The sequence below is a fragment of the Rattus norvegicus genome, chromosome 3 (genome assembly GCF_036323735.1).
Source record: "Rattus norvegicus strain BN/NHsdMcwi chromosome 3, GRCr8, whole genome shotgun sequence".
NCBI lineage: Eukaryota > Metazoa > Chordata > Mammalia > Rodentia > Muridae > Rattus > Rattus norvegicus.
Genome location: NC_086021.1, coordinates 75,920,963 through 76,059,791, shown reverse-complemented (window position 1 = coordinate 76,059,791; position 138,829 = coordinate 75,920,963). Strand labels below are relative to the sequence as shown.

The 138,829-nt window shown below is 40.1% G+C and overlaps 1 protein-coding gene, 1 long non-coding RNA gene and 1 pseudogene across 9 annotated transcripts; 1 reads left to right on the top strand and 2 right to left on the bottom strand.

Moving 5' to 3' along the window:
• Window positions 1-7,400: 7,400 nt before the first annotated feature.
• LOC134486287 (uncharacterized) lies at window positions 7,401-7,897 on the bottom strand. Its single transcript, XR_010065094.1, has 2 exons — window positions 7,785-7,897; window positions 7,401-7,615 (listed from the first exon to the last, which is right to left on the bottom strand). It is a non-coding gene; the product is annotated as an uncharacterized LOC134486287 (long non-coding RNA).
• An 11,330-nt stretch (window positions 7,898-19,227) lies between these two features.
• Fau-ps1 (FAU ubiquitin like and ribosomal protein S30 fusion, pseudogene 1) lies at window positions 19,228-21,420 on the bottom strand (annotated as a pseudogene).
• A 3,125-nt stretch (window positions 21,421-24,545) lies between these two features.
• Tlk1 (tousled-like kinase 1) lies at window positions 24,546-131,489 on the top strand. Of its 8 annotated transcripts, none has more exons than NM_001395018.1 (20): window positions 24,733-25,058; window positions 59,706-59,824; window positions 73,271-73,342; window positions 85,669-85,744; window positions 88,800-88,846; window positions 90,503-90,598; window positions 92,249-92,338; window positions 93,673-93,765; window positions 97,404-97,514; window positions 97,816-97,952; window positions 101,936-102,124; window positions 106,352-106,418; window positions 118,469-118,566; window positions 119,781-119,862; window positions 121,874-122,055; window positions 122,244-122,413; window positions 122,843-122,978; window positions 125,385-125,496; window positions 126,597-126,704; window positions 129,059-131,489. In NM_001395018.1, the coding sequence occupies exons 1-20, from the start codon at window positions 24,920-24,922 to the stop codon at window positions 129,233-129,235; spliced, it is 2,301 nt and encodes a 766-aa protein (NP_001381947.1). In that variant the 5' UTR covers window positions 24,733-24,919; the 3' UTR covers window positions 129,236-131,489. The 8 variants fall into 8 exon arrangements, 7 of the variants coding, with proteins under 7 accessions (NP_001381947.1, XP_038960783.1, NP_001381948.1 ...); NM_001395019.1 differs by lacking the exon at window positions 24,733-25,058 and adding an exon at window positions 25,157-25,468; XM_008761897.4 differs by lacking the exon at window positions 24,733-25,058 and adding an exon at window positions 49,144-49,325 and having other exon boundaries at window positions 129,059-130,812.
• The last annotated feature ends 7,340 nt before the right edge of the window (window positions 131,490-138,829 follow it).

Genomic DNA, 138,829 nt, shown 5'->3' with positions numbered 1-138,829 from the left:
AGTGCTGGGATTAATATCACACACCCTACCCTTAGCCTAAGACAGTGCTTCAAAAAGATATAGCTGTGCCAGATGTAGTGTCATATGCCCTTAATCCCAGCACTCAAGGCAAGCAGAGCTCTGTGAGTTCAAGGCCAGCCTAGCATACACAGTGAGTTCCAGGACAGCTACATAGTGAGACATTGTCTCAAGAAAAATAAAAATTAAATTAAATTAAAAAACCGAAAAGCTGTAATTGCTCATAAAGGGCTTTGAGTCCTGAATATGTTTAAGACCACATGCTTTTAATGGCACAGGTTCAGGGTACTAAATGTGGAAGAAAGAAAATTTAGAAATCTTACCTAGAAGCCACCTGGATTACTGGGTCTAACATTTAAGACCTCAGCTTCCAAAAGAGTGGCCCTTTAGATGCCTAGGCAAGGACATCGGTCTCTAAGATGGACAGATGGAGGCAGGTGAGGGCTGCGGACATGAGAGTACAAAGAAAATACCCAGCAATGGGTGGGCTGAAAGAGGAGGGTGCACACAATGGCTTGTCGGCGATTTCCATTGGAATTAACCTTTCCCGCACCAACTCAACAAAGAAATATCTGGATTTAATAACTCCATTCTTTCATTATTCATAGTTCATCAATTGTTTAAGAGAGTGGCGTGGCCGTTGCGACGAAAAACGATTTCAGAGTAATTGATCCTTTAAGCCCCATGACTTACAATGACAAAGTATTCCTGCCCACACTCCCTTGCAGTTGCTTCAAAGTGACTTTTCTTTCAGTCCTGGGCTTCTCTTAGCCCAGGGGAAATCAAAGAGAAAGTAAGCCTGATTTCTAAGGAGGTCACTGTATGCATTTGGTCAGGATATTCTTGTGCTGTACTGGGTTAATCCTATACACACTAGGAGATACAGCATCTCTGGCCCCTACACAAGATCAGGATGATTCTCCCACATTGTTATGATAGTCGGAAATTTCCTGAAACACCCCTACCAGAAAAGGGGACAGAATCATTCTCTTGATAATAATCACAGGTAACGGGAGAGACAAACATCCTCCACATCCTTTCTACATGTGACATTCTGTGACAGGAGCTGTGTTTGTTGCCAGTGCTCTGGGAACACAGAGGGGTCCCTCCCTGAATCTGATGGTTCTCGAAGGTATTTGAGTGGGGTTTTCCAATAAAAATATTCCAACAGTGTCATTCCTGCTGAGAACATCTGAGCACGTTCTCCTCTGGGTTTACTTGTAAAACCTGAGTCATGCTCCTTTGAATTTGTTCAACAGAGGGAACATTCTTCCTTTGGGACAATCCTGGAGTCACTTATAGCCAAGCCTTGTGCATAAGATGAGTGGACAGGGGGGGAGATGATACTATTTTTAGCTGAAAGCACTTTTACAGAACACAAACTTAGGAACTGACGCCTAGCAGTTTTGAGATTATGGGAAAACACTTGGTTCAGGTTTTAATAAGGACTATTGGTTAATTTTTCCTCATATTCTCAGTTTCACGAAGTTGTGTTTTTGCGAGGCACTGTGGATACAAAAATAAATTACGGTTCCTGGCTTTAAGGAGTCTATTATCTGGTGAGAGGTCTGGACAAGGAAACAAATTGTTGTAACAAAGACATTTAAGTGCAAGCGAAAGAATAATATCTTTTGGTTGTAGGTCCATGAGGAAGTTAGTCCACCATCCCGGACTAACAGGGGGTGGGTGGAAGCTTGCCAATGGAAGTTGAAATGTTAATCTAAGTCTTGGATGTACAGTTTGAATTGACTTTGGGAGGAGTGGATGATATTCTAGGCAGAAGCAGAGACACAGCCAGAGACGGAAAGGACTGAAAGCATGATACGCTTCATGAGTTTTTGGTTGTTTGCTGTCTGGAGCATATAGTATCTGTTGGGGAAGTGAACAGGCAGGGTCATTTGTCACAGCACTTCCTTGTGCCATATCCGGGAATTCGGAGATGAAGGATGGATGGCTACAGTGAGTTTAAGGAGTAGAAATGATACTTGCTTTTTAAGTGATTCTAGAAACAGAATGCAAAGTGGTCTGTGGGAAGATGACCAGCGTTAAGAAGCTGGGAGGGATGGGGGAGGTGGGGAGGTTCTGAGTGGAGAGTGGAAGGCTTTAACAAATGGTAACAATTAACTATGAATCAGGAAAACAAATCCATTCTCCTCAGGATCAGCACAGAGCATTTGAAAAGCCAGCATGAGCTCACAAACTTTACACGTTGCTTGTAAGATCATATTCTAATTTAGTAGAAAATGAATGGAATGTTTAATGGAAGGCGCCATTTGGAAGTGTATGTTTGCCTTCTAACTAACAATGCTAACGACTTTGCAGTTTGGGCTATTTAAGTGTATTTATAGTTCTATAGGTCAGAAAAAGACCTGAATCTATCCAAGGAGTTAGCATCTCATTCCTTATTGGATTCTCCAGGTAAGCATCCATTTTCTCGACTTTTCTAGTTTCTGAAAGCTTTCTTCATCCCTTGGGTCCTGGCCCTTCTTCCAGCTCCAGCGCTGAGAGCATCACATTGTGCCCCATTCTTCTGTTACCACGTTTCTGTGACCAGAGTCACGGAAGGAGCTCTGCTTCTTTGGACTCCTAGTTAGATTGTCCCTCCCCAGGTAATTCTGAAAATCTCCTCATCCTAAACTCTGTGACTTTAACCATATCTGGAAAATCCCTCATGTCAAGTAAAGTACAAATTCCTAGACCTGGGGTTTGAAGCATTGATATCTTAGTAGAATATTAATTTCCCCACAAATAGATTAAAACAAGCAAGCAAGCAAGCAAACAAACAAACAAACCAGTTTAGGGCCCTTCCTAAAGAATAAATCGATAACGAATCAAGTTTCTTTGCGTAGACACTAACTAAACTACCAAGACAAAAAAAAAAACAAAAAAACAAAAAAAAAAAAAACTGAAAAACACTTTATCTAACAGGCGGTGATAATACCCATAATAGCTAAAATATCCTTAGATATAAAAAGCATCCATAAATCAATAAGACAAAAAAAACCCAGTTAGAAAAATGGGCAAAAGATGAAACAGATGATTTAGAGAAGAAATAAAAGCAACCAATAAACAGAGGGGGGAAATTAAATTTCAGCTATCATGGAATAAAATTAAGAATTCACACAGATACAGTAGATCTTTAAATAAAAACAAGAGGCTCATGAAATATATTCAGAATAATAGTTTCTTTGGCGATGAGGTAGAGAGAAACTTTAATTGGAAACATTAATATTATTGATAGATATCTTTGTTGCTTGTGGAGTGATAAACTCAGAGATGCCCATTTTCATTTTAAGTGGCATTAACGTATGACGTGGTTACTTTGTCAACCTGACACAATCTACAATCACCAGGAAAGAAGGTCTCAATGAAGAATGTCCACATCAGGTTGGACGGTAGGCAGGTCTGTGTGTGGTAGCTTATTCTGATTATGTTAATTGTGTCGGGAAGTCCTGCCCACTGTGGCAACACGATTCCGAGGGCGGAGGCTCCTGGACTGCATGGCAACAGGAGACGTAAATTCAGCTCCAGCATGCATGAACTCATTCTCTGTGCTTGACCGTGGATGTAGGGTAACTAGCTGCTTCCAGGCCCCGCCCCTTTGCTTCCCCCCCCCCCCCCCGCCACGATGCGATAGCTGGTGAGCCTATTATAACTTCCTACCACCTAGGCTTCCTATATTGAACTGTTCCTTCTTCCCTTAAGCTGCTTTTGTCGGCGGATTTTATCACAGTGACAGGAAAAGGAACTAAGACAATATAAATGTTCCACTTATTTTTCTTTCTGTATTCGAAATTTCATGTTTCTGAATGGGAAAGCGGGTTTTTAAACTTCCTTTGAAACTACTCAATAGAAACAATTTAAGCATACAGAAAAGTTGCAGAAGGATGAAAAGAAATCCCATATACCGTTGGTCCAGAAATTTAACCGTATAGCGATTTTTTTTGGGGGGGGGGGGATCCATTGCTGGTTAGTGTGTTGTAACTAGGTGGTATATTTTTCTAACCTCTTTTAAATTTCAAGCACTAGCTTTGAGTTTGTTAAGACTAAAGGGAGTTTTCTCTAGCGCTCAGCTTACGTGAGAAGCCAGGAGCTAGCTTCATTGGACCAGAGAGCGAGCTTTCAAAGCTGTAAGGAGATGAACTGACTTGACAGGAAGGGGAGGGAGGAAACGTGGATCAGTGTGTATAAAGAAGGGAGGAAAGCCAGCAGATGCACACAGGGAAGTAGAGAGGGGGACCCAGACCGGTGATGATTCCTCCATGCTTGAGGATCAGCAGTGTGCTTGAAGATCCAGGACATCACCTCACTGTGATAAGAGTACAAGGCCTGGCTCAGTTTTCTTCATTTTAGGTTTCACAGATGCCACCAAACGCTCAGGGACTTAACATTTTCACTGCATTGCTTAATTCCGTGCTCAAGGGGATTCACGCCAATCAAAGTCACCACACACAGAACGACGCTACTTTCCCTTTCGATTCTGATCATTTCAGAATCTCGGTGGCGAAGCTTTTACATCACAGACTTTGAAGTCTTGTTTCAAGATTACGAAAGCTGTCGCCTGTCTTGCTGCCGACATTAATCCTTCCAGTTTCTGCGAAAACAGCAGAGGCAGTGGCAGGTCTTTCTTGTTTCAGTTCTAGTCCAAACAGAAAGGTCCTTGTGCCTGAGATTCCACACAGACTGAGTTGGCCCTTCCTTTAAGTCCTCACTCTCGTTATCAGAGCTAATCATGTTTGCACGGCCTGAACTCTGAACTTGCAGGTGTTTTCATTAGGCTTACAGCGTGGTACCTCAGGAATTTGTCTTCTCCAACTTTGAACTTCATGTTAAAGCCAAAATTGCTTCCTCCTACCAATGTTTCCATGCCTACACACTCCCTCTAGCATGACAAGTGACTCATTTGTAGAATTTTACATCATTAAAATTCAGTTTCAAATCTTTGTCCATATAATGGCCCCTTCTTTCTTTTCTTTTTCTCTGTCTGTAGGTTCATGTGTGTGTGTGCGTGTGCAAGTGTGTGTGAGTGTGTCTGTGTGTGTGAGTGTGTGAGTATGTGGGTGAGTGTGTATGTGTGAGTGTATGTGAGTGTGTGTGTCTATGTGTGAGTGTGTGTGAGTGTGTGAGTGTGTGTGTGTCTGTGTGTGTGTGAGTGTGTGTCTGTGTGTATGTGTCTGTGTGTGAGTCTGTGTATGTGTGAATGTGTGTGTGAGTGTGTGTGTGAGTGTGTGTGTGAGTGTGTGTGTCTGTGTGTGTGAGTGTGTGTGAGTGTGTGTGAGTGTGTGTGTGAGTGTGTGTGTATGTGTCTGTGTGTGTCTGTGTGTGTGAGTGTGTGTGTGAGTGTGTGTGTGTGTCTGTGTGTGTGTCTGTGTGTGTGAGTGTGTGTGTGAGTGTGTGTGAGTGTGCGTGTGAGTGTGTGTGTGAGTGTGTACACATGTCCACAGGTATATAGAGGTCAGAGGACAACCTCAGGTTGATTCTCAGGAATCACCCAGCTTATCGTTTGGTTGCTTTGGTTTGTTTCTGACACTAGGTCTCTCACTGGCCCAGGGCTCTCCCACTCAGCGGGGTTGGTTAGTCACAGACAATCCCCCCACCTTACAATCTGTCAGCCCTCCCCAGCACTGGGGTTATAAGCACTTACCACATGATTTTTTATATACCTCATATCCAACAAGAAGAATTGCATGGACAAAATAACTGTGACGATCATCTCAGCATCTGAGTTTCTATGGCAAGAGCTACCTCTTCTGACACTGGCACCCAAAAGGCAGACATGTTCTCCTCCTGGGTAGAAGTTCCTCTAAGTAGTCCTGACGCGTGAGTAACAAAATTGGTGTCTAGAGCAAGTCGTGTCAGCTTGTTTGTCTAATTCTCTTTCTTGGCCTCCTTTCTTTAACAAATGAAATGAAAGTGTTAGATGCTTGCTTCTCAACCTTCCTAATGCTACCATCCTTTAATGCAGTTCCTCGTGCTATAGAGACCCCCAATCATAAAATGATTTTTTTGCTACGTCATAACTGTAATTTTGCTACTGTTATGAATCATAATGTAAATAGCTGATATGTATCTCCAAAGGGGCCACAACTCAATGTAGGATTAGATTTTTCTCTAAACCTACTATATTTAGGGTTCTTGAATGCTTCAACCTCTAGCCCACCAACCAGAAGTAGAGGAAAAGATGGTTTCTAGGAAGAGGTGGGGTTGTGGACCTGTTGGGAAGTAGGTTTTTTTTGGAGGGGGTGACTCCACTCTTTATTGTCAGGATACCAGCACGTCAGTCCAATAGCAATCACCAAACACAAATCAGCAGCGGCTCCAGCCAGCAGAAACCTGGAGGCTCCACCAATTTAGTATACATTGATGCAAGCAGCAAGAATCAGCCATGATACCACATAAGTTCTTTGGCGAGTTTTTAATCTACAAAGTGAAGACCAGCGAAGACCAGTGAAGACCAGTGAAGACCAGTGAAGACCAGTGAAGCACCGCAGAGCATCACAGTACAAGAGCAACCTCTCACTGTTTATGGGGTTCCATTTGTGCTCATTCTAAACACCAGGCACCGTCTCAAGCATCTGCTCCAACACAACATGACATGTCTTCTCATGTGTCTGCTTCACCAAAACATCCTCTCCCACAAACATCCCATGACATAACCCAGTCTCCAAAAAAAAGCCAGAAATTCCCACTTTAAGCCAGAGGTTGAGAAACACAGCAATAGAGTCTATTTGTTTTAAAGGCTTAGACAGATTGGGGGGGGGGGAAGGGGTGTTCTCGAGGGTAGGGTGAATTTGTAGCTTCTCCATCCTTTTTTGCCTCCTCACCAAGATTCCAACTCATGCCTGTCTGATTCTCTCAACTACTAGATTATGAAAAACCAGATCTTTGAAATAACTAAAAATCTTCTTTGTTTGGGGCTAAAACAGGGGCCCATAATTTGTAATCAGAGAAAGGGATGCTTTGAGGTGGCAAAGGAAGTTATCAAAGGACAAGCTGGTTACACCCTTCACTCTGACTGTGCTTGTAATCACAGCCATGATGCCCGTTTTCCAGTCCAGTTGACAACTTCTGTCCATCCATATCTTTTTATACTGACCCTTTCGTGTGTAGCAATAAATATTAGAATGGTTTTCAAATCTGCTGATGACAGGTCTGTAAAAAGCAATAACTAGGGTAGGTGCAGATGCTCCCAAAGCCCTGAAAAGATCCATTCAAAGTTACTCTACTGACAACGCACTGACTTATCCAACGTAATAAAGAAGTCTATATAAAATTTAATAGTCATCAGCATAAAAGGCCATAAGACTTGAAAAGTAAGACTGTGTTGATAATGCTAAATTAAATTGATAACCCAAGCCAGGAAAGTGGCCCAAAGCCTAAGCTCACACTTACGATTCTTCCGTTTAATAAGTCTGTAAATGTTTAACACAACGAGTAAAAGCAATAAACAGCGCAGCGGCCTTGCTTGGCTGCATTTCGGCAAACAAGAGCCCAGGTCCCTCGCCGTCTCACTACTCCACCTCTGGTTTTGTTTCCTCTTGAGCCTCTATTGCTACTGATGCCGCGGGTGGATCTTCAGCCAAGGCTTTCACTCATGCTGAAGCGGCGAAGAGGAAAGAGAGCCAGGAAGAACGTGAGAAGATAGACACGTGGTCGGCTCCTGCGGCGACAAAACTGAAAGGCTGTGACGTCCTTCCAGACACCGAAAGACATATCTGTGAAAGTGGAAAGGAAAAGGCGGATGCAGAGCCTCTGAGAGCACGCACTTTGACCTTTAGAGGATTTGGATTTCACTTCTGGTGGACTTTGGATGAGCTCCCTAATCCTGCTTAGCGTAGGCTCTCTGGATTGTAAATGGAGATAACAAAGGTTACCACCCTCTAGAGTTATTACGTCACACTAGAGGATATATGCAAACACCACCGACAGCATTCGAAAAGCTAGTTGATAATAAATCATGGATGCTATCAATATAAAAATGTGTTTGTTTAAAAAACTCAAAGTCGCTTTAGTAATGAATGCTTCCCCGTTCATTATTCAGTAACAACCTTGACCCTAAAAAAAAGAGCTATATTGGCAGCAGCTCTTGTAAGCTAAGAAGAGTCATGGTTTAGACAAAATGGTAATGTCTGTCTTTGATGACCAGAGCTGATTCAAATTTGGTCCCTCTCTGTCTCTTTGTCTCTGTCTCTCTCTCTCTCTCCACCTCTCTCTATTCCCCCCTTCTCTCTTATTTTATTTCTTTCTTCATCTCTCTCTTGCTCTCCCCTCTCTTTTCTCTTATTTATTTTTATGCGTGTATGTAATGGGGGAAACTCATTTGACACAACACACATGTAGAGGTCAGAGGACAGCTTGGCTGTCAGTGTTCATCATCCACCTTGTTTAAGGCACTGTCTCTTGTTCACTGTTGTGTGTGCCACACCAGCTGGCCCACGAACTCCGGGAGATACTTCTCACTTTGTCTCCCATTTCACAATAAGTAAGCTGGGACAATAGGCACATGCTCCCACACTCAGTTTTACATGCGTTCTGGGGATCTGAAGCGTCCTTATATGCTCCCTTTATCCACTGAGTCTCTTACAGACACTCGGGAAGCATCTTCCACTGAGCTACACATCCTGGCAGAAACATAGTTTGCGTTAGATTTAGTTTTGTGGCAGGGTCTCACTACTTTGCTGATGGTTCTCTCAAACTAGTAGGATAAAGAGATCCTCTTGCCTCAGGCTCCAAAGTAGCTGTGACTAGAAGGCACTTTCCATTACAGAAAACAGAAGATTCGCTTTCTCCATAATTCAGAAGTTTAAGATAAGAGGGTTGCCCTGGGACTAGCCTGGGCTACCTAGCAAGTTCAAGCCAGCAAGGAACATAGATAGATAGATAGATAGATAGATAGATAGATAGATAGATAGATAGATAGATAGAGATATAGATATAGATAGAGATAGAGATAGAGATAGAGATAGAGATAGAGATAGAGATAGAGATAGAGATAGAGATCCAGTCCAGACACTGTTTCAAAAGTCAAAAGACGTAACTTTATAGTTATGGAAAGCAATGGGTGTTAAGAATCAAAGACAGTTCTGGGCTGGAGAGATGGCTCAGTGGTTAAGAGCACCAACTGCTCTTCCAGAGGTCCTGAGTTCAACTCCCAGCAACCACATGGTGGCTCACAACCATCTGTAATGGGATCTGATGCCCTTGCTAGTATGTCTGAAGACACAGTGTACTCACATACATTAAATAAATACATCTTTTAAAAAAAAAAAGAATCAAAGACAGTTTCTAAGATCCTAATATAAACAGGTACTAAATGATGGGCCCACATACAAGATATGGGGAAATGCAAGTGCTGAGTTTCAGATATAGCATTCATTAGAGGAACCAAAAGAAGCCAATGAGAAGCAGGTTCTAGATATTTGTAGGATCCTACAAAGAGTTCTGGACTAGGGACAGACATCCTGAACTAATTTCTGCAGAGGTATATTCAAACCTCATTGTAATTCTCAGTTTTGTCCTCTGTGTGTGTGTGTGTGTGTGTGTGTGATGCTAAAGACTGAACTCAGCATAGTGCAAACCAGGTCAGTGCTCTCCACTGAACTGTATCCACAGCCCTCCTTTTACTTTTGACTTTGACACAAGGTCTGGCTAAGTTGCCAGTCTGCCTCTGAATTCATTTTGCAGCTCAGGTAGGCCTTGAACTTGTGACCCCTGAAGGAGTGGGGTTTCCAAGCCTGGAGTCACTATACCCAGCTTTGGTAGTAGTTCACTTTCAAAGCTTCTCAGGAAATTCTAATGTGCAGCCGAGGGTGAGAAACACGATAGAAGGGAAGGAAATAGTGTCGCTGTTTAAAATCCCAGAAGAGGAGGCGAGAGGACTGAGTTAGCATAGTTGATCAGGTATGAAGACCATAGAACACTAAGTTCCAGGGTCAAATACGGGCAGTGGTTTAAAAACCTGGGAGCAACCCCCACAACACTCCCTGGAGGACTTGTAAGTCAAGGACTGAGTTAACTTTTAACTAGGCTTGACAATGTATGTTAGAAAAAGCCCAAGAGAAAAGCTTCTCTGGTCTTTCCACTGTGCATCTGTGCACGCCACAAAAGAAGTTATTTTACAAGTCAAAAATCATCTAAAATAGTAAAGGTAATATAATACCACCAAAAAGGTGCATTTAAAACGCTCTTCTTTAAAAGAAGAAAAAGCAAAAAACAATACAAACACCCAACTGTCAAAGTTGGGTGTGGTAGTATGAACCTTTTTTTTTTCTTTTGAGACAAGGTTCCTCCATGTAGCCCTTAACTTTGTAGCTGTGGTAAGCAATGGATGTTGAGATTCAAAGACAGTTTCTAAGATCCTGGAACTCTGTAGACCAGGCTGTCCTCAAACTCAGAGGTTGTCTGCCTGCCTCTGCCTCCCAAGTACTGGGAATAAAACATGTGTCACAACAGCCAGGCTGGTACATGCTTTTAATCCCAGGATTTGGGAAGCAGAAGCCAGTCTACCATACATAAGGAGTTCTAGGTCATCACAACTACATAGTGAGACTCTGGCTTAAGGCGGGGAGCGGAGGGGAGAAGGGGAGAGAGAGAGAACAAAAATCTAAACAATAACCCATAAGCGCAAGATATCTGAGCAACTTAAAACAGGAAAAAGTTACCCACAATTCTATTGCACTAACACAACTGCCATTTTTCATTTTAATTTAGTGAATTTCCACGCTCTGTGCTGGATATGGAAATAAATTTAGCCAAAGACTCTTTCCTCAAGGGACTTGGGGCCAAATAGGCGAGGTGGATATATAAAAAAAACAATTACAAAATGAAGTAGTAAGTGATGTAGCAAGAGTTATAGGCAGCTGGAGCTGAGGAAACAGGGGATTTAATAACTCGTGCTAAATGATAATTATGAGAAGCACCTTTGCAAACAGGAAAATTGTTCATGCTTTAATGTGAGTGATAAAACAAGATGGAAAATTGGAGGATTATACTATGTAAGTTAAAATTTCAGCCAGGCATAGCCACACACACCTCTAATCCTAGCACTTGGGAGGCAGAGGCTAGCATATTTCTGTGAGTTTGGAGACAGCTTGGCCTGTACCAGGATAGCCAGGGCTACACAGTGAGACCCTATCTCATAAGCCAACCAACCAACAAAACAAACAAAAACAAACAAACAAGCAAACTTCCAAAAGATTCCCAAGGCAAAGAAGACTTGAAATCAATTTTCGATGATGGGTTAGCCAAGGAAGGGAAATGGAAGACAGACCGTGAGGGAACCAAAATCACATCTAACCTGTTTGGCAGCTGTGGTGATTCTGGTGTGGCGGGAGTGAAGGATTTCCAGGAGCCAAAGGTAAAACTGGAAAGACAGGTAAGGTAAGGATAAGATAAAGAAGATAAGGGGAAATCACAGAGTGCTAAAGTGTGAACTTTAGCCCTTCACATCTGAGAAGCCCCGGAAGAATTTTGAAGTGGAAAAGCATGCTCGCATCCGGTACCACGAGTGAAAGAGTTAAAGACAAAAGTTAAAAAGCTGTGGCAGTAATCTAGAAGGGAGACAGTAAAAGCTTGGACTAAGACAGTAGCAGGAGAATGGATGGCTGGGTGGGCGGGGTCAAATTCAAAAGGCTCTTCAGTAGTAGACCGGGTGAGGCACCTAGGCCGGAAAACGAGTAGTGAGAAAAACATCACTGGCTTCCGGGTCTCTGGGTTCCAATCTCCACTCCTACTTCTGGCCCTACTTCTGGCTAATCTTGGTTGTCAACCTAATGACATCTGGAATCATCTAAAATCTAAGCCTCCCTTTCTCTCTGTCTCTGGCTCTCTGGCTCCTTGTCTCTATCTCTTCCTCTCTCCCTCCCTCCACCTCTTCCTCCCTATCTCTGTCCCCGCCCTTCCTCTCGTCTTTCTTCATTTCTGGATGTGTATTTCTAGCTGGCTTGGAACTCTGCACTTCTCTTGTATTTTCTTAATCAGATTTTTGAAGCAGGAAGACACACCCTAAATCCAAGCCACACCTTCTGGCGGCCGTTCTTATTAAAGGACCAGGAAGAAGGAAGCTTTCTTTCTTGCCTGTTGGCCCTGAGTCTCCTGCTCCTGTGGCCAGTATTAAATCAGTTTCTTCAGGGTTCCAGTATAGGCTGAACCCCAAGAGCTCTCCAGGAATGCTCCCCGACTCCAGCACCAGATTGGGAGTGCAGAGAAACACCTAGCCTTGAGGACTGAACGACTGTCAGATTTTTCTATTTTTCTGTTTTCTGTTTTCAGATTTTTCTTTTCTGTATGGTATTCCTTTGTGTGACTGTTCTACAACGCGTCTGCTCTGGGGGTTGGGGGTTTAGAGTTAGTATGAGCTGTGCTGCTCATGAATGTTCTTGTATAGTCCTCTGAATAACACACGTATTTCTGTTCAGTGTCTACCTAGATAGGATTGATGGGTTACAAAAACGTTTATGTTTAGCTGTGGCCCTGACAGCCACCCATTAGGATACCGAACTCCACTCCCACCAGTGTATGAGAGCTGCCCATACTCCAAATATAACAGACAGTTCACCTTTTTCATTTTAAGCTTTCCAGTGAGTCATAATCACATTTGACCTTAATTTACATTTTTTCCTGTTAACTAAAACTGGTAACTTAATCTTAACACTTTTCCCCCCACTATTTGAGTATTCTCTTTAACAAGGAACCAAGTTTTTGTCAAGTTTTCTATTATATTACTTAATATTTCAGTTTTGATTTGTAGATTTGGTTTTTTTCCTATATTCTGAATAAAAGTCCTTTATCTAATTTATGTTTTGCAGATATCTTTTCCTACTCTTTGCTTTCACAGGTTTAGAGTGATGCTTATGGGTCTTCTGTAATTCAGTTAGGTTGTTCTCTCAGGTTTGTCAAGTCAGTACTCGGTTTAGGAAATCTTTGCCTAAATCAGGTATGGCTACTCAAGTTTGTTATCCCAGCCCTTGTGAGACCGAGACAGGAAGATTTCCTGGCCTAGGAATTCAAGGCCAGTCTGGTCTGCAAACTATGTTCTAGGCCTGACAGGACTATATAATTTGTTAGACTATCTAAAACAAAACAAAAAACACCTAAAGCTCAGTCATTTTCATGAAAAGATTTCTACTATATTTTCTTTTAAAAAAATGCATATTTATAATTATTATTAATTTTATTTACTTAATTTTTAGGCAGGGGATCTCTATGTAGCCCTGGCTGTCCTGGAACTTGCTATGTAGAGTAGGCTGGCCTTGAATTCGTAGTTTAACATTCAGAGCTGCCCACAATCCATGTGGAATATATTTTCTCATATGGCTGTCTCAAACGGCCTCCTTATTGAAATGATTATTCTCTCTCCCATCCATACGCTCTGCCACATATGAATATTTCAAGTTTTTCCAATTCATCAAACAGAACACAGAAGTTCATTGTTCATTTTCTTTTCTTGATTCTTTGGGCAGTAAGACTCAAGGTAGGATAGGCTCTATCACAGTGGCAAACGAGGGACAAAGTGTCAGGGGCTGACTGCAAAGTCAGTGCAAGTGTGCCACATTGTAGCAGGAAATGCTGTGTGTGCAGTGATGGAGAGATCCTGGCCACTTTCGTCCTTTGTGTTTAAACCTCACACGAGTATGTGAGCTCTCCTTCTAACAGAAGAAGATGATGATGGTCCTTGGCCTGAGGGACACAGCTTCATCCTCTCACATTCAGTTGTCTCTATCTGGTAGCAGGGTCCATCTCTCTCACTGAACGAACCCACACAACCACACCCTCACTCACAGCTAATTGTATTTTCCATTTTGTGAGTTGTATCAGTTGTCATTTGTTATGTGTGTGTGTGTGTGTTTATAAATGAAGATGACTTTTCAAGATTTCTTGCTTTAAATCCTCTTTTGATCTAATGGTGCTATCTTTAACTTGTTTCGAGCTTGCTTTCTTACTACATTTTTACCTAGTACCATTGCAGTCTTTCTGTGTTGTTTTATTTGGATGCAATTTTTATAAGCAGCAAAGTATTGGCTTTAATTTTTAACACAATCTGAGAGTCCTTTTCTATTAATAGGGAATCTAAATTTAATAACTAAATGTATCATGCTTGGTGTAGCTACTGCCGATTCTGTCTCTGTCTTTGCGTGTGCCTCCTGTCTCTTTTCCTGATTGCTGTTTGCTCTACGGACGTTGATTTTGTTTGTTCTTAGCTTCTACTGTGAGTTCAGAAGGTGGATTTCCTTCCTATTCAGCTCCCAAGTTCCTGAGAGCTTTCCATAGATACTTTCTTTCATTGTTTAATCATACTCAATATAAAAAACCCCAAATGATTTCTGCTTCATTGCAGAAGAGGAAACACCATGGTTTTGTTCATTTGTCCCCCCCCCCCACTAGCCTCTGTTAACCCTTCTTTTTGCTGTTCTTTATTAAGTAGTCTGGGGTTGCAAACCCAAACATTTTGGGGGGGAAACACCACTTTTATTTCTCTTCACAAAGTAATTGCCATTCTGATTTGTAAAATGCTGAAAAAATACAAAAGCCAGCAGTAAAAAAAACCTACCATGATTGTGCCACACTGTATAAAGAACTCTGGTGAGTACGTTTCCTTTTCATCTTTTTATTATGTATATATGTTATAGATCAAAACTTGCTCCCATTGCAGAGGACCCAGGTTCCATTCCCAGAAGCCATGTGGTGGTTCACAACCACTGATAACTTCAGTTTCAGGGCATAGAGTGCTTTTTTCCTGATCTCCTTGGGTACCTGGCATGCATGTGGTACACACACACACACATGCAGGTAAGCATTCATACATACAAAATAAATCTAAAAAAAAAAAAATAGAAACTACGATAGGTGATGAAAACCGCCTTCCCTACCAACACACACACACACACACACACACACACACACACACACACACACACACACATACACACACACGAGTCTTATTTGCTATGTTGCCTAGGCCAGTCTTTAAACTCAAGCAGTTTTCAAAAAAGTTTTTTGTTTGTTTGGTTTTGGTTGTGTTGTTTGTTTATTTTTGGAGACAGAATCTCACTGTGTAGTCCTGGCTGATCTGGAACTCTCTATGTGGACTAAGCTGGTCTCCAACTCAGAGAGACTCACCTGCCTTTGCCTCCACAGTGTGAAGGCACACACCACTATGCCCAGCTTTTTTAAAGAATTCTTGTTCCACATTGCTAAATTGCTTCCAAAAAGAACCCCGCCGTTATCAATACAATCTAAGGGTCTGAAGGAACAGTGGCTCAGCCATTCTTGTCTAGGGAACATGGGACCAAGTCTCAGCACCCACACAGTGACTTATAGCTACCTGTAACTCTCATTCAGGGGATCTGACATCCTCTTCTGGCCTCTGAGAGACCAGGCACACAAGTGGTGCACTGGCGTACGTGCAGGCAAAACAGCCATATACATAACGCATAAATAGAAAGTAAAATAAAAAATAAATCATATACGATATAATAATAATATAATATTTAGTGTACTGTATATTGTGTAAATACTATGTTATACCCCTTCGCTATGACTGTATTATTAGCATTTTAGGCTTAACACCATCAAGTCAGTTCTCATTATTAGTGTCTTAGACACCTCCATCAACTCTCTCTAACTCCAACCTTCCAGATCACGAGTTCTTTTTCTGATTCAGTGAGTCATGCTGTTGTGACTCACCACATTATGTCAAACCCATGGGAGATTGTTCCTGATATGCTTTTTTTTAATCACTAATAAAACTAATGCTTTGTTTAACTTAATTAGAAGGTTTCTTTTCTCTATTTTGAGTAGCTCCTCGGCTTAGTTTCATGGAAAGAAACTATATCGCACCAATCCTGTTCTCGCGCTCCCCTATCTACCTCAGTTTTGGTGCATAGACAGAGGAAAGGACAGTAGGGGATTTTAAAGGTGCGTTTCTAGAGGAGATTTGAAAGTGTATTGAGGCCTCCATACAAGGTAAAAACTAAAATAAAAAAAATAAAAAAGCTAAAAGGTTGAAGGTTTCAAGACTATAGGTAACCAAAAAATGTAATAGAAAAAAAGAAAAAGGCCCTTCAGTCAGTGAATGGAATAGACCCAGCAGATCAGTAAGAAGTGTTGGATTTTGAAAGAGAAGTGATCTACATTGCACTGATATATTTTAAGGCACAGCTGAAATTGCTCCTCATTTAGGAAGCTTCAGGCGTGAACCTCTGAATTCTCTCATTTACCTATCTGCACCCCGAATCTCACATGGGCGGTTTTCTGCTTTCCCTGTCACCAACTTTAGATTCCACGTGAACCATCTCTGCATCCTCGTGGCACTAGACAAAATATTCTGCCTCTAGCAGGTGCCCGACACATGATTCCTACACTCATTTATTAGACCATAGCAGTTTGCAAAATTGCAGGCCACTGCATTCACAAAGTGCCCAAAGTGGATACAAGCTCAGTAGACACACATCAGCTCGAGGACTCTGCCATGGTGGCTCCTTTACAAAGTTCATTTTACGTCTAGTATTTTAAAGACATTGGTTTTTCCTTTCCTGTCCAGAAGAAAGCACCATTCATTTCCTCTCGTATTAACAAGATGGTTAGAACTATGGTGTCAGGTTATCTCTTCTCTTCTCTCTCTCTCTCTCTCTCTCTCTCTCTCTCTCTCTCTCTCTCTCTCTCTCCCTCCTTTTAAATACGCCATTAGATGACTTTTCAAAACTGAACTTACACTTCTAACCTATATCAGATGCAAAAACAAAAGTATCACTTGGCAGCCCGGATACCTCTCTCTTATTCTGGCATTTGGACTGCTTTCCAGAGAGAAGGAGAATGATCAAGAAGAGGATGAGGTGGGGGGGGGGCAGGGGTAGGGGTGGGGGGAGGAAGGGGTTCTCAATATATTTGACATTTCTGCATTGTTTCAAAATTTCTAAATGTATTTATGGTTATACATATGTCTTAGTTTGGTTTCTGTTGCTGTGATGAACATCAAGACCAAAAGCATTGTGAGGAGGAAAGAATTTAGGTCCTCTTAGAGGTTAGCATTCCCTCATCAAGGGATAGCAGAGTGGAGCTCAAGTGGCCAGGACTGAAGCAGAGCCCATGGAGGAATGCTGCTTACTGGCTTGCTTTCTTAGATACTTTCCTTACACACCCCAAGACCTCCAGTCAGGGGATGGCACTGACAATAGTGAGCTGGACCCTCCCTCATCCATCAGTAGTTAAGAAAATGACCCCTCTAGACACGCCCACAGGTCAAATCTGATGGAGGCCATTATTCAATTGGGATTTTCTCTTCCCAAGTATGTCTAGGTCTATGTAAAGTTGACAGACACTGACTTTGACAGTATGTTGTTATTTTTTGCTATACATTAGGACAGATTTGTTGAAGAAGGCACTGTGGTATACAGCTGTAGTCTCAGCTAATTTAGGCTAAATCAGGAGGATTGAGTCCTGATTCAATCCTGCACAGTGCAGGTAGAATGTGCGTTCAAGGCCAGCTAGGGAAAGATAGCATTAAAAAACAAAAAGACCACTTTTTCTGGAGATTAAACTCAGGACCTTGAACAAGGATGATGAATTAGTGTAAGATCTGAGTGATTTTTGTTTTCCCCCAATGTGATACATTTGTATTTTGGTTTAATCAACAAAATTTAGGGGTGGGGGGCATGAGTAATTGTGATAACACTGGCACACAGTTGGTTTAATATATTCCTCCCTTTACTTTTCAAATTGTTAAACTGCGCCATGTCGATCTGTCGCACTTTGTATCTGCAAACATTGTATAATCCTCACGTCCTTGGAAGGCGGCTGGAGTGCACTTTATGGGAGGGGAACATACTGTTCTAAAGTTGGTTATGATCTTTTAATGTCAGACAAAATGAATCAAAAGATTTTGATCATCTTGTACTTCTAGTTCTTTGCCGTGTATGAATTTAGATTTTCTTTACCCCGGTGTTCTGACAACAGGAGAAAGCAGTTGTATTTGTATTTGTATAGCATTTGTTTTGCTAGAGAGGTCAGAGAATTGTGTGGCCCAGTACCAAATCAGGGCGTTGGGCATGCTAGGCTGCTCCCTTGCCACTGAGCCACATCTTTGCCACTAACCCAACCTATTATTCATAAACCCTGGGAGATTTTTGAAAATTTGTTTTTACTATTTCTAGGTTTGTTATTATTGTTGTTGTTGTTGTTGTTGTCACTCTCTATGTGTGGATATTTTGCCTGTATGTCTGCCTGTGTGCCATGTGTGTGCTTGGTACTTGTGGAGGCCAACAGAGGATGTCAAATCCCCTTCGATTGAAGTCATAGTTATGAGATGCCATGTGGATCTTGGGAGTCAAACTCAGGTCTTCTTGAAGAACAGCTTAAGTATGGAGCCATCTCTCCAGTCCCTTCTAGAACAATCTTTATAAAGGATGTGGACACCTGAGCCTTCGAGCAATGGCTTCGTGAAGTGCACAGTCCAGGTAGAACGAACTCCATTCATATTTGAAATGGGCGTCCTTCAGAATTCAATGCGATAGTCATTTGTCCCCTGGAGCTGGAGTTATGGGCAGCTGCAAAGTACCCAGCATGGGTTTGGGGAACTGAACTTGAATCATCTGGAACAGAGGCACATTCTCTTAACCACTGAGCCATCTCTCTAGCCCCTATTTTCCTTTCTTCAGCTGACTCCATGTTGCACGTTGCCCAGGCTGACTCCATAATACTGAACTCAAGAGACCCCTCTATGCCAGCCTTTTAAGTTGCTGTCACCTCTCCCTGGTCCTTTATAACCAGTGCTGTTTGTGAGCATTCTGACCTTCGGGTGGTGTCCTGCTGTGTTGATCCTTTCTCCTGCTGATGGACATTTGGGTGGTTTCAGTTTGGGGCCTCAGCAAACAATGCCGAACATGTTCTTATCTCCGAGTCCTCAGGAGCGAGGATTCCTGCAGTATCTCCTTGGAACAGAATTGCCAGGTCATCCTACCTTCAACTTTACTAGGTACTAACTTTTTATTTTTTTCCTTTTCTTTTTTTTTCAGAGCTGGGGACCGAACCCAGGGCCTTGCGCTTGCTAGGCAAGCGCTCTACCACTGAGCTAAATCCCTAACCCCACTAGGTACTAACTTATGAACTCAAAAGGGACGGCACTGCCAGATTTAGCCAATTAAAGCCCAGAATGCTGTTAAATTCAAACGTCAAATAATCATAATTCTCAATGTAAGGATATTTCACGCAAAATTTATATTTTATAAACACTGACTTTATTCTAGAATGGTTTCTTTTCTTTCTTTTGGTTTTTCTTTTTCTTTTCTTTTCTTTGTTTTTGTTTTTGTTTTGAGACGGGTTCTTTCTACAAAGCTCTGGCTATCCTGAAACTTACTATGTAGATCAGGGCTGGCTCCAACTCACAGAGGTTTGCCTGCCTCTGCCTTCCAAGTGCTTGGCAACCTTAAGGTCAGTGAGCTTTACCAAACCACAGACGTTAGTCAGTGAAGAGTGAGTGAGGGGGAGGGGCGTGAGCGAGGTGGTTGGGGGGTGGCAAAACACTTCTCTTCCTTTCCCTGCTGGATGGTCAACCCAGATGATTTTGAGGTTAGCCCAGAGGGCTCGAGAGCATGCTGACTAGTTATGTATACAACACACTGGCTCAACAAGTATGTACCACTAAGTGCATGGCAGGCTGGTGCCAGGTTCTGGAAATATAATTGTGAACAGGACCGACCAGGGTACTTGTCCTCACTGAGCTTCCAGCACAGTGAAGGAATGGAAGTCAGGGACCCTGAAGAGTATGCTAAGGGACCAGTGGCCTGCTGGCTGATGGCTTGTGGTTTTTGCTCACTTGGCTGGTGGGAATCTCCTACTATGGCTGATTGAAGAGCTGCAGTTCTGACATCCCTAAACACTTAGAAGGGAACTGAAGGAAACAGCCAGTGCTCAGGGTGACAGGCCCTGGCTCCGGCAGCCCATTGCATGTAATACTTACAAAGGACATTGTTGTTCAATCTGGCTCAGTTGTGGGCTTGGTGAAAAGGATTCAGATGGCATAGGAATTGATCTTTTTTTTTTTTTAAATCGAATTGAGAAGAAATCAATTATTGGGAGGTATAAGATAAAGTATTATTATAATTATAATTATTGTTTTGGTTTGTCTGTGTAGCCTTGGCTGTCCTGGAACTCACTCTGTGGAACAGTGATCTCGAACTCACAGAGATCTGCCTGTCTCTGCCTCCTGGGATTAAATGCATGCATCATCACGGCCAGGCAAAATGCATTTTTTTTTTCTGGGCAAAGTGGCTTTATTAGTGTGGCAGGATCACAACAGGACTTAGGAATTAGCATTGGGGCCCTTCTTCTTTTGGGTTGGGCCCTTGACAAAGCGTCGGTTGTACTGCATTCGCCTCTTGGCTCGGACCGTCTTCTTCTTCTTTTCTTGTTTGGCCACCTTGGGAGTCCGACCTCTCACTTTTCCAGCACGAGCCAAGGAACCATGGACTTTACCTCCCAGCATGCAGCCAGCTACTTCTAGAGTGGTCAGGGCCTCTACACCACACCGGCCTAGGGTGGTCTCATCCTCCAGTGGCGAGCCTGCCAGAAGCAGGACTTGATCTTCGGGGCAATGACTTCCAGCGCGGCCACATGAGCTCTGATCTGGGCGACTGTCTCCTGGCTGGTCACCTCGAGGGTGTTTAGTTCCTGGGTGCGGACAAAGAGCTGCATGTTGGCTACTAACCTGTGGACTCCGCTGCTGCTCCCACAAAGAAGTAGTCAAGGAAGAGGAAGAAGTGGGGGGGCGCACGTCCTCACCGTCTGCTGCGTGTCACCGCAAAATGCATTTTTTACATCTATAATATTAGATTTTTTAAAAATAATTTTACTTCCAAAGACAAATGTAAAAGAGTCTAATAGCCGTAGCTGTAAATTCTAGTCCCTCTATAGATGAGGGCTCAGGTCTCTACCTGCTGTATTGACCTTGCCTCAAGAGACCTTCAGAGACTTCTGCTTTGTTCCCTCGCCTCTTTATTGAGCCTTATAAACCCATTCTTTTCACAAAATTGACAGGACACTTGGCCTGGGCCAGATACTCCTCTAGAGGCTTCAGAATGAAGAACGCGGGCACAGGACCCTTTTCTATCTCTTCCCTGCTCTTTCTAGAGGAGTTCCTGCCATCTCTTCCTTGCCACGCTGACTTCCGTGTTTAGCTTTCTTTCTAGGGATATTTCAGTCGGGAAGGTTGCCCAAAGACGCTCTCCCCGTATTGTGTCCTTGTTCTTGAGGTCCTCAGTGGCAGACTGAAGGTCCCTTTCAGTTGGAAGTTGGAGTCTTCTGATCATTTCCATATTTTTCCTACCATGCAATCTATTACTCTGTACTTATTTTAAGTGATTATACACACATAAATGCAGACACGTTTTTCCAAGACAGATTCTTTTTTTTTTTTTTTTTTTTTTTCAGAGCTGGGGACCGAACCCAGGGCCTTGCGTGTGCTAGGCAAGCGCTCTACCACTGAGCTAAATCCCCAACCCCCCAAGACAGATTCTTGATATATGTCTTAGGGTTTTACTGCTGTGAACAGACACGTGACCAAGGCAACTCTTATAAAGGACAACATTTAATTGGGGCTCGCTTACAGGTTCAGAGGTTCAGTCCATTATCATCAAGGCAGGAGCATGGCTGCATCCAGGCAGGCATGGTGCAGGAGGAGCTGAGAGTTCTACTCTTTCATTTGAAGGCTGCTAGAAGATTGGTTTTCAGGCAGCTAGGAAGAAGGTATTAAAGTCCACGCCTACAATGACACACCTATTCCCACGAGGCCACACCTCCTAATGGTGCCACGCCCTAGGCCAAGCATATTCAAACCACCACACTGTATGACCCAGTAGGCCTTGGACTCATGGTCTTCCTTCTTCAAGCTACCAAGCAGCTAGGGTATCATGTATACAGCTTATAAAATTATCTACTTACATAATTTTTGTCTAGAGACATTTTATGCTTAAATTATTTATGTTATTTAACGAACTTTTCCTGAATATAAAAAATATACATTTGCTGTGCACAATTTGGGGAAGGACAGAAGTAGAAACAATAACTGTCATCAAAACAACCTAGTCATTGTCTTTTTGTGGTACATCCTTCTAGTCATTTATTTTTGTACAATCTTACAAATGGCAATCATATCCTCGTTTTACTTACTATAGCATACTCTGAAAATTCTGTCACTACCCTTTGGCATTTTTTTTTTTGAAGGTGTGAGTGCAGACGATACGTGAAGTTCCATTTTTAAGCTAAGCCCGGTTTTCTGCTTAGCTCCTTATAACTGGAAGAGGCTTCTTTAGAGGGTGGTTAAGTTTTCTCTTCATCCTAAGCTACAAGAAGGCAAGATCAGAATATGTAATTGTCCTTCTCCACAGCAGCCACAAGCAAAATGTAACTGAAGCAACTCGCTTATGCATGTGCCATGCGCCTCTAGTCATCATTAAAAAGGGCAAAACAACAGGAAACTCAGACTGCAAAAAATGCTGTCAGGAAGGTGTCTGTAGTCCAGTCTAGCACTCGAAGCAATCCTCTTGCCTCAGCCAACCAAGTGATGGGATTAAAGGCTTGGGCCACCTTGCCTGTCTGCCTTGGGATTTATTTACAGTTTATGAGGAATTGAACTCTGAACTAAAGTCCTGGAAATGAGAGGAGTCTAACCTCTTTGCTATAGATGGGAAAGTTGAAATAAGGATTTTTTTAAATAGTTGTTGACATTAATGTCAGTTCTCGTAACTTCCTTCCTGCCCTGTGCTCTTTATGATATGACTTGCAAACTGAGCTTACTCTTAAAAGAAAGAGGGGGGGGGGTAGAGGGCTTGCCTAGCTCCTATGAAGCACTAGGCTTGATCTCCAGCATACAGAAGAGCAAGCAAACAGTATCCGTATATATCATATGAAGTCATACATAGGTACACAACCATGAGATGGACGATGTATATCCATCATCTAAAGGCTTGCACATGAGTGTTCATGGAACTAATATAGCAAAAGGGGGGGAATGCAAATGTCTATCAATAGTTTAAGGGACAAGGTGTGATATATTCATACAAGAGAATGCAACCATATGGCTATTAAAATAATTATGTCCAGGGAAACCATTTTATATCCAGAATAAACACTGGACGCTTCATCTAAAATTCAGGAAAATCCAAATTACTCTGTAGCATGGAAAGCAGAAGTGTGGTTCTGAGGGGGATGGAGGTAGAGCATGGAGGAACCTCAAAGGGGTAGGTGGACGGGAGCTGGGTGGGCAATAGATGTTTGCTACTGATTGTACAGGGGGCTTCAGAGCTGTGTACACCCTAGCGTGGGACCCAAAGCCACGCACTTTACAGTGAGCCCATTCATTGTCAATAACGTTCGTTGTTCAATGTGTGACAGTTCTTAGGTTTCAAAAGCAGAATGTGACTGAGAACAGAAGAATCTGAAGCACAGGGACACTCCAGTGACTTCTGGCATAGCTGACAACCAAGGCTCTAATGATAGTTTATCTGAAGAAAACATTACTATGAGAAATGCAAAGTCATAAAAATAAAAAATAGAAATGACATTTTTGTTCCCCTGGTAATCATGTCATTTCCTTATGCCGGCACAGTTGCTCTATAGCATAATCTTTTCAGTGTTCTATTCAATTTGGTTGTTTAAAGAGAGCAATAACCTTGCCGTATTTTTCCTGGACTACTAGACTGTTCTTTTATGAACAAGATGGCCAATCGCTGGTGTGTGTACGTGGGCGTGCAGAAAGCTACGCTCTATCTATAAATTTTAACAAATACTGTAATTTGTTTGGGAAATTCGACGTCAATACTCAACAGCGGCACCAGAAACTGGAAATTTCTAGAAACCATACCTTCAAGATGAACACTATAGTTTTTTTTGAAATGTGAATTCAGTAGTCAATATTTTCTATTTAGATTTTCCACTTCTGTGAAAACAAAGAACAGCTCTACTATACACATGGGCTACCCCACCGGTAGGATTTCTCAATTCCTTTGATAGATTGTTTTTAAGGAAAGTTTTATTTTCTTAGGGTTTTTTTTTTTTTTTCTTTTCTAAATTCCGTGACGACTCCTGTTCTGCAGACCTGTAAGTGCACACTGTTGTTGGTTTTTTTGTTTTTTTGTTTTTTTGGTTTTTTTTTTTTTTTTTTTTTCCTTTTTCCTTCTGAGGGGCAAGAGGCAACTCTCAACTTTTCAGTTCCATTTTGAGACTCCGGAGCCGGGCGAGAGCAGAGGCGTCTCGGGCAGGCTGGGTGTGGGGCGCGCTTCGGAGCAGGCGCGCCGCGGCGAGGGGGAGGCAGGTGGCAGCGGGGGCGCGCCTCCCTCCGGCCGGCCCCGCGCACGCGACTCGTCTCCCCGCGCCTCCCTGCGCGCTCGCGCCCTCCCCGCCCTCGCCCCGCCCGGGCAGGGCCCTCCCCCTCCCCCCTGCCGGCCCCGCGGCCGCCGCCGCCGCCGCCGCCGCTACCGGAGGCGCAGGAGCCTCGCGATAGTGTTTGCATTGGCGGCGCGTGACGCCGCCGCCGCCGCCGCCCGTAACTGATGCAGAGGTTACCCCGCCGCCTCAGCCGCTACCCACCGCCCGCCGCCGCCCGGGCGACGCCGGGGCCCGACGCACTGCAGAGGTGCCGGCAGGTTCCGCCCGCGGAAGTGGCCTCGGTCGGCGCGGTCCGCGCTCCGCCCGCGCTCCGGCCCCGGCCCCGCGGCCCCGGCCACTTGCCTCCCCTCAGCGCTGCCCTCCCCGCCTGCCCTCCGCCCGGCGCGCTCCCTCGGCGGCGCGGCGCTCCCCTCCCAGCCCTCGCGCCCGCGCTCGCCCTCAGCGCGGCCCCCGCCATGACGGAGGCGGGTGCCGGTGCCGCCGCCGTCGCAGGGGGGGAGTCGGGCTCCCAGAAAGTAGCTTGATGAGTGTCCAAAGTAGCAGTGGAAGTTTGGAGGGGCCGCCATCTTGGTCCCGGCTCTCCACGTCTCCAACCCCAGGCTCGGCGGCAGCGGCCAGGTCCCTGCTGAATCACACGCCGCCATCCGGGAGGCCCAGGGAAGGTAAGCGCCACCGCGCCCTCCCGCGGGCTCCCTCGGCCCGCGCGGACCCCGGGCTGGGGTGGGGGATGGCGGTTCGCGGGCGGGAGGCCTGCCCTTGCTCCCTGAGCCTCCCGGCCTTGGGGCTCGGATGGGATTGCCCTCGCGGTGCAGCCTTGGCGCGCGAGCCCCCTCCCCTAGTCCGCACTCCTCCCATAGAGGCGGTCCCCGCGCCGCAAGCCCGACCGCCGGGACCGGTAGGATGCCCCTCGCCCGCCGCCAGCGTGCTCCGGGCTGCCTCGGGTCCGATTCGGATCCCCAGCGCGGCCCCTAGAGCGATCCCAACGGCAGACCGACTCGTGGGCAAGGCAGCTCGTGCCACCCCTCCAGATGGTTGCAACTTTCCTTCCTTCGCCATCGACTCCTGCGTGTTTGTACGTTATGCTCGTGGGTGCAAGTAGGCTCGTGTTCCTCTCTGCCAGGGGTGGTGGGGTTTTATGGAAATTCTTGCTTGAAGGTTCCTGCAAAACACGCACCGAGATCGGTTACAATTGTTTTCTAAGTTTTCTGGCTCCTTGCATGCAAGTGTTCTGCCACCAGATGTAGCAGTCACACAGCCAGTAAGGCACCTAGTGCTTTTGACTAAAAAATGAACTTGCTGCATTTAACTTTAAGTATACTCCATAAAATGGAATGTGGGAGAATACTCGTTTACCAGGAAAGAATAAATTTGCATCGGATCTTTTCTAACTCGCTTTTGTCTGGAAAATGCGTAGCTTAATTCGTTAGCAATCGGTAAATGGGTTGTTCGCTCCCGGTTGTCTCGCACAAGGAGATTATCAGCACCTTTAAAAAGAGGAGAAGAAAACGTTTGGAAGTCCAGCAGTCTAGTAAATCTCGTAAAGAAATTTAGACCTTATATTTATGAGTCATTAGGATTATTGTAATTTGAAAATATGTCTATACTTATTATCCATAACCTTGATAATTGCTAATCAAATATTTCTTGCCCGGATCCAGTGGTTGAGACATAGCATTCTTTGTCATTTTGTTCCCGTGAGCATGTGTGAAAGTGACAATAGGCTCAAAGATTGACGTGAATATGCTCTAGAAAATTCATGGGAAGATTTGATTTATGGCATCCATTAAACATGCCGAATACATTGACAGACATTTTCCCCTTTCATCTCACCCTGACACTGATTTTTCATTAATGGAAGATAAGAGCTTATTTATTGAGTGACTTAAATTAATCCGAGTTTTCCTTCTGTGCTTGAAAATTTATGTTTGTGTACATGTATAAACTTGAAAATTTGTAAGGAAATTGTTTAAAGTGCGTTTTGTAAATAGGGCAGTTGGTGCTTGTAGCTGTTTCCACTTTGTAGTTTCATTAAGATGCCTAATGATAGTGTGAGTTTCGAAACACTATCTTGGTTTCTAGAGTCCTATACCTTTGAAAAAAATAATTCCTCATTGATTTCTCAAGTGTTTATTGAGCCATTACTATGAGCCAGGACCCGTATGTGATAATCTGCTGAGTGCATGTTGTTGGTTTAACAGTTGACTTCTGTTATCAGTCCTGAGAATTTGGCAGCCACCAAATTCAGATGGAGTTTCTAAGGAAGGTCAGCCCGTAGCTAATTTTACCATCCTAGGTGTGCTGTTCTGCACCCTCCCTGATGAGGAAAAATTCTGAGTGGTTTGAATAATTTAATTCAAACTTCCAAATAACCAGAAATCCTGCTCCCCTCCCTCAGCAGTTTTTTTTTTTTTTTTAAATTGGGTTTTGTTTTTTGTTGTTAGCCTAAAATAGTGAGTCCTAGTTAGTACTTGAAACCATGGGATATGCTCTTGTGAAAGTTACACTTGACACCAAATTTTCCTTCCTTTTCTGCTTTCCTGTAGAACCTTAAAGTGGGCCAGCGTGCTGTACTACAAGGCTACACCCCAGCCCTCATAATTACAAGGTCATTTCTTTTTTACTAACCATGCAAATTAAAACTCTTAACCAACTCCCAACCCCCATTCATTTTGAGGCTTGGCACCATGTTCTTAAATTTTACCATTGTCTACAGGAATTATCTATTGGAAGTCCCCAAGGATCAAGATGAAGATGTTTATCATTGAGTGGAGTCCCAGCTTTTGTTACAGGAGTTTAGTATCTTTTGCAGCTATATGTGTTAATATGCTGCATAAACTTAAGTTTAGGAACTTTCTGACTTCAAGGGAGGACTAGTGAGGACTAAGAAATGCTGATGGAAATTGATTGGCAGCATTGAGTGACTGTGTCAAGAAGAGTCTAAGCTTTGTTTCTTGAAAACCTGAACCAAATTAACTTGCAATCACAGAAAAATGTTTAGTTCCAAAGATGTTTAGGTACATGTATGTTTATGAACTCTTTTGTCAGTTAGTTATCTTTAAAATTTAAATTTCATGTATATGAGTGTTTTGTCTGCATTTATGCATATAGCCCATATGCATGCCTCGTGCCCAGGAGCTCAGAAGAGGGTTTTGGATCCCCTGGAACAGGTCTTAGAGAGGGTTGTAAGTTGCGGTGTGAGTGCTCTGTAAGAGCAGCAAGGATGTGCACAGCCACGTCTTGAGCCCTCCGTGAACTTCTTTTAAGTGAATTAAACATTGAAAGAGGTTAAAGATACGCCATACATGTCTGTAAAAGTTATCTTGAAGATTAAAGGTGTGAGATAACCTTCAGTATTTTTAAGAGGCATGTAGATAGATTGTTTTCTTTGCTCTGAGTCCAGATTTTTTCTTGTTTTGTTTATTAATTTGGAGGATTGCTCATACGTGCTCAGCAGGGTTTCTGCTGGATCTTTTGAACCTGTAATCTCCAACCCATTTTGTCGCCTATAATACTGTTATTAAGAGGTGGAGAGTTAGGCAGTTTAAGATTTCAGTTGGGCCTTAATCCCAGCCTTAATCCCAGCACTCTGGCGGTGAGGCTGAGCTGTTAGTCTACATAGTGAGTTCCAGGACAGCCAGGGCTACACAGAGAGATCCTGTCTCAAAGGACTACAACAAAAGAAAAGTGGGTGGAGGGGCAATTTCAAGGAAAGATCTGTTAAAATCTAGTAACCTAGATGGCTAAATAAACAGACTTCAGTTTTATACTTTGTTTTTTGCATGTTAACATATGGTTACTTTTTGAATTCATTATTGCTAAAAATCAAATGATTGTTCAAAATATTCTTTTCTCCTCAGTCTTGCTAGTTATAACTACTTTTTTGTGAATAATGAAAGTATTAGTGATGGACAGTATCACAGAGCAGCTAAGTTGCTGGTTTCAGACAAATTTCTGTGTTTGAAGACTGTGGTCCTTAGAAAAATAAGTGTTATTCTTCTAGGGAGATGTTAATAAGATGTGGGCTTGCAATTCCTTGAAATCACTAGCTAGAGGAGGACAGGGTGTGTATCTTTTAGGGTCTAACTTAAGAATCAGTATACATTAGAGCAAGAGAAAAGAAAACCTAGCCTAGAGGTCTGGAAATCTGAGAGATGCTATGCTTTTATAAACTTTTTGGTCTTAGCATTCCTTTATTTAACATTACTAAGGATCTCCAAAAGATCATTTTTATGTGAGTTATTTATTAATGCTTGCCGTATTAAAACTGAGAATTTCAAAAGTTTTAATTAATTTTAAATATAATAAGCTAGTTACATGTTAAGTGAAATTTTGTAAAAAAAATTACATTCTAAAATTGAAAAATTGAAAAAAAATAGCATAGTTAGTGGTATTTTATAGTTTTACATATGATTTCTTTTTGGCTTACTGGAAGAACAGCTGGAATTTGCTCCTGCTTTGTATCTGTTGTGATACGTTGTGATTGAGATGTATGAAGTACTTAGCCTTTTCAGAATGACTGTTCCCTGATAAGACACCAAAAACTACAAGTGGCAGAATTTTTTAAAAGGTTACTGGCAATGTGGACTACTTTATACTCTAAAACTACTCCCTAGAAAGTCACTGGGCCATATATTCAGCCTAGTGAAAGCTGAAGAATGGAAGACACATGGGAGACATATATTTCAGAAACATTAATGGAAAGTAGATTCATTCTCCTAGTCTAGAAAGAGCAGAGCTAGTTCAGCAAGGTGAAAAAAGCTAGTGCAAATTTTGAACAAGAACGGAAGAACTATGTAGCTGCTAAACCGCCGAGCTTGTCCAACAGTGGGAAGAAGCATTTAACTCTGAAGAATGCAGTGCAGACTACAGAGACATTTTCGTGGGGGAATTTAGACTCTTAGATTGGGTGCTCTTGGATTTAACATGATATGGTTCCATCTACTTTAAAAATATAAACATTCTGGCATCTTTTCTTTAAGAATCCCTAATTATAGTTAAACTGTACTCATATACTCTGAATGTTTCAGATGGTCTCAAGTCAGTAATATGATACTACTGTTGGTTTTATTATTATTCTGCATTTTGTTGTGATTTTCCTCTGAGGATTTTCTGGAGTCAACAGGATCAGTCTTGTTGAAATGTTGCTAAGTTCCCTGTAAAGTATAATAAGCTTGAAGACATTTAGGGAACTGAGTACTGCTAATGGGACAACTTAGTAGAGTAGAATACAGTGAGCACTGGATTTTAGAATACTTTGGGGGGCCAGTTTTCAATTTTGAAAGAGAAATTATCAATATAGTCTAGTCTTTTGTTTGTAATAGCTTATATGGTTTTAGAAGTAATATGCTTAAGCTGTTTAATGTCAAAGATATAGTCAGAAATGAGGAAACATGGGGGAAAATGTTTAAATTGATCTCTCTTGAATTAAACAATGCATATTAAATAATGACTTGGATATAAAATAAAATCAAGAATTTTAATTTTGTATTCTGAGGGTTGTACTTGTAATACTACTTACAACGGTTCATTTTTTTAATTTTGTATGGAACATAATCTTCTGTATTTGGGGTTTTTAGGTGTTGGAAGTTAGACTTAAATTCTCTTTAACATTTTTAAAAGATTTATTTATATGTGTCATTGTCTTTGTGAATGCTTGCTCATTGGAGAGGTGGTGGGCAGACGTGCACATCTGTGCGTGCAGAAGCCAGTTTGTCAGAGTTAGAGTTACTGTCTTTCACCTAGCTTGTTATATGGGTCCTGGGAAAGTCTGGTCCCAATTGCATAGCAAGCGCTGTTAACCTATGAGCCACCTCTTCAGCCCCTCTCCTAACTTTGGTGAGGTGAATTTAGTAAATGTATCTCACCACCAGCTTGAGACTTCACTTAAAGTCCATTTTTAAAATACATGATTTATTTAATAAATACTTTAGATTTATAATATGAAAACATTTAGAGTAGTGGTATATTTCTATGTTTGTTCATTTGTGGCTTTTGGTTTGTTTTGAGACAGTCCATACTGACCCAAAGCAGCTGTGTAGATAGGGATGAGCTGCTTTTTTTTTTTTTTTTTTTTTTTTGGTTCTTTTTTTCGGAGCTGGGGACCGAACCCAGGGCCTTGCGCTTCCTTGGTAAGCGCTCTACAGGGATGAGCTTTGAATGGGGTTACCTGCTTGTGCCTTCCCAGGCTGAAATGGTAGTGTTGAGAGGGAGAAGTAGTGTGGTATATAAGAGGTGACCGATGGTAGTCTCTTCTGTGCTGTTAATTTTACCTGTGTGACCTGGACAAGGTGCTTATCTCTGCTTCAGTTTCATAAAATGAGTGAGGACCATAGAGTTGCAAGGTACTATGCAAGCAATCTAGTACATACCTTTCATTTTTCAGTTGAGGGAATACAGATAATTTGCCTGGGCTTTCACTGTAAGAAAGTTGAGTCCAAAATTCAGATTTCTTACTTTTAGGTTTGTGGTTTTTCTTTTACACTTTGCAAACAGTATTTTAAATATAAAATATATCTGGGATTGTTCATAGTTGAGGGTAATTAGAGGCATTGGTATGTCTCTTCCAGCTAAAAAAATTCTAGTGAAGAACAAATGTAGTATACACATGCCGTCTCCCACTGGGCTACATAGTGGGTCCCTATCAACTAAAAACAAGATTCTTGAAAGGCTAAGGTAGTGGGATGAGAGTTCATGGCCTAGCCAAGCAGTGAGCCTTAGCTCGTGCACTTAGTATTGTTAACAAGTCCTTGCTATTTAAGTTGATGAGCACTGCGAGGAGTGTGTTAGATAGTCTTGTTTTTAAAAATGATTTATATATCAAAACACTTTGGAATATGCAAAAAGTTATGTAAGTAAACATAGGAAGACAATGAGTTGGTTGCTCCTCGGAAAGTATTTCTGGAGTGTATCTCAGCCTGTACCCTTGGTTTGGCTCTAGGCTAGAGGTGACACATGAATAATAATAAAATAATTAGATTTTGAGTCTGCCTATACTAGTTCACTTACTCTCATGCTACAGAGTTCTGTTCAGTTATTCTCATTTGCAGGTAAGAACACTGAAGCAGAAAGGTAAAGGCATGTGCCCAGTCTGACCTGGTAATCCATGACAGGCTGGGACAGAAGTGAGACTCTGGGTATAATCACTAATGTAGTGCCTAAAAGGTGGTTTTGAGTAATTTCATGGGTTCCTTTCCCTCCCCCATTTTTAAATACAAAGCCATCTTTTTTAAGGTTTATTCAGTTTACAAGTAAACTTTGGTTAACTTTTTGGTATGACTGTTATACGGGCATGAAGATAGAATCAGCCTCCCTCTCCCTGGTTTAGAAAGCTGGGTCAGCTGTGCTAATGGTACATGCTGCTTTTTAAAGAAGATACATTTAGAACACTCATGGAAAATGTTAGAGAGATATTAATAGAAAAATATCTTCATGTTTGATAATCTAATTTGAAGTTCAATTTATCTTAATTTTTGGCCTGATCGCCTTCTCTGGCTGTAGCAGATGAACTTGAACAAAGCATTTTCCTTGTAAAGGGGAGAGGAGGAGCAACCCCTTGTGAAGTCTGTGTTGTCCGGTGGCTGAGGCTCTGGACTAAGCTGTAGTGCTTTGTGGCACTGTGGGATTGCTACTGGCCTTAATTGAACCAACCTTGCCTTTCCAGCCTAGTGTTGAAATTATTACTACTTATATGCACATTGCTGAATAATTTTACTAGGTATTTTGTGCCTATATTCATGAAGCAGATTTGCAACTTTCCTTTTGTATACATTTCTTTGTCAGATTTTGTGTTACAGTAGCATTTCCTCCCTAAAAATGAATTGACAAATGATTTTGTGTTTACCATTATTTCTAGGAGGCTAAGAACAGTGTTACATTTTCCTTTACTTTTGATAGTTTATTGGTCAAGCTCTCTAGGTCTGGACATTTTCTGGAGACGTTTACAAAAATGGTGTCAGTTTCTGTTAATGTGTTTAGAGTTCTTTGAAGTTTTCATTTTTGTACCAGTTTTGACACACAGAAGCATATTTTTAGGGATTTATTCTCCCCTCTTTTTTTTTTTTTAAAGGAAAATTCAAGTTTTAGTTGTTCCTATGTTTTTGTCTTTAATATGGTGCTGCCTTGTCCTGAAGTGGTATGTAATTGCTGCCTGTGTCTTTTAGCAGCAATCAGTCCTCAGCAGTTAACTTTCAGCTCTGCTCATTCTTTCTCTTTGCATTTTGCTTGACTTTTGTTTTAGTTTTAGTTTCATTCTGCTCCCCCTCCCCCAAGATTGTTTTTCAAACTTATTAGCAAGTAGTTTTCAAACTGGAGCCTAGTTCTGAGAAATAAAGATACATCAGAGTCAGTCCTGTCCTTGAGGAACTTGGGTGTATCTAATGAGGAAGACTAGCTTGCAAAGGTGGGCTGGGTAATCTGTGAGTTACCAACGTTGACTTCTGCTGTAAACATGAATTAACATGGAACGATGGTATGTGTTACAGCAAGCTGTTACATTCATCGGTTATTTGGTTGCTCCAAATAAACTTAAGCAAAAAGGATGAGTAGGCTGTAGGGCTGGCTAGTGCTTAGGGTCCATAGGCTGAAGGGCTGGCTAGTGCTTAGGGTCCATAGGCTGAAGGGCTGGCTAGTGCTTAGGGTCCATAGGCTGAAGGGCTGGCTAGTGCTTAGGGTCCATAGGCTGAAGGGCTGGCTAGTGCTTAGGATCCATAGGCTGTAGTCCTGACTAGTGCTTCGGTTCCAGTTAGAACAGCTGGAGATTGAGGAGGCACAGCCCCTGTCCAGTGAGGCAAGTTCACTTCTTTAAAACAGTGGGGAGGAAGGTAATTGAACTTCTGTTGCAGAGGTCTGAACAAAATGCCCTCTAGAGAAGAGAAATTTAACTGCTGCTAAATGTTGTCTTGTTTCAGATGGTAGATCTTAATCACTATTGAAATTGGGTTTAATTGATTTTTCTATCAAAATCCTATTATCAGTTTTTCTTAACTTCTGTATCTCAGACATTAGAATAAATGGTATTGATGTCACCCCTTTCTACATCAGATAGAAGCAGTTACTTTCTCACATTTTCCCTTTACCTACTTTTATATTTCCCACCTTTATTGAATTCAGCTCCAATTCTTCTTGGTGACATTTTAAAGTGTTTAAGCCCCTAAAAATTATCAGTTTCTAAGGTTCAAATATTCTTGTTGTAATTCAGTTCATTTTGTTTTTAAAGTTGTGTAGTGTGTTACCTTTCAGCTAAAGCATTATGTACAGAGATGCTCACAAAGTAATGTTCAGTGAATCATTATAGACTCTGACCTGTGACTGCTACTCACAGAAGACATAAACGCTCACCTTCCTCTAGGTACAGCTTTCTCTGTGTTGTTCTCTGCGTTTTTCTGATATGGTTAAGTTCCTTTTTGTATCAACTTTATACAAATAAACTCACATACAGTTCACCTCTAGTTGGTTCCCACTGGTATTTGTAATGTAAATTACTGATACTAGTTCACATTCATTTCTCAAGTATTTCTATAAAAATTATGGTTTTCTATATTCTATATAGTATATAATTATGTTTATTATATAAATATATAAAAGTTATAAGATAAAAATATATTGTTTACATGGAATTTAATATATGCTAATGATTAAGAATAATTGATTGTTATTAATAATGTTCCTTTTGTGTGGTACTGGTAGACAAATGCACTTGCTAAGCAAATTGTTTTTAAAGACAAGTGTTTCTCTCAGTAGCCCTGGCTGTCTTAGGACTGGCTCTGTAGACCAAACAAACTCACAAAGATCATTTGCCTTTGCTTCCTTTTGGCACCACTGCTTAGTTCTCACAGTGTTCTTTTTTTTTTTTTTGTTCTCTTTTTTGGAGCTGGGGACTGAACCCAGGGCCTTGTGCTTCCTAGGCAAGCGCTCTACCACTGAGCTAAATCACCAACCCCAAGAGTATGCTAATTTCTAAGTGATTGGGGATTCCCCAAAGTGCCTCTGTAATTGATTTCTAATTTAATTCCACTGTACTTGTAGGACATTTTTTGTATACTTTAAGTAATTTTCAATGGTTGATGTTTGTTTATAGAATATATGGTTTGTTGAGAGTGTTTGTCCTGATTGTTTTGTCAACTTGACACCAGAGTTTCCTTCTTTCTGGTCTGCCAACTTGTGAGGAGTTCCAGCCACAAACTCTTACCACTGTGAACTCCACCATGCCTTGTCTGTCATGATGAACTATCCTCAAACTGTTAGCCAAAGTAAATCATTGCCCCAGCCCCCTCTCTCTCACACACAGACAGTCTCACTATGGAGCATTTAGGGACCATGCTTTGATTTATGTCTGCCATTTTGCTTTTTCCTTCTGGTTTGGCATTAAATGAATGTGTTATTAATTTAAAAATATTCTTTAGTGATCTTACTAGGGTTTATATTGTATATTGTAGTGTATCAGAATCTTTAAATATATCCATTTTCCCCAAATTTGTTACATGTATTAACCTTAATGTGTATGGCTGCAAAAGTTCATTAAGTGCTGGCTACAGTAATTCATACAGTTTAAAGTGCTTCTTAAAGTAATTGAGATAAAAAGAATACACATATATTTACTACTATTAAACTAAGTTTATTAACATTTTTACTTATGTTCATTTCTTTTGAATATATTTATTTTGTTTCATTTCTATACTTAATTGAAGTTTGAACCTATGTTACTTTTGTTTGTTCTCATGTTTCTGCCACATAAGAGGCATGTGGTCAGGTTGTCTTGAACTCAGGGTGTAGCTAAGAAAAATTTGAGCTGAGCTACCTCTGTATCTCCTAAGTGATGGAGTTACAAGCATGTGCCAATGTGCTTGACACGTGTGTGTGTGCACGAGTGTGTGCGCTACATTTGCTCTGTAATACGGATGACGAGTTATACTTCTGTAGTGGTCCATGTAATTAACCTCTTCTGACACTCCTGCTCTTTCATGGAAGTTTGTCACCCTCAGTGTTGTATCCAGCTCATTCCTCTGCCAGCTCCCCCTGACTGCCACACTTTCTTGGAAACTTTAAATTCTACTTATTTTGTAGTTAAACTTCAGAATTCTAGTTTTTAAATAATTTTTCTTCGTTGCTGTTTTTTTTATGTGAAGAAACAATGTTATAAAACCTTCCTTTAATCTTTAGAGCATGGTTTCTTCTCTTTGAATATCGTGGCTCTTTGTTTAATCCAATACTTGAGCCATCTCACCATTGAATAGGGCTGACACTTTTCTCTTCCTTTGAATGCCTCACAGTGATTTTATTGGAAATTAACCTCCACAAGTTTTGAAAATTCAGGCTCGGAACTGTTGATGCTGATCTGTTCATCTGCTGCAGGGCTTGGCTGCAGTGGTCTCAGAAACAGAGAGCCGGCTACTGTGCTGGCCCTTCTCTGCTTGAGCGTATCTTGATCTCTTCATTTGGTTTTTAGCTAGGTTACTTTGGTTGTTCAGCTGTCAGATTCTACTAATTACTCTATTTTCATCAACATCTTAGGGCTTAAATTGCTCCACAGTCTGACCCAATTAAAAGTCAGGCCTTTTGGCAGAAGCCACGCACTGCCAGGCTTTTATATTATAGCTGGGCTTACCCCAAGAGGACTCTTTACTACCTCTCTTTGCAGAGGCTTACTGCAGTTCTCTTGTTAAACTGTCAGCTGCTACTGTCATTGAATGGCCAGTTTACCTCTTCTCTTTAAAGTCCTCTAAAGATTGTTTTTCATAATTCCCTTAGGAATGAACTTCCCCAGTTGGTTTGAAACAAAGGCTGCCCACACACGGTACTTGAGTATCTTCTGGTTTTGTGCATCACCACCTCAGGCCTGTGCCTACCTTTAGCTGAGCCAGGAGTGGAAGCAGCTGAAGTAGCACCACTCATTTAGGAGAAGGGCACTGATGGGTATGGTAGCCTGTTCTCACCCCACTTCTCATAGACAAAACAAACCTCTGCCCTGTCAGAGAGTTGAACCCAGGGTTGTTGCTCTGTGCTCTGCTGCACCTGAAGTAGAATTTCTGCCTTCCTAGTGGGCAATGGTGAGAGATGCTAACAGCCTTCTCCTCCTACAGGGGAACTGTACCACTAGACAGCAGCTGGAGACCTTCCTACAGTAGGACTTCACTGAGTGAGCCAAGAGGACCGGAATAGAGGTGGCTTATAGGAAATGCGTCACAGATACCTTTTCATGTTACCTTATCAAACAGAATTTTGTCACAGTTGTATGACATTTTAGGGGACAGTTGATTTACTGAGTTTCTGAAGTCCCATCCCTGTGTTTTCAGCTATGTTGTTGGTTGATTTTTGTGTGCTGTGATGTAGTAGGTTTTAATTCCATAAGGCTCCCCTGCTGTACCAGCTTCACTTGTCCCCTGCTGTTTTTCATCGTGCTACCAGTTTTATATATGAAATGTCTGTGGACTGTCATTTGTTCTCGTGTGAGTACCATATGTCTTAATGCAGTGTCATAATAAACTTGATGGTTACCAAAACAGCCTTGCCTGCTTTTTGGTAAGGCAGAATTCTAAAGCTACTGCCGACTTTTGTTCTGATTATTCAGTTGACTATAAATCTAGATATGCAGCAGAGGGGTGTTTGTGACTTTTACAAATTATTAAACTTTTTAAAAAGTGACATGATGAAGCAGAAAAGAGAAACAGATTAAGATACACCAGAAGGGGCTGGGGATTTAGCTCAGTGGTAGAGCGCTTGCCTAGCAAGCGCAAGGCCCTGGGTTCGGTCCCCAGCTCCGGAAAAAAAAAAAAAAAGATACACCAGAAGTCAGAAAAAGCTAGCCCCTTCTTTCCGCCTTGCCCATGTTTAGTTTTGAAACAGGGCCTTCTTTTATAGTTGAGGCTGGTCTCAAACTGACTCAGGAAGATTTGATTATATGAACTAGAAATGCAGATAAACCACAGAAGATAAGTCCCACCCCCAATCAATACATGGAAATGGGGACCTTGGGCCTATAAACTGAGTCATGCCTACATTCTGAATGGATGTGGAAGCATGTTTTCCTCTATAATCATTACTTTTTGTACTGTTGTAATATTTGTCATGATACTCTTGTAATTGGGATACTAGACAGGAACAGCTTATGAAAGAGGAAACGAGTTGGTGCATAGTTTCAGAAGATTATAGTCTGTCATGGTGGTTGTGCGTGTGCTGGTAAGAGTGTGACAGCAGCTGTTCCCACCAGGTTGACTTAAAGACTCTATAGCTTTCAGCTGGAGTCTGAGCACATAAACATAAGGGGGATATTTCCGATTCACCCTTTAACATCTCTTAGAGCAACTCGACAGAGATATAGCCTAGTTACCATTGATTTCATATTTATGAGCCTCTAAACAGAGACCCTTGTGGTAATTTGTAAGTGTGCAATAGAAAATTTGTATGGACTTCTGCTTTTCTTTAGGATTGTTATTGGTTAATTTTAGCTCCTGAAAATTCTACAAAAAAGTAAAAACAAACCAAAACACCATCAACCTATTTGAGATTACACATTAAATTTATAGACCATCTAAAAAAATAATGAGTATTCCAAATCATATATGCAGTATCCCATTTCTGTTAATAATTTATAATTTCTCCATAATGATCACATAATTATTGTTAGACTTTCAGGTGTTTTATGCCTTTCAATGTGATTACAAATTATGTCTTCTTAGACATTATTTTTGTTTTATTGTTGATAATGTAGAAACAGTTAATATTTTATGTTGACTTGGTAACTAGTAACCTTGCTTATAATTCTTTTACTTCCAAGCTCATTTGCATTTCTGTCAGCGTATAGGGGCAATGAGGGCGATTGTTTCATCCTTTGCAGTTGGTAGTTTTTGTTCTAGATTTACTGCGTTGACCAATTAAGTGTTATAATGGACCTGTTATCTTGTATTTTGCAGTCTTTTAGTATTTTTCAATTTGGTGTTTTGGCATTTGATCTGTCACCTTTAGTTGAAGGAAATTCCTTGGTGTTCCTAATTAATGGCTCTTGTTTAAATAATGAATAAGTGTTTTCATTAAAAGCTCTCAACAATGCCAAGCAACCAGAGCTTCCAGGGACTAAGCCACTACCTAAAGACTATACATGGACTGACCCTGGACTCTGACCCCATAGGTAGCAATGAATATCCTAGTAAGAGCACCAGTGGAAGGGGAAGCCCTGGGTCCTGCTAAGACTGAACCCCCAGTGAACTAGTCTATGGGGGGAGGGCGGCAATGGGGGGAGGGTTGGGAGGGGAACACCCATAAGGAAGGGGAGGGGGGAGGGGGATGTTTGCCCGGAAACCGGGAAAGGGAATAACACTCGAAATGTATATAAGAAATACTCAAGTTAATAAAAAAAAAAAAAAAGCTCTGTATCTATTTAGATAAGTAAAAATTTCCAAGTCTTTTAAATGAGGTCATGAGAGAGAGAGAGAGAGAGAGAGAGAGAGAGAGAGAGAGAGAGAGCGAGCGAGAGCGAGAGCGTGTGTTGGGTACTGTGACATACCTGAAAGAACAACATTCTAAAGAAGATTTATTTGGGCTCATGGAGCTCAGGTGTGATGTGTTGAGAGACTCAAGAGATACTGCACTTTCCTTTTTTTCTTGTCTCTGTCTCATCCAGGCTCCAGCCTCTAGGATGATGCCATCAATATTGAGGTGGGTCTTCCTGAGTTAGTCCTCTTGGTGCTAAGTACCAGGCACTGAGTACTTTTAGGATAGGGATGTTTTCCTTAACTCAAAACACTTCTCAACCTGCTCACATGATTAACTCCTACAATGTGGGATTGCTACTGGCCTTAATTGAACCAACCTTGCCTTTCCAGCCTAGTGTTGAAATTATTACTACTTATATGCACATTGCTGAATAATTTTACTAGGTATTTTGTGCCTATATTCATGAAGCAGATTTGCAACTTTCCTTTTGTATACATTTCTTTGTCAGATTTTGTGTTACAGTAGCATTTCCTCCCTAAAAATGAATTGACAAATGATTTTGTGTTTACCATTATTTCTAGGAGGCTAAGAACAGTGTTACATTTTCCTTTACTTTTGATAGTTTATTGGTCAAGCTCTCTAGGTCTGGACATTTTCTGGAGACGTTTACAAAAATGGTGTCAGTTTCTGTTAATGTGTTTAGAGTTCTTTGAAGTTTTCATTTTTGTACCAGTTTTGACACACAGAAGCATATTTTTAGGGATTTATTCTCCCCTCTTTTTTTTTTTTTAAAGGAAAATTCAAGTTTTAGTTGTTCCTATGTTTTTGTCTTTAATATGGTGCTGCCTTGTCCTGAAGTGGTATGTAATTGCTGCCTGTGTCTTTTAGCAGCAATCAGTCCTCAGCAGTTAACTTTCAGCTCTGCTCATTCTTTCTCTTTGCATTTTGCTTGACTTTTGTTTTAGTTTTAGTTTCATTCTGCTCTCCCTCCCCCAAGATTGTTTTTCTTCCATTTTTAAGAGTCTAGTTCTTGATGACCCCACAAGATGACCCATGAAGCCTAGCCACTTGAGCTTGATCCTTGACACCTAGGAAAGAACCAGTTTCTGCAAATTGTCCTGTAACTTCCACATGTGTGGTGTGGCACACATTCTTCTCCAAATAAAGAAATGTAAAAAGTTTTAGAAACAGTACTGTTCTTCACGTGGGTTTTGGCTGGGGACATGGGGCAGAACCAGTAAATACACATCAGAGTCCTCGTCCTTCCCAGTTTGTGTGTTGATTCCTGTCCTTCCTGATGTGAAGGGCAGCTTTATGCAGTAGTTCACGTTCACATGGACATACAAGCATTGGTGATGCTTCAGAAGCCTTCCTAACAGCAGCAGTCTTTGCTCTGTTCAGGTGATGAACTTGGTCATAGCTTTGACCTGCAGCACATGCTGTGTGCAGTCCATGGTTGGACCAGTGTTCCTTCTCTTCTTGGTCATCTTAGAAGCCAGGACCTAAATGAACTAGTTCTGGGTTTTGTCCTCCTCTTTCTTTGAAGCTCTTGGGTTTAATTTGTTGGTTTTTTTTTTAAAGCTGTGATAAACATTCAGCTCTGGGATTTCTGAATCCTTCCTCTCGTGTAATTAGGGTTTATGTAGTTCTTGAAGTGTTCTCGAAGTGAGGGTTAATGCCTCCCTCAAAACACAGTTAACCTTTTAAGTTCTGTAGTTCAGCGCTGTTCTTTCTTAGATTTTGATGTTGTGCTCTGTGTGTGTGTGTATGTGTGTGTGTGTGCGTGTGTGTGTGTGTGTTGTGTGTGTTGTGTGTGTGTGTTTGTTGTGCTGAGTGGATAGGTTTTTGTTTTTTGTTTGTACGGATATTGCATTTTATTCAGTTCAAAGCATTTTGTAATTTCCGTTTATATATTTGGGAGTCGGGGGTTGGGACAGGAATTTTCTGTGTAGCATTGGCCATCCTGGAACTTGCTCTGTAGACCAGACTGGCCTTGAACTCATAGAGATCTTCCTCTGCTCCCCAAGTGCTGGAAAAATATTTCTCTTAATTTTCTTTTTCTCTTTATTTCCCTCAATCCATGCTGTCCCTTTCCACTTTTTGTGTCAGCTTTTGTTGTTGACTAAATGACTTACCAACGAATGATATGGGGCCATCCACTGAAGTGTGGTCCTTCTCCAGAAGCTGTTGAGTGTCCATAGCTACTCAGTTAGGGGCGGGGCTTCTGAGCCCCTCTCTCTTCCATGGTAGACATTGACTGGCTTGATCTTGTTCTGTTCTTGTGCAGGCAACCACAGCTGCTGTGAGTTGATGGGTGCAGTTGTCCTGTTATGTTCAGAAGCTTTGCTTGGGCATTCCCAACCTCAGGATTTTAGAGTATTACTCCTCCCTCCCTCATCAAGAGCACAATTTTGTTTCGATTTTGCTTTTTCGGATGTGTGTGTGGGGTATTGTCTCATTTGTAACTGAGCACTGCATTGACACTCTGCACTTTGCACTTTGACCAGTTGTGAGTCTCTTGCATTCCTCACTCTCCATTCCAGTGCACAAAGCAGCGTCTCTGATAAGTCTGAGAGCTGTACTGATCTGTGAGTGTAGAGATAGAGTCTAGAAGTCAACTTGTTATAGTGTCCATTTAGAGATTCACTCCTGGGGCCTGTGAGATCTCCAGGTGTGGCTCTTAGCCAGATTTACAGGACCAGGGATGTGTTTTCTCCTCCGGAGTGAGCTTTAAATCTATTCAGAGAGCTGTATTTTGGGATCTCCAGGATGCCCCTGAACAGTAGCTTGAGAGATGCTATCCTGTACTTGACCTTAGGCAAACCCTGGCTTTCTGGAAGGAATGTTATCTCCTATATAGACACCAGTTAAACTACTTTATAAAAATGGATACATGCATACACGTACCCCTACCTACCTACATTATTTATAAAATTGCTCTTCACTGCCTGTATCGGGAAGCGACTTTCATGGATCCTTAGTGAGAATTGGTCCAGTTTATGTAAAATCACTAAGGTGAGGCACTACCACTGCATTCTATTTTAATACACAAATTGGTTTTCAATTTTTGAATATTTTTTTTATTTCCCTTTTCCCTTTTATCTTTTGTTTAGATTGCCTTTAGTGATGTCAAACTGGTCAGCTTACCTGGAGTTGTACGTTTAATTTGAAGTAGTGATACTTTTAAGATTTTTGTGAACCATTTTTGGGGCAACCAAGTTATGCCAATAAAATTGATTTGTAAATAGCTCTTTCTTCATTGATTAGTTATAATGAAGCTGATTATAATGAATATAATGAAGACATGTAATGAATCATATCACCTTCTTACATATGGAGAGATTTCATTATTGTCTAAAGTCCTGACTTTTATAAGCATTTTATTTCTTTGAAAATGAATGTGATACATGACAGTCCTCATTTCCAGTCTTAACCATTTTCATCATTTAAGAAAATGAGAAAGTAATATAAGCTTTTCATAAAAGTTCTTTCTTGACATGTATGTTTGCTGGTTTTGAGATTGAGAATGAGAATGAATGAATTTAAGATACTTTAAATTTGTGTAGATCTATATAAGGTTTTAGCATTAGTGGTTAGTGTAAAGCCTATATTCAATAGGGAAAGCCTAAAGGTTTAATTACTGATGAAGTTTCTACAGGCAGCATTCTTAGTTATTAGGACTTGGTGGTAAATGTACATGGAATTCCAGCATTGTTGAGACAGTGGCAGGAAGATTGCTGCAAGTTCAAGGCCTACTTGGCCTACATAGCAAGTTCCAGGCCAGCCAGCTCCATAGCAGGACTCTGTCTCAAACAACAAGAGAAACCTTCTGTTATCTTCACCTTCACTCTAATCAGAGGAGAAATCAGCTGGGCCTAGTGGCAGAGGACTATAATCCTAGGTATTCAGTGAAGTCAAGGCCAGCCTGAGCAACTTTGAAAGACCCTGACTTAAACAGTAAAAGAGCCAGAGGCATAGTCTGGTGTGGGGCTCTTGCCCATTATTTGGGACCCTGGGTACAACCTCAGCCTATTAGAAGAAAAAAAAAAAGGAAACACATACTGGAGAATTTGAGGGAATAACCCCTTAGACACTGTGTATGGGAATCTAAATAGTTCAGCTATTGTGGAGAACTGGAGTTTCCTTAACTAGAACTGCCATACGCTCCTCCTATAGCACTTGATCACACACTTGAAGGAGTAACGGTCAGCATGTGAAAGATACCTACACACCCAGGTTATCAGTGAGTGATTGGATTCAGAACAGACAGGATGCATAGGATTGCCTAAATGTCAGCCAATGGGTAGATAAAGGTATACTGTATTCAAAGTAGACTTTAATTCTACTGTAGTGAATGCATTATATGAAGAAAAATGAGCAGAACTCAAATACCACTTTTTCTTTTATACATAAACCCCAGATTAGAACACCTACAAACACAGGTAAATAAGACACATGAACATGGAGGGCTTTGGGGAGTAGACTGGGATAGTAATAGGGTATAGAATGGTATATGAGCAAAATATATAATATATATGTATGGAAAGTTCACAGTGCAACATTTTTGGTATGCTTATACTTGTGTCTACCTTTTGGTGATTAAAGTTAAAAAAAGGCACATAAAAACTATAATTGACTTTATTTTTCAAAAATATACTGTATTGAATCAGTGTTTTTGATAGTTTATTTCTGGTCATCTTATCCCTAACTTTGGAATTAGATGTGTTGTCAGACCTTTGTGGGTGGAGAGGGTGAGAATCATAGCCATAGCCATAGTCTTGTACATGCTGAACCACTGAACTGTGCTTTGGAACCTGAAAACAGCTTTTTGTAATTTGTTTTCTTTTTTTTTTTTTTCTTTTGAGACAAGGTCTCCATTAACTCAGGCATGGTGGCCAACTTAATAAGTATCCAGGATGACCTTGAACTTCTGACCCTCCCACGTATGTACGACTCTGCCATTTATGTGGTGTTGGCGATAAAAGCCAGGGCCTCATGCACATTAGGCGAGCACTCGACCAACTGAGCACTTCCCCAACCCAAACCTTTTTTTTTGGAAAGAATCAGTACAACTGCTCTTTGTGTAGCAGTGTAGGCACAGGGGCAGATTGATGATAAATGGGTTGGCCATGTATAAAAATGAAGTACCGTCTGTGGACATGGAAATTTGATTTTTATGCATGAAACAAACTGGTTGTTCCTTTTCTAAGGATGTTAGTGGTTAGCAGGTGTTTGTCAAGAACCAAAAGTCTTACTCTCTTATTGGTGTAGCAATGCAAGTATGTTAATTGTATTAAAACATTTAATTGTGAGAAATACTTGACATGCAGTTTACTGTCTTAATCATTTCTGAGTTTAGTACTGACAAGTGTATGAGGTTTTATTGTTGAACAGCTATCTCTAGATTGTTTTTATCTTGTAAAGCCTGTGTTAAACCCATGACTGCATTCTCCCCTATCCCTAGCTCCTGGCACTACACTGGACTTTCTGTTTCTGAGTCTGACTACTCCTGTTTGAGTGAAATCATACACTATACACTAATATCCTTTTTATTATGGCTTACTTAGTGTAATGTCTTCAAAGGCTTACCGTATTTCTGCAACTGTCAGAATTTCTTCTTTGTTAGGCTTAGTGAAGTCCTACAGTGTGTTTATTCATTGTTCTACCAATGACATTTACAATGCTTCTACCTCTTACAGTAATGCTATTGTGAGGTGTACTTTAACAGAATCTTTGTATGCTTTAACTAGCATTTATTTCCTCAATCCACACCCCAACCGATCCCAGTCTGTTCTTTCTTGTGAGGTAAACTTGTTTGATTCCACGTGTACATGGTATGTCTTCCTTTGCCTGGTTTGTGGTTCTTAGCAAATGCCTTATGTGGGTTTGCTCATGCTTGCTTGTTGGGATGGATGTTTCTAAAAGGCTAAATAGTATTCCATTGTATATACATGCCAACTTTTTTTTTTTTTTTTTCGGAGCTGGGGACTGAACCCAGGGCCTTGCGCTTGCTAGGCAAGCGCTCTACCACTGAGCTAAATCCCCAACCCCACATGCCAACTTTTAAAAATGTATTATCTGTTGAGTGACACAGGTTGATTCTGTGTCTTGGCTGTTATGGACAACGTTGCAGTAAATATGGGAACACAAATGGGTCTGACATTGGTTTTTCCAGTCCTCTGCATGTATGCATGTAGAATTGCTGGACCAGAATATCTTCATGCACTTTTAGCCATGTATGGCTAAGCCAAGGAAACATCTAAGATTGTGGCCTGTTTTTTAAATTATCAGCCAACTATTTTTTTAAACTTAAATTATTAGCGTGCGCTCCTGTGAGTGTAGCTGGGGAACCAATTTGTAGAATTGGTTTTTCCATCTGCTTTTATATGGATTCTGATTATTGTTGTTGGGCTTGTGAAGCGTGTACCTTTACTCACTCCCACGGTACCGTCTTGCTGGCCCAAGCCAACCGTATTTTATTAGTTTTATATTGTTGCTGTTGTTTGTTTTAGGCAGCCAGCATTTTAAACAGACACGTTTGTCTTTTCCTTTGTCAATGAGCTGACAAAGTACACTTGTTAAGAACATGAAGCAGGGTTGATTGGCTGTGAATGCCAATAGAGATGTTCAGCATCTCAAAACCTTACTATTTTTAGTTACTATTATTGTCAGTGCTGAGGATTCAGCCATCCGGGCCTTATGCATGCTGGCAAGTGCTTTATCACTAACTATCCCAGTTTCCATGGTTTTGAGACTGTCTCATTTTTAAGTCCAAGCTGACTGGGAACCTAGGATCCACCTGCTTTCCATCCCCATTCTGGGTGTTATAGGAGTGTGCTAGCAGTGAATTACACTGTAAGATAAATAACAACTTGGAATGAGGAGCTTTTCTAGGGTTACAAAAATATATTCAGGATTAATTTTTTCCCGTGTCAGAGAATTATCCAGTCATACCTTGCCTGTGTAGCATAATCAACTAGTGGTAAGTGATAAGTTTTATGATGTACCCAGACAAAATAATTTCAAGTTCTTTTTTTATTATTCATGTAGCAAGTTGAAGCAATGTTTTGTCCTTCTGGCTTATGTATAGTAGCATAAGTCAGTTAAATGGTCCCCAGGGTAGGAGGGTTCTGTATGTTGATGGCAGAGAAGCAGCAGTTTTCCATCTTCTTACTCTTGAGTTGTGCATGCTGTGCTGCATCCATGCCTTTCCTCCTCCTCATCTCATGCTCTGAGGACACGTGAGTCATTGCCTCAGTACAGAGCCCTGAGCGTCCGTCCTTACTGCTGTATTGATAAGCAAGGAAGCCCGGACAGTGAACCTCCCTTTTGTCCTTTCTTATTTATACCTCTAAAGAGAACCAAATTCAGTATCTCCAAAAAATTCCGTCTGAGGATAGGATTAGGCTAAAAAGTGCTGGCCTTACAAACTTGAGGTCTTCAGTTTGGATACCTGGTGCAGCACTATGTCGTGCAATCTGGGACCGGGGAGCTGGAGACAGGAAGATTCTGGGCAACCAGTCTGGGCCAGTCAGCTCCAGACTCAGGAGAGATCGTATTTCTTCAGCCGAAGTGAGAGCAAGGATGCTGAGTTTGTTACACAAATTCTAAGTTTCTTACATTATTTGTGGCTTGCAGTTTTGGTGAACAATTAGTATTTTTTTTTCTCTAAAACGTTCAGGTTTTATTTTTCAAAAATGTATACTTGGTTTTTGTTTTTGGTGGGGGGGCATTGGGAATCGACAACTTGATGAGTTTTGAACATTTGATTGTTAGTTATGAAAAATAAACTCAAACTGAGAATTGGATTGATAAGAATTTTTATGCATGTTCTTTGATTTAGCAGTATGTTAACATACACAATCGTTGTCACACCATGAACTTTTGTTTTCACTTTGAAGTTGTAACTATTAGGAGGTACTTGTTGCAGGATATTTGATCCCACTGTGAACCCTGAGATTGTTTTTTCTGGAAAACAAAACAAAACTTTTTAGTTATGTGTGGCTCAGCCCTTAGCACACACCTTTAATCCCTCTGCCTGTAATACAGATATCCCCTTAGTAGTACACACCTTAAATCCCAAGCAATGCAGGTAAAGTTAGTTTGTAGGAGACACTTGTGTTTGAAAGTGATGTCTAATTGAGTGGCAGACAAAGCGATGAATCAGAAAGATTTGACAGTATAGGATATGCCCAACTCTCAGGGGAAAAGAGAGGGAAGAGGCAAGATAAGCGGGAGCAGCCCAGAGGGAAGAAAACAGTAGGAGGCAGTTTTACTGGGAGAGTTTTACAGAGACAGGTTGAAGAGAAAATAAACTAGACACAGGTGAAGAAAGAAATTGAAAATGAACCGGAAAATTAGAACAGATTGTCAAAGTTAGTATGAGGTCAAGCAGAGCAGTTCAGGAGAGGTCAAGAGAGAAGCCAGATGGAATCAGTCAGCTTGGAGGGAGTTTGAGGCAGAACAGCTGAGTTGAACCAGCCAGCCAGAGAGATCTGAAAGAACTAGGAAGGGTGAGCTTATTCAGCAGCAACTCTCAGAGGCTGAAAACATCCTAGGCCTAGATACGATTGCACAGAGGTTGGAAGCTTCCAGGACTAGGCCTGTGTTAGCTGATGATCAGAGACAATTACTTCAGGTAAATAAAAGTTACTTTTACAGCTATTAAGATACATAATCTTTATTAGAAAATGAAGGGGGAAAGTATCTGAGAGAAAAATAAACAGAATGTTCACTTTGGTTTTCATTGGGTGTTAGGGCTACAGGTGGGGTTTAAATTTAATTACTGTGCACTTTTGCATTTTTCATTATTGTCAGCAATTTGTGTGTGTTGTTGTTGTTGTTTTTTGTTTGTTTGTTCAAGACAGGGTTTCTCTGTATAACCACCTGGAACTCTCTTTGTAGACCAGGTAGGCCTCAAACTCTCAGAGATCCTCCTGCCTCCGCCTCCTTAGTGCTGGAATTAAAGGCGTGCTCCATCATGCCTGGCTCTGTTTTGTGTTCTTTATTAAGGTCCAAAGAGAACAAAATGAAATTGCTTCTTTTTAAAATAAAAATACATACTCTTTGCTCATGGCAAACGATTAACATTATAAAATAAATCTTGTCAGTGAATTGACAATTGAAAGAAGACATATTTTTAAATGATTATATAGGTATCCTATACCTCTGAGGAGTAGGATTGAGAAGGGGTAGTTCAGGAGAGGGAGCTTTCTATATTTCTATTGTTCTAAAAAGTAGCTGTTATTTTAAGAGTAAGGAAATGCACAAAAGCAGAAAAGATGAAGGAGCAGGGAGTAGTTGGAGGAGTGTAAGCTCAGTTTCTGACTGACTGTGTGCTGACACTGTACTGGGGAATATTCTTTCTCCCAGCCCCGTTGTACACTGACTCTACTTTCTCCACTCTCTTTCTGTAATACATACAGACGTCTCCTAGAAGTGTTCTCAATTTCCTTATTTTTAAAATGGGACTATATGTTAATATAGAAATAAGATCTAGTATAAAGTATGTATTTGTATATTCATGTATGACTGCATGAGGGAGAAAATTAAAATTGTAAGCCCAAGGCTAGAGAAAAAAGATCTTGGTTAATTATCTTACACGACATTAGAGAAATTAAGCATTAAAATCAGTTCTACCCACTAGGAATTTCAGACCCCGGGGAGAAAGTTGGAAAGAGTGTAAATCATGAGGTGTATATTATATGTGCTGGTGTACACTTATATGTTAGCATGTGAATAAGTGCATTTTATTGAAATGATGAACCCTAAGTGGCAGGTTTAGTACAACATACAAAAAATAAGCTTATTTTACTGTAACAGATGTATAAATTTTGTATCATTTTTCTATTTTATATATAAGGATGCTGAATAGGGGTGGGAAGGACTTGACCAAGTCTGCACAGTTAGAGTGTGTGTATAGTGTGTGCCATGACATGCCTGTAGGTCAGAGGAGCAGCTGCCAGTATAGGCTCTGACCTTTGTTCTTCTTTGACACGGGGTCTACTGTTGTTTCTGTTGCATATTCGAGGCTGGCTGGCTTATAGATTTCTGTCAATCCAGATTCAGGTCTTCAGACTTGTGTTGCAAATGCTGAACCATCTCCTCTAACCCAGCTTGTTTGTTTGTTTGTTTGTTTGTTTGTTTTTAATGGAAGATTAGTTATCAGACTAAACCTACTTCATTTAGGGTTCTTGAATGCTTCAACTTCTCTTCTAACCCATTGACTAGAAGAAGGGGAGAAAGAAGGTTAATAGGAAAAGAGGGTTGTAGGCCTGTTTAGAAGTAGTTCTTTAGGGTGACTAAATTCTTCATTATCAGGATACCATCAGTTCAGACCAATGGAAATACCAGACATCAATCAGTAGCCATGGCTGGATCCAGCAGAAACCACAAGGCCTTGCCAAATCAGCACGAGTCAGTGGAATCAACTGAATACCACAAGAAGTTCTCTGGCAAGTTCTCTACAAAGTGAAGACCATCGAAGAAGTGAGACAAGCAAAGTGTGTAGTAATAATGCAAGAGCGTCCTCTCATTGTCTGTGGGGTTCCATTTATACTCTCTCCAAACATCATGGACCTTCTAAAAGTGTCTGCTCTAGCAAAACATCACATGTTCTCTTGAGTGTCTGCTTCAGCAAAACATTCTCTTACAAGACAGCTTCCAGAAAAACATCATGTGACACAACTAAGATTCCAAAAGAAACCAGAAATTTTCACTTCATCAGACATTTTTTAAAATTAGTTTTTAAAAGTTTTTAAAATTTTTAGAGAAGCAGAAATCCAATGTATTGATGTTGATTCAATCTGTGCAGTTTTGTCTCAGTATATCTTAATTCTTCCCTGTGAGGACTACAAGAATAGTCTTTAAAACAATACAGCATTAGACTTGGAGTGAGTCTAGAGTAGACTGTCTTCTCACTACAGGTTTATATGGTTGAACATATACATTAGATACTGTGCCTGTTATAACTCTAATCATTTGGATAAAATACTTTGTTATTGTATATGCTTATGTAAGTGTGTGCAATATCTCTCTGTGTGTGTGTGTGTGTGTGTGTGTGTGTCTGTCTGTCTGTCTGTCTGTCTCTGTGTCTGTGTGTCTGTGTGTCTGTGTGTAGATGTAGGTAGGGGTTAGGTGTATATATATCTCAGAGATAGTTTACTTAGAACAGAATTAAGTATCCAGACTTTGCTTGTGGGAAATGTGATAGGTGACTAGAGAGGTATTTCAAATCAGTGGGAAAGGTTTCATTCATGATAAAATTGAGACCTTTTTCCTTTTGGGTAAAAACTCGATATACCAAACACTTAAAAAGAGAGTCCTAACTAAAACTATTAGAAAGTTTAGGGTATGGTTTTTTTCTTTTTTTCACTTTTTTATTGGATATTTTATGTATTTATATTTCAAATGTTATCCCCCTTTCCCCTTCCATCCCCCTTCCCCCCTCCCCCTGCTTCTATGAAGATGCTCCCACTCCCACCCAGTCACTCCCACCTCAACACCTTGGCATTCCCCTACACTGGGGAAATGAGCCTTCATAAGACCAAGGGCTTCTCCTATCGATGCCAATGCCATCCTCTGCTACAAATGTGGCTGGCCGGAACCTTGGGTCCCTCTATGTGTACTCCTTGGCTAGTGGTTTAGTCCCTGGGAGCTCTGAGAGCTCTGGAGAGAAGGGGTCATCTGGTTGGTTGATATGTTGTTCTTCCTATGGGATTGCAAACCCCTTCAGCTCCTTCAGTCTTTTCTCTAACTCCTCCTTTGGGTTCCCTGTGCTCAGTCCGATGGTTAGCTACAAGCATCCTCATCTGTGTCAGTAGGGCTCTGGCAGAGCATCTCAGGAGACATCCATATCAGGCTCCTGTCAACAAGCTCTTCTTAGCATCAGCAATAGTGACCGAGTTGGGTGGCTGCATATGGGATGGATCCCTATGTGGGGCAGTCTCTGGATGGCCTTTCTTTCCTTCAGTCAGTGCTCCACTCTTTGTCCCTAATTGCTTTGGCTAGGACTTCAAGTACTATATTGAATAGGTAGGGAGAGAGTGGGCAGCCTTGTCTAGTTCCTGACTTTGGGGCTTAAGAGTGAGAGCACTCCTTGCAGACCAGCTCTCTGTGGGCAGGTTTTGGGTCTGGAAAGCTGTGGGGTCCTTAGCTTTGTTGCTAATCAGGGTTTGTTTTTATTAGACTCAAGTGAGAGAAAGCTGTTAGAAAATGACTTTGATTGATTTTTGTGGTGCTCATTTAGCATGCTGTGGTTTAACTGCCATAAAATGAGACTATTTTATTTTAAAATAGGGAATCAAATTTCAGATTTAACGACAGAGTAAGTTATGTAAAACATTGTCTATGAAAATGGATTATGTGAAAGTGGATATTTTTAAATATTCTTGAAACTATAATTAGATAATTTTTCCTTCCCTTTCCTCTTAAACCTCCCTTTATCCCTTTTTCAAATTCATGGCCTCTTTTTCCTTTAGTTGTGTGTATATGCACTGGATATGTATTACCATTTCCAAACTGAGGAATTGGGGCATAGTGAGGAAATACTGGACCAAAGCAAGATTGAAACCCAGTAGAGAAAACTTCAAATTCTCTGGCTCTATGTCTAATGTCAGAGGGCTTAGATGGCTATGGCCTTCTAGCTTTGCTGCATACATTGTTTCTCTATTGACTGGCTCTACTCCCTGGATGTACCCTCCTTAATAGATACGCCATGCCTCTGGCACCTCATTATCTTGGGGTCGTGAGCACAACTCAAGTTTCACTTTTACAGCTTCATGCAGTGGCCTTTCTGGGCTTCTTTCAGTTTTTGGTGGGGCCTTGATGGAGGCATTGCCATGCTACATACACACTGCCCAGCCTCGGCGGCTTTCCTTAACCACAGAGGAAGATTCTACAACTTCCTTTACTCTCTCTCTCTCTCTCTCTCTCTCTCTCTCTCTCTCTCTCTGTGTGTGTGTGTGTGTGTGTGTGTGTGTATTAATACAACCTGTTTACTCTGTGTAATGCTACTTATGTGTGGTTTTAGAACTGACCATTTTTATCCAGTCCCCACGTGGCATGCACTTGTCTGAGCAGTCTATTTCTCCTGTTCTCAGCATTCCCTTCTTTGCCTGCAGTTCTTCATCTAGGGTTGAAGTCTTGCGAGATTTCCCTCTTCCATGTCAGCGTGTCTATTCATGTTTTCGTTGCTCACTTCATGTCTAGGCTGCCATGTTGGTACTGTATCATGGGTATAGCTTCTGACATTTCTAGGAGACATTTCTAGTCTCATAGCAAACCCTCTGATTTTCTGCCTCTATAATAATCTTTCCAGCCCTTCTTCAGTGTTGCCTGAATCTTAGGTGAGGGAGTTGTGTTGTAGATGTGGACTGGGCTCCATACTTGGGCATTTTGATTGGTTACCTTTTTCTGTAATGATCTGTTGCTTGTTGGAAAGTGAAGGGTTTTTTTTTTTTTTGCAATTTTTTTTTTTTTTTTTTTTTTTTGGTTCTTTTTTTTCGGAGCTGGGGACCGAACCCAGGGCCTTGTGCTTCCTAGGCAAGCGCTCTACCACTGAGCTAAATCCCCAACCCCGGTTTTTTTTTTTTTTTTAAATGTATGTATTTATTTTTGGACAGATGAAAACCACACTTCTCTGGCGAGACCCTGGAGAATGGATGTTTTAAGACACTAGTCAGAATTAACCCTAAAGTGTTAGGAAAACACTTTGTTGTTTTCTTCATTCTTGTCCCCTGTCCTTTGAAGTGCATTAAGACAAGTAAAAAAAGATGACTTATTTAAATTGAATATCTTATTTTATTAAACTGGTTTCTTAGGTTTATCCTTCTTTTCTTTTTTAACTAAAATGTCCTCAGCCTTATTAGGCATTGTATGAAAAATATTAACAAAAGAAAATCTTAAACTGTTATGTATAAGCCATCATATCAGGTCCCTGTAACACAGAAAGTTAACAATCTTGAATGAATTTAGTTTTTGGACTTTTGGGAAGTTTCAAGTTTTTAAAAATTTTATGGTGATGTCTCCGCAGCAGTAGAATCTATTAGAGAGTTTTTAATGGACAAAGGTGGCACAGTTGTGAGCACTGCTGACTGATGGTAAGGAGCACACCTTTTATCATCACCTTTTATTGATCATAAGTAGCACATTTTTTATGCTCTTCTGGGAAGTCATGCTTTATGACAGTTGTTGGTCATTGATGAAAGACAGGCAGAGGAGTAGAGTGGGACACAGCACAGAGCTCTAATGGGTTCAAGTCGTGTGCTTCATTCTTGTTCTCTAAGGTTTTGATCATAAAGAATGCCGTTGATCTCTAATTTGGGTAGTCCCAGCTCCTATTTATTTGAAATTTGGAGTTTACAACTATAAATCTGATGATTAGGCAAGTAAAAATAATGGAATATAGGGTAGTGTAGTTAGAGGATGTTCTTTTTTGTTGATGGTGACTTTTTGAGAGAGGGTCTTGCCAGATAGCTCAGCATAGCCTTGAATTTACTGTGTAGCTCTGGCTGGCCTTGGATTTGGGATTTTCTTGCCTTGACCTCTAGAATTCTAGGATTACTGTCAGGTACTGTTGTAGGATATTTCTGAAGCATGTATAATGTTTTTAGTATGTTCTATAATCTTTTACAAAATACAAACACTGTCCAATAACTTAATGAATTGTAGTGGTGTTACTTTTTCTTAGAAAGGTTCATCCCTTGTAGTTGAGTACTGAATACTTGAGGGTTAATTGGGAACTTAGATTAGATTAAAATCTTTAAAATGTGCTCTCAGATGATAGTATAACTATGTACTTTTGTATTTTAAATACGTTTTAAAGGATCAAAGGAAGAACAGTAATAGTGAAACTTCAGTGTCCACCAATATTGTTAATGTTGCCAAAATCCATGACTCTTTCTGCATTGAGTGACAGAGCTGAGTGTTGTGACAGAGGCCGTGCAGTGTAATTTTTATCACTTTATACTGCTCTCAGAGTGTAGCGTTTAGTGATACAGGTATCATGTGGCAGTATGTTGAGTGTCATGGCTCTCGTTACTTGTTTTATTATTACTAGTTCATGTCCATCAAAACAAGAGAAAATAGACTTTGAGTGATGTGTGTGCACATACATGCTGGAGCTGAAATCCAAGTATTGTACATGCCAAGTGTGCACTGTATGATGGAACTACGCCTCGGCCCTGGAGTGGAATTTGGATGACTTGGTTGATTAAATAACACACAAGCAAGCAAGATTGTTTTTATTATTGGGATAGAAGTGCTGGTACTGACATCACCAGAGTAAGCATACTGCAGCATATCCAACTTTTGGGATTATAATTAGGAATTTTGAAATTAAGTATCTCATCATGGCATAATTTTTCCCTAAATGAAAAAAATGCAGTTACTATCAAACCAAGTTTCCAGTGGTCTCATTTGCTACCTAAGCAGAGTCATTTACTGATGTTGAGTTAATTAAATTGTTCAATCATAGAACTCAAAAAAGTTATGTCCAGAGACTTGTTTAAAACTCTTAGCTTTTTGGCAAGAATTGACTTTAATACTTAAGACATCTGTGGTAGCTCTGATAGTCAATTAAAAACTGTGCTCACGGTTTATGGAGGTTCTTCTGGCTCTAGAGAAATTGGCAGATGTTATTGGTGCTACTCATTTGTTATTTATTGGAAAACTCAGACACGTTTAAAGTGGCAGAAAAATTAATCTTGTGACTATTATTTGCGGAACACTTACAAGCATTTTCAAAGTTTTGTGGGAACACCTAAGTACAAATGGAAGTGGACTCATTAAGCTGTGACACAATGGGTAGTGATAAATATGTGTGGAACACATAAAAGTTGTACAGATTCTCAAAACTGATTTTTAAAAAGTCAGCTGTTCAAAGCCTATGGTTGTTAATGTGTTATTCATCAGCAAGTCATTTGCAGAGAATATGTGAGGCGTTCTTGTGAATGCCATCCACTCTCATGGATTTCAGATGGCATTGCTCCCACAGATAATTGTTAGTAACAAAAGCTGAGTATCCTGACTGGCTTGGTGTTGGTAAAATATTTTGTTTGCTTTTACAGTTGTTTAAAGGCCAAGATTGAAATTTTATGATCAAAGAGGGCCAACTATTATCAGTTACTATTACCAAATACTATTTACTTTTGAAAATTGTTTTTTCTTCAGATTCACAGTTTTTTTTTTTTTAAGAATATAATATAAAGCTAGAAGATAAAATAGTGAGCACATGCCAGGCATGATGGCACATCTTTTAATTCTAGCACTCAAGAGGCAGAGGCTGGTGGATCTCTGAGTTTGAGGCTAGCCTGGTATAGGACAGATAAGGCTACATAGAGAAACCCTGTCTCAAAACAAAACAAAACAAAACAACTCCAAAAATAAAATAAATTAAAAGAAAAAGAAGGGGTTGGGGATTTAGCTCAGTGGTAGAGTGCTTGCCTAGCAAGCGCAAGGCCCTGGGTTCGGTCCCCAGCTCCGAAAAAAAGAAAAAAGAAAAAAAATGCACATGTAGTGCTGTTGCCCCCTTGTGTGCACCCGAGTGCTATCAGGAAGGTGGGTGCTCCGCCTGGCACACATGCATGGGTGCAGTTCTTAACTCCACCTGCAGTTTCAGATAGTGTAGCGAGCTCAAAGGAAACGCCCACGTTTCAGAATTCCTTAGTTATACAGCTGAAGAGATTCTAATGATCTTTTGATTGATTCTGTGCTCTAGTGACACATTGCAAAGCAAACCTTCTAAAGAGCCACCCAGTAGAATGCTACACCTGTTTTCCAAGTAATGAATGTCTTCAACTAAAATCACAGGATGGGTTTGGTATCAGTAATTACCTGTGTGTATGTCAGTGAAAGTATATCAGGGTCAGGAACACCGGCTGTTCTTGCAGAGGACCTGGGTTCAGTTCCCAGAACCTACATGATAACTCACATACATCTGTAACTCTACTTCCTGAGGAGACCCTCTTCTGGCCTCCACAGTCACCTGCATACATGTGGTACACATGCATATGCTCAGTGCACACATAAAGTAAAAACAAATCCAAGAATGTAATTAATAATGAAAATGTAAAACTTTAAATGAAGTTCTTGGGCCTCAGAATGGCCATTCTAACTATAGAAACTTATTGCTGGTGTAGATAGGGACTGGATGGGTGTTTGAGCGGACTAATCTAGCTGGATCATATTTTTATTTATGAGTTCATTACAACATTATAAAGTAATTTTTACATTAAAAGTTTAAAACACAGAGAGTGGTTTTAGATATGTATTTATGAGAGTGTACACAAGAGATTTTAGAAATAGGAAACCCTAGTAAGTGATGGGTGAAATAATCTGTTTCCCAAAGAATCCATTCCTTTTATCAGCAACTTGTACTTTAAGACATCAAAGCATGAGTTTTGTCCATGAAGTTTGTGGAAACCTTTTCTCTTCTTATATAAATGTATACAAGATTTTGCCTGCTGGCCTATAGAAATTGAAATACTTAGGTCTCTCTTTCTTTAAAAAAAAAAAAAAAAAGAAGGTTGGCAAATTTTTGACAGCATAGTTTCTCAGACACAAAGTGCTTGCAGGGCCTTATGAAAATGCAGGGCTGGTCTGCGTTGCAGAGGGGCCTGAAAGTTTGTACGGATTGAATGCTCTTAACTGATAAGGTTTTGAGTTAGCTAACAGATCTCTAGGGCTATAGGTAGATTTTTTTTAGGCACTGCCAGTGTATTCTTAAATCACCTGTTCTGTGCCTGGATCTGGGCTAGGGACACTCACATGTTGCGGTAAAAATTAAAAAAAAAAAAAAAAAAAAAAAGCTGGTTCTAACGGGCCATTGGAACTGGAGCTCTCTGCTAGCTGCCAACTCTCTGGTTCCAGCTACTGGGTCAAATAATGGTTTTAGAAGTCCAGCAGTGATTGGCCTACTGCCGCTCCCTGCCTCCCTGCCACGAACTCTGCCCACACTCCCAGCAAACCGCCCCCTGGTAGTTACAAACTCACAACTACTTGGTAAAATGAAGACTTAACAAACAATACCCCAACATAGATTCTCAATCCACAATACATCCACACAATATCCTCAGATCCAATTGATAAGATTTAATTTTGCCCATCTAGACAACACAAAATCCTGTACATATCCACCCCTTAAGAATAATCATAATATCATGAAATTCATAGGCAAATGGTTGGAACTGGAAAATATCATCCTGAGTGAGGTAACCCAATCACAGAAAAACACACATGTTATGCACTCATTGATAAGTGGTTTATTAGCTCAAATGCTTGAATTACCCTAGATGCATAGAACACATGAAACTCAAGACGGATGATCAAAATGTGAATGCTTCACTCCTTCTTTAAAAGGGGAACAAGAATACCCTTGGCAGAGAATAGAGAGGCAAAGATTAAAACAGACACAGAAGGAACACCCATTCAGAGCCTGCCCCACATGTGGCCCATACATATACAGCCACCCAATTAGACAAGATGGATGAAGCAAGGAGCCGGATGTAGATCTCTCCTGAGAGACACAGCCAGAATACAGCAAATACAGAGGCGAATGCCAGCAGCAAACCACTGAACTGAGAACAGGACCCCCCGTTGAAGGAATCAGAGAAAGAACTGGAAGAGCTTGAAGGGGCTCAAGACCCCATATGAACAACAATGCCAAGCAACCAGAGCTTCCAGGGACTAAGCCACTACCTAAAGACTATACATGGACTGACCCTGGACTCTGACCTCATAGGTAGCATTGAACATCCTAGTAAGATCACCAGTGTAAGGGGAAGCCCTGGGTCCTGCTAAGACTGAACCCCCAGTGAACGTGATTGTTGGGGGGAGGGTGGCAATGGGGGGAGGATGGGGAGGGGAACACCCATAAAGAAGGGGAGGGGGAGGGGCTAGGGGGATGTTGGCCTGGAAACCGGGAAAGGGAATAACACTCGAAATGTAAATAAGAAATACTCAAGTTAATTTAAAAAAAAAAGAATAATCATAATAACAACCTGTAATATGTGCAGAGAGGAATCTTAACATCCACCGCCTTGTTCTCCCAGCTCCCTCCTTGCTCCGGCCTCCTCTGCCTCTCTAAACCTTTTCTCCCACCCATCCTTCCTTCTCATCCAATGACAGGCCTTGTTCTGTCCTGTACCTGCCCTCACCTGCATAATGACATCAACCTACATTCACGTGTATTCCTTCTTTTAAAAGTCTTTGAAAGTGTTAGAAATGTTAAAATGAGAGACATTTTTTAGTTTAATGCTCCCCCTTCAGATATATATATATATATATATATATATATATATATATATATATATATATATATATATGGGAAAGTTTACATCCTAGAAGAAACTACATATGCAAGATCTGCAGGAAGTAAAGCACCTTGTTATTGCTGTCTGGTCCTGGACAAAACAGGACCTGTTGTTTTTATCTTCCTGGTGCCTGTTGCGTTAATGACACCAGTTGTTAGACCAAAAGAGAGGTATGGAAACTCAGATTGCTTTAGAAACATTTTCTCCTAGTCTTTTGCTTCTCTTTTCATTTGAAATGTCTTTTGTACTATTCTTTAAATTTTTGATGGAGTTCAATTCATTAATTTTTAAAAATTAAAATGTTTTATTGTAAGATATATAATATAAATTTCTCCCTTTTTCAAGGCACTGAGGATTGACCCTAAACCCGCATGTATGCTAGGAGGTGTTCCCTTATAGTTCACTTAGACTCACAATTCATGTGTTCTTCCCACCTCTTATTGCATTAGATTAGAGTTGACATTGCATAGGACTCTTCTTTTTTCTTATGTTTTTGAGATGAGGTATATAACTGTAGTATTCTCCAGATGTAAGTGTTTGTCTTGGAGGCTTAGTCCTGAGTAAGTCCACTCTTTCTGAGCTCTGGCTGGCTCAACTCAGCTGTTTTGGCCCAAACTCTTCTCCATGATGATTGATTCAAACTGGCTTGTCTCTGTTTCTGACTGAATTACTCTGCTTGGTCTCTAATTTGATGCAGTCTGTTCTAATCTCATTCTCTGGCTCGTTCTGTCTTTACCTACAACCTGCCTCTGTAAATGTGTGTGGTAAAATTTCCCCCTTTCCCCCAATCCCTTTCCTGCTGCTCTCTTAAGCCGCCTCTTTTTCTGTGCTGTTCTTATGAGAGTTGGGCATATCCTATCTCTGACTCATTCTGTCAAATCTTTCTCTGATTTGTCACTTTGTCTGCCCCTCAATTAGAAGTCACTCTCAAACATGCTGCTTCCTTCTACAAACTGACTTTACCTTCATTGTTTGGGAATAAAGGTGTACTAAGGGCGTGTCTATTTCAGCCAGAGGGATTAAAGGTGTGTGCTAAGGACATGTCTGTATTCCAGCTAGATCACATAGACCTAGAAGGTCTTTGCATGTGATCCCTTGCCAGAACAGCCATGTTGCTGGATTAAAATCCCTCTACATGTAAGTAACCCGTGGAGAGTTCTTTGTGTAGCCTGGGCTAGCCTTGAACTTGTGATTTTCCTGCCGTAGCCTCCTTAGTGTTAGGGTTGTAGGTATGTGCAACAACACTTGACTTGTAGGACTCTGTTAGTTCTGTAGTAGCCAAGTGTTTTGTGGAACATCTTTTAGTTATGTGTATGTGTTACTGTGCTGTCTTGCTTATGGGTATGCATACTGAAATGAGTGTACTTTGGGCTATGGTCAAAAGTATAAATCTATATAAGAAGTTTTGTTAAATGGGGTGCATATTTTAAAAAAGTTGTAGTTTCTTGGTCTGTTTAGAGTGTTCATTTGTAAATTTTGTATTATAGTCTCACTATTTAATATACATATGTGTATGTATGCATATACACATGTGTGTGTGTTTGTTTGTTTGTTTGTTTTTTCTCTTAATAGGTGCAATGGATGAACTTCACAGTCTGGATCCAAGAAGGCAAGAATTATTGGAAGCGAGATTTACTGGAGTTGCTACTGGGAGCACTGGGAGTACTGGGAGTTGCAGTGTTGGAGCGAAAGTAAGTAAAATTTGAATCTCATTTCAAGTCCTTACTTTGTGTTAAGTGGTCTAGAACATACTTGGTAGGGCTGTTGAGATGGCTTGACGATCAGAGTTCAAGCCCCAGGACTCATGTTGGAAGGAGAGAACCAGGTCTCACAGATTGTCCACACTGACCATTATAATATATGCGTCCACCCCCACAATGCAAAACACTAAAACAACAGTATCTCTTGTGCAGGAGCCCTATATGCATACTTAATGGCAAACTATTACTTTTTGTGATTTTTATATTGTGTAGAAGTTAGTATTTAGAAACCTGATTTCTTTTTATTTGCTCTGCAGAAGATCTCTGTGTTTATGCAGTTGTGTTTGGCAATTCTTGCTATTATTTCTTCACCAAAAGGTCCTTGCCTGTGCCTGTACATATGGAAGTGTGCCCTGCTTTACCTGTAGCAGTTTCTAAGTGTGAGGTCTTACGTGGAATTCTTTGCTCTATTTTGAACTGAGTTTTGAACTGAGAGAAAAGGACCTAGTTTCCCACCAAGTTTGAATAGATTGTTTTTCTCTCCAACATGAATTTTTAGCACTTTTGTTGAAGATCACTTAGCTGGACCCATGTGAGTTTCTGTATTTTCTGTTGTGTTGATCTGTGCGTGTTAGTAGCATGTTGTATCTATCTGTTACAGATCTGTGGTATATATTCCAAATCAGATACTGTGATACCTCCAGCCTTGCTCCCCCCCCCCCCATCAGGGTTTCTTTGGCTACTTGATGTCATTAATATTTCTATGTGAGTTGAGCATTTCTTTTTCTGTTTCTGTGAAGAATGTACTTGGCTTTTGATGGAGGACTATGTTGACTCTATAGATTGTGTTTGGTAATTAAAGCATTTTTTACAATATTATACTAGTCCTTGGCTCTATCCTGTCGTGACTCCCAATTTGTCTCTATAATGTTTTAAGGTTTTCATTTCCTTGGTTAAGTATCTGTCTATAATTTATGTATCTCTCAATCTGCATGCGCACACACACTGTTTTAAATCTTACATCCTGGTATCCCATCATGAATTTCCTTTTCAGTATTTGTTGATATATAGGAAAGCTACTGATTTTTGTATGTAGAACATGTATCCTAATACTTTGCTCAAAGTCTATCAAATCTAAGAGCTTTCTGGAGGCCTTAATAGTCCCTTTAAGAATGGAAACATATTATCTCTAAAAAGTGATGATTAGAGCGAATTCCTTTCCTATCATGGCCCCTTTGTTTCTTGCTCCTGTCTTCTGACTGGCTAATAATTCAAGTACCATACTGAACGAGAGTGAAGTAGTAGAAGCCCGACTTGGTACTGATTTTAGAGGAAAGACTTCTTTCTTCGTCTTTTCTCCTTCAGTATAATGTTTGGCCATCAGCCTTTATAATGCTATGGTTTGATCCCTTTGCTGCTAGTTTCTTCAGTGTTGGTCTTGAAAGGATGTTGAACTTTGTCCAAAGACTTTTTGCACATCTGTTGAGACAGCTGTGATTTGTAATGTGTGAGTGTGTAATGGTGCTGCATTACATCTTCTGATTAGTGTGTGTTAAATCATCCTTTATCCTTCTTGGGGGTAATTTTGTGTTTCTTACTTTGAGAAACTGCCAGATTGTTTTCTAAGTGTTCTTTGTCCTCTCAGCAGTGTACAGGAAATAGAGTTTCTCCATCCTTGTCAGGATTTGGTTACTATCTCTTCTAGTATAGAATTCTGGTTAATACCAATACCAATAGTGTTCTGATTTACATTTCCCTGTTGACTAGTGATGCTGAACTTTTCCCCATATACCTAATTACCATTGATGTCTTTGATGGAGTATCTAGTCAAATCCTTTGCCTGTTTTTAAGTCTGGTTGCTTTTAAATCTTGAGTTACAAAGGTTTTCATATATGATGGATAGACCTTGTACAATGAATGATTTACAGAGGTTTCTCCCGGTTGGGGATTTAGCTCAGTGGTAGAGTGTTTGCCTAGCAAGCCCAAGGCCCTGGGTTTGGTCCCCAGGCCCGAAAAAAAAAAAAAAAAAAGTTATAGAAGTTTCTCCCATTCTTTGGGTATTGTATCTGAGAAACTTGCACATTATGTCACATAGTGTAGACTTTTTTTCCCCAGACATTGTTGAGGGGTGAATGTATTATATCCCTCATAGGCTCATGTGCTGAACACTTGGTCCCAGACGGTGGTGCTATTTAGGAGATTGAGGAGATGAGATTCACTTAGCTGGAGGAATGAGATACTAGAGGGCGAGCCTTTGAAAGCAGAGTTACCAGTTCCTCTGCCCCTTTCCCTCTCTGCTTTCCGCTGTCTCTTCATGTTTCCTCTGTGAGGCTATCACCAAATGCATGGGGTCATGTGATGAACCCTTAAGCCAAAACAAATAATTCTCTTTAAGATGTTTTCCCTGGTCATAAAGTAAGCCCAGAAAGAGGTTTGGAGCACATGAGCACAGCGTGTGTACCTGTGCTTATCTAGCTGTTTACTCACTAGTCCTAAATGCGTGAGTTTACCTCTCTACACTTGAGTTCTCTGCTGATCTATACCTTTGTCCTCAACATAGTACCACACTTGAGTGTAGTTAGTGATACATTTTAAAACTGGAAGTGTGCTTTTGCCTACTCAATTCTTGTTTAAGATTATTTTCACTATCCTGAGTCTCTTTATTTCAGTATGACTTTTAAAACCAGAGGGTCACCTTCTAAAAGAAACAAAAACAAACAAAAAACAATTGGCGTCTTAGTAGGAGTCTCAGGTAAATGTGTAGGTTGTTGTAAGTATTGGAGCCTTAGTAAGTTGTCGACTCTACGGCACAAATATCTTTACGTCTGTTAATACTTGGTAAGTTGTCGAGTCTACGGCACACATATCTTTACATCTGTTTAGGTCTTTTTTCTTTCAATGATGCTTATGGCTTTTGGTGTATAACTCTTTCATTCATTTGAACTTCTGAGTTTTTCTTTCTCACAGTAGAATAAAGTTACTGAGTTTTGTTTTGTTTATTGTCTTTTAATGGACTTGTCCTCTTCACTCATTTTGGGTGTTCGTTGCTGTTGAATAAACAGTACAGTTGAGTTTTGCTCATGGCTCTTGTTGAACTTAGTAGCTCTGCTAGTTTTACCAAAAGCGGTCGCTCAGCGTTCCTATGTACGTAATACTGAAGGGAGAAGAGCAGTTCATGTCGGTTGTCAAATTCCTCGGGATTGACATTCTTTACCATAGGTTTGGCCAAAAGAACAGGCTCAGATTCAATTTCCTTGTCAGTTGTGAGCTGAGTCACTTTTATAGCTCAGTGTCCCTCTGCCTCTACTTTTCTTTATTAACCATTGCAACTATTGCCTCTACCTCACAGCCACCCTCTTAAGGAACGGGAAAGGAGTGAGCTATGTCACACATCATTTATTGTACTGTTGAATTATCCCCATAGGCGTAGAGAGTGTGGAATGTGTGCACTTACAATGTCATTTTCCTAGTTTGGTGGGTTTTCTGGAAGGCACATCTGATTGCATACTGTCCTTAGAAACTCTTCAATGGGGGCTGGAGAGATGTCTCAGTGGTTAAGAGCGCTCACTGCTCTTCCAGAGGTCCTGAGTTCAATTCCCAGCAACCACATGGTGGCTCACAACCATCTGTAATGGGATCTGATGCCCTCTTCTGGTGTGTCTGAAGACAGCTACAGTGTACTTATATATAATAAATAAATACATCTTTTTTTTTTTTTTTTAATGAAACTCTTCAGTGGTCTCACATACTTCCCAAGTTTTAATGCTACCTTTCTTGTGGCCCAATTTTATGCTTCTCCCTCTATTTTCCATCACACTTAAACTTTAGTCTGTCAAGCTAGTTTCTTTTTTCTTTTTTTTTTTTTTTTTTGGTTCTTTTTTTCGGAGCTGGGGACCGAACCCAGGGCCTTGCGCTTCCTAGGTAAGTGCTCTACCACTGAGCTAAATCCCCAGCCCTGTCAAGCTAGTTTCTTAAGCAGGCAGGGTTCCTGTCTTTTCTATTAAACATGCAGTTGACCTTGTTTCATCCCATGACCCTTCTGTCATCAGACTCTGGCAATGCTGTTTTAGACAAGGCAGCATCTTGAGAGTGTTTTTCTGATTACATGATTGCCAAAATACAAATTTGGAGTACTCAAGCATCCTTTATTCCGTCACATTTTAATTATTTATTTTCTATTAGACCAATGTTGAGGACCAAAAGAATTTGCATATTTTAATTTGGGGGTTGAAATAACTTAAGAGTTCAGAACCGGGCTGGAGATGGCTCAGTGGTTAAAAGTACCAGCTGTTCTCCAGAGGGCCTAGGTTTGATTCCTAGCTCATATACATGGTGGCTCATAACAGTCTGTAATTCCAGTACTAGGGGTTCCGATGCCTTCTTCTGTGAACAGGCATGCAAGTGATACATAGACATATGTGCAGGCAAAACACACCTACATATTAAATAAAATACAAATAATTTTTTAAACTAAAAAAAAATAGAAATCAAAATAGTATGCCTGATTCTAATCTGATTTGCGGAAAAGTGGAAATTAAGTTTATTTAGGGTTTTGTAGTTAATTTGTATTTGTTTTGTAGTTAATTTTCCTTCCCTAGTGCTGGATATTAAAGCTAGGGCCTTGTACATGCTAGGCAAGCACTCTACCCTTTAACTATTTGCCCAGCCCAAAAAATTTGTTTTGAGACTTGACTTTATCCTAGAAAGTGTTAGGGAAAATATTTGAATTGCATCTGGGGTTAGCACAAAATCATACAGCCTTCTAAACCTGCTCATGTATTCTTTCTATTCCTGGTGGCCAGAGCTAGCAAGCTGTCTGGAGACAAAAGTAGTGCCAGTGTATGTTTACTAATATCCCCTTTCTCCAAGCTGATGATATTAGATGAGAATAAAAACCAAAGTTGTATATTTCATATGTGTATGTGCACAGGGAATCCAGGATCTTTCACATGGTAGTCAATTTATCTACATTTAAGCTGTCTGCCCAGCATCCTCAGCATACATTTCAAAGTACTCCATATGTAAGGTTTCATTTAATATTCCTGGTTTGCAGACAGAATGATATATCTGCCTCAGATATCTTATAGTCATTCTAATAATAGCCAGAGCAGAGTAGGCATAGCTGCTAACTTGTATATAGGTTTTACCCATTTATCATCTAGTTAATAGGGGTTGTTAGAATATTTTGTAAATTAAACCCTCATTTCAAAAAATTCTGTTAAAATATGAAATATTCTAACAAAATCCATTAGCCTGATGGATACTTTTTCTCTTCTCTGCTCTTCCTCTTCCTCTTCTCCCTTCTGCCTTCCCCCTTCCTTCTTCTCTCTTCCTCCTTTCCCCTCCCCCCTTCCCCATCTCCCCTCCCCTCCCCCCTCTTCTCCTCCCCTTCTCTTCCTTTCTGTTGTTCTGTGACAGGGTTTCTCTGTGTGGCCTTGGTTGTCCTGGAACTAGCTCTATAGACCAGGCCTTGATCTTACAGAGATCCACCTGCTTCTACCTCCCTAGTGCTAGGAGCTCCCTAGAGCCTGCACCTCTGTGGGCAGCAGTTGATGGCTATTTTGAGGTAGTATGTCAGTGAACTGAAGACATCTAAGGAAATGGGAGCATATAGCAGGCTATTCTTTTTATAGGCGCAGACTGAGATCTAAGCTGCTGAGTTTCCTGTTTGGAATTAGTTGAGAACTAAGAACACAACAGTAGCTGCAGCTAGCAGGGCTGAGAATATCAGTGCCTATTGAGAGTGAGGGTGGGAACCAAAACCCAGTTCTTTTTACAATTTGTCTAGAACTAGTACTAGTGAAAAATACTAGTTAAATGCTAAGATGAACAAGTCAGCTTGTCTGAATTGGTGATTTCATTTTCTTCTTTTGTCCACTCCAGATTTCTTGCTAAACCATTTTGAAATGGTTTATATTTTATACCAGTTACTAGCTTTTATTTACAGAAAAGGAGTCCAGTTTTAGCTGTCTTACGGAAGGGAAAAGATTTTGTAGACTGTGGGACAATTCACAGAATGGTTCTGAGGCTGAGAAGATGAGACTTGGATGATGGCAGGGCAGCTGGCCACCTTGGCTGACAGAACTGTTTCCCTTCTGATTATGGTGTTCTTAATCATGAAGCAACACCTTGACCAACACCCTGTGCTTATGCCACTCTGAGAGCCTAAGCTCCAAGGCAGCAGCACTCAGTCCGTGGATCGCCCCAGTGGCAAACCTCTTTCTCCAAAATATTCTCATTCTAGTCCATAACAGTAGCCAAATTACAGTTATGAAGTAATGAAAATAATTTTATGGCTGGAGGTCACCGCAGCATTAGGAACTGCACTAAAGGGTCTCCCCACTAGGAAAGGTTGACTGGGGCAAGAGTCGATTGGTTTTATGTTGCTTTTGTGGTTTCTCTTGTGTTGGACATGGGTCAGGAGTGTAGGAATGATCTTTAGAATGTCTGTAGTACATAGGCTAACTTACAGTCCCACCATTTGTAAGGCAGCACAAAACAAAATAACCTCTGATGCCTGACTACCCAGAATCAGAGTGGAGATTGAGTACCTAAGATAGGAAGTGTTAATTGTGTTTTATGTCATAAACTTAGGTTCTGAATTTAAAAAATTGAGATAGTGCTTTTTCAGGAGTCAATTTATATTCGATCAGCATGGTTAGGTGGGGGCATCTGTTGGTGAAGCACAGCACTGCGTTCAGCTCTTCCACACACACCCCTAAGTTTTCACAGGGTCTGTGTACTTGTAGTTGGATAACTTTTGTACAGGGCCGAGTAGTTAATGTTATATGAATTCTGCCATAAATGCTTTATTTAACTCTGTCGTAGCACTCAAGTAGTCATAGACCAAGTGTCATTCAGTGTGTATGGCCGGTTACATTCCAGTGAAACTCTGTTTGATGTTCCTTAGTCTCCTGCAGATATTCCCAATAGGATTTTATGGAATAGGATATGGTGGTCCTCTTTAATATTTTATGGCCTGATTTATGCTTATTAGCTCATAAGGATTTAACAAGTAATTTCCTTTTATTTTTAAATCTTTTTTTTTTTTTTTTTTGGTTCTTTTTTTCGGAGCTGGGGACCGAACCCAGGGCTTGCGCTTCCTAGGTAAGCGCTCTACCACTGAGCTAAATCCCCAGCCCCTTATTTTTAAATCTTAAGTGTGAGTGTGTGCATAACTGCTGTGGCGTACATGTGGGAAAGCCAGAGGACAACTTTGAGAGTTGATTTTCCCATCCAAGAGGACTTAAAATGTGAAGGCTAATACTTTAAATGAGGAAGCCAATACTTTAAAAATTTAGTTTTAGTAGTTTCAGCTTAAAAAACTGTACCTGCTAGTTATTATTCTTCAAAGTCTTGGCAGATGTGGCAGTGAAAGTTTTACAGAACTATGCATCAGTCATGGACATGCAAGTCAGAACTGTGAGGGGATCTTACCCTCATTAGAATGGCTATTGCCAAAATAGCAAAAGTAACATGCAGGCAGTGATGGGAACAAAGAGAAAGTCCTAGTCGCTGCCTATAGGGATGCAAATTAGGATGGCCATTATGTAGAATCATAGGAGATTGTGCAGAAAAACTCAGTCTACAGGATAGACCCAAAGGAAATGAAGTCAGTATATCAGAGATTAAAAAAATACAAAGAAGTATTTTTCAATAATAAACTCTTGAACTCTCAGGGCTAGAGAGATGGCTCAGTGGTTAAGAACCCTAGCTACTCTTCCAGAGGACCCAGGTTCAGTTCCTACACTTGGGCATGGCTGTTTACAATCATGTGTAATTTTACTTCAAGAAGATCTGATACCATCTTCTGGCTTCCATGGGGACTGCACACACAGTACAAAACAAAGATATGCATTCACCACTCGTCCACTTAAATGAAAATAAATGGCTCAGTGGTTAAGAGAACTAGAGGACCTGGGTTGGGTTCTGAGTACCCACATGGTGGCTCACAACTGCCTATAAGTCTAGTGTCAGAGAATCCAATGCTTTCTTCTGAACATTTAGATGTACATAACAATAAGCTGGCACACATATATAGGCATTTAAAAAGATGAACATTTGTCACTGTGTCAACTGGCAGCACTAGAGGAAGGACACTGTTCAGGTGAAATAAGCCAGATGCAGAACAGGTATCACATGCTCTCTGCTATGTGGAAACAAACTTCTCAAATATCTCTAGTAGTATTACTAAAGTAAGGACGGCAAGAGAGAAGAGGGAATGATGGGCTGGGAAGGACTTGCAGGCATCCCCTTTGTACTTTGTATGGAACTGTGAGAAAGTTGCTGGAGTAGGTGATCAAGAGCTGGAAGTGACAGCTACCCTAATTTGACTGGTATGTATTGAGTCACTGCAATGCGCCCACAAATATGTTGCATTAAGTACAAACAAATGTGTAAGTGTCTTAGTCAGGGTTTCTACTCCTGCACAAATGTCATGGCCAAGAAGGAAGTTGGGGAGGAAAGCTTACACTTCCACATTGCTTGCTGTTCATCACCACAGGAAGTCCGAACTGGAACTCAAGCAGTTCAGGAAGCAGGAGCTGAAGCAGAGGCCATGGAGGGATGTTACTTACTGGCTTGCTTTCCCTGGCTTGCTCAGTTTGCTTTCTGATAGAACCAAGGACTACCAGCCCAGGGATGGCACCACCCACAGTGAGCCCTCCCCCACTTGATCACTAATTGAGAAAATGCCTCACAGCTGGGTCTCATGGAGGCGTTGCTTAAGGGAGGTTCCTCTGTGATAACTCCAGCTTGTGTCAAGTTCACACACAGACCCAGTCAGTACAGTAAGTAATTTTTAAAAATTAAAAAGTCCCTTACAGAAAGGAGTTATATTGGGGTTAGGAAAATAACTTTTACAGTGTAACTAAGTTTGTTTTTATTAAGAACAAGTGTGGAACAATAAGGTACTTAAACTGTCATACTGTTTCAAAATATTCTGTAGAGAACTTACAGATTACTTCTATTTAGTACCAGAATATATGGTTATTTAATGTAATGTTTTAAGACCTAGCTGCAATCTTATTTTTTAAAACCAAAGAGCAAAAGTATTAATAAACCATTTCATGGCACAGGGTACTGTTAACATATGGAAAAGTATGTATTAATTCTGACACAGAAGTAAAGTTAAGAATATTTATGAAGAAACTGCTAGTTTTGCTATCCAAGGAATTTGTATTAAGACTGTTGACCCTAAATAGGAATGCCTAACACCTAAAGCCAGATGCTGTGGTTTATATCTGTAATCCAAGCACCTGAGAGGACGGGGTAACTCTCCATCATAATCAGTATAGTAGTGAGGAGCCATGAAATAAATAGCAGAGCTCAAAAGTTGTCCTCCTAGTACATAGAGAGTGACCCATTGTGCTTGCTTCCACAGCTTACTTGGTTACACGACTCAGCGTGGCCCTGTCCACGTGTATTCCACATGTATTGGAATAGATTATACTCAAGATTGTTATAGAAGGGAGTCACAAAGCATCCTCGACAAATGAGGAGGATGCCCTTGGCCATGCCTCTGTATATGCCATTCCAAAATTGGTCATGTTTTTACTTATCGACAAATGAGAGGTTTTGAAAAGATTTTCTGTACAAAAATTATAAGATACTTCAGAGTCAACCTGACAAGATACTTGACAGTTTCACCAAGGGCTGCAAAGTACAGAGAAATCCAAAAAATGCCTGAATGAATGAGAGCTGCAGTACTGAGGATTGGAAGGAAAGTCTTAGCATTACAGTCTTGTCACTTCGTCAGAAGTCCATCTGTACATTAATGCAGTACCCGCTAAAGATTACAGTATTTGAGGGAAGGTAAAAATAAACATTCAAAATTTATATCAAAATGTGAAGGTAGACATGCTGAGGTAAAGATACAAGCATGATAATATGCTTATAAACCCAAGGCCAGCTGATTCTAGGTGACTTATCAAGATGGTATTAAGGACAGTACAAAGCTGGGGGAGTCGTACTTTTAAATGCCAAGAAATAAGTTAAATTAAGACAGGCGATACCAGCACAAAAGTAGAAAGAGATTAGCAAAACAGAGTCCAACAACAGATCCATTACACACTGACTTTGTATTGTAGAAGACAAAGAGTTAACTACTAAATCATCCAGTCTAATACTTTTGCAGAAATTCATGGCCTGCCTTCGTCTAATTTTGATAATACTTAGGACTTTAATTTATGGTTAAGTTAGTATTTCAGTGCTTATATTTTTCACTATATTTTTATTTACAGCTGAACTTAATGTCTCCATTATTACATACCAGCTTTTATTTTTTCTACAACTAACAGTTATTTACTAGGTTAGTATTGTAATCCATGTACTCCTCAACAGAGGTGCAGACATCATTGTAAAATACTAATTACTCTTCCTCTCTTTTCCTTAGTTCTTTAACTCTCTCTCTTGACGTTCTTCATTCATGTGCTTTAACCGAGGCTATCTGCCTTGTTCCCCTGGGATGTGTATTTTCCTAGACTCTTTCTTTAACCCTGAGTATTCATTTTCAATTGATTTGTGTTTGAGCTCCTGTTCCCTATATCTCCTGTCTTCTGTCTCTTGGGTTATTTCCTTGATTTAGTGGGGCATATTCTCCAGGCATTTCCTATGGAAAGGAGCATGGTAAATGTTTTGAGACCTTGCATATATTCCTCCCGTTGCTGTTGCTGTTGCTGCTGCTGTTGCTGTTGCTGTTGCTGCTGCTGTTGCTGTTGCTGTTGCTGTTGCTGTTGCTGTTGCTGTTGCTGTTGCTGCTGCTGTTGCTGTTGCTGTTGCTGTTGCTGTTGCTGTTGCTGCTGCTGTTGCTGTTGCTGTTGCTGTTGCTGTTGCTGTTGCTGCTGCTGTTGCTGTTGCTGTTGCTGTTGCTGTTGTTATTGTTGTTCATTTATCTGGCTGTAGAATTCGAAGTTGGAAACCATTTGTTTCATTGTTTTTTAGTTTTCTGTTACTGCTTGTCACTCTGGTACTATTCTGGTGTCTGATCCTTGTGAATGAATTGCTTCTCCTGAAGCATTTTAGGACCTTGTCTTTATCTCTAGCATTTAATCTTCATTACATGTGCCTTGAGCCTGCATGGTTCAGTAAAAGCATCCTTCCAATTTAAAGGTTTCTTCCTTTTCTTAAAAAATATTTACTTTTGTTTTTAATTATGTGTATCATGTGGTTATGTGCACATTAATACAGGTACTTATAGAGGGCATTGGGTCCTGTGGAGCTGGAGTTGCAGGAGGTTTGACCCACCCAACATGTGTGCTGGGAAGTAAATCCTACGCTCTGCAACAGCAGTGTGTGCCTCTGAGCCATTTCTTAGCCCTTCTTTTCCTGTTCTATTGTTATCATTATTATTTTCACTTCTATTTTCATTTTATGTTTCCAGGGTAGTTTTCCATTTTCTTTTTATATTTTCTATCCTTGCATGGATGAACTATTACTGATTCTGTTTTCGAAATTTTATTTGTATATCTGTGCGTGAGACAGAGAGAGAGAGACAGAGAGAGGCAGACTGCCAGAAATACTTGTGTAGCGGTCAGAAGGTTGAACTTAGGTTGCCAGGCTTAGTGGTCAGCACCTTTGCCCACTGAGGGTTATCTCCAGCTCTCAAAACTGTTTCTGTCTTCTCGTATCGGATATTTTACTCTGATGTCCTAGGTGTATTTTTTGTTTGCTTCTTGCTTGGGGAGAAGTTTCAGAATATTCATTCTTTCTTACCCCTGCTTCTCGTGTCCTGGGACTAATTGCACGTAAGCTGGATTGCTCATTAGCTTGGAAGCCTCTCAGTCCTTCTGCACCCTGTTGTTACTCCTGTAGGATTTTCCAGTTCTGAAGTTCAAACTGTCTCTTGTCTAGTTCTTATTCCTCTGCTGAAATTCCAGTTTGATCATTTCTTTTTTTTTTTTAAAGATTTATTTATTTATTATATATAAGTACACTGCAGCTGTCCTCAGACACACCAGAAGAGGGCACCAGATCCCATTACAGATGGTTGTGAGCCACCATGTGGTTGCTGGGATTTGAACTCAGGACCTCTGGAAGAGCAGTCAGTGCTCTTAACCGCTGAGCCATCTCTCCAGCCCCTGATCATTTCTTACAAGTGTATCAACTTGTCATTTTTGAATAGATCTGTAGCTATTTTGAGGTCTCTTACTTGTTGATTCCATTATCTCTGTCAGAATGATGGGGTGTGTTTTGGAGAGTGTTGACTTTTTTTTTTTTCTTTTTTTTTTGGTCTTTTTTTCGGAGCTGGGGACCGAACCCAGGGCCTTGCGCTTCCTAGGTAAGCGCTCTACCACTGAGCTAAATCCCCAACCCCGAGTGTTGACTTTTTTAAAAAATGGTTTTATAGCAGCTAGTTGACCTATCAGGACAACATAACTATGTCATCACAGGGTGCCCAGCCACTGGCATTGCCTTTGTGGTCTTTTAGACTTACCTTAGACAACTAAGAGTTGGCTCTCAACACAGATCAGGTACTAGACAGGCATGGGCACAACTGACAAGCAAAATTCTGAATTTTTTCTTTGTGGTTCCCTATTTCAACATACTTCTCCTTACTTTATAGCTGTTGTGGAATCTAGAAACCACTTTTCTAAGCAGTAAAAAAAAATTGTAATGTGTCAGCTGCCACTCCATGCTGATAGCCTTACGGTGCTCACAAGCACTCCTGTGGGATGGACCCAAGAGGCTGATACTGCCACAAGAGTCACAAGAGGCTCAGTGTTGCGGAAGCGTACGGGAAGGAGAACAGACACCAGTCTCCTGACAGAGCTGGTGTCTGCTCATCACTGCTCAAAAGTACATTGTCCAGACACTGGCGAAACTTGAGAATAGCAGTTAAGATTGTCACAGTAGTTGAGTTTCTTAATTAAGTCAAAACTGAGCAAAAAAAAAAAAAAAAGGCAGTTTGTTTTTATGAAGAAAGCAAGGCGTGTGACTCTTAGGATGGCAGAGGCACAGGGATGACGCCTGCATTGGCCGCTGGGTCTGAGCCACGCACGGAATGCGGTCATTATGACTGAGGCACATGCATGATGCTCTCCTTACGTGGCTGGGAACTTTAGTGATCTGGTTGCTCAGCCATAGCCCAGTTCTTTTGCTTTTGAATTGATATTGTAAAAAAAAAAGTCACTAATACAAGTAAGACATTTATAGCATTGAGAACATGTTACATCCTGAAGCAGCAGGATTTTGGTAGCATGACAGGTCATTGTAGACATTTGTAGCATTGAGAACATGTTACATCCTGAAGCAGCAGGGTTTTGGTAGCATGACAGGTATTGTAGACATTTGTAGCATTGAGAACATGTTACCTTGCTTGCTTAGCTTCCGTGATCAGAGAAATCATTCTTGATTTTCATATAAATAAAGATTGTTTTATACCTTGTATCACGTTTCTTTAAAATCACTCCTAATTTTCACCTTTAAAAATCTTTCCAGGCTTCAACAAATAATGAAAGTTCTAATCACAGTTTTGGAAGCTTAGGATCTCTAAGTGACAAAGAATCAGAGGTAAGTAATTTCATTTTACATGTTATGCTGGGAAAGTAAGAGCTTGAATTGTCTTTTAAATGAACATCTCTTCCCTCCCCCTTCCCAACTTTGGTACCAAAGGTTACTATTTTAAAATTTTCTTTTAGAATTTTTTATGTAGTGTTTTTTTTTTTGTTTGTTTGTTTGTTTTGTTTTGTTGGTTTTTTTTCTTCTTCTAGGTGGTGATGGTAGGGAGTGGGGGTGGCCTTAATGAAGCACAACATTGAGATTAAGGATTATGTTTGGCATTAGAAAGAATACATACAGGGTTTTTTTTTTATTTTATATCTTAATTCACACATGAATAAAATAAAGGTGTTATCAATGGAAGACCAGCCATTCATGGTTTTATAAGATGAATGTGGGTTTTGAAGTACGTTGCATTTCATAGTTTTTAAATTATTATTTTAGTGTTCCCATCTTAGTTTGATCTTTATAAGGGTTTGTGTACTTTTCTAGTTATAAAAATACATCTTTCTTCTTTGTAGAATTTCTTGTGGAATCAAGCTGGTGGTTTTCATTTTGCATATTTTTTTAAAAATGTGATAAATTCCTCTTGCTAGCACCCATTTACTGACCTCACCAAGAAAGTAGGTGGTATTTCTAAGTGGACTTTTGGGTCCACGGTATGGTTCATTCCGTGCATGATATCCTTGATGGCGTCTTCTAAAAATGGTGAACACAAATGTATTTGGGTTTAGCATTCTTGTTTTGATAAAGTGACTTTTTGTGAGTCTAGCCTTTTCTCTCCTCGAGTTATGCAGTTCTGCCCATTAATTTTAACCAATTTATGTGTGTATGTATGCGTGCATGTATTTGTGTTTTTCCTGTCAATGTAACAAATTTGTACTGGGTTCCTTTAGTCTTTTTCTGCTAGGTGTTAACACTTAGGAATTCTTACTGCATTTGGCTTCCTTGTTCAATGGAGAGAGGAACTCAAAGGTGGCTCTTTTTAGCTGTGTGTTTCTGAGAATCTAGAAAGCTGTAGGCAGGCAGTCTTGTGCAGCTGTACAGGCACCCTACACTCCATAGGAGTGTGGCATAGGTTCTCACTCATCAGGCTTTCCCTTCCACAGAGACAACTGGCAGGCAGCTGAAAGGACTGTGCAAGTGACGGACTTTATCTGCAGTAGGTTCCCTTGAGGTAAGCGGTAGCCACCCTGTAGCATCAGTTCACAGTTGAGGTTTTCACATGAGCACCTATGTACTAAGACCTTTAAAAAGCTTAGTTCTCAACCAAGTGGAGTTAAAAGCAAAACAACTTATCAAGAATATTTTGTTTATTTCTTCTGGACTTTGGAATATTCTTGATATTTTTCATAGATGAGTATATCAGTAATTTCACATGTTCTTTCATAATCTTGTGTTATGAAGAGCAATAAAGAAACTTTAGATGTTTTTCCTTTGTTATATGTTTTTTTTTAAACAGCAAAATATAGTAAAAGTTAGGTTCCCTACATAAGATCTTCATAGGGAATAAAATGTTTTTATGTTTCCTTAGTTACCAATATTCACAACGCAGGTTATAGATCAAATATTTGGATTCTTTTAGAGGAATGAATCTGATAATAAAAATTTCCTTTAAAGAACTCCATGGCTACCAGGCAGTGGTGATGCACACCTTTAGTCTTAGCCCTTGGCCATAGGCTGGTGGAACTCAGTGAGTTCGAGGCCAGCCTGGTCTATAGAGGGAGTTCCAGGATAGCCAGGGCTACACAGAGAAACCCTGTCTCGGGGAGACGAAAAAAATAAAGCCCTGGCAATCTTTTTGGATTGATTTTAACTAGCTGCATTACTTTACATAGATTTGTTTGTGTAGACATTTTGACATTGGGGCAGTATTAGGAAATCTCGAAAAATCATTTGGCTTTTGCTGTCCTGTATTGTGTATGTGGGATTTTTCAAATTGTTAGTTAAGCCTAGTAGAACAGTATGACATTTCTTCAAATTGTACATATTCCCTAATATTCAAAGAAGTGACTTTTATTATTCTACATCTCCTTGTCAGAAGTTGCTTATCTGGAAAATGAATCTCAGGCTTTATTTCTGTAGTAGAAACCTTAATTAATGAGTTTCTTTGAGAAAATAATTTTATACATACTGAATATTAATGTTCCTAGATTGTGACTTAAGGCATTGGGAGTAGGTGTTCGTGAGGTAGACGTACTCTTTGGCACTAAGTACGATGAGTAGTGTACTCTAGGTAGTATCCTATTGTCTCCTGACATGACTTAAGTTCTTTTTTTGTAATGTTTCCTGATTGTTATTTTGGGGATGGAAACAGGGTCTTGTCTACTTGACAGATAGATACTCTACTGCTGAGTTAAAATTCAAGCACCCTAATATATTTTTAAAATAATAGTGGTTTGTTACTGAAAGGTTTGTGTATGTCTTTCAATTAGCTGCCCTCATCTAACCACACCCTTACCTCGGTCATTTTAACTTTTCCTCCTGGCATTTAGTTACAAATTAGAGTAGAAACGTGTGCACACCATCTTTGGTTCACCACCTGAGCATTATCTATGTGCTCTTTAGTTCTTAGGGTTTTAACTCACTCTCTCCCTAGTTTTCTGTCCACACACCCAGAATCATATTTTCACCTTATAATCAGTATTAGGTTGATTGAATCTAATTTATACTTTTATTTTAGTTCATCTATGTACATATGACTTATTTTGAGATGTAGGATTGCAGAATAATAACCTTTTGTGGGTGTAGGAAAATTGTTACATCAGTAAAGTGCACTGTGCAAAAACAAGGAATTTGAATTCTTAATTCTCACATAAAAAACTTGAGTGTGGTGTCGTGTTCCTTGAGCTCCAGGGAATAGAGACAGAGTTTCTTGAGCAAGCAGTCTAGCCAATCAGTGACCTCCAGGTTCAGCGAGAGACTGTATCTCAAGAATGAGGAAGACGGCTGACAGTGACTTCTGAACCATCGAGTCCTTGTGCACCCTCCTTCCCAGAGCCTTGGAGCTACTACAGTTCCTCTAGTAACGAGTCACCATCACTACTCAGGGCGTGCATCCTAGTGCTTAGGGCAGTTCTGTAGCATTTAGGTTTTGTTTTTTCAGCTCTTACATTCCACTACACTCAAAAAGAAGAATGAATAGAATTTGGTGTTACTAAGAAAAAGAAGGAACGGGAAGGAGTCTAGGATGATTTAAAGTATTACCTTTCAGCCAGGCAAGGCAGAAGGAAAGTGAGGAGATGCTAGTAAGTTGAACTCTGGGTAATCTTGAGTTTGTCTGTTGCGGGTGGACAAGTGAGATTGTACTGCAGAAGACCCAGAAGTCTCTGGCATGGGTGTTAATAAAGGCGTAAGGACATAACCACATCCTGAAGTGCAGTCTGAGGGCTCCTGCGATTCTGAAACAGGCTTCAGGGAGTCTTTGTATCTTTGCTAACACATGCCTTTCTTTTAGTTTTTGGAGAACTTCCAGACTTTATGACACATGGTGCTGTCACACTGGTGATAATATGTATTTGTATGTACTCGTGTGACAAAAATTTGAAATAATAAATACTGATATTTGTAACCCACCCAAATGGGTTTGGGTTTCATTAACTGTTTGCTTATTACTGTGGTAGAATATCTGACCAGAACAACTTAAGGGAAGAAGAGTTTTGGTTCCACATGTTAGGGTTTGACCTGTCAGAGATGCTGGGGAATGAAGAAAATGATACCGTTGGGATTGAGTGGGCTGTGTGCTTCAACGAAGATGTACCAGCATCAGCCAGGAAACTCAGTGTGTTTATTTTATACATCTGAGTGGGAGAGGCAGGTTTACTCTATATGGCCAAAGAAGAGGTAGAGTTATTGTATACACCTAAAGAGGCAAGTTTAGCTAGTCTTGGTTGAGGTCTCTGCAGCAGAGTATAGGCTCAAAGTGTATCACATTTTGTGCACACACCACCAGCATCTGCACATGGATCAGGTCATTGGGATCCTTGACATGGTTATGCTTATCTCAACAGCATACATTATTCAGAGGTGGTGCTGTAGTTGCTTATTGGTATTCATTTCCGTAAACATGGGAAGGGCATGCTCATCAGTCTCCTGGGCTGGTGCTCTTCTCCCCAAACCCTTCTCAGTTTCAGCACCCAGATTCCTCTGGAAGTATTTTTGGAAGTTCTGATTGATTCTTCACATTCTAAAAATTTGGAAGTAATTGTTTTCTAGGCATTTATTTAGCAACCAAACAATTGTTAAATACTACCTTTTATAAAAGTGTGGGGGGGGGTGAGAGGGGGGGGAGAGAGAGAGAGAGAGAGAGAGAGAGAAAAGAGAGCTGGTTGGTTTACTGTTGTTCTCAGGCAGAAAAAACTACCAAGCTAATTGAATACAAAACTTAATGGAAGAAAAAAAAGTGAGGTTTTCTTTGAAAGTTCATTCTAGTATAGTGAATGATATATTCTAGTAGATGATCAGTAAGAATAAGTAAACATCCCTGCCTTCAGCAAATCCATGCCATTCATCTCAGCTGCTCATGTTACCTATTGTTTAAAATGATGCAGGTGTGTTAAGTTTATCTAAACAATTAGTTTTCAGACTTCTAGCTGTCAAGATTGAGTTCTACAGCTCTTCTGTATTGTTAAGAACCCCAACAAACTTTTGGTTCTTTTTTTCGGAGCTGGGGACCGAACCCAGGGCCTTGCGCTTCCTAGGCAAGCGCTCTGCCACTGAGCCAAATCCCCAACCCCCCCAACAAACTTCTTAAATGTAGCTTACCAGTATTTACCACTTTAAGAATTTAAAATAAAATGTAGGATCATTTAAATTTAATGTAGGTTTAAATACATAACCTATAAATTATCAGTAAAAATCATCCTGTCTTTACACAGCCTATGAAGTGTTCCTTGTAAAATTAATGAGTGAGTGAAAGCTTAGTATGCCAGCTGCAAATAGTTCTTACACACTTAAACCAGAGCAAGGTTTGTGAGGCTTACCCTTCACACTGGATAATTTGGGGGGAAGCAGAGGAGACTGTCTTATATAATCAGTGAGGGTATTTAATAAAGACTCCTCAGCTCTTTTGCACTGTGGTAGCCAGAATGCCAAATGCTGTCTGATAGTGGGAGGGAAATTTCTTTTGCTAAAGATCGACCCATGAACAGAGCAAAGAAAAGTATATTAAAGCATATTAAAGTATATTAACCATGGAGGTGAATTATAACTATTAAAATTTAAATCACCAAATGTTCAAACAAGCTCACAGAGTGTCACTTGCCCATAGTCACACACATGGTAAGTTAATGGTAGAAACTGTAATTCAAAAACCTGTCTTCATTGCAAAATGATACTCTCAGCTGTAGTAGTGTGGGGAACTCTAGCTTGATAGCTAAGGTGGTGTGGAGCTTACTGGATAATCACCCTAATTAGTCTTCTGAAAACTAATTTGGAGTACAGAGTCTTTAGGTTTAAGATGATTTGTAGCAGTTGTCAGATATGCCAGCCGAGGAAGGGCTGCAGTAAGAGCACTCACAGGTGTTGATTTCACATGCTTAGATTGTAAGGGCTCTGTGCTCAAGCTGATATTTGCTGAGAATTTTGTTCTCAGTGTTTTATTCTTTAGTAGAGTTTTAAAGATACTAGAAAGAAGCATTCTATAGCAATAAAATATGGGAAATATTTTACTAATGGTCCTTTATTTCTAATTTTCTAAAATAACCAAGTAACCATGACAACCTACTGCCCAGTGAACTTGTATAGCCTAACTAGTTTTCTACTCTATGGCACAATTTTGACTTTTAACTGTACTAAAAGAGTATAAGAAGTAGTGGAATCATTTTATGTGTATGGGTGCTTTGCCTGTATGTATGTCTGTGCACCAAGGGCATGCCTGGTACTGGGAGAGGCCAGAAGAAGGAATTGGATACCATGAAACTGGAATTCCTGATGGCTGTGAGCTACTACGTAGGTACCAGGTCCTCTGCAAGAGCAGCCCATACTTTTAATTGTTAAACCATCTCTTTAGCCTAGGAATCATTCTTAATTTTAGAGACTATGAAATGCATATTACACAGGAAATTCATAATTTATTATAACTTTAGATAGATAGCTTTATCTTTGACCCAATGATACATCAAAATCACTTCTAGAGTTTTTAAGGCATTAGTAATATTTGGAAAGGAGACTGTTTAGAAATAAAAACTTTGTAAATTATTGAAAATCATTGCCAATAGATATATGGTTGAAAAATAAAACTAATCTTAACACAGACACAGAGAGAGAGAGAGAGAGAGAGAGAGAGAGAGAGAGAGAGAGAGAGAGAGAACTGAACTTAGAGCTTGTACCAGGCAAATTCTCTACTGCTGAGCTGTACACTTATTCTACAATAGTGCTAATTATTGTTTACAGATACTGAAATGTGGTGAGTGTTCTCATATTTTAATATTGTTAAGTATAGACTGATAGCCTTTGTAGTTAAATTTTGGAATGTGAATATTCTACATTTGGTCTTTGTCAAAGGCGGAGAAGCAATTCATATTCCCTGACACCACATTTACACTTAAAATTGTTAGAGACGGTTGGATGGTTCCCTGACTAAAAACAGTTGATGCTTTTGCAGAGGTCCCAGATTCAGTTCCCAGCACCAACATGGTGGCTCACATCATCAGTAACTCCAGTTCCTGAGGCTCCAACCCTCTCTTCTGGCCTCTATATGCACATGCATGATGCATGCAGGAAATCATCCAGAAAGTCAATGCATAAAGTAAAAAGAAAATCTTCCTAGAGAAATAATGTGTCGTGGTGTGTGTGTGTGTTTGTGTGTATGGTGTGTTTTATAGTGCATTCTACTTAGCAGTTTTAAAAGGAAAGCAAGAAAAAGGAGAATGTCAATAAACAGTTATGATGCACAACAAAAAGAAAATGGCACATTAAATTACCAAATTACTCTTCACTAATATTGGAAACTTAGTATGTTCTTTTTTTTTTTTTTTTTTTGCTTTTTTTCAGAGCTGGGGACCGAACCCAGGGCCTTGCGCTTCCTAGGCAAGCGCTCTACCACTGAGCTAAATCCCCAACCCCTAGTATGTTCTTTTTAACATATGGCAATTCAGTTTTAAGTGACCCAAGTAAAAACTTAAGTTAGAATGGGAGGATGGCAAGTAACATGGTTGTTAGAACTCAGAGAGAGTATACTTCAGTATTAGACTTTCTTTCAGTGGCCATTGGTGCTGGGCATGTATGATGACCGTGAGATGTGCAGGCTTTAAAAAAATGGAACTGTCTATATTCGAGGTGAGTGGCTCCCCATCTCTTCCTGCTGCTCTCCACTTTAATATGATACTGTCATGTAAAAGAAGCAGTACATCATAAATACACTCAAAGTTGCTAGTGTTTATTTCTTTAGAACAGCAAGAAGAAGCTTTTTATTTGATAAGATTTCAAGATAACACATATATAAACTTCTATAGTAGATTTTGGAGTTAGCAGTATAACATTTCCTGTGAGGGGTCAGAGTTTTGCAAAGATAAGTTTTTATAAAAATGTTATAAATAAAATATGAAGAAGCAAGAAAAAAAGTCACAACAGAATTCACTATATTCTAATCTAATTTTTAGAGAAAAACAGGATATTTCTTTAATTTTTTTATTATTTAACATGTATGTATAGTTTGTTTACATGTATGTCTGCACACCACATGTGAACCTGATGCCTACAAAGGTTTGAAGAGGCTGTAAGATCTCCTGGAACTGGAGTTACAGATACTTGTGAACCTCTTTGGAGATGCTAGGAATTGAATCCTTGTTCTCTGAAAGAGCAGCCAGAGCTCTTAACAACTGAGTTATTTCCAGCCCTGAAAACTGAAAACTGACTATCTTACACATTTAATATTCTGGGGAGAGGGGCATTAGTTTGCATTGACTATTTTTTTTTAAGGATCCATGTTTTGATATGTGCCTTTAAGTAACAAAGATATTTCTCAGTTATTATCCTGTCTCATTCTCAAAAATGTGGTTAATCATTGAACAGTGGGATAAGCTGGATGGCTTAGTGGTTAAGAACCCTTTTTGCTCTCATAGAGGACCATGTTTAGTTTCCATATATGTACGGTAGCTTATGATGATCTGTAATTCAGTTCTAGGGAATCTCAGTTTTGTGACCTTCCCAGGTAACAGGTATGCACATGCTACATATACATATGTGCAACCCAAACACCCATATACATAAAACTAAAATTAAAAATACTGTAGTATTTTTAGCAGCTATAGGCAAAAGTTTGTCATGACATCTGTTTACATTATAATAACCATCCTTGAATTTGGTGTGAGTGTGAAACATTCAGACATGCAGTGAATTGTACTTTTCAAGTCAATCATTGGCTTGATGAATATTTCACCAACGATGCTCAATATTAGTATAATTTTTGTGTGTTTTAAAGTGTTTAAGTCTTAAAGAATTTAGTTGGAGAGAAATTAATGTTGCCTTGTTAGCTATAGTGATTTTTGTTAAGATTTTATCTGATGTCTGTTGCCTGTTTATTAGTTAGGCTTCGTGGACCCTAGCTAATAGAAAGAGCAAACTGCACTGTCAACCTCCTTTCCATTGATGTGCTGTGTCTTCATACTTTGTAATTCTTTGTTCAGTGTATTTATGCTGGTAATTTTAAGGATCTCTCTCATCTGAGGCTTATAGAAATAAGATTCATAATGTTATATGTCCTTAATTTTGCCACAGCACTAGCATTCTTTTTTCTTAACTTAAATTTACTTGTATTGAAGAAAGCCAGTTTCACCTTTAAACCACGAAGTACATGATTAGCTATAAAACCTTTGTTGGTAAACACTAACTTAAGACTCAAATGAAAGTATAGCATTCATTAATTGTATCACCTCTAGAGTGCTTTAAAATCTGCCTTTGTTTTTCAAACAAATTTTCAAGTGCTAGAAAATACTATGTAAGTTTGCACTATATCAAGTCAAATGTCTTGTAACATTAAATGTCGGGTTGGGGATTTAGCTCAGTGGTAGTGTGCTTGCCTAGCAAGCCCAAGGCCCTGGGTTCGGTCCTCAGCTCCAAAAAAAAAAAAAAAGAAAAAAGAAAAGAAAAGAAAAAAAAAACATTAAATGTCAGAGTAGTGTGTCTCAATACTGGCATTTGTAAAGCTAAACTGTTTTATGTGCACTAATCTTTCCTTCATTCTTTCCTAGCCACTGTTCTACTGTAGTTTGGAATTCTTGGGCTTTTTATAATCATGTATTCTTTTCACCTCGCTTTAAAACACATTCAACTCTACCTTCTCTGTCAATCCTTACTGAGATCAGCTACAATGGGTTAGTTGATAAAGGTAGAGAAGGAAAGAGAAATAGCAGTATGTTAAGCAAGAGCAATAATAAACTTGAAAAGTTCTATAGAAAACATTTGATCTCTGAAAAATTTACATGTTATAAAAATATAAAAATTGTGTCATTGATGTCTTTGGATTGCTTCAAGGAAACCATTGGGTATGATGAGTAGTTGTTATAGTCATAATATGCTTCTTCAAAGGAGCGCTAATAGAATTAATGTTAAAATAAGATGCTGTGTTTGCAGGTGTGGGTAACAGTGGCAAAATGCTGTATCTGTAGGTTAGAGCCTTGGCTTAGCCATCTTCTCCTTAAATAATTTCTCCCTTCAGGCGTTTGTGGAACAGTTTGAAAGTTGCAGCTAGCATTCTGAACTTTTTGTCAGTGGTTAGCCACTTCAGTGATTAAATATTTTGTGAGTGTCTGTACATTTTCCTCCCAAATTCTAAATTCATATCCTCCAACAGGCCTGTGTACAGATGAGTGACTCAGAGAATTGGCAGTGGTAGCCTTCATTGAGGATTTTTATTTTGTTTAATATTAATGTTGCTGCGATTATTTATTCTATGTACATTTTGCATTAGGGTTGTTGGCCTAAACTGTAGGTTCTGTGGGAGGGAGTGTGTTTTAAGTGTGTCCATAAATAAACAATGTTTTGCACATCCTATAAATTACTTGTAAGCTTATGAGGGCAGAAGCTACAAATCCTTTTACATTTTGACACGTAATTAAAGTTTTGAAGCAAAGTACATGGACATATGGGGTGGTTAATAGGGTAGTTGTTGACATAAAAGAATTGACTGATGTGTATTTGTGTGCTGAGTATACTGCAAGTGCTGTGTTCCAAGAGTGTTCTTTATCCAGTCCCTGCTTTCCTACAGTGCTGGCAGTAAATGGATTTCTGGTGTAACATGACAATGATTATAATTGCAGTACATAATGAATCAAGGGTTTATTATTAGTCTGTTCAGGAATTCATGGTACTTGCCTTATTAAAATATTACATTCCGTACACCTCCAACGTATGTCCACAAAGTGAAAGGTTCTCACCAAGGAGAAATGTTAGGACATCCCAGGACGGCAGGAGGTCTAATCCCGTAGCAATGTTCACTTTGCAAGCTAACCTAGTGTGTTGTGGCTTTCGCAGTCTCTGTCTTTCACTCACTCACTTTATACAGTCCTTGGACAGTACCACTAGTTTCTGATCCCCTGTACTTTATAGTTTAAAATTATTTTAGACGTGTTTTTTCCCTCCTTGACATTTCTCAAACTCACATCTCATTTGAGATAAACCTCTTGGCTTTCCTTCTTTACTGTAATCACGGCCACTATTCTACCTCCTTTAGATGAACTGGCCCTTTCCCCAAAGGTGATTTCATTTCCCCTACTGAGAAATTGTGTTGAGAGAAAGAAAAAACCTTTACTAAATACTACTTTAAGTCTTTAAAAAAAGACATTGAATATGCTAAGAGGCTTATGGAATAAACTGTGTAATGAATGTTTTCCCAAATACGTTTGCAAATTTGTACATAATATACCACAATCTCACTTCAGCCCTCTTGTGATAGCCAGAATGTTAGTTAGCATTTTAATGGTTTGTACTAAAGAAATCTGTTTTCCTCCAATGAAATGTAGCATTCTTAGCCTATCTAAATGGGTGTTCCTTGGAGTGAACCATTTAAAACATGGTATCTTCTAAATAAGAACTGCTGACTCTACTATTACTTTTATAATTAAATTTTATGGTTTTTATCATTGGTTTAGTCAAAGTAGAAAGATAGGACCTTGGTGTGCTTTAAATTTAGTGTGGTGTCAGTTTACTCTGAAAAATTGTTATTTCTTGAGTGGTAGATTTATTTGTAGTGGTAGGCTTGTTGTAAGCTTGGTGAGGTGGCACCTTTTTATCCCAACGAGACAGAGGCAGGGGGGTTCGAGGAGGCAGAGTAAGTTCAAGGTCAGCTTGGTCTACATAGCAAGTTCCAGGCTAACTAAGGTTATATTATATATTGAGCCCCTCCCAATATACATTTATTGGCATAGATTATTGGAATATGAATAAATTATTACTTGTTTTTATTTTAATACACAGTTAGGATTCTTCATAAGGATGTTATCAGAATTTTTAGTTTGTTGTAGTATTCTAAAAGTAGATTGACAGGATTTATTTTGAAAAGTCTTTGGTTTTAAAGTGAAAAACTTAACAGGTGATGTATGATGGTTAAATACACAGTAATGTTTTGAAATACCTGTATATAACTACACGATTTTGATCCAGGGTATGTAGCATTCAAATAGAATTTAAAGAACATTTGGACTTTGGGTTTGCACAAAACTAAATTTCATTTGAATCTTGCTATATAGCACTAATAGTGCAAACCATGAATTAAGTTATATTTTTGTCCAGTAATAACAACATACTAGGGGTGGGGTGGGGAGAAGATAGGATGTTTATCTATAAGGAGTTCAAAGATACAGCTGGGTATGGTGGTGCAAGTCTTTACTCTCAGCATTCAAGAGTAGAGAAACAGGTAGCTATCTACCTGGGTTACAGGGTAAAACTGTCCCCAGCCCCCAAACATAATCTATGACTTTACTAGAATTGTTTTTGAATAATAATTGCCAGGCATTCAGGTGAATGGTCTCTTAGATAGGGTTGAATATGTCAGTTTTTGCCTGTCCCTATTTTCTCATTGAAATTTACTTTTTATAGACTAAATATATATGAATAGTTTTAAAAAAAAAAGGAAAAAGTCGATTTTCCTCCCTTCTGACTTAAGAATATTAAGGTCTGATTATTCTCAGATTTCTCGTTTTTTCTTAAGCCAAGTTCTGTAAGTGTGAATTTCAGTTATGTCTTCTAAATAAACTGCATGTCAGTGATTGAATTTGCATCCTACGGGCACTATTGAATGCTTTATTTGGCCTCAAAAGTAAGATGGTTTTTTATGTTGACAGTAATAATTTTGCATATTAAGACTGTAATTTAAAATGTTGTTAACTTATTTTCCTTAGACACCAGAGAAGAAACAATCTGAGTCATCCAGGGGAAGAAAGAGAAAAGCAGAAAGTCAGAATGAAAGTAGTCAGGGTAAGCAGACACATCTTTCTTCAGAGACCGTGCATACTTAACAACTCTTTACTCTGATTTTTAACTGGGGTGGTAACTGTTGAATAAATGGCTTTGTGGTTCAGAAGTTTTATATCTAGTATGTATTCTTTGCATTATAATAGCTTAGTACTGTACTTTGCCTAGAAATAAGAGCATGAAACCATAGGCCTTTGTACTGTGGGTCGGCAGCCCATGCTTACTGTTTGGGGGCTTTGACATTTCCGTATTGTTTATTTGGGCTTAGAATCTGGTAGGCATTTCTTTTCCTCCTTTCAGTTTTTCATTCTATCTCACTTTAAGTCTAGCAACCCATCCTCTTTTTTTCATTTAAAAAATTATAGGAATAATTAGATTCTCATTAAAGCACCTGTTTTTTGTTATGCCCATTTTTCATCCTTATATATCTACTTTTTGTGATATAAACTGAAAAGTTATTTTCATTATATTATTCTTAAAAAATTGTGTGTGTGCGTGTGTGCGTGTGTATGCGTGTATGTGTGGTGCTTGTGCATATGTGCTTGCAAATGAGTGTATCTGTTCTTGTGTACACAGACCAGAAAGAGTGTTGTGTATCAGGATTCCTCTGTCACTTTCTGCCTCTTTGAGGTAGGGTCTCTCCTTGAACCTAGGGCCCATTTTTCTTGCTCAGGCTGGAAGCCAGCAAGCCCTAGTAATCCTCCTGCCCCATCCTGCTTGGAGCTGGAGTTACAGGTGTGTTAAGATGCCCAGCTTGTTATGTGGGTGGTGGAATCCTTCAGTTCTGGGGTCTGAACTTTAATCCACATGATCACACACTAAGCACTTTTAACCACTGAGTCAGCGCTGCAGCCTAGAAGACATGATTTCTTATAACAAACTGGTATTATTTAATTTGGGCCCTGGAAAGAGGTACGGTAACCTGGGTTCCTTAGTCAGGTATACATAGGGGCTGCATGTTTTGGAGCCAGTCTTTAGGCTCATGAACTGCCTTACCACTTACATACAGCACTATATGCTGTGTGCTATAGTAGTTGTCTGGGAAACAGAACAATCTGTTCTGGTCTAGAGGCTTTTTTTTTTTTTTTTTTTTTTTTTTTGGTTCTTTTTTTCAGAGCTGGGGACTGAACCCAGAGCCTTGTGCTTCCTAGGCAAGCGCTCTACCACTGAGCTAAATCCCCAACCCCGGTCTAGAGGCTTTTAAAGGTGTGTAGTGACTTTGATCTCACATTATAGTTGCTTCCTTCTGTCTTGGAGTAGGCTCTCCAACCTGTGGTTAGTGGACGTGTAAGTTCATTGTAAAGGTACATCAACTCATTTCAGCAACAGGCTCAGGAAATCTTAAAAGTAAACCCCTACAGAAGGTGGGGCTTCTAAACTGGTTTAGCTAGCTTGTCCTTAAGAACTAGGGGGATGGGGTGCTATTAAGATGGCTCAGTAGCTAAAGGCACTTACCACTGAGCCTGACAATTTAGAGTTCAATCCTTGAGCTAACGTGGCAGAACAAGGGATCTAACATCTGCAAGTTGACCGCTGACCTCCACTTGTACACTGTGCCTGCTACCCATGTACTCCCAGACACTAAATACATTTAATACAAAATGAACCCAGGTCTTTTTTCTATCTGGTCTACCACCCACAGAAATGTCTGACCTTCCGGGTGAGAATGTTTGCCTAAATTGGGATCTCCTCATTTCTTCCTCACTGAACATTTGCTTTAGAGAGGCACTAGCTTATTGTGTTTCCCATCCTGCTTTTCCTTTGACCAGAAGCAACCCCCCCCCCTTCGTTACTTCATGACTATTTTAAGTCATATTTTCACAGCATAACCAGTGATGTATAATAGAAGTACTATTGCTTCTAGGAAATCAGGTCTGTCTCTGAAACTAACAAACAGTGGAGTAACTTCCCTCTTAACAGTAATGGACCTTGGTGGAATGGTTCTTGGTTAAAATTCAATTTCTAATCAGGGAAAGATGAAATGGAAGTGGGGTTATATCCTGAAATTAGATATCACATATATGGGAAAGGATATAGCAGATAAAAATTTATGTTCATTTAGAGGAAAAGAATTAGGGGAAAAGCTTCTAGGTAGGGAACCCTCTGTCTTTAGTCTGGTGGTATCTCTTTACAATTCTCAGGGATGTTAACAGAGACAAAGAGAACATTCCTTTGGGATAAGTCTCTGCAATCTAGTCTGACCTAAATAAATTGATATGAAACTGTTGTTCAAAAAAATTTTGATAGCAATTGTTGTCTCCAAGTCTATATTTTTGTAAAAGAAAAATTCTTAAAAACTAAGAGAGACTGCATTTTAAGACAGAACATGTAAAGAATGGTGTGACCTGTCATATGCCTCCTTATCAATATGGTCTTAAGACTAGTTTTTAAAATGTAGACTGTTAAAACATACATCCTGTTACTTTGCAGCAAATACATTTTAGAAAACATAGTGAGACTCTAAAAGAGAAGAAAAGACAAAGAAAATCAAAACATTTTACAGAATAACATTGATCATAAGCATGTTGTTATATGCCCAGCACTTTAGATTGCAATTGTATCAATGAAAGCTGGTTTTCGTTATTATTCTTAACAAAGTGTGGTTTAGTTTGTCAGATGCAAAGTTGCCATTTGTCTTTAGTTTTGTTTTTTTTTTTTTCTTTTCTGGGATTAATAGGTTATTAAGAAATATTAGTGATGTTTTAAAGACCACATTCCCTTTGCTGAGGGTGCGACCATGTAGCAGAGCTGAAGCCCGTGTTCATCCCTAGCACCCTCCAATGAAAGGCGAGGGGAGTGGGAGAGAAACGGGATACCTAATGCTATTTATTTGATTATTCAGCAATTAGTACTTCCATAAATTGGCATATTTCTATCAAAATGTGATTTAATTAGATTTTAAAAATGTTTTAAAGATTAATACTCATCATTAATGGTTTTATATGCTTTTAATTAAATAAGTTACATTTTAATTTGGCACTTTTCTCTTTTTGATGTAATAAATAGATAATCATGACTGGCCCTTAAATCTATACAATTTTTATTTTTTATATTTTAGGAAAAAGTATTGGGGGGCGTGGCCACAAGATTAGCGACTATTTTGAAGTAAGTTTATTCAGAATTATTTCTAGTTCCTAATCCAGTGTAATTCTTCTGCAAGTTGGAAATCATTTCTCTGAAGAACAATGTCACCTTTTTAGAGTAATGTTAACATTGTGTGATATTTCTTTCCTAGGAACTTGAAAAACTTTCAGAGTACTTATATTCTTGATTAAGAAACCCATATTGTAGGTAAAGTTAGCGATTAGTGTTCTTTTTGCAGATGGAGGAACTAAAGAAGTAAAGTAGCTACCTGGAGTTGGATAACGGTAGAACCTGTGTTCTTACCACTTCCTACCAACACTGAGCCCTATGGATAGAGACTAAATAAAGATAGCGATGCGACTTTTGAAGCCCTCGAAAAAATAGCCATGCTTTTAGTCATTCTTAATCTAGACTGTTTCATTGCTTCTGCATACGTTTGGTTTCCAATTTCTGTGTGAAAATATTGATTGTTTATTAAAACAACAAATATTACTTCTTCAGTAAAAAAAGATGTCTTTACTTTGAAAGAGCAGGATTGGCCGATTAAGACAAGAACTAAGTTCAGACAACCCAAAACATCTCCAAAGCTGCTTGCTTGCTTGCTTGTTTCTTTCTTTCTTTCTTTCTTTCTTTCTTTCTTTCTTTCTTTCTTTCTTTCTCTCTCTTTCTCTCTCTCTCTCTCTCTCTCTCTCTCTCTCTCTCTCTCTCTTTCTCCTACAAATTATCCACTGCCCTTTTAGTTAAGCCACTCAAAGTTAATATCATTAAGAATTTGTGCTCTGGGTAGGAATAAATTCAAATAATCATATTCTCTTGAACGCCTACTATGTGCTTGATGATAAACTAAGCCCTAGATAAAGTGAATAAAGAAAAATTATTGGGTTGCAGGAAGTTGTTTAGTGAACACTAGCCATTTTCCATCTCTGCAGTTCATCTCAAACTTATGTTAAAATTAATAAGTGGTGAAGTGGACAATGCACTGTGCTCCCAGAGGAACCACGTCCCAGTGAGCTGCTTTCTTCTGTTCTCGGCACAGACCCACCAGGCAGACAGAAGTCACTGTGGGGTGCACTGCTGGCTTCTCTGTGCAGTTTAAGGCATAAATTCCATAAGAAAGAATGAGATTTGTAAAGATTGTTTTGTTACATGGAAAAGATTTGTTCTATATAATTATTTTATACAATGCACTGAATATTTGGATATCATAACAGATCTTGTGAATAATGATTCTAAAATAGTTGTGTTTATGAAAATCATATGTAAATATTTAAATTCTTTTGAGATTAGAGACTAGTTTCCTAAAAAAGAAAAATTTATAGAAAAACTGCTAAACTTTGGAGGAAAAAAAAACAAATATGTTCATTTTGGGGGTGATTTTTTTTGTCTTTGAGTAAACTGCAATATAACAAATTATAGTCAGAAGATAAAGTAGGCATCATTTGTTATATGATATAGTCTTAGGTTTTATATAGCTGATCTTGTTTTTGATTTTTCTGGACTCGTTTTAATTACTGATTGATTTTTATCTGAATATATATAATTAGGTCCGGGATGTAGACCATCTGTGTGGGGCCATGGGTTCCCTCCCTTGCACTAGTAATAAAATAAGATATACTTGAATCACTTCCTTCGTGCCAAGTCTGAATAGCAATTGTGCTTTCCCGTTTCTTTTCTCAGTACCAAGGTGGAAATGGCTCCAGTCCCGTAAGAGGCATACCTCCAGCAATCCGTTCTCCGCAAAACTCACACTCTCATTCCACTCCCTCCTCATCTGTAAGCTGTTACTACTCAAGGTTTTAATGCATTGTGTCTGCCTTAGAGGTTCTACATATTGAATAACTTAAAATGTGTTGGTTTTGTTTTGTATATACTTTTATGTAGTTATGTTTATGGTTTAAAAGGGAAATCACTTCAGTGACGTAGTTGAATCTTCTTTAATGATCTGATTCTTCTGGAACTTTTATTTTTGAATATTGGCATTGAGTTGTATGCCTATAATTCCAGCACTTAAAAGAAATGGAAGCAAGAGAATTGGGAATTCAAGATCTAGCCTGGAAAAGTGCCTCAGTGTTTAAGAGAACTCTGGCTGCTCTTCCAAAAGACTCAAGTTCAGTTCCTCACACTCAAAATGATGGCTCATGAACATCTCTAACTCTAGTTCCAGGGCATTTGAAGCACTTTCTGGCCTCCACAGGTACCAGGCATGCATGTGGTACCCAGACATACATGTAGGCAAAACACCCAAACACATAAAATAAATAAAATTTATTAGAGTCATCAACTATAGAGTTGATGTCTGTTCTGAGCTCCTTAACTTTTTTTTAAGTGAGTTTTTAAACCGAAGTTTTCCTGCATTGATTGAATTTAGTGTTACTTTGCTACCAAAAAAAAATCATAGAGTCTGTGGGCTACGATAAACACTATAGCATCTCTCTATATTCAGTTATTACTTTCTGATTTTTAACTTTGTTATTGATTAAATTTCTTAACATGGAAAAATCATGAATCATTTAGAGGAAAATAAAAAAAAAAAGATAGGCTGATCAGTACAACATAGAAAGAAGTTATTAGAATTAGCCTGTAGCATTTTTGTTTCTAACATTTTAAGACACAGTTTTTATATGATTTGTTTTGCATCTTAAGTTTTATTTTTCATTTACTTGGAAGTTGACTATTTAACCAGAAAAATAGTGTTGGCTTTCTGTAATTTGAAGATGGTAAGGAACTTTCTCTGACTTATTCAAGCACCCTTTCATTATATCCTCTTCTACTGATTGTAGACATACTTAGTCAAGTCTTACACATTTTGTTCCTGGGGATACCATACATGGCCATTTAAAGGAAGGCTTAGGACTCAAATTTGAAAGCTAATATAACTTATACAGTGTTGCCTATCCCTGTTTACAGATTTAAACCATAAAATTCATTAATAAATGTGTGATTTTTAGAGTACTTATGACCATGCTTTATTATTCTAGTACTAAAAAGTCTAGACTTTTATGATTTTTGGTTGTTTCTTTCTCCCCAACCTCCAGGGTCTCTGTATGTCTAGCCTGGGACTCACAGAGATCTACCTGCTTCTGCCTCCCAGTTAGTGGAATTAAAAACATGAGCTACCATGCTCAGTGATTTGTTCCTTTAGTAGGATAATCTTTTTAATATTTTTGTTCCAGGCCATACTTTGTTTATAAAGCATTAAGTTTTGTGGGTCTGAGTAGAAGCCTCTTTAGGTCAGGAATGAGTGTTTGTTCACACTGGGTCTCATACAGGAGGTACTCAAGAATTCTTGTTGAATGAATTAATGATGATTAAAAGTCTTTTAAAGGTATTACAAGATAAAATTTTTCAGAAATGTTAAGTAATTGTTGCTGAGTAGAAACTGTTTTTTTTTACCTGAGGTAGAAATTTTACCGTAATTTTCAGGTTCGACCGAATAGTCCTTCTCCTACTGCATTAGCTTTCGGGGACCACCCTGTTGTACAACCAAAGCAGTTATCCTTTAAGATCACTCAAGTAAGTAAGAGTTTTACATTTTGTTATGACTTTTAGGAAAATTCTGACCAATTGTATTAACAAAATGTTTTTGGTTTGTTCTGGATATAATTGTAAAGTAAAATCAAACATAAGAGCTGACTTACTAAACTAAAACATTTGCAGGGCAGGCGGAACTGAAGCATCCATCTTACCACCAGCTTGCCCTTTGTCACACACTTGAGCAAGTGTTTCAGGCACTAAAACAACCAGAGCAGTCAGTGCTGCTCACTGAATGGTTCTGAACCTGCATCCAAGTACACATGTACTTGGTATCTTCATGCAGCTGCTTTATTGGTTATAAGTGAATACTAGTGTCATTTTAGTGTCTATACCATTAGAAAAATCACTTATATCAAGTTACTTAGATATAGTAATGTCATTATTATTACTATTAATAGTCAGTTTTATGAGTTTTGACCATAGATCACATGTTTTTGAAGGTTTTTTGTTTCTGCTTTGCTTTTTAGTGCCGAGGATTGTATTTGGGAATCAGTGCAAGTAGCAGGCAGATGCTCTGGCACTAAACAGTCACCTAGTTAATACCACAGTCCGTCCGTCCATCCTCCGTGTGCCAGTTTCTAGTTAATGTTTTTTTAGACTTGGATTGGAGACTTGATCTGTGATGACACCTTGGCTCCCAACAGTGTATTTTTTTTTTTTTTTTTAGTCTTTCTGGGTTCAAGCTGTTGTGTGTGAGCTGGGTGTGGTGACACATGCTTTTAATCCCAGCACTCTGGAGGCAGAGGCAGGCAGATCGATAAGTTCAAGGTCAGCATGATCAAAACTTATCTATCACATAAATAGAAATAGTTTTTACGGGGCTGGAGCGATGGCTCAGAGGTTAAGAGCACTGACTGCTCTTCCAGAGGTCCTGAGTTCAATTCCCAGCAACCACATGGTGACTCACAACCATCTGTAATGGGATCTGAAACCTTCTTCTGGTGTGTCTGAAGACAGCTACAGTGTATTCACTCTACCGTGTACTCACATACGTAAAATAAAATAAAAATCTTTAAAGAAAAAAAAGTAGTTTTTACTTGTCAGTTATAAACAGTTTAAAAACTGGTTTTACAAAGCTAAGGATAATACTCCACAATGTACAGTGCAGACATTTGTGTATGAGCTTTAATAAATCGTATACAAGGTTTTCAGCATTAACACTTCAGACTCTTAAAACTACACTAAGGTGTCTGGGAATGTCTTTTTATATACCACAAACTATTGTTCCTGGCTGTTTGAAATTGGTAAAATCTGCCTTAATGTATGTATAATGTATATAGTAGAGATAATTAAAAAATCTTTATTTCATTTAGACTGATCTTACAATGCTGAAATTGGCAGCATTAGAAAGTACTAAAAATCAGGACCTGGAAAAGAAGGAAGGTCGGATAGATGATTTGCTCAGGGTGAGTAATATCTCATGGGGAATTGTGGGACTTAATTTGGCAGCAGTTAGACTATTGAGAAAATACTAAATATGACAGAATGTTCTGTGTTTAAAAACAATAAGCGTTGTCTAATTCTTGTATGTGATTGAAAATCCACTTTAGGGGCTTGGGATGGCCCAGCTGTTAGCCTTTGCAAACACGCACACACCTATATACAGGTATACACACTCCTAATTAAAATAAAAGACAGGTGTTGAAAATATCCACTTAAAGTTAGAATAATTGATTAGCTGTCTGAGAAATCGTTGAAGAAGTAGTAGTAGGTTTACAGTTTTTTATTTGATCATCTACTCCCAGTTATATAACCCATTTCCTGTTAGCTTATTGTTCTCTGCCTGACATCAGATACCATTAAGGATGGACTTACTATGGGATGAAATCCTGTAGGATTTTTAATGGATGCTTTATTTTTTAAATAAACTCAGGATTGGCAAGATTGCGCAGTGGTTAAGTAAGCTTGCTGCTTTTGTGCAGTATCCTGGTGGCTTTCGACCGTCTGTAGCATCAGTTACAGGGCATTTGAAGTGCTCTTCTGGCCTATTTGGCCACTTCATACATGTGGTACACAGATATATATGCCACAAAGGCACTCATATACACATAAAGTACATCTGGAAATATGTAAATAAATAAATCTAAGCTATTTGCCAAAGGCTTAGCAGATAAAGGTGTTTGCTGTGCAATCCTGGAGACCTACGTTGGATCTCCAGAACCTACATAAAGGTAGGAGGGAACTGACTTCACAAAGTTGCAGCTTGCACACAGATACCATGGCATACACATTCACATCCTCAGACATACATACATCATGCACATACACAATACATTTTAAAACATACCCAATAGTATACTTAGAATGTGAGTGAGGCCCAAAGCAGGATTTCTTTTCCCTTGCATGTCATTAGGGTCATCTGATAGAAGTACTGGTTTTGAATTCTCCCCTGTGGAGTTCTGTTTACATTGATGTGATATAGCTTGGATGTTGATAATTTTAAAGCTTCTACTAACCATTGCAATTCATCCCGCATTGAGAACCACTAGCACCACAGCTTAATAATCAACACCTGTGATGCCATTGTAACCTTGGGACACTACTCTGTCACATCCCTTACTGCAAACCACTCGGCATCAGTGACATACGAATTTATCATTTTGTTTCCTTAATAGGTGTGCGTGTGTGTGTGTGTGTGTGTGTGTGTGTCTGTCTGTGTCTGTGTCTGTGTCTGTGTATCTGTCTCTGTGTGTGTGTGTGCTCATGTGCTTATTGGTGCTGGTGATCAAACCCAGGGCTGCCCATATGCTAGACAAGTGCTAATGGGCTGTACCCTTAGCCATCTTTCTCGTTGTATTAGACTGGATGTTCCTAAATTTTCAGTTTTTAGACTTTTTTTTTTTAAATGTTGGCTTCTTTCCCCTTTGTGAGATCTCTTTTCATTACATCACACTGTCTTCTTTTGATGATTGTTTTTATGTATTAATTATCTATTTATAGTTTATGCTTTGTATATACTAAATTATTAATCAAAGATACCAAAAGAGCTGATTGTAAGAGCCTAAAGAAAATGAGGCCCTGGCTCTCTTGCTCTTGCCTTCCTGCCTCCACTCTGTCTCCTCTCCTCTACCTTCTCTCTCCAGAGCTCATGGCCGGGTCCCTACTTCCCCTTCCCTATGCTCTGAATAAACTCTATTCTATATTAAAGAAAGAAAAAAAAGGAGAATGAGGCCCTGAATTTGACATAGAATAAGGAGGGATATGTGGGAGAGTGGAGGAAGGAAAGGGAAGGGGGAAATGCAATTATAAATCTAAAGAATTAAAAAAAGAGCAAAAAAGCTTTTTTGATCTTGTACAATTTCATGATCTCACTAGAATTGATTTGTAGCAAAGTGTGGGATAGGGGTTCATTTTAATTTCTTCTTATAATCAGTTATCCAGTTGAATTAAAAATTCATTTTTATACTTAAGGCTTCACCATTAAATCTTATTTCCATATACGGTCCCCCCGCTTCTCTCCCATGTCTGTGTTCTGTTGTATATTACTGAATCAGTCCTGAAACACTATTTTAGCATTTTGCAGTTATCTTTGTTAGTGACACAGTATAAACAGCAGTACTTCACATGAGATGGAAGTGTATTTTAAGAAAGAACAGAAGTGGCAGCAACCTAGATATAATTGCCTCACAGTTTGTCGAGACCTTGGTTCCTTTCTTCAGTGCATGGCTTCCATCCTGGAGGTCACCTTTGGGTCCAAAATAAAAATAGTGACAGTCACAGTGTCTGTATTCTAAGCAGAGACCAGGGAAAAGAATCACAAAAGGTAGAATTCTGTGTATATCCTTCTTGAATATTCTACTGAATTTTCTTAAATTTCTTTGTAAGAGAAGCTGGGAACTATTCTTTTGGCTAGGTACATATCTAGAAGTAAGCATTTTTTCATTTTATGCAAGAAGAGAATTAGAATGATTGTAATTACAATGGCTCTATATTGAATCTTACGGTACACATGGTACCTGCCCATAAACACAGCACACGGGGGCAGGAGGAGAACAACAGGATCATAAGCTTAAAACTAGTCTGAGCTATACTACACACACACACACACACACACACACACACACACACACACACACACACACACACACACACACACACACACACACGGAGAGCGAGAGGGAGCACACCCTGATGGTGCAGTTGAATAAGTACCCTTTGTTTTGGCTGTCTGGAATCCTAATGAAATTTTGAGGTTAGTTGTTCAAGTTAGACATCAGTACTGATTCTCAAACCAGGTTGAGGCTTCATTTGAACTGTTTAAAAGTGAGGATCTGTCTGCTAATCTTGTTGCTTTTGACATATTAGGTTAGCGGTTACTTTCTCCCAACATTTTAAAAGTATTACACAGTTTGGTTTCTGCATGATTGGATTAGCATGGTTTCTGCATGATTGGATTGGTCTTAGCTCTTAGTGGTAGTAGCAGCAGCATTGATGGAGAAAGGGAAATTCATAGGCTTTCCTTCAGACCTAATTCAGAATATTTGGGGAGTGGGGTATCTCAGTAGGTCACAGAAATAATTCTCTCCCTGTAGAGGTAGGCTAGTCCACCTAGAGTTAGAGAGACGTCTCCTCTTTGAGTGTATAGCTACCTGCAGAGTGAACAGAATCACTCCCTGTTCAAGGGAGGGTGGTGAGAGGAGTTAACTGGGTCAGCAGATGACAATGTTGTCTGTTCATTTAGTAGAGACAGTGTCTTATGAAGGTCTGGTAGTGTGAAAGAAGAAATCCACATTTCCTCTGAAATGTGTTACACATATGATATATAGCACACTTAACATTTAGCTGAGGTAGATTATACTTCCTCCATTTATAAATAAGGGAACTGAATTTAGATCCAGATTATATAGCCAAAAATTTATACCTTGGAATATATACATAAATATCCAGAATGTGTATATAAGTTTTCTGTACCTTCTACAATGCAGTTAATGTTTGGTAGTAAGTAGACTTTTAGTATTTATCTTATTTACTTAACTTTATTCAAAACAATCACTAAGATTTTCATACACACTGATTCTAAACCTTTCGTTTTCTACTTATGTAGGCCAACTGTGATCTCAGGCGGCAAATAGATGATCAACAGAAATTACTTGAAAAATACAAAGAACGATTAAATAAGTGCATATCTATGAGCAAGAAACTGCTTATTGAAAAGGTGAGTTATTACTAAATTTTCTTTTCCCTCAATATCTTGCTTTTCTTGGCATGCTTTTAAAATTTGAATGAATAACCTGGTGCTGATGACTCATGCCTTTGATCTCAGCACTGGGGAGGCAGAGACAGATGAATCTCTTGAGTTCAATGCCAGTCTGGTCTACAGAGTAAATTCCAGGGCAGCCAGGGCTATACAGAGAGACCGTGTCTCATAAATGAATGAACGAATTAATGAATGAATGGCTGGATTGATGGAAATTTTTGAATGAATATGATTGATGATTTTTTTTTCTCATTTTCAGAGTACACAAGAAAAATTGTCAAGCAGAGAGAAGAGTATGCAAGATCGGTTGCGCCTTGGGCACTTTACAACAGTTAGACATGGCGCTTCTTTTACAGAACAATGGACAGATGGTTTTGCATTTCAAAATCTTGTGAAGTTAGTAATGTTTGCATTTTTTAAAATTTGTGTGTGTGTGCGTGTGTGCGTGTGTGTGTGTGTGTGTGTGTGTGCGCGCGCGCGTGCGTGCTCAGAGGAATCAGACCTGAAGCACCCGGCAACTCTGACATCAGATGTGGGTGCTAGTCCTTTGGAAGAGTAATACATGTTCTTAAACCCAGGTCCTCCTCTCCAGTCTCATTGTTGCACTTTTTTAAATTAGTAGTTTGGATTTTCATTAAAAGGATTATAAATTTGAAATTAGGTTTTCAATATCTACTTACTGTTTGAATTCCTAAAACTTAGCACATAGGAAAGGAATAGCCAAATGAATAACACAGCTCCAGTATTTAACTGAATTCTCACATAATTAGCACTCACCTGAGGAGCACAGTGTACTCTGCTGTCTGTCTGTCTGTTTGTCTATTTTTAAAATAAAGAGCTTTTTAAATACTTTGTGCGTATAGGCCAGAGGTCAACATCAGGTGTCTTCCGTAGGTGCTCTTCACCTTGTATTTGGAGTTAGGGACGCTCACTGGAACTTGTTTCTCACCAGCAAGCCCTTCAACACTGAGTAAGCTTGCTCCACCATCATTTTTTTCTAAACTTGACTTAGAATATTCTAGAAGATAAAAACTGATTCCCTAACTTTTTGTGGTGGTGTTATGTGTGTATTGACTGGAAAGAGTGTGCCCCGTCTCCTAGAATTTATCTTTAGTGGGCCTTGCTGTGTTGCTCAAGTTGGTCTTGAATTCCGGGACTTAACTGGTCTTCCTGTCTCTGTCTTCTGCTTCCTGGGACTGGAGGCACATGCCTACGTGTGTACCCTTTTACTTTTGTCTTTTTCTCCATTCCTTAACTGTTAAAATCAGCAGGACCTGACTTCTATGCCTAAGGAAAAGAATCTTTCTCTTGCCTCAGACACAGTAATAACTCACACATTCAAGATGGAAACTTGAGATAAAATATTGAGTGCCAAAGTAGAGAGCAGGAAATAGATTTGAGATGAAAACCACAGTTTTTAATATTTTGCGATCAAGAATCTCTGCTACTAAAGTCGGCCATGACTGTCCTACAGTAATGTACATAGTCTAGAGTATTGGGGACTAGAGAGGTGCCTCAGGGTTAAGAGCACTGGGTAAACTTCCAGAGGACCAGGTACAGTTCCCAGCACCTACGAGGCAGATGACAGTCATCTTTCATTCCAGTCCCAGGGCATCCAGTGTTTCCTCTTTGTCCTCAGTAGGCATCAGTGATACATTTGGTACACAGACACATATGTAGGCAGAACACATAAAATAAAAATAAAATATTATTAGCTATGATAGTAGCTATGTTTCTCTTAAAAGAACAAAGTTATTTGAATATCCTATCACTGATGAGAACTGATTGAGGACTTACTGTATGTTGTCACATGATGTTTACGTTCATTGTTATAACCCAGATTGGTTAGAAAAGGAGAAAAGAAATGAATAAATGAAGAGTTAGTAATGTTAAAGAATAATCTCTGAACCAGATTGTGATCTCTGAATAACAGATATATGTTGTATCTTGGTCCCATTTTTTATTTGCCTTTAGACTGTTTATTTGTACTTCGATCCTCTTTTTTACAAACACATTTTTAAAGATTGTATGTATGTATGTATGTATGTATGTATGTATGTATGTATGTATGTATGTGGGTGAGTGCTCCATCTGCATGTACACCCGCACATCAGAAGAGGGCATCAGATCCCATTACAGATGGTGGCTATAAGCTATCATGTGGTTGCTGAGGATTGAACTCAGGACCTCTGGAATAGCAGTCAGTGCTCTTCATCACTGAACCATCTCTCTAGCCCCTTTAGAATATGTCTTATTAGGGTTTTATTGCTGTGAACAGACACCATGACCAAGGCAAGTCTTATAAAGGACAACATTTAATTGGGGCTGGCTTACAGGTTCAGAGGTTCAGTCCATTATCATCAAGGTGGGAACATGACAGCATCCAGGCAGGCATGGTGCAGGAGGAGCTGAGTTCTACATCTTCATCTGAAGGCTGCTAGTGGAAGGCTGACCTTCAGGCAGCTAGGATGAGGGTCTTCAGCTCATGCCCATCCTGACACACCTATTCCAACAAGGCTATACCTCCTAATAGTGCCACTCCCTGGGCCACGCATATGCAAGCCATCACAGAATACCTTGACAATTTATTTTTTGATTGTTTTTGTGGGATTCTGGAGATCTGACCAAAGGCTCACAGATCCTGGACAAGTGCTGCACGACCATGTTACACACCCTGGCCCTCTGTTGACTTTCATTAAGTAAGAGCACGTTAGATTACTCCTACATCCATATGGAAAGAGTTAACATCTCATTCTTTCTTTGCTGTTTTTGAGATTTTTCTATCTTGGTTCTCATTTCTTTCACTCTTGTCTTAGTTCTGCTCCCTCACAAAGGCCATAGAGAAGAGGAACGAATCCTTCAGCCACAAAGTCAGAGTTCTGGGGTCCCTGTTTGAAGGGTAAAACATTGTTTGCTCTAAATCTCAGTAGTATGACCCTGTAGAGCTGTAAGATTTTCTGTCTTGACATGATAGGATACTTAAGAGGAACTACCAGAATAAACTGAATGTATTTAGGATGGGGAAGGTGGGCGCAGTTCCTTTGTTGGCTATTGGGGTTGCTCATCAGGTAAAGACACTTGCACCAAGCCTGATGAACTGAGCTATATCCCTGGGACCTAGTCTTCTGACCGCCACATCTGCACTGTACACAACCCCAACTTTAATGCAAGTTTTGCTCTGTAGCCTAAGCTTTTTCTCTCCACCCCCCATACACACACACACTCAGTTACAGGTCTACAACCAACCTATAATTGTGTAATAGACATAATAGCCACTAGTTTTAGAATCTCAACTCTTTGGAAAATTGTTTTAGATATTTCAATGGGAAGTGCTATTAAATTTGTATTTATTAATGTAACAGGTAAATTTTTCAAGTTTTTCTTTTTTTTTTACATTAAGTCATCTTTTATTTCAAAATAATTTTAAGAAAGTAACACTTCATATTAAAATTTCACTTGCCTTTTATAACGTTGAATGATAAAATATATATTTAAAGTCTATCTCAAACTTTCAGTTTGAGATATGTGGGGCTTGGGTTTTGCTTTGTTTTGTTTTTAGTTCATTTATTTAACAGAATCTTAGTGTATATACTAGTATATTTTGATCACCGTGCTAGATAGTAAGAATAAAACAGAGTGTGTGTGTGTGTGTGTGTGTGTGTGTGTGTGTGTGCATGCGCACGCGTGCTGTGTGTACACATATGTATACTGCCTAGTTTTATGAAAAGATTAGCTAACCAAACTCATTCTGATGAAGTTTTATAGGAACAGTATTTTTTAGTAAGGATAGGATACTATGAAATTCTACATAGTCACATACATAGGATTTAAAGATTTAAAGATTGCAGGAAGTGAGACCTGTAGGATGTTTTGTTTCACCAGAGACAGACCCATGGGGCCAGAGAGGTGGTTCTACTGTTGAGAACACGTGACACTCTTCCAAAGGACCTAAAGCCCAAGTTTGCTTTCCAGCATGTAGGTAGGGGCTCACAACTTTTTGTAGCTCCAATTCTAGGTGAACTGATAGCTTCATCTGGCCTCTAGAGGCAACAGACACTTTGTGATGCATGTGAATCCATAGGTACACACAGGCAACACACTCAGTTGGTTGTGTTGGCGCACACCTTAAATCCCAGCATTCAGAGGCAGAAGCAGGTAGATGACTGAGTTCCAGGGCAGTCAAGGCTACATGGTAAGGTCTTGTCAAAGAAGAAATGGACAAACAACTTACATACACAAAGCAATTAAGTATATATTTAAAATTTTTAAAAAGAGTGGGACCAACAGAATAAAGATTTATATTATGCGATCTTTTCGATGTATTAATTGTGGAAAATAATGGGATATTAATGTGGCTTCGTTTGTTCATTTTTACACAGGCAACAAGAGTGGGTGAATCAACAAAGGGAAGATATTGAACGGCAAAGAAAACTTCTAGCCAAACGCAAACCTCCCACAGCTAATAATTCTCAGGCACCTGCAACCAATTCTGAACCAAAACAAAGAAAAAACAAGGCAGTCAACGGAGCAGAAAATGATCCCTTTGTTAGACCAAATTTACCACAACTGTAAGCTTCTTTTAAATTTTTCACTTACATTGTTAGTAGTGAGCAAGAAGCTAATGATAATGTTACTCATAATTAATATTGCAAAAACAAAATAATTGTAGCCAGAAAAGATGTTAACTGGAAATTTATCTCTGACATAAATTTCCAAACCTGAATTTTTCAGTGGAGAGTGGGATTTACCTCTCTTGTATATCTGAGTCCGTTGGCTTTACCAGTCTAGTGCTCAGGGCACCTCTTAAGGTGGTGGGGTTCATTTTCTGAATGTGTAAGTGCAGCTCACAGGTAGTTTCAGACATTTGTTCCTTTTCTGTTCTGTTTTCTAAATTTTCTATATCAATTGCTCTTTGTAATTCAAAGAGCAAAGGTGGTTAATAATAGTTACATGTTTATAGATTTGGGAAGTTGTACAAGAGTTTATGTGAGTGAAGCTGTAGACACGTTTCTGTCTCCTATTGAAAAAAGATACACTGACCCTCACTCCTGCCATGTCAGGGACTCTTAAAGCAGTGAGTGAAAAGCACAGCTCTCGTTACACTACAAACTCGCCAGCTCCATTTGGCCCTCCACACACATGCGGTCAGGGCCTGTGTCTTCTGTACTGACTGTACCCCATTCTCTACATATTATCCATTACTTTGTTTTTCCTTTCTCTCTCCTCGGTTCCATTTTTATCCAGTCCTTTGCTTTCCTCTTTATCTCCCTGTTTTGCCAGGGTGATCTTTGATTTCTGGACTCAAGCAGTCCTGCCTCAGGCTTCCAAAAATCTGACAGTACATGAAAAGACCAACATGGCCACTTCTTCAAAATCTATCTCAAAATCACTTCTTCAAGTCATTCCTAATTTTGTTCTAATTCCAGTTAGAACACCCAACTATTGGTTTAAAAAGCACTAAGGTTCTATATTTAGCAACACAGTAGCTATCTTTAAAGTGTTGGGTTTTAACTCTACCCCTAATGATACCTAGTCCTACCCTGGTCCCTTAGCGCTTCTCTGTAGACACCTGGACCTTTAGTTCTGTAGCAGTATTTTATACTTCTTCACATAACAGTCTTTAACCTCTTGATTTAAATTTAATCCTTGATTTTACTCATTTGGCTTCTGTTGAGTGCTGTGGAAGTGAAAATTGTTAACTCTTTGGTTGTTTCTAGTATCTGTAAAAACAATGATTTCTATGTGTTGTTTTATGCCTTAGACCATTCCAGAATTCTTTTTTTTTTTTTGGTTCTTTTTTTTCGGAGCTGGGGACCGAACCCAGGGCCTTGCGCTTCCTAGGCAAGCGCTCTATCACTGAGCTAAACCCCCAACCCCCAGAATTTTTTTTAATGGTTTTAATCTTGTGCTTTTCTTTAGGATTTTTTTTAACATAAAGTTATATTATCTATGAAGATACTTTTATTCTTTTTGTACAGTTAGGATACATTTTTCTGCTTTTATTTTCAGTGTAGTTCTGAGGAGGAAGGGGAGTGAAAGCTGCACCCTTGTCCTCTTCCTGATTGTAGAGAGAAATTTTTCTTTTCACGTTAAGAAGTTTTCCTTGTAATACTTGTTTGGGGCTTCTGGTTATATTGAGTAGAACTTTCTGGAACTGCAGTAGTCTGATGAGTGGTGCTGTGTGCCACTCAAGAGTCCGATATTATAACTGTGTTTGTGATCAGTGACTGGGATGCTTTAGGTTTGTCTTCCTGCGTAAACAGCGTCTTTAGATCATTGAATGTCGAGTATATTTAGACTAGCCTGAAAGCTAGTTCTATTCTTTCTGCTATGTCATTCCAATACTCTTCAGCTATTGTTAAATGCTTTTTAATCTCAGCACCTAGGAGGCAGAGGCCAGTGGTCTCTGAGACCAGCCTGGCTTATTAGGACTGTACAGTGGCCCCTGGGCTAAAACAAAGCAAGGATTCTCACTTTTGACATGACAGGAGACCTCACTGTGGAAGGCGATTGTTTACTTTCAAATCTACAGAAACCTACTGATAGCTTTACTTTGGAGCCTCAGGAGATAAACACAGATCTGTAATGGGAGCTATCTATTATCTATTGTAACAGGTGTGACTTATGGGGAGAAATGAGCTATGTGTTTCTATTAATGTGTGTATAAAAGATTTTATCTTAAGTAATAGGACAAATTAACTAGCTTAACAGGGTATATTTTTTAATCATCTTAAAGCACATAATAAGAACAATTGGTACTTACAGCTGTTTTGTTAACGTTGTCTGCTTACCTCTGTTATTCTGAGTTGAAGAGACCAGTCTCCTTGATCTAAATACATATATTTCCTTCTCTTTTAAAGATACATTTTTCTTTATGTGACTCTGTCACATGTGTGCAGGTGCTGACAAAAGTCAGAATATTGGTGCTAGAGCCGCTCATTGCGGTGTTGGGAACTGAACTCGGGTGTTCTAGAAGAGCAGTAAATATTCTCCCTATCACTGAGCTGTCTCTACAGCCCCATAGACTTCTTTAAAAACGTATTTCATTAATGCACATGGATAGTAGGAAATCTAAAAAGCTACTATGTGTTGGATGCTTCTTTTGGCAATATTAGGGCATACATTATAGTTACAAGATATGCCCTTAGACCAGGAACCTTGAAAGTGACATCTGTGGACACCTCAAACTACTTATATGCAAACTTCCCTGGAGAGAGTATTCACAGCTTTTGTCATTTTTAACACTTGTAATCATAAAATATTAAGAAAGATAGAAACCTACAAACTTAGATGGATAATAAAATATCAGTCCCTTCAGGCTGAAGGAACTCCAGCGATCTGTATGACTGACTAGCAGCTTTGGAATTTTTTGTGATAGGTTCTTGTTTCAAAACCATGCTTTATTTAACTTTGATTTTCAAATACCAGGTTTTAGCTACATTTTTTTTAAATTAAGGTTTTAAAAATCAATGCATCCCTATATATGACCAACTAAAAAAGATTTACATAGTGTTCATAGTTTGATAAAACTCTGAACCATTCTGTGATCTGTAGCCCTAAAGCCATACTTTTAAAGACTAGAAAATAGAAAACAATGTTAGTAGGAAAACTTGTGCCTGTGGCATATGTGTATACACAGAAGCTACTTGCTATGATTTAACTGATTTATTTGTTTACCTGTATCCTCGTTTTTCTTCCTGTTTCTTTCTCCCCATCCAAATGTACATTGCAGTAGCTCATTCTGTTTTATTTTGTGACAGGTTCTAACTTTTAGCCCATACCTGGTCTAGATCTCCTGATCTCCTTGCTGTGGCTGAGACCCTCATGAGTGATGGGATTATGAAGGTTTTGCAGTTTTAGGGAGTGTAGTCTCACACCTACTACAAAAATCAACTCCAGATTTACTGTATTCAGCCTCAGTAGCTGGCAACAGTTCTCAGTATAACTATGTAGTTGTGTTACTCTGAAAATAGGGAGACTTAATCAAAAGGTTTTACTAGTTTGCTCTTAAGATGATTTTAGTGGAATATTACCTAGATTCCTTGGTTTGTTTCTTTTGAGTGCTCTTGTTTTGGAAGTAGTAAACTTAAAGGAAAATAGAAATTATACTGAGTGTTGCTTAAGGAACTGAATGACCCTGAAATGGACGTGATACTCTGACGTCCCCTGGGAACCACATACACAGGCTTCAAACAAGGACTTGGGTGTGATGGGTGATGGTTGTCCTTTAGAGTTAAGCTGCAGCTTGAAAACTTTGTTCCATTTGTTTTCTCTCTTTATCTTTTTCACCTCTCCTATACCAGCAGTGTTCTAAGGATCTTAGTGCTTACTATAGCCAATGCCAAGGGTGCCCTCCTTACTCTTCTCCCCATGGCTAGTAACCAGAGTGAATTAAATAGCCATTATCACGCCACCTTTTGTTTTTTCTTCATAGCACATGCTATTTAATTTTCTCCTCATTTTTCTACCTTCATATCCTTACTGTCAGTTGTAATCTCAAATGAGTATAAAAAGAAACTTTTCATACATACGTCCTTAGATTCTGAATTCTATAACCTCACTTGATACATGACACTCATTACATAGTAGTTAATTACTCCAGCCAGAAATATTAAATTATGCTGAAGAGTATCATAAAGGGGGTTTTCAACTTCTGTATTTTAGGCTTCAAGTTACCAGAATTTTAACTTGTATTTTTAGTTGTGTTTTTTATTTATCATGTTTTGTTAGTTTTTAATTTTAAAAAAGTACTAAGCGTTAATCTCAATGTAGAATTAAAATTTTACTTTTAACAGGCTGACTCTGGCAGAATATCATGAACAAGAGGAAATTTTTAAACTTAGACTAGGACATCTCAAAAAGGTATGTTTGGCCCATGCTGGGTTTCTAGTTTGTTATCAAGAATGTGAAGAACTGCATTCATTTCTTTGGCTTGGTTCTTAATTTATTCAGTACTAATTGTTTAAATGTTTTTAATTAAAATGCATACCCAGGAAAATTTTGTAAGCTATAAACAGTTGATCCAATTGGAAGAGATACAATTGAGAAAAATAGTTGCTGTGAGTTAAGTTTTTGCTATTGTATCACTATACTTGTTTATACTTGCAACTGTAATCAGTCCTTTGTTTTTATAGGTCTATAAAATGCAACTCATTTCCAAATACAAGTAGAGATTTTTTTCCTTCTTCAAAATGAAGTTTTGAACAGACCAAAAATTTTCTTCTATTCAGCCTTTCATTCTACTTCCTGCTTATCAATTATTTGATTTGATAATAAGATGACATATAGATACAACTGAACTAAATGAAGACAGTGCCTATGGAGGCACCTCTCAAGAGTAGGGTGGGCTAGGACCCGGAGGACCATGTTCTAGATGCAGTTGCTACTGAACTACATAGCAAGCCCTGCTGGAGATGTTGCCCATAGACCATTTGGCCATAGAGCACACAGAAAACTCTAGTAAATGTCACTGTGCCACATGCCACTTGTCTTAGGGTTTTACTACTTTGAAGAGACACTGTGACCAAGGCAACTCGTATAGGGACAACATTTAATCAGGGGTGGCTTACAGGTTCAGAGGTTCAGTCCATTATCATCAAGGTGGGAGCATGGCAATGTTCAGGAAGGCATGGTGCAGGAGAGTTCACAGATCATCTGAAGGCGACTAGAAGACTCGTTCCCACATGGTTAGCAGGAGGGTCTCATTGCCCACACACATAGTGACACACTGTCTCCAATAAGGCCACACCCCCTAATAGTGCCAGTTCCTAGGCTAAGCATATTCAAACTATCACACCACTGCTTAGAAAGCATCAGGCTAACTTGCCTGAACAGTAAATTCCAAAATGATTTATTTTGGCTCTCCTTTGTTTCCCTAACAGTCCATTCTGTTCTGGTGTGATTGTTCAGTTTTCCCAAACTTTGAGATATTTAGACAATTGCAGTCCATTCTCCACAGCAGACAGATCTATAGATAGAATTGTAGCAATAATACAACCATTAATGAACTGTGAGGTAAGAGAGGATCTTTAGTACAGATGAGTCACAGGATTTGTGTGTCCCACCTAAGACATTTTGACAAAAAGGAGATAGGTTTGATGCCCCATATAAAAATTCACCAAGAGCAAGTAAAGGCGCTTGCTGCTACCTGGAACTCAGGACCTACACAGTGGAAGAAACAAAATTATTCTGGCCTCTTGTCCTTTAATGCCCACACTTGTGCTGTGGCATGTGTGGTGTATACACATTTGAACACACAAATATAAAATAAAAATCCTCAAGCATTTTAATGCTTTAGTTTGAACACAGAAAACTTTAGCATGTGGGTTCAGGGAGACCTTGATAATAAAGGAATGCTGCTGTCGTGCTTGCTTGTACTGTGGGTGAGGAAGTCTTAGTTACAGTGCTGTTGAGGCTGGGTATTCGTTACACTACTGTCGAGGGAATTCTTGGTTGCTGTGCTACTAAAGGTGTACTAAGGGCTTTGTCTGAAGGTCACCATTTGCACATGTGATAGCTAGCACATTTAAATTACTCCTGCTAATGACATTCTTATATCTACCTTATTTTGTTAGATAAAACTAAAATTTTATAGTAGTCAAAGTCAGCATTACTATGTTGTTGTTTTTTTAAATATACTTTGAAAACATTCAGGGTTTGCTTTTTGATAGCTGATAATACAGTTTAATATTTTCTTGGTATTTTGAGAATACTTGGTCTCTATGAACAATGCTTTATTTTCTCAAGTAAAGTCTTCATGTCTCATTACTACCGTAATCATTTTTCCAGTTTATATATCAAATTTTGAGTCTTAGGTTTCTAACATTTACTGGACCAATTCCCAATATAACTCTCCCTTTTTTCCCCCCTCCTCTGTTGTGGGAGACAGTGTCAGCTCTCTTCTCAGGGAGGGTTTTGGGTGAGAAGAATGAATGTGTTTATAAAGGAAGTTGCTAGAAGTGCATAGAGATAATAAAAGTGAGCGAGTAATGTCACCTTAGAGAGCAACTAAATAGGAGCTGCCTGCTTACAGCTGGGTATTTATGTTTTAGTTGTTCAATTAGAAAGTCATAAGCAGTAACTTAATTTGTATTAAAAATAGGTTCCTAAAGTCCTAAAGCACAGCTAGAAAGTAGGTCATTCTGTTTTGTTAAAGGGGGGCGGGGAGAAAGCATAAAAAGGACAGTCTTGGTTCAAAAGAAAATGTTGTCTTATCAGTTCCTAAGCTCCAGGGTTTGGTAGCTGACAGAACATACCCCAGCTGGGAGTGCGTAGTTTCTGGGTCTGTTCTGATCTGTGAATACTTGGTGCTTGTGGGACTTGCTGAGGAAGTAGCCGGTCATATAAGGGTGTAGATTGGAGCCACACATGTTAGAGTAGCAAAGATCTCTCTCTGCTCCCCTCTCCCTCTTTCCTTCTCTTCTTCCTCTCTTTCCCTGAAGTAACTGTTAACACAAAGTAAGATTATTTGTTAGGCTCATAAGCCTTAAATTACAAGCATATTCCTTGTTAAGGAACCCAATACCATGAGGATTTAGAATAGAAGATTCATCTTCTACTTAAAGTTGATGATTTGTGATTAGTTCATGGTCTATCCACATGCATTTCATAGTCAATGAAAACTTAAGAGGTGAACAGTAGAGACACTTATTTACTATTAAACGAGTCGTAATGTTCAGTTTATATCTGTGCTACTCTGTAGTCTTAGAAAACAAAGGTTTGAAGTGTGATAGAGTGAAGAAGGAATCTTCAGGACGTGGCTTAAAATAAATAAATTTGCCTCCAAAAACTTGATTGTAAATTTTACTTAAGTGCTTAGTATCATGCTCCTCTTATAGGATCAGGAAGATCACTCTGTGGTATCTCTTAGTATATCAAGAACTCTTTCAGCCAGGCTTGGCACCCTTTTTGTATCCCTAGAACATAGGCAACTAAATTCACAGCATCACCAAACACCCTTTCTACACAGTAAGACCGGTGTCTCCAAAACAAAACAAAACCCTGAAACTCCCTCCCCAAGGCCAAAAAAAGATTCCAAAGTACAGAATGCACGCCTGTGTATATGAGGCCTGGGTTGCAGCCCTAGCACTATGCACAAAAGGTCTCTGATATTTATAAAGAAAAGAACTGCCTTGTCAGGAGTTGATGCACGCACTGCTCACACATTTGTAAGTGGCATATTTCTTTATCCGGTCTGATGCAGGCTCCTTCACTCTATCGCACTTCAAACCTTTGTTTTCTAAGACTACAGAGTAGCACAGATATAAACTGAACATTATGACTCTAATAGTAAATAAGCGTCTCTACTGTTCACCTCTTCAGGTTTCATTGACTGTGAAATGCATGTGGATAGACTATGAACTAATCACATCACAGATCAATTGAAAGTGGCAGATGAGCCTTCTGTTCTGACACTAGAGTAGACCTGAGAGTTTGCCTCTCCCTTCATTCTGGGGATGTGTTGTTTGACTCCATCACAGAGAACAGCTTAGTTGCTTTTACACACATTTCTTCTCTTTCACATATTTCCTTCCTTTGAAATTATGTTGATGCTAGAATACTGTTTCTTTGTTATTAACTGATATATGGGGGTTCTTTTTTCACTCATTTTACTTTTAAAAGCCATTAGAGGAACCCCCCTTAAAGTACAGTCACTTTCAAATAAGATTGTTTTTAATTAATTTGCCTGTTTTTTTGTATTTGAGTGTTCCGCCTGTATTTTTTACCCTACATTAGAAGAGGATGTGACTCTAGGACCTGGAATTACAGACATTTGTGAGCAGCCATATGTGGGAGCTAAGATTGAGCCCAGGTCCTCTGCAAGAGATGCCAGTGCTCCGTGCTCGTAACCTGAGTTGCCTCTCCAATCCAACTTGACTTTTTTATTTTAACACCCCCTCTCATGTGTGTGTGGGGTGTGGGTGTGGGTGTGTGGGGTGTGTGTGGTTATGCTTGTGCCATGGCACATGTGAGTTGGTTTTCTCCATCTGCTGGGTAGGTTCTGAAAGCAAACTGAGGCAGACTGGTGCTTAACCTGATGAGCATCTCTCCAGTTTTCAAGTAACTTTTCAAAAAATGTTTTAAGAATTACATAGAACAGAACTGTATATAAGACTCCATTATTCCTGAAATGATTTCAAGGGGAAATATACTCATTTTTGCTACCAGTAATTATGCAACTCCCTGTAACTAGTGCTTACTAAAACTTTGTTGCAAAGAATAATTTTAGTTTTCAAAAAGGCAAAATAGAGGCTGTGGAGATAGTTCAGTTGGTAAAATGCTTTATACATAAGCACAGAGACCTGAGCTTGGATCCCTAGCACCTAAGTAAAATGTGAACTCAGTGGCATATCTGCAACCCCAGTGCTAGGAGGTAAAGACAGGTGGGTCCTGGGAGTTCCAGGCAGCCAGCATAGATAAATTGGTGAATTCTGTCTCAAAAACTTAGGTAGGGATCTAGAAAGATGGCCCAGAAGGTAAAATTGTTCACTATGCAAGCCTGATGACCTGAATTCAATCCTCTAAGCCCACAAAAAAGGTAGAAGAGATCTGACTCCACATAAATGTCCCCTCCACTCCTTCACTTAGCTTCTCTCTCTCTCTCTCTCTCTCTCTCTCTCTCTCTCTCTCTCTCTCTCTCTCTCTTTAGTAAACAAAGGTAGGAAGCAAAAGAAGGGGATACAGGTGTCACTCTGACTTACATAAGCATGCACAGACATTTATCTGCAACCTGCACATGTACATACACACATGGCCAAGTAACAGCGCACCGTTTAACATACTCTGCCCCTCTGCCCCGTCTGAAATGTAGGGATTTAGGAGTATCATCAAACCATAAACTTGTTGATCCTTTTTTGATAAATTCTTTGGTAAATTCTATTAATGAATAAACTTTTTTTCCCTCTGATATAACAAAGCTCTTGTAGGCTATTTGTAGAATGAGATAGTTTTTCTGGAACTGAAGACAGCTGTGTTTTCAGTGAAATAACAGGCAATGAAAGAGTTCCCTAAACTGTCTCTCTAGTCCTCGTATGTAAAGCGTGTGTTTAGTAGTTCTGCTGCCGTAGACTGATGAGGAAACAGAAATGGAAGTTTTCGGGAACAGTTACTGTGTCTTGTCACATTCAGTTTATAATGTGAACAGTGTGTAAACAGTTGTTCTTTGTTCTCTTGTTTCTGTTGTTGGGTGTTTTGAGGTTGGCCCTGGCTGGCTTGAAACTCATGGAGATTTGCCTGTCTCTGCCTCCCAAGTGTTGGGACTACAGATGTACAGTATCATGTACCTGCTGTTCTCTTGTTTTCAAATTTACATTTTAAATATGTGATTATTTTAGGAGAATGCTAGAAAGCTTGATGTATCAGATACTAAATAGGAAAGTAGGCATGGAGAGAGAGTGTGTGCGTGTGTGTGTGTGTGTGTGTGTGTGTGTGTGTAGACAGAGATTTATAAGATCTGGTTTAAGTGCCAGAAGTTTTATTGGGGAAACACAACCAGTTTGAAATTGAAACAGGGATAGGCAAGAACCAGCAGACACAAAGTTATCAGCCTGAAGCAATCAGCTGAGCAATTGACAGTCATCTCAGTCTCTACTGAAACAGAATCACATCCAGCATGCCACCTGACACCATTTCTTTCTCTCTTTCTCCTCTGCTCCTTGCGATGTGGCATTCATCTCTCCTTGTGCCTCGTTCTGAAGAGATAACAGTGTAGCAACAACTCTGCCACTGACCTCCTGTTCTCTGACCGATATTGGCACCTGCAAAGAGAAACAAGCAGAGACAGGCAGCAGCAGCTTCAGTACTAACCTCCATGGTGACCTCTTTACAGGCTGAGAACAAGCTCACAGCGCTTTTCTCACTCCTCACAGTGGAGCATGCAGCCAGTTGAAACGGACAAGACTGGATTGCCTACAAGCCTTTGAACAGTGGAGAATGCAGGGCATTGGTTTTAGGTGAATTGACTTCACATATTCCTGACCAACATTGGTACCGCATTCAGCCTTTTAGAATACTTAATATCATCCAACTTTTCAAATCCTTAGTCTAATCACAAAATAACTTCCATATGTGACATTTCTTGTCATTTAGTTTTGAATGAAAATATTGAGCAGTATAAATGGCTTACTCTTTAGATCTATTTATTTACTTCTGTGTTTGTGGCCATAACCAAAAGAAATCTTAAATTCTCTCACATAAGGCCATTGTGTTTCTGTACACGGTGAGGTCAGGAGTAGGAGGAGTTCTCGGGAAAACTGGTGGAAGTGCACTGTACTTGAAAAGTCACACTTAAGCCCAGGAAGAGTGTCAGGAGTGTTTGACTTCCTGCTGTGTATGGGCAAGAAAGGTGCTGAGAAGTGTGTTGGAATTCTTGAGTTGGCATGTCTTACTGTCGCTTCCTAGTCACAGATGAGTAGACTGAAGGATGGCTGCTGAGGGAGCATGGGACCAGCTACTGACGGAAGCTCTCTGTTGTTCATAGGCACCTCCCCTCCCTACCCCTGCCTTCCCCTCCCTACCCCTCCCTACCCCACCCCAGACTCTTGGACAGTCTGACTTCTAATCCCAGCTCTAACTTGGCAATAGATGATAGCCACCAAAATGAAAATTCGGAGGTAAAGTTTTCTTTCTTTAGTGTTCAATAGTAATGTAATTATTTAAGCAGTAGGGTTTAAACATTTTTGTAGGGTTGGGGATGTTTGCCTGGTGTGCATGAATCTAGTGTTCTAACTCCGGTGCATCTAGGGGTGATAGTGGATATTATGCAAGGAAGGTCAGGAGTTCAAGGTCATCCTCAGCTACACAGTCACAAAGCCAAGATTGATCTAGAAATTACTGTTTTAGAAGGACACCAGCTTCTTGACCACTGGCCATTTCTATTCAGAACTGTGAATCTGTGCTATTTAAATGTACGCACATAATGAGTATGTTAAAGCTAATCCTTTCCGTTGTCAGATGGAAAGTTTAATCTTTTTATACTATGTGATCCATGAATATCCTCGAAAGTGTTCAAAGGAAGTAGAAACCTAGAGGAAAGGCTTGTGCTGGACATGCACTACTGTGATGGGCCTCCTAGACACTGTTGGCACCCTGAGTAATGTTTAAGGGACTCTGTCCCTGTAATACAGCAGCTTAGCGGAATAATACTAAATATTATACTTTGAATTTGCCAGTCATTGGAATTCTTACATTTATTTGCAGCTGTTTAGGCAGGGTGCTTTGTTTACACAAAACGGAGAAACTTGTAGAGGAACAAACCTGTCTTGTTTAGCATTCATGCCCAGTCAAAAGTTTCAGTGTATATATGTCTATGCATTTGAAGGGAGAATGAAACACCCACCATATACCCTCACACACTTCTCTCTCAGGAGGAAATGAACACACAGTGAGGGAAGAGGAAGACATCAGTAACCACTAGCAACGAGGTTGGAGGGGTGGTGTCTAAGTTACTTAAACTCACGTAGGAAAGAAAGTGTGTGTTCCTCTCACTCATGGCGGATGTCTGGATTGGAAATGAGAATAGAAAGATAATGTATATAGGTAGAAAAGAAAGTAGACATGATTTCCAGAGCTTTGTGTCGCCTGCCTCCCTTTCCCATCTACACAGTCACACTCAAGTATGACAGTTGAAATAATTCAGACCTGTTCTGTATTGGTAATAACTGTTGGCTCGTATCTATATAATAAGGATAAAGTTGAAATAAATTGGTAGCTCTCTCTCTCTCCCTCCCTCCCTCCCTCCCTGCCCGTGTGTGTGTGTGTGTGTGTGTGTGTGTGTGTGTGTGAGAGAGAGAGAGAGAGAGAGAGAGAGAGAGAGAGAGAGAGAGAGAGAGAAGAAGGGGGAGTAAGTGGATGGACAGACAGACAGTGTTAAGAGGGCAAGAAACTGGAGTAGACACAATTTTATAAATCAAGAATCAGGGGATATTATGTTGTTAAAAGAGACTAACTATGAATAATGCATAAATTATTCAAGTGAAGTTATGTGGGACTTTATTGTTTATGAATTTAAAAATATTGGAAAGTAGTCTTTTAAGGGTCACTTAATCAAGTAGTATTAAGATCTGTTGTTTATATGACTTGATTTTTGTTATTATATATCAGAATAGAAAAATGTGTTTTCAGGTATGGTACATATTGTTAAATTGCCTATTGTTGCATTTTTGGACCCATTTATTTTGTGTTTGATCACCTAGCCCACCACCAATATAATCTGTTCTCACTAATGTTCCTTCTACTCTGTAACTGCCTACGGAGACCAATTCATTTCTAGAAATATCCTTGTTTCTTTAAGACTCTCTATGCTTTACATAACTAAGTAGCTAGGGGTTGAAACCAGAATTAGAACTATTATTTTTTTCAATAGGATCATACTATGTAGCTTTTGCTGACCTGGAACTTTCTCTGTAGTCCAGGCTGTCCTAGAACTCAGAAATCTGCCTGTTTCTGCCTCTGGCATGCTGGAACTAAAGTGTGCACCACTGTGCCCAGTGAGATGTAGTACTTAGTTAGACTCTACAAATTCGACCTGTTTTTTCTGTGAATTTGAAGATATGGTTCTGTTGTGATTAGTTGTGAACTCAGACCATTCTCGCTTTAAAAGATTAATGTTATTCTCAAGCAACAAGAATATAGCCTATAGAAGAGACCTTTGGAAATTATCTGATGCAAGGTGACTTAGTTGTTTAGACTCATACAGCTATATTGCAACTGGGCCACACCCATTCTTACGAGATGTTATTGGACAGTATTGCCTCTAGCATTTGCTTAGAGAGTGCTTCTCAACCTGTGGGTTACAGACTCAATCAGATACTCTGCATATCACATATTTACATTTCGATTTATAGCAGTAGATTACAAAAATTACAGTTTTGAAGTATCAATGAAGTAACTTTATGGTTGGGGTCACTACAACAGGAGGAATTGTATTTTAGGGTCACACCATTAGGAAGGTTGAGAACCACTGGCTCAAAAGAATGTGTATGCCTGAGCTGCCATAGTGAAGTATCAGACTGTTGCTTGAGCAACAAAAAATTTATTTACTTAGTTTCAGAGTCTAGATCAGGTTTTAGCAGAGATTGGTTTTAGTGGAGACTCTCTTGGTGGCTTACACATGGTCTGGGGATGTGTATTTAGTCAGGCAGGAATCTTACCTGATTAACACACTTACCTTGTCATGAAGCCTCACCTTTATAACTTTCAACAAACCCTAACTATGTCCCAAAGACCCAGAATTAAGGCCTTTGTGTATGAATTTAAGGGAAAACCTAAATATTTACTCGTTAACAATATACTTTTTTCTCTGTGAAATTTGGGAAAAATTAATTAAAGTTGCAGAATTATATCCCCCTAGAATATGTTTCAAGGTTTAACAAATACTAGGTTGCCAGATGGGAGATGCAAACATAGTTCACACTTCCTGTAGAACTTAAGATGCTTGTTACCTCTACTGTATACATCCGAAGGCTATAAAAGGTATTACCATTCAGCAGTTTGGTTGAATCTCATAATTCTATAGTTAAGACTAAATTGCTGGGGCTGGAGAGATGACTCGGTGGTAAAGAGCACTGACAGCTCTTTCAGAAAATCTGGGTTCAGTTTCTAGCACCCACATAATGGCTCACAACCATCTGCTACTCAAGTAGCAGATTCCTTTTCTAGCCCTCTCAGGTACCAGGCATGCATGTGGTGCACAGATAAACATGGAGACAACATCCATATACATAAAATGAAATCTAAAAATAAGTAAAAAGACTAAGTTTCTGGAAATACACTGTTGAAATTGTGTTCCCATGTGGTAGTTTCAAGTAAAATTTCAACAGGTGTTCATTCCAGCTGCTATTCTGATAGGCTTGGTGCATTTTACCAGACCCTTTGAACTTTTACTAGCTTACCAGTTGTGTGAAGAGAACAGTCAATCTCTTCTGGATTCTGGAGCTAAAATGTAAGCTTTATTATACTTTTTACCTTAAGGGCTAGTTTTTTCTACCTTATTAAGACAATCAGGCTAGCTGTACTCAAATTGTATGGTTCCAAAGCTTTTAAATTCATTTCCTGATTGTACAGTGAGTCTTTGATGTTGAATGATATTGCTCTTAGCACTTGGTGTTCGTGGGTTTGAGGTCAATCTGAAATACGTAATAAGAGCCTATTACATACATGCTCAAAATAGCCGACTGAAGCTATAGCATATTATGAGATACCATTTAAGAGGCTAGGAGTGTAGCTCAGTATTAAAATGCTTGCCTGTCACATAAGAGGCCCTGGGTTTCCTCCAGTACAAATAAAAAATAATGACAGAAAAATCTTTGCAGAACTCTAGATAGCTCTTTATTTAAATTTATCTTGATAGTTTAAATTTATCATCTAATAATCTTCATCATCTATCTCTGTAAAAAGTAGTAGTTCAATTACATTGAAGAATAACAAATTTTCCAGGTGTAGTCAGGTTTCTGTCCTGTTAAATCCAGCATTTCAGAGGTCCATCCAAGAAAGGATGCTAATTCAGACTATGGAGCCTAGTGTGTATGGCTTCACACACATACACACACACACACACACACACACTCTCTCTCTCTCTCTCTGTCTCTCTCTCTCACACACGCACACACACACACGATGATAAAGATGTAACTTTCAGAATCACATGGAGTTTAAACATATTTAGATTCTTTTTTTTTTTTTTTTTAATGTATGGCATTTGGTGATGGCAGGGGATTGGGTGAGCTGGTATAAGTCAGAAGACATGTGACAGCAGCCCCCAGGATGACAAGGTCATGAGGATAAAGACCCTGGATTTAGTTTTTTGATCTTTGAAGATTTACTTTTGCTCACAAGAATTTAAGGGTGCCCTCTATCTCTGATTATATAAGTCAGTCAGTCAGTCTGTCTGTCTGTCTCCCCTCTCCTCCTTTTCTCTGACTATGCTCAAATTGGTAGCCTTCATTGCCATGGTCTCCCATGTGCTAGAATTATAGGTACATACCATCACTTCCTATTCAGATACTATTAATGCCAAGTAAAGGAGCTAATGGGATAGAGGCTGTAATATTAATATACAACTATAATATTAAGAAATAACATCTAGTCTATACTTCTACAGTAGATTAATAATATAGTACATACATAATAGTCCACCATAATTTGGGTTTATTTACTCAACAAATACTTTTATTCAAAATATTTTAAAAATTGGACATTTCTAGAAAATGCCACCAGATCTGGTATGAATATCCATCTGTAAATAGTTCTTAAATTAACACTGATAAAGGCATATGTATGTGAGGAGGGAGAGAATATGTTTGCTTAATATACTTTGGTATCTTTGATTTTTTTTAAATGCATATATGACATATACTGAATACTTTTGAAGTACATCTTTATCTCCTCCACTAACTGAGCATCTGCCATTGCTGTTCATAAGTTTGCTCAAATGTGTCTTTAAGGTTATAGGGGTTTATCCAAAGAGTGTATTTGTATTCCAGATTTTATTAGGACTACTCCCTTTCTCCCCTTTACTGATTATAAAAACAAAACAAAACAAAACAAAACCTTCATTTATTTTGTGCTAGTAATTTGGTCCTCTTAAGTTAAGATTGGGGAACCATTTTGTGTGATGGGTCAGCTTTCTCTTGCCCTGAAGTCAGTCACTCAGTGTAGAGCGTATCAAATAGGTTCCTCAGAGGACAGGAAAATGTGAGCACTCATGTATAGTTCTTAGGTAGAGGATGGGTGCCACAGTGGGCCTTTGCTCATGTCTGCCTCTGATGTGTGAGAGAGCACTCCGGTCTTCTAACGCAGTGGCACTTTGTAATATACTATTGTTCTTGTCACTGTGAAAATGGATGCATGGGTAAAATATCCTTTTATATTGTAAATAAACAGAGCTTGTTATAGTTTCCTCTCTTCATCTTCAGGAAGAGGCTGAAATCCAGGCGGAACTAGAGCGTTTGGAAAGGGTCAGGAATCTTCACATCCGAGAGCTGAAGAGAATAAACAATGAGGATAATTCACAGTAAGTTGTGCAGTTGCACGTGACGGAAAGCCCAAGGGAGAACAGAGATGTTTTCCTCCTCAGCCTTCTCTGTGCACAAGGAAAACTTCATAATGTTTACTGGCTTGGATGCCTGTGTGATCTGCTCCCCCCACCCTTGTACCTCCCTGTCCCATCTCTTATTCCCCCACCTGAAATACTCCCTTCTGGATATGGGAAGTGGCTTTCTCTTTATTTCACACCAAGTGCTCACCAGACAGATGAACTGTCTTAAGAACCAGCTCTGCTTCCCCTCATTGAAAGGGGAACCTTTCAGTATCCTTTTCGTTAATTTTCCATGGTGATTCATGCTATCTGGAGTTAGTTTATTTGTCTCCTCCCCCTGACCTATAAGCTTTTTGAGCAAAATCATTATTTTAATCTTGTATCAAAATACATACCAGTAAAATTGTACTAATGTGGTGTGCTTACACCTGGTATTTTAAAGCCATTGCTGTCATAAGAGTGTAAATTTTGGAAACTTTTTCCATAGAGCCCTTCCATGTATTACTGTCAAACTTGTACAGTCTACCTAGTCTGGCCTTTCTATGTAGCTGCAGAAAGAGATATACCTAGTAGCAGGTTTTGTTTCATAGGATTGGTGAAAACTAAAATAATGAACTTATGTAAATACTTAATGTATCGCTGGTATGATACACATCAATTAGTCACGAGAGCGTGTATGACTGACTTAATGTATCACAGGTTCAGTAAACATTAACTAATGGTATTACTTGAGAGTGATTTTATGTTTTTTTAAATTTTTACTTTCAAATTGATGAATAGAAGTCAAAGATACTAAGATATAACCATGAACAAAGACCAGTTGATAATGTTTTTTCAAATATATATATATCAGTACTATAAAATCTTGATCACTTGTAACTCATTATAAAATATTTTTGTAATAGAAGTGGTTTATGAGGAATGAGGGTTTCCTATCAAGCATAATCGATGGTTTTTGGAATACTGTTAGAGGCTAGCTCTTATAGTTTGTAAGTGCTAAAGTGTAACACAGGTGACATGTAAAAGACTGGGAGGATAGAAGTAGCTACTGTCTGGTGTTTTAAATTAACAGCCGAGGAACTGAAACAGACATAGCTAGAGTAGTTAGGAGTGGGCATTAATGTACTCAGAACTCCTTGTATTCTTTTAATGTGCCTTAATAGTTTTTTTTTTCCTCCTGTCCTTTTAAGGTTCAAAGATCATCCAACATTAAATGAAAGATATTTATTACTCCATCTGCTTGGAAGAGGTGGCTTTAGTGAGGTGTATAAGGTAGTGTTTTCTGTTCTTTATGCTTATGTGGGGGGAGGTGGTTAAATACCTGGCTTTTGTTTCCTGGTTTTAGATGGACTTTTATCCTCAGTCTCATTACACAGAAAAGCTTAGTGTGGGTTTTGTTTTTGTATCTCTAGGGTCTAAGCTCTGTTACTGTGCCTGCGCAGTCATAATCTGTTCTCTCAGCCATTCAACTGTGCATAAGACTGAGGCTCCAGGAGAGTGCTGACACTTGCACTAAGTCTCGCTGCTCTCAACTGCTTAGTCCTTCTGCTGTGTTGATCATTAAGTCGCTTTACTCTTTGTTCTAGTTTGCCTCTCACTGTGATAGACACCTAGACAAAACAAGCTGGGGAGGGAACAGTCACTTCACCCTAAGAGTTTGTGGTCCTACACTGAGGGGAAAGCATTGCAGGAGCTCAAGGGAGGTGCTGGGAGCAGGAGCTGTGAAGCAGCACTGCTTACTGGCTTGGTTCTCTGGTTCCTGTGGGTTTTTCACAGTCCAGGACCACATGCTCAGTGCCACTGATTGCTGGCCAGTAAGTCGGTCTTCAACACAGAGTCCCTCAGATAACTTAGGGCTATGTTGAATTGACAGCTAGGCTAAGGTTTTGTTTTGTTCTTTGCTTAAGCTAATAAGGCTCTGGAGATCTTTTAACAACTCTATAAGTTACTAAGTGCTTTTTAAAGGACATCTTTGCATATAGGTCACCATGAAACTTAAACTATTTTCTTTAAAAGCATTTGGTTTTTAAAACATTTATGGGGGGTGGGGGATGTCACAGTAAGGGCATGTACTGCTTTCTCAAAGGACCCGAGTTCAGTTTCAAACACCTTTGTTGGAAGGCTAACATCTGCCTGTAATGCATCTGGCCTCTGGAGGCATCTGCATTTGTGTACATATAAATACAATTTTAATATTTATATATTCTTAGTTCAGGTCATAGGGTGGTCGCCTAAAATAAAATACAAAGTTTAAAACACTTATAAATTATGTGAAACTTAAATACCGAGCAAATTCTTGTTCTTCATGAAGTGGGCTGGTAATTGGAGCAGTTTTTGTGATAGGATTTTTTAAGCCTTATCTCTTAGAGATAAATACTGAAGAATTACCAAGATTTATTTTTTAAACATTATAGGGGGGATAATTCAGGTGTCTGGACGTAGTGTTTAATGGTAGAGCACTTGCTTAAGCTGCACAACACTCTGGGTTTAGAGTCACATATTGGCTCACCCTAAAGGGTGACAACAAGGAAGAAGGAATAGATTAATTTTTTTAACTGGATGGTAAGTGCGTGAACATGCATTATGTTATTACTTCTCGAGTATAGATTAATTAATTTTATAATAAAAGGGGTTTTAGTAATTGGAAAATTATTAAGAGCCTATTAATTGAGGCTGGAGAGAGAGCCTAGTAGTTAAAGAGTAGTGGTTGTTCTTTCAGAGAAAGATGTTGAATTCCCAACACCTAGGTGGGCAGCTCACAGCCATCTGTAGCTTCTGTTTCAGAGGACCCAATACCATCTTCTGTCTTCTGCAGACACGACATGCCCAAGTGCACAGATAACAGAGGCGAACCACCCATACAGATAAAATAAACATAACTTTAAAATTAAAAGAACCTTATTAATTTTCAAAAAAGTAAAAAGCAGGGGATTGTAAGAAAAGATAAAAATACTTTGTTTTCTCTGACACAGAAAACCATCATAGTTGTTTGTGTTGCTGGTTGCTCCCTACAAAATTGCACACGGACGGGAGTTGGTCCATATTTAAAAGAATGCTAGTTTCATTGTTTATTCTGATTCAAAATTTTAGCATTTAATGAAATTGAATGTGAAAAGTTATGTTGACTTTTACTTTAATTTTCATTGCCATGACATTTTTGTCTTATTTCTTTAAGTAGAAAGGATCACTGGTTATTTCAAAAATGATACTCAAAATTCATTAAAGTCTGTGTAGGTGTTTGATTGGTGTACAGTGTGATTGTTTTCTGCCTTGAATTTTGTAGGCTTTTGACTTGTATGAGCAAAGATATGCTGCTGTGAAGATCCACCAGCTTAATAAAAGCTGGAGAGATGAGAAAAAAGAAAACTACCATAAACACGCTTGCAGAGAGTATCGAATACACAAAGAGCTGGACCACCCCAGAATAGTTAAACTCTATGATTACTTCTCCTTGGACACAGATACGTAAGTAAACAAAATGTGCACATGTAAAGCTTATTCTTATTATTCTTAAGAATACTGGTTTTGTTTCTGATCCTTCGATGATGGTGTAGGCTATGGTCTCATCTCTCTGTTAGCATTCTTAGTTACTGGAGAATGATTTTTCCTTTCCCAGTGTACCTTTTCTATTGACTACTCCCTTCCCGGTGTAGGTTTTGTACAGTGCTAGAGTACTGTGAAGGCAATGACTTGGACTTCTACCTGAAACAACACAAGTTGATGTCTGAGAAAGAAGCACGGTCCATTGTGATGCAGATTGTGAATGCCTTACGATATCTTAATGAAATCAAACCTCCTATTATACATTATGACCTTAAGCCAGGTATTTCTTTTTTTGGTTCTTTTTTTTCTGGAGCTGGGGACCGAACCCAGGGCCTTGCGCTTCCTAGGCAAGCGCTCTACCACTGAGCTAAATCCCCAACCCCTTAAGCCAGGTATTTCAGGAAGTGTATCTTACAGGGTTGGTATGGGGTGGGGTAGTGGGAGGTGGGGGTTATGTTTGCATTTCTGCTTGTATTTTATAACAGGGTTTCATTGTGTAGCCTAGGCAGAGGAACTCAGGGAGAGCCACCTTCCTCTGCCTCCTGAATGTTGGAACTAAAGGCATCTATCACCATAATCAGTCCCCAAATACACATTTATTTACCAAACATTTCTCTTAGTTGTAAAAATCATCCTTTCATTCATAAATATGGTGTGTGTGTGAATGCGCACATGCACATTACTAAAAATGTTGTACTTTGTTTTTTAGGAAATATCCTTCTAGTAGATGGAACGGCGTGTGGAGAAATCAAAATCACTGATTTTGGTCTGTCTAAGATTATGGACGATGACAGTTATGGTGTTGATGGGATGGATCTGACTTCCCAGGGGGCAGGCACTTACTGGTAAATGTATTATTAGTAAACATAGGGAGACTGCTTAGAGTAGTCCCCAGTGGTTTAAGAATGTTCAGTGTCGGGGCTGGGGATTTAGCTCAGTGGTAGAGCGCTTACCTAGGAAGCGCAAGGCCCTGGGTTCGGTCCCCAGCTCCAGGGGGGGAAAAAAAAAGAAAAAAAAAAAAAAAGAATGTTCAGTTTCATTTTCAAATATTCTTTGAGATTGCTGTATTGAAGGCTGATACTAAGACTTGGAAGTGAGAGGGAGAGTCTCGTGGCTAGTATTCTCTTCTTACATTCTTAGCTACAAAGATCGAAAATTGCAAAAAGGGTGTCTTGGCATCTGCGTATGACTTTAATATGTAGCAGCCAGGAACTTCTAGTGTGAATCAGAGATCGTGAGTTTTCTTAGGGTGTTGAGTGATGTTTATGATCTGAATACGTACTTTTGCTGATGTAATGTCCTGACTGTTTCAAATAAGAACACCCATGAACCTCAGGCCTTCTCTGTAAAGATTTGTGATGTGTGTATGTATGTATATGTGTATGTGTGTGTATATATGAATGGTATCGAGTTTGTTAATTGTAGATAATTCAGCATATTCATAGTCGTTAGACCTGACTCAAATTTCTTTATGTAGCTATAAATCTAGATAGAACTGATTCTTACATGTAAAAGTCATCCTGAACATACCTAGGTGTCTCAGGGTTACTGTTGGTGTGACGAAACACTACAGCCAACAAACAGGAGGAAAGGGTTTAGTGGACCGACACTTCCACAGCACTGTTCCACATGGAAAGAAGTCAGGGCAGGATCCCAAACTCTGTGTGACTCAAGAGCTTTTGTCAAGTCATGGAACTCACCAGGACCCTGCTCATTTACAAAGCCCATGACGGTGTGAATTTGCAAACTTACTCAAGTTTGCTAGAGTAGAGAACATAGACTAACATTTTCAAAACTAACCTAGTTCTCAAAATAAGTGAGATTAGCAAGAAGGGAGATTTGGCAGGGAAGAGAGCTGCACACAACTTCTTTGAACAGGATTGCAAGTCCACCGAGTGTTGAGGGCCCGGGGCAGCCCACACGGAGTGTGCTTGAGCCCGTGTCTCCTGACGTGTGCTGACCACTCTCCTGACGTGTGCTGACTTTGCTGGAGAGGAGTTAGTCATATTTGTGGATTATTTGTAAGCCACATGAAAGTCGTGTCCTCAACCTGTGGTGCTGCCTAAATAGTGACTGCATTCACAGTGCAGAGCACAGTCTGTCAGCCTTGTAACCTCCGGAAAGTTAGTATATTTTTACCTTTGTATGTCAAATAGGAATTTATGAATAGCAGTTTTGGATTTTAAAAGTTAATGTTTGAATGCTTGGTATATTTCACACACTGACTGGTAGTGTTTGCAGCTGCACAGTAAACCAAAGCTCCTTGCACTTCTTGAAGTATAGTGCAAGGAGTGCTGCTGCTTCTGTAGGTGCACCACACCTCCTTCCCCTGGCATGGGGAAGGAAGCCATGTTCTGCGTGGCAGGCAAAGAGAAAGCTCATGCCCAGAAGAGGGTGAGTGACCTGACTAACCAGTTTAGGGTAAGAGCGGGGATAAAGGTGATTGTAGATTTGGCATTTATATTGCGAATTAGGATAGGTTATATTACAGGGAGAGATATGAGATCCTGTCTCACTGGAATAAGTAAGGGCTTTGGGTAACTTAAAGGAGAGACTCAGTGGTCTGGTGTGTATTTTAAGAGAACTATCTGCGGGGCTGGAGAGATGGCTCAGCGGTTAAGAGCACCCGACTGCTCTTCCAGAGGTCCTGAGTTCAATTCCCAGCAACCACATGGTGGCTCACAGCCATCTGTAAAGAGATCTGATGCCCTCTTCTGGTGTGTCTGAAGACAGCTACAGTGTACTTATATATAATAAATGAATAAATCTTTTTAAAAAAAAAAAAGAGAACTATCTGCAATTTAGACAGTGGGCGAGGTGGGTGGGAGAGTCTTTCTTCCATTATTAGAAGCTTAGATTATACTATCACAATCTCCAATGATCATGTTTTCTTTAGGATAAATATATTTTTTACAAAGTCGAATTTTGGTTTAAATGAATTAAAACTTTGATTCATGGAAAACAGTTTATGTGTGAGTAAATAAAATAAGCACTCTAGGGGGCTGGAGAGATGGCTCAGGGGTTAAGAGCACTGACTGCTCTTCCAGAGGTCCTGAGTTCAAACCCCAGCAACCACATGGTGGCTCACGACCATCTGTAATGGAATCTGATGCCCTCTTCTGGTGTGTCTGAAGACAGCGACAGTGTACTTATATATAATAAATTAATCTTTAAAAAAAACAAAGCATTTTAAGGTTAGAAGGTTTTAAACTAAGCATCGTGTCCTTTCTTTTCCCTCCTATTACTCACAGGTATTTACCTCCCGAGTGCTTTGTAGTTGGAAAAGAGCCACCGAAGATCTCCAACAAGGTTGACGTGTGGTCAGTTGGGGTCATCTTCTTCCAGTGCCTCTATGGTAGAAAAGTAAGTTGTAAAACCAACTTCAATTGTATAGAGATAAGTTAATCTGTTTGTTATTTTAAAAAATGTGTAATTTTTTATTAACTTAGAATCAGTTTAGATCCTTCCAAGGAAAGGCACGTTTCTTGATTATTTCCTTGGGTCAGCGTTATTCAGCAGTTGATGTGGCGCTCTCTCCTTACCCTCTCTTTCCCAAACATTGTCTGTTAGCAGCTGTAGAGTGCAGCACTTTGCAGTGTCTGTCACTCCTTACTTCTCTCAGCTCCTCCCCTCCCCTGCAGACATCTGGCCTCGGCAACATTTCCTCCCAAACTCCCCAGAGAATTGCCATCAAACTTACTTTTTCCCAAACCTCTGCTGATATTAGAGTCAGAAATGCAAGCTGTCATGATAGAGTCTAGTTTGCCTGTTGCCCAGTGTCCGTCACTGTGAGAAGAGAGGTAGAGAGCCCTGTCTAGATGTACAGCATATAAGAGGCTATCTTTGTTTGCTTTCTGTTGCTAACAATATCATCATGACCTAAAGCAACTTGGCCAGGTCAGAATTTCCAGATTGGTACAAATTACAGTCCACCATCAAAGGAGGCCAGGGCAGGAACTTAGAGCAGGAAGCAGAGCGAGAGACCACAGAGGACTGCTTCTGACTGATCTGTTTAGATTTTCCCAGCTTGCTATGGTTTGTCTAAGGACCACCTAGCCAGGAGTGGCCCTCTCACTCAGTAGTCAGGCAGTGAAGTGCTCCCGCAGAGCTGCCCACAGGCCAGGACGATAGTGGCAGGGCCTCTCAGCTCAAGCTCTCAGCTCACTCACCCGTATGCTGAGTTGGTAAGAACTGACTCCAAACCCAGGCGTCCCGGGTCTCGACCCTTTCCTCTTTTCCTCACTTGAGTGACAGCCACAGTGCTCTCCGGCACACACGGTTCATCTTCTGCAGGCTGACTGGGTTTTCCTGCTCTTGGCTATAATCTTCGTTTCTGTGAGACCACATCCAACTTTGAAGTAGCTGAGGACAAGATGTTAAAGTACAAATCATTTTTGTGGTAGGCTCCGGTGATTCTTTGTTTTAAATATTTTATTTCATATTTTGTTCTTTTTTTTTTTAAGCCCTTTGGTCACAATCAATCTCAACAAGACATTCTACAGGAAAACACAATACTAAAAGCCACAGAAGTCCAGTTCCCTGTAAAACCAGTTGTAAGCAGTGAAGCCAAGGTATTAATCTCATAATGTTCTATGATGTGTCTGGGCTGTGGTTCCAGTGTGGTCAGTGCTTCAGTAACCACACTGGCAGGCATGGCTGCCACAGCAGGCTGCTGCTGTGCTCTGGGAACAGGCGACCTCGGCCGTGGGTGGGTGGCTGGGCTGGTTTTCATCTCTAAGCACTCAGTATGCTTCCCTAGTCTATGTGCACAGCAACTTGCTTTTCTTTGAAAATTAGGAGAAACCACAACATTTGGACCCTCTATTACTTTTAGATCTTGTTCAGTCTGCCTGTTGTAATGATGAGATACTTGAGTACATAAAAAGAGGGTCTGGAGAGATGGCTCAGTGGTTAAGGGCACTGGCTGCTGTATCAGAATCAATTCTCAGCATCCACACACTTTACCACCTCCTGTAACTCCAGTCCCTTGGATCTGACACCCTCATCTCCACCAGGACACACATACTTCACTGACATTCATGCAAATAAAATAAAACAGTAATAAAATAAAAAGTAAAAGTAAGTATAAGGAAGAGTAGGTGTAATGATAGCTACTATTTCTATAGTGCTTTTATATACACTGTATGTTATTATTTTTGTACAGCAAGAAAACAACCACAGCACACAAAAACACTTTGCTTAGTCTTGTGCCAAACACAGCAGTCTCTGCTGGCATCACACCTTGTTCTCTGTGCTGTGGTGCATTGGGTCAGAGGTTAACACAGTGAGTCCATTCCAGAAACCTATTCCTAATATGCATGTGTAAATGTGCTTGGTAAAATAATGAGAACTAGAGCTTCTGTAGAGTAAGCCTTTCCTAACCTTAACTGCCGGAGCTTCCAGGGCCCATCCCGTCAGTGTACACACCCGCAGAGATTATTTTCTTATACCTGTTAGGAATCCTATGATAAATAACATCAAATCCATCCGTAAGACAAAACCACAGAATTGCTATATTTTCTTATGTAAGTACTCTAGGCCATAAGAAAAATTGACCTTTAATCCAATATTTAAGAAGCTGAGGCAGAGGCAGATAGATCTCTATGAATTTGAGACCAGCGTGATCTACATTGCAAGTTCCAGTCCGGCCTACATAGTGAGGTTCTGTCTCAGATAGTTAGGGTAACAATAACAACTACAGTAATAATAACTACAGTGACTGAAAGGGGTTTGCAGTCAGAGCTGCCTTTATGATCAAAGAATGCTGGCTTTGTGAGCTCTCATTTATTAGAAATTACCCGTAAATCTTTATTGGATTGGTTTTGTATTGTGTTTTTTAGTTTGGTTTTTTGTTTTTGTTTCTTTTATTTTTGTTTCTAGTTTTATTTCTTTTTTTTTTTTATTTTGGTTTTATTTGATTTTTTTCAAGGCAAGGTTTCTCTTTGAAGAACAGACTGGCTTCAAACTGTCTACTTCTGTCCCCTGAGTGCTGGGAGTAAGGGTGTGTGTCACCATGAATGATTTTGTTTTGTTTTTTAAGACAGGGACTCACTCTAGTCCAAGGTAGCCTTGAATATTTAACATAGGCTGTCTCCCTCACAGTAACCCTCCTGCTTCAGGCTCCAAAGGGCTAGTAATTCAGATGTGAGGCATAGTTCTTGATGGTTATAATAATTTAGCAATAAATTAACAATGTACATATATTATATAATTTATATATTTCTTTAACATAAAGGTTTTTGGTTTAGGGTCAGGGTTGTTTTTGGGGGTTTTGTTGTTTGTTGGTTTTGAAACAAGATCTTACTATGTAGTCCTGGCTGGCCTAGAACTCACTTTGTAGACTTGCTTTAAAAGAGAAAAAGAACCAAAACCAAAATCTAAAGAAACAGAGTTGACCTAGGAAACAAAAACCCTAATGGCACTTCTGTGCCAACATGATCTTCATCTAAAGACAGTCATGCTGAATACCAGGAAGAAAGTAAGGCTAAAATGGCTTCTTACAATTTAGCCAAACAAAATTGATAACAATGTGATTATTATTCTTCCAGAGGGCTTGGGTCCAACTCCCAGCACCCATGTGGCAGCTCACAACTGTCACTCCAGTTCCAGTGGATCCAACACCCTTACGCAGACAGACTTGCAGACAAAATACCAATGCACATGAAATAAAAATAAATTGAAAATAAAGAATTTTTTAAGTAGAAATAAAACTTTGCAGCCAAGGAAAGCAGTGAGGCTATGTGTCAAGGGTGCTGCTGGAGGGTTTAACTGGAGTCAGAATGTCAGTTACCCCAGAAGTTCTGAAGATGTGCACTTCTATAAAAGTTGGTCTGCTTATAGTCTTAACTGTGCCCTTGCTTCTGGAGTTGGTGGGTTGGTATTTAGAAGGTAGAAGATCATTCGTGTTGCTGTCTCTCTTTCGAAGGCCTTCATAAGACGCTGTTTGGCTTACCGAAAAGAAGATCGATTTGATGTGCACCAGCTGGCAAATGACCCATACCTTCTGCCACACATGAGAAGATCAAATTCTTCAGGCAACCTACATATGTCTGGGCTGACAGCAACTCCCACGCCTCCTTCTTCAAGCATAATTACTTACTGACTCCTCCAAGATGGGCATGATCTCTTCTCTTTGATTGGCTTCCAGATGCATACTTGAATTTGAGTGCATTTGAGTGTTTGTGATTTTTTTTTTTAACATGGGACATGGTTAAGAAGTGTTTGTGAACTAAAGCTCTCCATGGAGTCCTTTGTGTGAGAGTGGATCATGGACAGTGACTAAGTACACACTCCTCACTGCCCTGGAGCAGCACAAAACAGGAACACCATGTTACAGTAGAACAAGGGGACTCTGTAAATAACGTTTATAATGCTTAAATATATTTGATTGTTACCAGAGAGTTCTAATAAGAAGGGTAGTTTTTCATTATTTAAGAACACATGGAAAAATGATGGGACATTTGTGACACGGGAGCTACAGTGCCTGGTACAGCGTCAGCACTCGGCAGCTGATCTACAGAAACCAAAGCAAGAGCCGAGTGGCAGCCGCTGTGTTTGCAGCAGAACGTGAGAGCTGGGGTCTTTGGACAGTTGTGGACTTTGTCATTTGCCGATTCTGGCTTTTACCAAGTTGTACCTCGAAATCACATGTCAGTGGTCCACCACCCTACCCCCAACCCCTCTTAACTGGTTTTGTTAAAGGCGAGCTGTCATTTCTGGATACTTTATACTTTTAACACAAAGAGCTGCCTATTTCAAATCAGTTGAAGTTACTAAATCATAGTATTTCCAGGGCTTTCAGTGTTTTAGAATTAACAGGCATTTTTCTTTTGTTTCTAGGCCTCGTTCATTAAAACAGGAGACAGTGTGTAACCAAAAGCAGGCCAGTCGTGTGCAAGATAATGATGAATCCCCTTCTGGCTCTATTGTAAACTACTGTACAGATGTCGATTACAATTACTGAGTTTCAGCAGCTTATTCTTGTACAAATGTTTAAAAATACTGCTTTTCTAATTGGATATTGTATTTTTTTTAAGTCTTCTTGAAGGCGCTTTAATTGCTGCTAAATGATACTGCTTTTTTGCTATAAAAATTTGAATGACCTTGAAGGCACAAGTTGACTGTACATCATAGAGAGATATTAAAAGCAGGCATTCATTAACAATCAAGGCATGTAAATGATCTACATCGGGCATATTGAGTTCTTCAAATCAGTTTTTAGGTTCTAGAGCTGTGGAACAATAGAAACTAGATTTATAAATTGTTCATGGTTATTCTACATTTCTAGAAAGTTCTTAGCATCGAGATGGGATGATAGTCCCATAGAATGTTTCTTGTGGTTTGTACAGATTTGTTAAAATGTGAACATTTTCTAACTGCCTTGTGTGGTAGAAACCAATATTTTTGGGGGATGCTATATTTCATTCTTGTAAGGATTTTTTTTTATTGTCACACTCATAATGCTGAGACTTACATGTAAGTTGTCCATGGTGCAGAAAACAGACTATCCCTGCCAGATGCCCCATACCATGTACAGTTAAACTGTGGCTCTTAGCTGGTGTTGCAAGCCATTTTGTTTGTTTGTTTTCATTGTACATAGACACACTGTCTGTTTAAGAAGCTGCTGGAATTATAGAGAATGTAGCCAAACAGTAATAAACAACGACAGCAAAATGTAAAGATGTGGAAGATTACGTTCAAAGAGCCCGAAGGTTTAGGTTACTAACTGAGCTTCATAAAGGCAGATGAAGATGTCCTTAAGACAAGCATGAAGTGTTTCAGGCTTAAAAGCAGTGTTTGGAAAAAAATATAAATAAGAGTATCAGAAACAACTTACCCATGTTTTCCACAGTTTTTCCAAATGTAGATTTAAATAGCCTACTAGTGCTTGGGCTCAGTGAACCAGTATCAGCTTCGTGTAGAACTGGTGCTTGTTGCTGAATAATTTCCATGTTTCCACCCATCTGTTTTGAGTATTAGTTGTTTTCTTGTCTTGTGGAGTCTGCACTGACTGCAGGTAAAGTGCACAGTTCTCATCCTTGAAAGCAGCTGTACCGATGGGTTGTAGTCCATTGGGAGGGGAGAGTGCTGCACTGAGCTCGTGGAAGTTCAGTCCCCAGCACACTGCTCCCCCAAAACCAGTAAGTACAGGCACTTCGGTAAACACTTGGATGTTGAAAGGATGCAGAAGCTGCCGTGGTGATGGGGCGGGGGGCGGGAGACATGCGGTTGGCTTTCCTTGTGGCCACCCACTTTCCCTACTTGAGTTTAAATGTGAACAAACTCACCAGGTCCTTCTCTAGTTTGACTGTAAATTTCCATGTTTTTAAAGAAGTTTTTCCTCTGAGTACATGAAATTTCAGTGTTTTGAATATTTAGACTAATTCTAAAACTGCTTTGGCCGCTAGTTCCTAAGTTGAATTTTTGGATGTTGACTCATTCTATAGTGGTTTTGAGTGTGTATAGCCTGTCCATTTGTATCTGAATTGGCTTTCCCAGCCAAAATACATCTCCAGTTATCTTACTTCCTTTTCCCCATTAATTAATTTATCTAGAGCCTGGTTATGTTGTCCAAGCTGGCCTCAAAGTTGATAGCAATCCTCCTGCCTCAGCCTCCAGAATGCTGGGATTGTATGTGTGGTCTACTCCACTCCCTCTAGTGGTTTGAATAAGTTTGGTCCCCATTGATTAATGTGTTTGAGTGGTTGGCACATAGGAAGTGGCACTATTAAGAGGTAGGTATGACCTTGTTGAAGGAAACGTGTCACTATGGAGGTGGGCTTTGAGGTCATATGTGTGCTTAAGCTCCACCCAGTCTGGACCAGTCTATTTGGATGCTTTCGGATCACGACGAAGAACTCTCAGCTATTTCTCCAACACCATGTCTGCCTGCATGCCACCATGATAATAATACTGGACTGAAACTGTAAGCCAGCCCCAGCTGAGGGTTTTTCTTTGTAAGAGTCACCTTGTTCACAGTGTCTCCTAAGATGTGGGTCTCCCTGCCCTCACGGATCATAGGCCGACTTGGTCCACAGGGGCAAAGATAGCAGAGATGTTGAAAGGGTTGGAGTTTGGAAGCCCTGGGAGTATGTACAGTGGATGACCACACGACTACTGCTTGTCAGTAGGCAGATTATCTTTACTTAGGGTGACTGGAGGCTTATAAAGTTTTCAGGGACTGAAGGTAGGGACATCTAAGATGAGCAAAGATCATTGGCTGGGGGCTTTAAGGAACCTGGAATGCCTCGTTAGCATGGGGAATCATTTCTGTAATCTCAGATGCCGGCTGAATGAATGTTTTCTCTGGAGAAAGGAGTTTGATCCTATAAACTAATTAAGGCTATATGACATTCCTCAGGTAGAGGCGGCGGGGGGGGGGGGTTAGAATACCCCAGACAAGACCACAGAAAGAGAGGCCCTGCTACAGAAAGGAGTCTCACAGTTGTGCCCTGCCCAGAGGCTATCCCGTTGCAGTAGACTTGGGCCTTGTTAAGCAGAGCTTTCCCATGCTAAGACACCCTGAAAATTTTTTCTTCAATAGGTAAGATTTGAGTGTGTAACCTGAATTCAGAATTTGTTTCCATAAAACCGAACCAAAATGGTAGAAAGTTTCAAGTGAATAGCAGGGTGTGTGGCTTGTACCTGAGGCCTCAGCTCGGATCCCTCAGGCGGAGCCCCAGCCTTCAGCTTGGGCGGGTGTGGATCACCTGCCCAGGCAGCACACTGAGGGCACAGAAACAGCATCACAGTGTGGAAACAGGACGCTGACAGCTCTCAAAATGAGGATCCAAGTTTCTAACATCGCTGTGTGGAGTAAAGGTCACTGTACTCTGAACTATGCCCAGCACTTAGTAAATGCCAGCATCCACTGCTTTTTTTAAAAACTCCAAGATCATCGCTTTTGCCTTATGCACAAAGAGAAGTCTATTGTGATAATTTAAATTCCTGCAAGAAAAAAGTAATTTCTCAATGTTTGAATCAAGTTTCAAGGAAGAGATGATTGGATTCCCAGAAAAGGGAAGGCAAGCAAATGGAGTGACTAGGAACCGAGTTTGCAGGGGAAAGGCCCAGGAACTGTGTAGAACCAGCCAGAAGCTGCTTTGGCCAGTATGCTGTTTGCTCAGAAGCTCTTCTGTGCTTTTCTGTCATCTCTCTGTAACAGCCATTTGGAGTAAGATGGAGGAGGGAGGGTCTGTTCTTCCACAGAGGAAGCCGATGTGACAGAGCCTCATGGTCACTGATGCATCCGAAGGGGAGGAGGGAAGCTAAGCATAGTGAAAAGTACCTGCAACCTCAGTATCGGGATGTGTCGAGGTGGGAGCATTAGTTGAAGCCCAGGGCCAGCCTGGCAGGGCCTATAAAAGGTAGGTAGGTAGACAGACAGACAAAGCCCAACCTATCTATCTTTGGAAGCCTGAAATGTCACTTTTCAGTAGTGACAAAAATCAAAGAGCATATGTGACTTTTTTTTTTATCATCATAAAAGAGCAAACCCAAAGAAAAGTATTGGAACGATGTCAGCACACACAGTTAGAGGCAGTGAGTCACCGGAGAGCACCCTCATGTTGGAACGATGTCAGTGCACACAGAGGCAGTGAGTCACTGGAGAGCACCTTCGTGTCTAAGCTCACTTCAGGTAACATGAAAGTGAGGTGCAAACCAGTGCTCCCTGCTGTGTTCCCTTGCCTTCTGCAGTCAGATGAGACTACCCACAAATTGGACATGCATGCCCTCCCTGAAAGGCCTCTAGGGTGTTGACGCCTCTCATGGAAAAGCAGAAAGCAGCTCCAAGCTTCTCCCTGCCCACTGCTGTTCTCTTCCTGTTGAAAGCTTTTGAACTGACTCAGTAGCTCACTCAAAAGAAAGTTCTGGAAGTATGGAAAAGTTTCAATGCATCCCTCCCAAGTCTTGGAATTGAAAAGTATATGCTCCTGTCCCTTCGTGCATGTCACTGTGGGTTGTTCAGCACGGCCTTCCACAAAGAATCCTGACCACGAAGTGACTCCATTCCAAATTTTCATGTAAGCTTCAAGGCTCTTAGGCTGTTGGGAAAGCCCTGGGCCAAACACCATGACCCCACCGTCCAATCTGAGTTAATTGCCTGCTGTATATGTGTTCATTCATCCACTTAGCAGGAAGTCTTCTGTAAGACAGGGTAGTCATCAAACGTAGACACCGAAGTTGCCAAAAAAAAAAAAAAGGAATATAATATTTGGCAGTGTGTTTAGGTGTTTCAGTTTTCAATTATTTTGTCTACTAATGACCAAATTACTAGTTTCTTTTTAAATATGCAGAAGGGTAATGTGGAGATGTGGGGTCTGGTTTGGAAGTCAGTTCCGGCTTTGTCTAGTCACTAACTCCTATGGGAGGCTTCTACGTCTGCAAACTGTTTATTGACTCCCCTGCCTGGCAGGACCTAGCACAGGAAGTGAGTTAGCACAGCAACCCACACCTGAGTGCCTAAGAGAGGGTTAGGCATGCCATCCCCACACCCTTGGAAGCATTCGGAGGCCCTAAGGAGATGGACGACTGGGCAGCAGCCAGCCCCTGGGTTTGGTATGCTTTTGAACCCCTATCTGGGCAATGGGAGGCCTGCCTGTGCCTCTCAGGAGTCCCTCACCTGCCCTAGCACACTCAGTTTTGGGAGGCCTAGAGCACATTCCTGGGGGTGCAACTGGGTAGGTTGGATCCTCTTTCCCAGGCTAATGCTGCTGCCCACCTTGTACTCTGTGAATCTGAAGCCACTGTGGACCCTAACACTGGTGGCTTCTGGACTAAGCTATCCCAGGGCTTGTTAACTTTTTTTTTCTCGTGACAATTTTAACTCTCCAGTAGGAATGGGCTTTTTCCTTCCATTTGTAAAGCTTTTTCAGAAGCATAGGCTATCGGGCAGACACATAGTTTCAATTCTGAAACATAGTTTCAAGTCTTTAAAAGAAACCTCTTTGAAGAGAGCTCCCCTCACTCCCCATTATCAGATCATACACATCAAGATTCAGAATTCCCTAGTAGTAGTGGCCATATTAAGGAATGGGAACAGCATGGGCAGGATTATCTTGTGTGTACATTGAGTCAATAGCATATTTACCTTCAAATGTACTCATCTTTGCCTCTGGCCAGCAATGTCTTTTTTTTTTTTTTTTTTTTTTTTTTTTTTTTTTTTTTTTTTTGCTTTGTCTTTTGGGAGAAAGAACTATGCTAAAGTATAGTTTATTTTTTATTTTGTTGGCTTTTTAATTCTAAAAGAAGGTCTTGACCTTTAGTATTAAGTAGGCTGATTTGTAAGAAGAAAATAATTGACTTTCTAGTGGCGCTAATGTTAAATGACCACAAAATGGCTTGTCAGCTTCTTGTTCCATGGAGTTCATTGTCTACATTTAATTCCCACATTTCTAGAAGCCATACTTGGAGATGAAATCTGGAAAATATAAAGTTCTTGGTTCTACGTTGGTTAGAGGGGATAAGCGTGCCTGCATTTGTTTAGTGGTCTGGCACAGAAGGCATGAGTGGCAATGGGGTAGCTTACTTTGAACAGTAACATGAGACCTCGAAGGGCTTTCTTGCCTGTTTCTCAGGCCAGCCATGTTGGCGCTACAATTTTCCCTTCTGGTTTGGAGAGTTTGGGTGAGATCACGATGGGAACACTGTTCTGCTCCTTTGCCGTCACCACATGCTGTTACCACAGGACTAAGAGTTAAAGCCAAGCAGGGTTTGGTCTCTGTAAGAAACACTGTTCTTTGTGTGCATTTACTCCTTCTTGGCTAACATGCAGGGTACACTTCAATAAAAACAGTAGCAACTGGAGCCATCAGCTTGTAGCACCAAGTGTTGGCGTCCATTCCCCTCCCCACCCCACCCTGCCACCACCAAGCTTTAAGTTTTTATGATGTGGTTATTCTTTCCATTGAATCAAAATGGCAGAATTGGATAGGGTAAGCTAGAGTTACGAGTCCCCCACCATGCCAGAAAGAGAAGCTTGGTACTCATTTCATGCAAGAGTCTACTCAAGCTTGGTAGGTCTCCTTGGCAACTCTCCAAGCCACCTGTCCTTGGCCTGGGGTCTTGACTGGTGGAAGGGTACTTGTGTTTATCACACATGAGCATATTTGATCATTTGTGCACTTACAGCCACTGCAGAGGGAGAAGCAAGGGAGAGCGCCTGGTTCTCATGCCCTCAAACCGTGAGTATCGTTCTTGGCTACAGTTGAGTCATGAGGCCTCAAACAACTTCATAGTACTGTTAATGTCAGGAACTTGACAAATGACCTGTTTCTGTGTGTAATCTGTACTTTCTAGAAAGGCAGCCTTAAATGTATGCATGTTCTCATGCATATAGGATGGGATCACGGCTCCCCAAATGCAGCAGGTGTCTTAAGAGCTCAGCTGTAAACATCTGACCCAAGGGACCCTGGTATCATCATTAACAGTAATACTAGGAGGGTGCAGGGGGATAGCTCGACATGACAGCCCAACTGCATTTCCTTCCCTTTGCCATTTATGTTTGTAAACACATAGTGGGCCGTCAGGAGCTCAGACCCCTTCCCGCTGTGACCATGACATTGCTCTTCTGATGTCCAGCCACCGCCTGTCTCCAAGGTAACGCACCACTTAGCCTTTAGTGATCGCAGATTCAGGTGCACTTTGTCTTTCAGCTTCCACACGGTCGTGCCTGGCGTGTTTCCTAATGTTTCCCATCTGTCAAGGACCCAACAAATCCAACTCCAGATGGAAACTCCTGGAGACCCGAGCCTAAGAGCAGGGGGACAAGCTGAGACTGCCACCCAGGTCCATGTTCTGTCCTTAAAGGATTCATGGGGACAAGACACTATATCTGAGGTTCTGGACTCAACCACAGTAACATAGAGTCATGCCCACTTTGTAGGCTTAGTTGGGGAGGGATGCAGGTCTAGTCTGCTCATAGTATGGCAGCAGGAGCTGGTCTGAGCTGGCCCCAGGGCTCCCAAAGCTTAATTGGATTAAATGACAACCAGCTCCAGTCACTGTGGGCATCTTTTTTCAATACAAAAGTAATTATTTTCTCAGAAGTAGTCAAATATCAGCCTTAATGTTTTTTGTCTTGTGTTAGAGCAACCTTGTGGCCCTACTGTTTAGAAACCTTTGAAGTGGGCTGGGGATTTAGCTCAGTGGTAGAGCGCTTACCTAGGAAGCGCAAGGCCCTGGGTTCGGTCCCCAGCTCGGGGGGGGGGGGGGGGGAGAGAAACCTTTGAAGTGATACAAGTACCTCTGGCTAAGACTTCATTCACAGTTGATTCAACAGGGAGAGAGATCGCATCTGACTTTCGCAGAAAATCGATTCTATTGGAAATTGTAAAGGATCCATTTCTATGTCTTGACCATTTTTGTGTCCCCCCCCCGCCCCCAACCCTCCATTGGGAAATGAACTCAAACTGAGGTAGGCTGTAGGAGACAGGATACCTCTAATCTATCAGCCTCTCGGTTACCTGGACAGCCACTCCCACCAGGAGGACAGATGTGGCTGAAGCATCACCTCATCCTCCCTTGCCCCTTTATGCCCCTACTTGGTCTAGAGCCTGTCCACCTGAATTTGCATGGCCCCGTAATGGCTGAGATGCCACAGATTCCGGCCCTCTCTGTCCCCTTACCACTTGGAGCTGCACTCACAGCAGTTAACTAACAGATACCAACAAAGCCAGATGTGACTCCTGTCAGATGTCACACAGCAGCCACTCAGTGTCTACTGCTGCCTCATTGCCATCAGCCTACTGGCTAGAGACTGTAAGCTCTCTAGCTTACATATTTCCACATATTTCATTGCCCAAGTCAGAAAAGACTTCTTGCCAATGAGGTTTTTCAAACCTTCCTTGAACTCTGCAAAAGGCAAGGTCCTCAGGATTGGAATGATATAAGGAGCTTAGCCCCTACGCCCAAGGTCTTGCAGGACAGTACTCTGCCCCATTCTACCCCCAAAGCTACCCAGCCAGGCTCCCTCTTCAGTCTGCGAAGGGTGTGTCGCCCCAAACAGCATGTGTCACCCAACTGCACATGCTACTTCCCTGCCAGTCTTGAAGGATGAACTTACTTCTTTCTGCACCCTAGAGAACTGTCTGCACCATCTGCCCCTTCCCCATCACCTGGACCCAGATTGCTAATTGTCTAGGCACAGGGTGCCTGCCATACCCTAGCGTCTTAGCGACGACCAAGTAGGACACCCGAAGCTGGCGCCAGCTATGCTGCGGGATGCTGTACCAGACTGCGTCCCAGTCATGATCCTCAAAGCCTGGATACTTTTTGGGCTGATATCCCGGAGCTGCCCCCACATCATCCATCCACCCAAACTACAGTGCTGGAAGCCGGAGCACGCCTTCCACCTCTGCTGGCCACGCCCTGGGCCCTGCAGGGCCGGCCTGTAGACCCCGCGGCCTCTGACGGGTCGCGGCTTTTCCAAGTTCGCAGCACCACCTAGTGGCTCGCGGAGCTCACTGAGGGTTGCCGTGGAGTCTGGGCGGCTGGGAAGGGAGGGCCGAGGCTTGAGGCAGGACAGACAGATCTACCTGGATTAAAACTTTCCACCCCAAGCTTCCCTTCAGTGTGAACTGGAGCCTCCCTAGCCTCGGTTTGAGGATCCTGAGAGGAAAGGCCTGTTACTTCCGAGGAAAGCATTCGGTGGTCTGCCCTCAGATCATCACATCTCTCTAAATGTGATTGATCCTTC

Bases quoted from the DNA above. Each gene is read 5' to 3' on its own strand.
- Tlk1 (NM_001395018.1), top strand. From the start codon at position 24,920: ATGAGTGTCCAAAGTAGCAGTGGAAGTTTGGAGGGGCCGCCATCTTGG. The intron at 25,059-59,705 runs GTAAGCGCCACC...TTCTCTTAATAG, and splicing joins ATCCGGGAGGCCCAGGGAAG to GTGCAATGGATGAACTTCAC. The intron at 73,343-85,668 runs GTAAGTAATTTC...TATTTTCCTTAG, and splicing joins TAAGTGACAAAGAATCAGAG to ACACCAGAGAAGAAACAATC.